This window comes from Muscardinus avellanarius, assembly GCF_963383645.1.
Source record: "Muscardinus avellanarius genome assembly, chromosome: 5".
Lineage (NCBI taxonomy): Eukaryota > Metazoa > Chordata > Mammalia > Rodentia > Gliridae > Muscardinus > Muscardinus avellanarius.
The window spans coordinates 129,724,216-129,857,530 of record NC_137790.1 but is presented as its reverse complement, the minus strand read 5'-3'; the positions used below and the strand labels follow the sequence as shown (position 1 = coordinate 129,857,530).

Genomic DNA, 133,315 nt, shown 5'->3' with positions numbered 1-133,315 from the left:
CGTGAACCTGTCTCAGCCTCCCGGATGCTGGGATTAGAGCGTGCGCCCCACACCGGGCTCCTATTTGGTTTTAAATGGTGTCACTAGATTGCTGAAGGTCTCCTGCTGTCTTGGCCTCCCAGGTACTGGGGATCACAGCCTGGGCTGCCAGGGGCCTTTGAACTGGCTTTTGCTGAGCACGTGGCTCTGACTGGGTCTCCGTGGCCTTGGGATGGTCACCCACCCTCTCCGCAGCTCAAGTTTCTGGGTGGCATCACAGCCATGTTCTCATAGAAAGTACTGGAACCATGAAGGACTCCGTGGTCTTGTTCTTACTCATCTGGTTTTGACTATGTCTTCCAGATTTCTGGAACCAAAGAGGTTAAAAGCTAATTTCCTCCCTTGCGCGGGGCTCCCCCGGACAAGGGCTCTTTTTCAAGCAGCTCCCCGTCCCCAAGCGTGGAGAGCTCCGGCGCTGAGAGTCAGAACTGGCTGGGCAGAGAGGGTGGGAGATGAAACACCCAGGACCTGGGACAATAGGAAGACATCCCTAGTTTCACGGGCTCTTCTTGGTTTATGGAAAACAAACTATGAAGAGCCGGGCGTGGTGGCGCACACCTGTAACCCCAGTACTTGGGAGGTTCAGAGGTTCACGGCCAGCCTCAGCTACTCAGTGAGACCCTGTTTCAAAATTAAAAAAATAAATAAATAAAAGCTAGAATCTGGGCGTGGCGGGCGCACACTTATAATCCCAGTATTTGGGAGGCTGAGACAGGAGGATCACAGGTTGGTGGCCAGCCTCAGGAATTTAGTGAGGCCCTCTACAACTTAGTGAGACCCTGCTTCAAAATAAAGAATAAAAAATAAGGCTGAGGATGAAGCTCAAAGGTAGAATGCCCCTGGGTTCAATCCGCAGTACCCGCCCCCACCAAAAAAACAACAGAGGTGGTACACACCTGTAATCCCAGTACTTGGGAGGCTGGGACAAGATCACAGCCAGCCTCAGCTACTTAGCGAGGCCCTCTGCAACTTAGCGAGACCCTATTTCAGAATAAAGAATAAAAAAAAAAAAAACAGGGCTGGGGGTGTATCTTGGAAGTAGAATGCCCCTGGGTTCCATCCCCAGTACCGCAATAAATAATAAATAAATAAATAAATAAAATACAAATATAAAGTGCTGGGGGTGTAGCTTGGAGGTAGAATGCCCCTGAGTTCAATCTCTAATACCGCAATAAAACAATCAACAAAGAGAGATTTAAGTTTCTTTCTCTCTGTCTTGCTTTGTTTCTACTGAGGATTGAGCCCTAAGCCCTTTTTAATATTTGATTTTCAATCAGGATCATGCTAAATTGCTGAGGCTGGACTTGAATCTGCAGTCCTCCTATCTCAGCCTCCCAGATGCTGGGATTACAGGCACGTGCCACCACATTGGGCTTCAAAAATTTCTTCTCTGAGGTCATCTAAGAGTGGAATTCCGACCTGCTGTCAACCCATTGTTTTACACCCAGCAGTCCTGCAGCTTAATCTCAGAGCAGCCATTGGTATTTGCTGTTCTGCAAACCAACACCTGACAAAACGTGATAACAGACAGCTTGTGTCCCTACTGACCAAGGGCCAGGCTGCCTTGGGAATTTCCACCCCCAGGACAGAACTGTCCGACCCCACCTCAGCCCTACAGACACAGGCACGGCTGGGGGTGTCGCAATCTTCCATTTCTGTGTTTACTCTGCCCCTAGTATTTCTCCCCAAACCTGTTCCCCATCTGCTCGGTGGCTGTGGTTGCGATGCCTGGGAGCGGTCCCGGCCTGCCCCGGCAGGCGCCCGCCTCGCTGGCCAAAGCCCAGCCCTTGCCCTTCGGGCTCCGGGAGCCTTCTAGAAAGGATTTGGGGGTGGGGAGCTACTAGCAGGAAAGTCTCTCCTCCGCAAGTGTGCTTGGCCAGGCCTTCTTCAACCTGCACCAGCAACCCATGGACACGTCCCCTGGTGCAGGCCCGGGAGCGACAGCGCCCGCCATGGCGATCCTGGGCCAGGCAGCTACAGAAATGTTTCTTTCTTCTCCTTCCTTTCTTTCCTTCCTTCTTCCCTTTCTTCCTCTCTCTCTGCCTTTCCTCCTCTCCTCTCCTTTCTTTTATGTATGGTGCTAGAGACTGACCGAGTGGCATTCTACCTCCGAGCTATATCCCCAGCCCTATTTTTTATTCTTTATTTTGAAACAGGGTCTCATTGAGTTGCAGAGGGCCTCACTAAGTAGCTGAGGCTGTCCTTGAACTGCGATCCTCCTGTCTCAGCCTCCCGAATGCTGGGATTACAAACATGCGCCACCATGCCCGGCTTATTCTTTATTTTGAAACAGGGTCTCACTAAATTACAGAGGCCTCACTAAGTTGCTGAGGCTGGCCGCGAACCTTCTACCCTCCTGTCTCAGCCTCCCAAGTACTGAGATTATAAGCCACCATGCCCGGCTTTCATTTTTTTTATATTTACTTTTACTTTTGGCACTGGGGATTGAACACAGGGGCTTTCTATCTCCAAGCTACTCCCCCGGCCCTATTTTTTAATTTTAATTTTTAATTTTAATTTTATTTATTTATTTTTTTAATTTTTGGTGGTACTGGGGTTCCTGGAAACCCTTCTACCACCAGGCTACACTCCCAGACCTATTTTTTATATTTTTATTTGGAAACAGGGTCTCTTAAACCAGCAAGGCTGGCTTCGAGCCTGTGCGATCCTCCTGTCTCTGCCTCCCAAACCCGGGGATTACAAGGGTGTGCCACCACGCCCGGCTTAATTTTTATTTTGAAGCAGGATCTTTTTATGTTGATGAAAATCTCACTACTTGCTGAGGCTGACCTTGAACTTGTAATCCTCCTGTCCCAGCCACCCAAGTATTGGGATTACAGGCATGTACCACCACGCCCGGCTGAAAAGTTTCTGTCATCCTTGGTCCCATCTTTTCTGCTTCATAGTGACTTATAAACTGAGTTTTGGTAAAACTTGGGGAAGATTTATTTATTTGGTGCTGGGTGTTGAATTCAGGTGCATTCTACCTCTGAGCTACACCTCCAGCCCTATTTTATTTTGTTATTTAAAAACAGGGTGGTACACACTTATAAGCCCAGCATTTGGGAGGCAGAGACTGATTATCAGACAGCCTCAGCTAATTAGTGAAGCCCTCGGCAACTCAGTGAGACCCCTGTTTCAAAAAATAAAAAGAAGCCAGGCGTGTTGGTGCATGCTCATAATCCCCCGTGCTTGGGAGGCTGAGACAGGAGGATGGCACAGGTTCGAAGCCAGCCTCAGCTACTTAGTGAGGCTCTCAGCAATGTAGTGAGACTCTGTTTCCAGAGTATAAAAAATAGGTCTGGGTGTATAGCCCAGAGGTAGAAAAGCCCCTGGGTTGCACCCCCCCCCCAGTACCACAAAAAAGAAAAAAAAACTGAGTAAATGGGAGTGGTGGCGCCCGTCTGTAGTCCCAATACTTGGGAGGCTAGGGCAGAATTATCACAGGTTCGAGGACAGACTCAGCAAGTCAGAGACTCTTAACTTAGCAAGGCCCAGTTTCAAAGTAAAAACAACAAAAAAAAAAAAAAAAAAAAAAAACCTGAAGCCAAGCGTGGTGGCGCACGCTTGTAATCCCAGCATTTGGGAGGCTGAGACAGGAAGATCACGGTTGGAGGACAGCCTCAGCTACTTAGTGAGGCCCTTTGCAACTCAGTGAGACCCTGTTTCAAAAATAAAGAAGAAAAAATAGGGCTGGGTGTCGCTCAGAGGTAGAATGCCCCTGGGTTTCATTCCCAGTACTGCAAAAAATAAAAAATAAATAAAAAATAGGACCGGGGGTGTATGGTGTATCTTGGAGGTAGACTGCCCCTAGGTTCCAGCCCCAGTACTGCAAAAAAAAAAAAAAAAAAAAAAAAAAGTTGGGTCCTAGCACTGCACAGTAAATATCAGAAATGTCGGCGCGTGGGAAGGTTGTGAGGAGTCTCCTTCGCTCTCAAGGGCAGTGGTTCCCCGCCCGGCGCAGCACCTCGTTTCCCGGGTGCATTTTATACGCAGATTTCTTGGAAGCAAGCTGCTGGAAAAGCCTCTTGGGAAGGAGGCCAAGAGGCACGATGTTTGGGGAGCTCCTGGCACTGGGCAACCCCCACCCCAAGAGGCCCTAGAAGACCCTTGGGCAGATGGAGGGTCTAGGGGTGCGAGCCCCAGTGAGGAGCTAGCACCGAGACAGGTACAGACGTAGTTCACCAAACAGGACCCGGACCCGGAGCTCTGGGAGCCGGGCGTGGTGGTACAGGCCTGTAATCCCGGAACTCGGCAATTTAGCAAGACTTTCTCAGCAACTTCATGAGACCCTGCTTCAGAATGATTAAAAAGGAGCTAGGCGTGGTGCGCACGCGTGTAATCCCAGCATTCTGGAGGCTGAGACCAGAGGATTGCAGTTCGCTGACAGCCTCAGCTACTTAGTGAGGCCCTCCTAATTGAGTGAGACCCTGTTTCAAAAAATAAAGAATAAAAATAGGGCAGGGGCTGTGGCTCGGAGATCCATCCCCAGACCAACAACAACAACAACAAAATAATAATAATAATAAAGAAAGAAATAAAAAGGAGCCAGGCAGGAGGATCGCGGTTTGCGGCCAGCCTCAGCTACTTAGCGAGGCCCTTCGCAACTCAGTGAGACCCTGTTTCAAAAATAAAAGGACTAGCGGGGCATGGTGGCACATGCTTGTAATCCCCGCACTTGGGAGACTGAGACAGGATCATGCAGGGTCTCACTCAGCAATTTAGTGAGACCCTGTTTCTTTCTTTCTTTTTTTTTTTTTTAGGTACTGGGGATGGAATCCAGGGGCATTTAACTCCAAGCTACACCCCCAGCCCTATTTTTTACTCTTTCTTTTTTTCTTTTCGGGGATGGAACCAGGGGCATTCTACCTCTATTTTGAAACAGGGTATCAATAAGTTGTAGAGGGCTTCACTAAATAGCTGAGGCTGGCCGCGAACCCAGGTCCTCCTGTGTCAGCCTCCCAAATGCTGGGATTGTAAGCATGCACCACCACGCCTGGGTGAGACCCTGTTTAAAAAAAAAAAAGACTCATTAACTTGTTGAGGGTCTTGCTAAATTGCTGAGGCTGGCCTTGACTCTGATCCTCCAATCTCAGCCTCCCAGATACTGGGATTCTAGGCATCAGCCGCCATGTTCAGCTTACCGATTATCTTCTACAGTCACCATTAAAGAGGCAGGAAAGTATGGATCTAACTTGGAACAACTTTAACTAGCTGACATACCTCCCCTCAGGGGGCCGGGACACCTGGGAGGCAGTGGGGAGCCCAGGGGCAGAGGCTCAGGCTCCCAGGGGCGGAGGCAGGGAGGCCCTTCGCACCCACGCTGAGGGAGGAGGCCGTGGCTCCCACGGGCTGCTGTGGGACCAGGCTAGGAAGGGAAGGTCTGGTCCCCTGGGAGGTGCTGGGCAGAGCTGCAGCCTCCACCGCCGCCTCTTCCACCACTAACACGCAGACCACTGGCATTTTAAATTATTTATTTTTTTCTATAATACATCTCATTCAAATCATCAAACACTTTTTCTCAAGCTCAGCTCTACTCATCCGAGGTGCTGTCTCTCTGCGTCCTAACTGTACGGGGTGGACAGGACGGCCACACCTGCACCGATGAAGACACGTCCGGGCTCGCTGACGCCGCCCTTCTGCCCCTCGAGCCTCGCGGTGGGACACTGCCCAGGACCTGTCCATCGCTGACCAGAAGCCATTTCAGAAAACCCAGGGATAAAGTATACAGAAATAGCTCTTCTATAAAATTTCCATATAAAAATAATGGTATTTATTTACAAAGTCCGAGATACTACAAAATAACATAACAGATTCGGTTAGGAACTTCAATCTACCAGAGGAACCTGGCCGCGAGGCCTGGGGGACGCGGCCGGCGTCGTTTCCTCTTCTCTCGCTCAAATTGCTTAAAACGCGTGGCACCGTGGCGTTAGCCTTCATGCAGGAAAAAAAACCAAAACAACTCCAGAAAACAAAATAGAACCATATTTTTCTGGAAACAAAACCTAACAGCACATGATCAGATTAAAGTCTCTTCAAATGAAAGTGTGAACGACCGGCCGATCTGTGCGCACGGCTGCCCCCCCCCACCGACTCTGTCCAAAGGCCGAGTGTCATGGTGGTGAACGAGGCATTGGGGGGCCTTCCCTTCCCCCAGAATCGCCGTCCCCAGAGCCAGGGCAGTGGGTGAGTTGGTGCCATCTCCTGGGACAGCAAGCCTTGCCTTGGTAGTACTTTAATAGAAAAGTAACTGGTTCCCCTGAGACCTGAAAACAACCGTCTGACCCTGTCTTCAAGCCCAATGACCAGGGGCTGTTTGTAACCAGATGATGCCGGTCATGGCAAAGCAGGACAGAGATGGCCTTTACAACCCTTCACCACCTGGGGACCTTCCTCCTGAGGGCCAACAGCCCGGCTGGAGCCCCCACCCCGCCGGGGACCCTGGCAAGCCTGGAGCCTCCCCAGCTGGGCTGGAGACCCGAGGTCCCCGAGCTGACCCTGCGTGCTGGGGCCGGGAGGAGGCCCACGTCTGCTCCTCGGCTGTTTGGCACTTGGTGACGGCGGCGGCAGGACAGGCCGAGGGCTGGTGGGCAGGCCAAGCTGGCTCGGGCCAGGTCTCTGACTGGGGTCCCCACCCATCCTGAGACCCTCGGTGGAGAAGGTGGGAGTCCAGACCCTAGACTTGTGTGGTGCTGGGCCAGCAGGGGCCAGACCAGCCGAGCCCTGCAGGGTCTCAACACCAGGACGAGGGGTCAAAACTCTGAACCTTAGCATCCTGTGAATAGACGCGGGTGCTGGTGGGGAAACCAGCCCAACTACTGAGCATTCGTTTTCAGAGATATTTTGGTTATATAAAGGGGGCCATTTCCTGAGTGTTATATAATTTATGTGGGTATTTGGACGATTTCTTTTAAAAGGTAACGCAGCTGAGCCTTTCCCCTTTTGAGTAACAGTATTTGGCTTGAGTGCACGTTATGAGAACGCAGTGTCAACTGTAAACGAGGGGGCGGGAAGGCACGGTTCTGGGGCCACTTGGACGCACAGCGCAGGCTCCGGCCACACACCGGCCTTCAGAGAAGACGGATCGGTGAGGATCAGTGTCTGGGGACAGCTGCTTTGGATACATAGAAATGGGGAAGCTCGACGAGCGGGCTCTTGGGCTCTTGGGCGGTGTAGGCATCACCACAAAGCCAGCCCATATGCAGAATGAGGATTATCTTTTATGTATCCAATACCACAGGTGATCTTTATGTATCCTACAACTTAGAAATAATGTGGACGAGCTAGCCATTTCCAATCACTTGCTGAGGACGAGAACTTCATGGGTGTGCTGGAATCTGCTCTCAGTTTATGGGCACTACTGGTAGCTAAGTGTGGTACTATGAAGATAAGACGGGGCGTCCAAACCCTGCCCTAAACTTGCCACAAAGACTACACAGTTTGCAGGTCTATGCTACAGATTATTGAATTGAGACAACCCCCCCTTTTTTTGTGGTACTGGGGTTCCTAGAAACCCTTCTACCTGTGGGCTACACTCCCAGACCTACTTTATATTTTTTATTTGGAAACAGGGTCTCTTAAGCCAGCAAGCCTGGCTTCTAACCTGCGCGATCCTCCCGTCTCGCCTCCCAAGTGCAGGGACTACAGGCTGCGCCGCCACACCCGGTAAAACAACCCTTTTTATTAGGGGATGGAGCTCAAGAATCAGGGCCAGCCGGGCGTGGTGGCGCACGCTTGTAATCCCAGCATCGGGGAGGCTGAGACAGGAGGTTCGAGGACAGCCTCAGCTACTTAGTGAGGCCCTCTGCAACTCAGTGAGACCGTTTCAAAATTAAAAAAATAGGGCTGAGGGTATAGCTTGGAGATAGAATGACCCCGGGTTCCATCCCCAGTACTGCAAAAAAAAAAAAAAAAAAAAAATCTTTCATAAAACTAAACATGTGCTGGGCAAGGAGGCACATACCTATCACCCAGTACTTGGGAGGATGAAACAGAGGGATCACAGGTTCAAGGACAGCCCCAGCAACTTAGCGAGGCCCTCCACAACTCAGCAAGACCATTTAAAACAGGACTGGAGGCACAGCTTGGAAGGAGAAGGTCCCTGGCTTCAATCCCCAGTTCTAAACAAACAAACAAACAAAACAAAAAACCAACCAACCAAGCTTTCTCTCTGGCTGTGGTTAGTAGGTGGAATAGGCTGTTTCTCTCTCCTCTCCTATGCTGATGCAACACACACACACACACACACACACACACACACACACACACACACAGAGTTCTGAATGTTTTGACAGGGACAGAGCCGGGCATTATTTTTCAAATATGGCAGAATACTGTTACAGCTGTAAAAATTTTTGTGTGTGTGTGTCTGGGGCTGGAACCCAGAGGCATTCGACTCTGAGCCACACCTCTTGCCCTATTTTTTATTCTTTACTTTGAAACCAGGTCTCACTGAGTTGCAGAGGGCCTAAGTAGCTGAGGCTGTCCACGAACTGCGATCCTCCTATCTCAGCCTCCCGAATGCTGGGATTACAAGCGTGCGCCACCACGCCCGGCTGCACAACTGTAAATTTTAATGGGAAAAGTTATACTTTTTCATATTGGTAAAATGAAACTATAGTGTGTGTGTGTGTGTGTGTGTGTGTGTGTGTGCGTGCGCGCGCACACATGCTGGGGACTGAACCCAGGGATACTTGACCTCCAAGCTACACACCCAGAGCCCTTTTTCATTTTTTATTTTGAAGCTGTCTTGCAAGTTATTGAGGGCCTAAGTTGCTGAGGCTGGCCTCAGACCTGTTATCCTCCAGCCTCAGTCTCCCAAATGCTGGATGACAGGTGCGCACCACCATGCCTGGCTCTCTTTAAAGAATCAGACCTAGGGATGCCAGCATGGCGGTCCCCATCCCTATCTGTCTGGGGCAGTGGGTACCACTGAGCGGGAGCGCTGTGTGCACCCACTTCCTGCTTCTCCCCCTAAGGCCCCCTGTGATCCTTAAGGCACAAGGTCCACACACACTTTCTGGAACTGCTTTCAGCCATGCAAGGAGTCTGGACGGACGGACGGACGGACGGAGGAATGGAAGGGGCGGAGGAATGGACGGGGCGGGGGATGCCTGGCGGCAGATCTGAGCTGTTAGGCCGCAGCCCCGGGGCCAGGGACACACAGGCTCTTGCGGGGGAGTAATCCACTGAACCAGCATGCTCCGCCCTGGGGAGGGGGCAGTGAGCCGGCCCCTGTGGGGAAGGCCTCGGGGGCTCCCCCAAAGCCCAGCCGGCCGGCGCCCCGGCAGCGCTGGAGCCCGCGTGACCTTCCAGAGCCAGGACCCGAGACGGGAATTTCCTTACATTCTCCCACTTTGATTCCTGTATGGAATTCTGACTCGGTGCTGAGCTCTAGACGCAGCCGGACATGCTGAGGGGAGACAGAGAACAGAATTTCTCTCTCTACATCTCCACCATCACCCTCGGGCTCCCCGGCAGGAGGATGGGGCGGCGCAGGCGCACTGCCGAGGGGAGGCCGGCGGGCGGCACCGGCGAGTCTGTCTTTGGTGACCCTTCCTAAGCCCACACTCTATCTACTTAAAGCTCAAAAACGTGGAGACAGAAGAGAAGGCGTTCCCAAGAACTCTGACAGACTGTGTATTTGATCGCAGGAATGGGTGGCTGTAACTCATCTGTCTTTTAATTTTTTTTGCGATGCTGGGGATTGAACCCAGGGGTATTCCACCTTTGAGCTTGACTCCCCCATCCCTATTTTGAAATGGAGTCTCCCTAAGTTACCATGAGCTGGCCTCGGACCTGCGAGCCTCCTGTCTCGGCCTCCAGAGTCCTGGGGTTAGTGCGCCCATCACTACAGCAGGCTCAGGTATGGCTCTTACATTCTGAATTCTCCTGGGAACTGTAGTTCAAGTTTGGAGACTACAAAGGCAGCCGGAGCCCTGGGGCTCCCCAGGTGCCTGCTGGGCCCCTTTCAGCGCACAGAGGAGAAAGTTGGAGGAGCAGAGGAGAAGGCCGCCCCGCAACTTAGAAAGACCCTGCTTCAAAATGAAAAATAAAAAGGACAAGAGGTCTAGCTCAGTGGTAGAACACCCCCAGGTGCCATCCGCAGTACCATAAACAAAACAACAAAACCTGCATCAGTACCGCCCTGCTCCCTTGAGCGCTCTGGGCCTGCAAGACAGCTGAGTTTTGACAGAATTCGAGCCTCAGCTAACGTTTCAGTCTTATATATCAGTTTTTGTGGTCTTAGCTTCGGAAGCGTCTTGGGGCAGGGCCTGCGTGGGCCACACTCACCCACCCGGGATAATCCCTCAGATTCAAGTCCAAATTCAGGGCCAGTCTCCCACAATCCTTTGCTCCTTCCCATGGGCTCCGGTGTGACTGGTGGGGGTGTGGCCTCGATGGCGCCGCCCCACACACCAATCGGCATCTCCAGAGGCCTGCTACAGCCACACTACCACCTCGCTAACAAGGGCAGCTCTTGGAGCGCACACAAGCACCCTACACGGGTCATCTGAGAGGGAATCACCCAGGAATAAACCCGATAAGGTCATTTTGACTAATTAAAATGTGAAAATAAAAGACGGATGTGGTGGTGCACACTTGTAATCCCAGCATTTGGGAGGCTGAAACTGGAGGATTGCGGTTTGCAGACAGCCTCAGCTACTTAGTGAGGCCCTCTGCAACTCAGTGAGACCCTGTTTCAAAATAAAGAATAAAAATTAGTGCTGGGGTGTAGCTTGGAGGTCAAATGCCCCTGGGTTTCACCCCCAGACCTGCAAAAAAAAAAAAAAAAAAAAAAAAGTAACAGGTGCCAGAACACACTGCTGTTCATTTCCTTCCTTCCTTCCTTTCTTTTTCTTCTTCTTCTTTTCTTTTTTTGGTGGTACTGGGGATGGAACCCAGGGGCACAGTATCTCTGAGCTACACTACCCCCAACCCTATTTTTTCTATAACTTTATTTGGAAACAGGGTCTCACTGAGTTGCTGAGAGCCTCACTCAGTAGCTGAGGCTGGCTTCGAACCAGCGATCCTCCTGTCTCGGCCTCCCAACGCGGGGATGACAAGCGTGCGCCACCACGCCCACCCGGCTGCTGTTAATGTTCTTGCAATCAACTTTTGTTTGAAGACAAGAGTAATGACAACTGGGTTCATGTTCACAAACTGCAGACGGGTGGATTCACACAAGCGCAGCAGGGCTGTGGGCGGCCGACCGGGCAGAGGGACTGGCTTTTTCTCAGTGTGAAAGAAAGAGCGCTAAGAACGCACAGCTTTGATTTTTAAAGCTACAGAGCTACAGTTTCCTTCTGTCAGACTCAGGCCGAGCTCGGGAGCAAAAGGCAGTGGTGGCCCAGTGGCCAATGCTCGTGGAAACACTATTCTAGCCCTAGGAGATCCTACGTGCCGACGCGCTGGCTGACAATGGTCATCTCGGTTTCTCTATAAATTACTCTAAATAGTTAGGTACTTAGGAGTCGGCGCTCCTCCTTTCTAGAAGCTAAGGCAGCAGATGCAGAACGCACCTCGGCTAGACTTCCAGCTAGCCCAGCAGTTACTCTGGCCCGCGGCCACCAGGCCCGAGGCCTCTGCCCGCCGCCCAGCCCCGCTGGGGACTCTGGCGCTCATTTCTGCCTGGGAGAAGCCGGGTCGCACTGGGGACTGTTCGTGAAGCAATCTCAAGCCTAAAGTGATCACGAGGGTGTGGGGGACACAGACGTCCCCCTCCTGGAGGAGAAATGAGCTTCGATCACGCTGCCAAGGCTTCGGGGATCCCCCCTCCATCTCCTCAGAAAACAGGCTTTGTCTGCGATGTATCTACTGCTCTGCGGGGCCAGATTCTGTTCACGCTACGTTAACCCACTTCAATCGCCTCGGCCTTCGTGTCATTTGCTTATTGTGTTTCTCTCGTTCTCACGGAACACACTGTGCAACAGAGCAAAGACTGGAGCGATCGTTTCAGAAACAAGAGCTCACACTAAAAACACACGGAGCGTCAGGGATTTAAGAGGCGGGTTTTCTCCGGTCTTTATTCTGGGGAGGAGGAGTCCTCCTCGTCCTCTTCCTCGTCCTCGTCGTTGAAGGAGCAGGGCGTCTCGCCTCGGGACTCGGAGCAGTGCGACGCGGCGCTACTCGACTGGTGACTGTTTGGGGCAAGGAGCTGCCCGGTTGCTAAGGCCACTTCGGCGTCCAAGCCTAACCCTTGGCTTACGCTAGCGGACAGTTAAAAACACACGGGGTCATGAATGCGGCAGGAACAGGGTTTTTTTTTTTACATATAGAAATAAAAACACAGGAGGGAGGTGTCCAAAATCTGCTCAGGACCTGCGTGGGCAGCGACCTGACCCTGGACCGCCCGTTTGGACAGCCAGAGACAGGGGCGCTGGTGCACGCCTGTAATCCCAGTACTTGGGAGGCTGAGACAGGAGGATCGCAGGTTCGAGAACAACCTTAGCAATGCAGCAAGGCTCTCAGAAACCTAACGAAGACCCTGTGTGTAAATAAGAAAATATAAGAGGGGTGGGGGCATAGCTCAGAGGTAGAATGCCCCTGGGTTCAATCCCTGGCACTGTACAAAAAAAGCAAAACAAAACAACGCCCCATCCCCCCCCCAAAAAAAAAAAAACCCAGCCAGGGCTCTGCGCTTGCCCTTCTGGCTCTGAGAAGAGGCACGTACCTTGATTGGGGTAGGGGGGCACCGGCAGTCAGGTCTAAATTTGAAACCGATTGGGTAGAGTTCAAAAGTAGTCCCATGGAGATATCTAAAAGAACAAGAAACCAAAAGAGAAAATGTAAGCCTTGCAGACTCCTCGCCGCTGTCATGACCGCCCGAGGTGAGCTAAGTAGAGAGAAGCCTATTCTTAATCTGCCTGGGAGAAACCCAGGCGGCTTTGTCTTCTGGGAAGAAAAAAAAAATTCTAGAATGAAAGAGCAGGAAAAAAAATACGCAGAAGGTTGATAACAGGAGAAAGGATTCCAAGGGAAGCAGGCAGAGATCCCGTTGTGGCGTATTCGGGCGGGAATAACTGTCTATAACCAATTATTAGTCCAATATTAATTACCAATTATAGAAAGGAATTTTAGTCCAAAGCCTCTATACCTTGTAGGACTATATCTCTGACTTTGAAATTCCTATTTAAGTCAAACATAAACAACTTTTAGCAGACAGATAGAAAAATGGCCAAAAACTCTCTAAGGACACATGTGGACAGAACATGCCTCAAATTCCCAAGTGGGCCTGTACCCTGTAATCCCGCATTTGTACTGGTACCCACAGCACCCAGGCTCTGACTAGATTTTATTCTTTTTTATTTTTTTATTTTTTTTTTTGTGGGTCTGGGGATGGAACCCAGGGGCATTTGACCTCCAAGCTACAGCCCCTGCCCAATGTTTTATTCTTTATTTTAAAACAGGGTCTCACTGAGTTGCAGAGGGCCTCACTAAGTAGTAGCTGAGGCTGCCCGAGAACCGTGATCCTTGGGTCTCAGCCTCCAGAATGCTGGGATTACAAGCGTGCGCCACCTCGCCCGGCATATATATATATATGTATATAATTTTTTTTTTTTTTTTGTGGTACTGGGGTTCCTGGAAGCCCTTCTACCTCCGGGCTACACTCCCAGACCAATTTTTTAATTTTTGGAAACAGGGTCTCTTAAGCCAGCGCGGCTGGCTTCCAACCTGTGCGATCCTCCTGTCTCCGCCTCCCAAGCAGGGATTACAAGCGTGCACCACTACGCCCGGCCAAATATATATCACAAACTTGCTTTTTTTTTTTTTTTTTTTTTTTTTTTTGGGTACCGGGGTTCCTGGAAGCCTTTCTACCTCCGGGCTACACTCCCAAGACCTATTTTCTTTTTTTATATTTTTTATTTGGAAACAGGGTCTCTTAAACCAGCACGGCTGGCTTCAAACCTGTGCGATCCTCCTGTCTCTGCCTCCCAAACACGGGGATTACAAGCGTGCGCCACCACGCCAGGCAGAAAAACAGTGTGTCACTAAGTTAGAGAAGGGGATGAATTCATTCGAACCCCCCCCCCACATGCCACTCCTGAGTGGCATGGGGCTTTAACTGTCTCCTGTATTTCTTTCTTTTTAATAAACTCCTTTAAATCCTCAAAACAAACAAACAAAAAACTAAGTTGCAGAGGGCCTCAAGAGATTGCTGAGCCTGGCTGCAAACCTCAATCCTCCTCTCAGCCTCCCAAGTACAAGGATTACGGGCATGAGCCACCATGCCAGGCTTGGTTGCTTTTTGTTGTTGTTGTTGTTTTTTTTTTTTTTTTTTTTTTTTTCCTTCCTTCCTTCCTTCCTTCCTTCCTTCCTTCCTTCCTTCCTTCCTTCCTTCCTGTGGTACTGGGATTCCTGGAAACCCTTCTACCTCTAGGCTACACTCCCAGACCTATTTTTTTATATTTTTATTTGGAAACAGGGTCTCTTAAGCCAGCGAGGCTGGATTCAAACCTGCGAGATGCGGTCCTCCTTTCTCTGCCTCCCAAGCGCGGGGATTACAAGTGTGCGCCACCACGTCCGGCTTATTTTTTTGAATGTGCGGTGTATGTGGCACTGGAGACTGAACCCAGGGGTACTGTACCTCTGAAATACACCCCCAAACTTTTTTATTTTTTTATATTGAAACAGGGTCTTGATAAGTTGCTAAGAGCCTTGCTAAATTGTTGAGGCTGGCCTTGAACCTGCAATCCTCCTGTTTCAGCCTTCCAAGTCCTGAGATTATAGACGTACACCACCATGCCCAGCCGCAAACTTTTATTTAATAAGATTATTTCAGAGCTGGGCGTGGTAACACATGCTTGTTATCACAGCATTTGGGAGGCTGAGACAGGAGGACTGCTGTTTGTAAACAGCCTCATCTACTTAGTGAGGCCCTTTGCAACTCAGTAAGACCCTATTTGAAAATAAAGAGTAAAAAAAAAAAAAAAAAAAAAAAAGGGCTGGGGGTGTAGCTTGGAGGTAGAATGCCCCTGGGTTCCACCTCTGGTACTGCAAAATAAATAAATAAATAAATAAATAAATAAATAAATAAATAGTATTTCTGTAATTACCATCTCTACCCAAAAAAAAAACTTTGAGTGCTGTGATTAGAAATTCTGATACTCTACCACTGTCTAAACAAGTGAGAGGCCGTTCCCATGTAGAGCAGGAGTAAGGTACATGACATTAACCATAGACTGTCCTTGTGAACCTTATTCTTCACAGACTAAGGCAGCTGTGGAAAAAAAAAAGTTCAGTTCCAAGAACAGCAGACTTTAAATACATTAAATAAAAGCCGGGCGTGGTGGCGCACGCTTGTAATCCCCGCGCTTGGGAGGCGGAAACAGGAAGATGGCGCTGGTTCGGAGCCAGCCTCTCTGGTTTAAGAGACCCTGTTTCCAATTAAAAATATAAAATAGGTCTGGGAGTGTAGCCCGGAGGTAGAAGGGCTTCCAGGAACCCCAGTACCACCAAAAAAAAAAAAAAAAAAAAAACCCATTAAATAAGAACAAGTCCGCACAAGAAGACGAAATTAAGGCCGGAACCCTGGGCTGAATATTAATCAGTGTATAGAACCGTGGAAATTTCCTGTCCGAACACAGCCACTGACTTGTTTGCGAGCCTAACTGATTACATCTTCTTGTTCACGCGGCTTTGAAAAGCCTTCGTTGCAGGTTGTCGGGGTCTGCACCACGGTTCTCACACTCTAACCCGAGAGCCTCTGCGGCCCTCCCAGGCGCAAGACCCCAGGCCGGAGCCGGCGGCCCCTCAGCCTGCCCGGCCCAGCAAGAAGCACCCCGAGGCCTCTGGATTCATGAAGCGAGCCCTTTCTTCAGAGCCTGAGCGGCTGGGGCTGGAGAGGCCGCAGGGTGGAGGCCGGGCAGGCTGGCTGAGGGGCTCGGGGGACAAGGGTCACTCGCACGCAGAAGGTGGGTGGCACCTACTTCTCAAGGGAGCCAAACAGAAACCTCATGCCAGTCGACAAATTCTTCTGACAATGGGCCAAGAGTAAAATGAAAACCACCTTTTGGTTTCTGTCTGATGTAATACACATTAGAATTAATATTAAAATGCTGCTAAGATTGGGTGTGGTGGCACACACCTGGAATCCCAGTACTTGGGAGGCTGAGACAGGAGGTCCACAGGTTTGAGACAGCCTCAGCAACTAGTGAGGCCTTGTTTAAAAAAAAAAGAAAAGAAAAAGAAAAGCCAGGCGTGGTGGCGCACGCTGGTAATCCCAGCGCTTGGGAGGCTGAGATAGAAGGATCACGCAGGTTCGAAGTCAGCCTCAGCTAATTAAGTGAGGCTCTCAGCAACTTAGTGAGACCCTGTTTCCAAATAAAATATTAAAAAAATAGGTCTGGGAGTATATCCGGAGGTAGAAAGCCACTGGGTTCCATCCCAGTACCACCAAAAAAAAAAAAAAAAAAAAAAAAAAGAAGAAGAAGAAGAAGAAGAAGAAGAAGAAGAGGAGGAGGAGGAGGAGGAAGAAGAAGAAGGAGTGTGTAGGGAGAGGCGGTGCACACCTGTAATCTCAGCTCCTTAGGCGTGGAGGATCACAAACTCAAGGGCAGCCTAAGCAACTAGAGATCCTGACTCAAAGTAAAGGCCGAGCCGGGCGCGGTGGCGCACGCGTGCAATCCCAGCATTCGGGAGGCTGAGATGGGAGGATCTCAGTTCATGGACAGCCTCAGCTACTTAGTGAGGCCCTTTGCAACTCAGTGAGACCCTGTTTCAAAAATAAATAAATAAAATAGGGCTGGGTTGTTGGAGGCAGAATGCCCCTGGGTTTCATTCCCAGTACCACAAAATAAATAAACAGATAGATAGGCTGGGGTATAGCCATGTGCAGTGGTGCACATCTGTAACCCCAGTACTTGGGAGGCTGATATGGGAGGATTTCAGGCTGGAGTGTAGCTCAGAGGTAGAATGTCTCTGGGGTCAATCCCCAGTACCACAGGAATTAGAAGAAAAAAAATAAAGGCTCGGGTGTAGCTCAGCGAAGGCCCTGGGTTCAATCCCTACAGTTCTGTAAAATACAGCAAAAAAAAAAAAAAAAAAAGAGTGGTGTCAAATTTGGGGTAAAGGCGAAGGCAAAATCATTGAATATTCAAATTATACTTGCAGAATGTATAATATTGGTAGGGATTAGGACAATCACGAACATATTGACTCACTAGGAAAGTGCAAGCAAGAATCAGTGAGTTTCCAGTTATATCCACCAGGACGGCCACCGTTACAGACAGACAGACAGACAGACAGACAGACAGGGCTGAGGTGCGCCGGGGGGGGGGGGTGAGCGCTGAGCAAGCACAGGGCTCTGGCTCAACGCTGGGAACTTCTACCTTCGAGCTACATCCCCAGCTCTGTTTTATTTTTTTATTTTGAAACAAGGTCTCACTAAGTTGCTGAGACTGGCCTCGAACCAGTAACCCTCTTGTGTCAGCCTCCCATGTACTGGGATTACAGGCATGCACCATCCTGCCCATTTTAAATATTAAAAAAATTAAAAGATGAACAAAAACAAGTGTGGAGAAACCGGAACTCTCATCCCTTGCTGGTAGGATGCTTAGAAAACAGTGTGGAGTCAGACGTGGTGGCGCACGCTCGTAATCCCAGTACTTGGGAGGCTGAGACAGGAGGGTCACAGGTTCACGGCCAGCCTCAGCTACTTAGTGAGATCCCCCGCAACTTGGTGAGGCCCTGTTTCTTTTTTTGGTACTGGGGATGAAACCCAGGGGTTTCTACCTCTGGGCTACATTCCCAGACCTATTTTCTATTTTATTTGGAAACAGGGTCTCACTAAGTTGCTGAGAGCCTCACTAAGTAGCTGAGGCTGGCTTCGAACCCGTGTGATCCTCCTGTCTCAGCCTCCCAAGTACTGGGATTATAAGCGTGCGCCACCACGCCTGGCTTGAGACCCTGTTTTGAAATAAAGAGTACAAAATAGGGCTGGGGGTGTAGCTAGGAGGTAGAATGCCCCTGGGTTCCATCCCCAGTACTGCAAAGAAAACAGTTTAGTACTTCCTCAAAATGTTACACATCCAGCTGCTGCACTCCTAGGAATACAGCCAACAGAGCTGAAAACGTATATTCTGCCAACAGAGCTGAAAACGTATATTCTCTTTTTCTTCATTAGTAAAGATTGGGCCCAGGGCCATTCTACCACTGAGCTATAAACCCAGCCCTTTTTATTCTTTGAAACAGGATCTCACTCTGTTCTGAGGGTGTTGATAAATTGCTGACGTTGGCCTCGAGCCTGCGATCCTACTTCGACCTCCCAAGTGCTGGGTGACAGGTGTGTGCCATCATGCCTGGCTTACGAGGATTTTTTGTTTGTTTGGTGGTACCAGGAATGAAACTCAGAGGCATTCTACCTCCAAGCTACACCCCCAGCTCTATTTTTTATTCTTGATTTTGAAACAGGGTCTCACTGACTTGCAAAGGGCCTAAGTAGTAGCTGAGGCTGTCCGCGAACCGTGATCCTCCAGTCTCAGCCTCCCAAATGCTGGGATAAGAAGCGTGCGCCACCTTGCCCGGCTTTGAGAGGATTTTGAAAAGACTTCTTCATTAAGCTTTGACTAAATTTACTCTGATGAGGTGCTGGGCTAAGTCCTAGAAACTACAGATAAAAGACATCTCTGAAGAGTCAAACCGAGCGGCCAGTGAGCCAGTTTAGATCTATATAATGTGTATGGAATACAAGTTCACAATGTTATAAAGACAGACTATTTAATGTTTATGAAAAGTCCTAAATTAAAGTTAGAGCCCTAAATTAAAGTTAGTTGCAGCTTTTTATGAGAGGTTTTATTTATTTATTTAATTATTATTTTTGCGGGTCTGGGGATGAAACCCAGGGGCATTTGATCTCCAAGCTACACCCCCAGCCCTATTTTTTAATTTATTTTGAAACAGAGTCTCACTAAGTTGCCGAGGGCCTCACTAAGTAGCTGAGGCTGTCCGTGAACCGCAATCCTCTGGCCTCAGCTTCCTGAATGCTGGGATTCCAAGCCCGGCTCTTATGAGAGGTTTTAACAGGGTAGGCTCTGACATTTACTAGGGGCAACATAGCCGCCGCCAGTTGGCGTACCTGTGACATAGCCTTCTAAAGCCTTGGGCACCAGGGACTTAGCCAGTTTCAGGTCCTCCAGAGAGCACTTGCCCGACTCCAGACCGAAGGACATCCCCATCCGCTTCAGCACCTCTATGTCGTCGTGGATCTCGAAGGTGTTGTCGAAATTAAAAAGATACTCAAACCTGCATCGGGGAAGAGAGGAAGGGTGGGGTTTGTGGTTGGTCGCACCGGGGAGGTCGGAATCATTTTGGACTCTACTGATTTGTTGTTTTGGTACTGGAGATGAAACCCAGGGGCATTCTGAGCTACAACCCCAGCCCTTTTTATTTATTTTTTCTTTCTTTTTTTTTGTGATACCGGGGATGGAACCCAAAGGCATTCTACCTCTGAGCTACATACAACCCAGCCCTTTTATTATTACTTTTCTGTGGTACTGGGGATTGAACCCAGGGGCATTCTACCTCCGAGCTGTACCACCAGCCTATTTTTTATTCTTTATTTTGAAACAAGATCTAAGTTGCAGAGGCCCTAAGTAGTTGAGGCTAGCGGTAAACTTGCGATCTCCCTGTCTCAGCCTTCCAAGTACTCAGATTACAAGCTTGCATCCCTGCGCCCAGCCCTAAGAGTTTTAATTTGGAAACAGGGTCTCACCAGATTGCTGAGTGTGTCACTACTTGCTGAGGCTGTCCTTGAACCTATGATCCTCCTGTCTCAGCCTCCCAAGTACTGGGATTACAGGTGTGCGCCACCGTGCCCAGCCTCCTTTTTATTTTTACCTTTAAATTTTGAAATGGCCTTGCTAAGTTGCTGAGGTTGAACTTGAACCTGCGATCCTCCTGTGTCAGCCTTGCAAGTACTGGGAGCACAAGTGAGCGCCGCCAGAATGAGGGCCTAAATTCAGCTAGCCTACAGACAGCGGTCCCCATCTGGAGCACTGAGCGCTTCTGCCGTGCTTGGGGATGGCATCCATGGGAAAGCAGTGCCCACTGAGAACCCGAGACAGGCAACAGAAGTCCCTAAGTTTTAGTCCTACGGCTGCTGCAAACAGGAGGCAGACATTTTGTTTTAAGTCCAATAACTTTGCAGTTGGGTACAGGTTGCTGTAAGTGTACCTCGTTTGATATGATATGCCCCTGCTATAGTTTTGGCTTATTAGTTTTGAGGCAAAAAAAAAAAAAAGTTCTGAATGCTTAATTCATCTTCAGAAGCATTAGTGACAGCCTAGTTTGGTTAAGCATAAATGGAAGCCGGGCATGGTGGCGCACACCTGTAATCTCAGTACATGGGAGGCTGACACAGGAGGGTCACAAGTTAGAGGACAGCCTCAGCTAACAGTGAGAGTCTCATCAAACCCAGATACTGGAAGGAAGGAAGTAAAGAAGGAAGGAAGGAAAGAAGGAAGGAAGGAAAGAAGGAAGGACCCTCCCAGGCCCTGTCTTGGGCACTTCTGCCGGCCAGCTGAGCTCTGCAGGATCAGTGCTCAGGGGAAGGTTTGGGACACTGGTGGGTTTCAGTCATCATGCAATTCTATTAAAATCATATAAAGGTGAAGCTTTTTATCCTGCGTCTTAGATGGGAGCAAAAATTACCATTTGTAGCAAGATGCCGTGTCTCAGTAATCCAAAGTCTATGAACTTCAGAAAGTGCCTTAAGTTGTTAGAAAAAAAAAACACAAAAAACCCAAACCCTGAAATGGGTGCCTGCCAAAGGCATGATTTCAGGCATCTGGTAAAAGCAGATGGCTTTGTGAGCTTAATCCTGCTGGTGGGAAAGCCTCCAGGCTAATTAAGGGGAAGATTGCCACACCAGAGTAACCCGCGTAAGGTTTGGACGACCCTGGGTAACAAGTGTGTACAGGCTGCTCGGCCAGGGTGGCCCGAGCTGAGCCCTGACCACCCAACGCTTGGAAGCCTGGAGGCTCAGCCGGGGTGGAGAGCACCGCAGCCTCCCACAATGCCCCGGGCGCCGCCGCCATCTCCCGACACCCTCGCTATGCTGACAAGACTAACCTGGGGGAGTAACTACCATGTCAAGTTCATTTGTTTTTTTTCCCCTGAAAAGATGGTAATCGTGTCCCAGACTTCCCGGTTTTCTGAGAGTATGTTAAGGGTCCTCTAAGACACAGGTTACTGTAACAGAATCTGCCAGTGTGGGAACAATCTCTCAGACATGGCGCACTCACTGACTGCTGGGCTGGGTCCTAGGAATTTACCCAGAGCTTTTGTAAACCGACAAAGTACACACTGTAATTCTTACTTTTGGGGAGAAAGGAACAACATTTCATTTAAGTAGCTTCAAAGACTGGAAAGAGATCTAGCTAACATCACAGCCTGCGGTCCTGACTTCTCCCTGCATCTACAGTCTTTGTCTGCCCTTTTTTGGTGGTACTGAGGATGGAACCCAGAGGTCTTTTACCTCTGGGCTACCCCCAGACCTATTTAACTTTTTATTTTGAAACAGGGTCTCATTGAGTTGCAAAGGGCCTTACTAGGTAGCTGAGGCTGCCCATGAACTGAGATCCTTTGTCTCAGCCTCCCAGATGCTGGGATTACAAGCGTGCGCTACCATGCCTGGCCTCTTTTTATTTTTACGAGACAGGATCTTGCTAACTTGCCAAGGCTGGTCTCCAACTCGTGATCCCTCTGCCTCAGCCTTCCAAGTCCTAGGATTAAAAGCATGCACCAGCCAGGTGTGGTGGTGCACATGTGTAATCTCAGCATGTGGGAGGTGGAGATGGGGGACCTTGGTTTCCTGACAGAGGTCTCTGCTACTTAGCAAGGCCCTTCGCAACTTAGTGAGACCCTGTTTCAAAAATAAAAAGACTAGCCGGGCGTGGTGGCGCACGCTTGTAATCCCCGTGCTTAGGAGGCTGAGACAGGAGGATTGCACAGGTTTGAAGCCAGCCTCAGCTACTTAGTGAGGCGCTCAGCAACTTAGTGAGACTTTGTTTACAAATAAACTATAAAATAGGTCTGGGAGTATATCCCGGAGGTAGGAAGCCTCTGTGTTCCACCCCCAGTACAACCAAAAATAAAAGAAGGAAGGAAGGAAGGAAGGAAGGAAGGAAAGAAAGAAAGAAAGAAAGAAAGGGAAAGAAAGAAAAAACGGAGCCGGGCGTGGTGGCGCACGCTTGTAATCCCAGCATTCAGAGGCTGATACCGGAGGATCGCAGTTCGTGGACGGCCTCAGCTACTTAGTGAGGCCCTCTGAAACTCAGTAAGACCCTGTTTCAAAATAAAGAACAAAAAATAGGGCAGGGGATGTAGCTCGGAGGTTGAATGCCCCTGGGTTCTACCCCCAGACCTGCAAAAAAATAAAAAATAAATAAAATAAATAAATAAAATAAAAAGACTGAAAAAATAGGGCTGGGGTTGTTACTCAGAGGTAGAATGCCCCTGAGTTCCATCCAGGTACTGAAAAAAAAAGCATCATCATGCCTGGCTCTGCAGATAACATGAAGCCTTCAAGAGCAAAGTAAATCACAAAGGAATTCTCTACGTCCAAAAGTGCTACTTCTAGAGGAAGTAGTGAGACTTTATCAACCTAGTGAGATCCTGTTGCAAAATAAATAAAATCAGGCTGGGGGTGTAGCTCAGAGGTAGAATGCCCCTGGGTTCAATCTACAGTAACACACACACACACACACACACACACACACACACACACACACACAACTTCTCACTTGCTATGACAAACTAGCATTGGTTTTAACTAAAATGTAGAAGGAGAGAGAGAGAGAGAGTGGAAGGGAGGGAGGGAGGGAGGGAGGGAAGAAGGAAGGGCATTAAAATGTCCAGCATGCTGGTCAGGGTGGCGCATGCCTCTAATCCCAGTACTTGGGAGCAGAGACAGGAAGACCGCAGGTTCAAAGCCAGCCTCAGCAACAGCGAGGCTCTCAGCAACGTCGTGAAACCCTGATTACAAATAAAAAATAATATAGGGCTGAATATATAGCCAGGAAGTAGAAGGTCCCTGGGTTCCATTTCCAGTATCATAAAAACAAAACAACCCCCCATAAAATAGGGCTACAGATATAGCTCAGAGATAGAATGCCCCTGGGTTCAGTACCCAGTATCAAAAATCAAAAAACGAACAGAAACACACAGAAATATGATATAATAAAGAAACGACCGCTTCCATGGCACTTGTCGATCTAACATATTTCCACAAGAAACTGTGATCGTCCACGACCCCACCCTGCCCTAGACCCTCAGCGAAGGTCTGGCACCTCGTGCCACTGCCACTGCCACGGCCCGGGCAGCACAGGCCTGGCACGGTGGGTGGCGGAGCTCGCTAGCTGGAGCCGGCGCCCTGTTTGAGGGGTTCCATCCGCCCCAGGCAGCCAGCGGCCTTGGAAGGTGGCAGAGAACTGAGAGCCCGGGCTTGGTTCACCGATGAGGGAGGGGGGCACAGAAGGCGAGGCTCACTTATCGCTGGAGATGCTGCAGTCTATGACGGTTTTCCTGCTTGTGTTGATGATTATGAACGGCAGCTGGATGGTGGAGTGCAGGGCCGGAGGGCCCTGGTTTTGCTGTTCATTCTGCCGATTTCTCTGTACCAGGTTTTTGAAAGCAATTTGCTGGAATGTTCAGAAAAAAGAAGGTGCTCATTCAATGTGGATGATTTGACATTTCAATGAGCCGGGTGTGGTGGCGGACACTTGCACTCCCTGTACTTGGGAGGCCGAGGCAGGAGGGGAGGGTCTTAGGTTCAAGGCCAGCCTCAGAAAATTAGTGAGACCCTAATTCAAAAAATAAAATAAAACAGCCGGGCGTGGGGGCGAACTGTGATCCTCCAGGTCTCAGCCTCCCGAATGCTGGGATTACAAGCGAATGCTGGGATTACAAGCGTGCGCCACCACGCCCGGTTTAAAACCACACAGACCAGAGGACCACGGTTTGCGGACAGCCTCAGCTACTTAGTGAGGCCCTCTGTAATTCAGTGAGATCCTGTTTCAAAATAAAGAATAACAAATAGGGCCGGGGGATGTAGCTCAGAGGTCAAATGTCCCTGGGTTCCATCCCCAGAACCGCCAAAATAAATAAATAAATTAATTAATTAATTAATTAATTAATTTTAGCTTTCAGGGCTGGGCACGGTGGTGCTCGCCTGTGCTGCCTGGATTTGGGAGGCTGACACAGGCTGTTTGGAGCTTTCATCCAGCCTCAGCCTCCCACGTTCCTGGGATTAAAGGCGTGTGCTACTGCGTGAGGCCACACTGGCTCTAAGAACACAGATAAGCAGGCCATGGCGTCCCCAGCACCTTTACCTGGAGGAGAAGTTCTTGCAGCTGGGCGCGCTTCTGCTTTATCCGTTCTATCCGCCTCTGCTTCTCTATCTTAAAACAAAAATTAGAAAACAATGAATGTGTGTAGAATATAAAGTACCACTAATGTTTCAGGTTCCTAGTCTGATATATCAAGAATTTTTCTTAGAGACACGCAACCCATTTTAATTGTTGAATAAAGCAAGCAGAAGAGCAGATCGGTGGCTGAAGTCACCAAAAACCGAAGCCATCACTGGTGTGGTGGCGCATACCCGCAAACCCAGTACGCTCAGGATGCTGAGTCAGGAGGATCCCAGGTATGAGGCCAGGCCCTGCAACTTAGCAGACCCTGTTTCAAAATAAAAAAAAATATGGGCCAGGCGTGGTGGCGCACGCTTGTAATCCCCGCGTTTGGGAGGCAGAGACAGGAGGATCGCGCAGGTTCGAAGCCAGCCGTGCGTGCTGGCTTAGGAGACCCTGTTTCCAAATAAAAATGTAAAAATAGGTCTGGGAGTGTAGCCTGGAGGTAGAAGGGCTTCCAGGAACCCCAGTACCAAAAAAAAAAAAAAAAAAAAAAAAAAGCCGGGCGTGGTGGCGCACGCTTCTAATACTAGCTAGCATTGGGGAGGCTGAGACAGGAGGATTGCAGTTTGAGGCCAGCCTCAGCTACTTAGTGAGGCCCTTTGCAATCAGTGAGACCCTGTTTCAAAATAAAGAATAAAAATAGGGCTGGGAGTGGAGCTCAGAGGTAGAATGCCCCTGGGTTCCCTAAAACCAAAAATAATTAAAAAAAAAAAAAAAGCCGGGCATGGTGGCACATGCTTGTAATCCCTGCATTTGGGAGATTGAGACAGGAGGATCGCGGTTCGCAGACAGCCTCAGCTACAACATAATGAGGCCCTCTGAAACTCAGTGTGACCCTGTTTCAAAATAAAGAATAAAAAAATAGGGCTGAGCATGTAGCTTGGAGGTACAATGCCCCTGGGTTCCATTCCCAGTACTGCAAAAAAAAATAATAATAAATAAATAAATAAAATAAAATAAAATAGGCCTGGGGATGTGTTCAGAGACACACCGAGGGGTCAGGCCAGTGCCGGGTGTGTCAGGACCAGTGAGGCCGGGATCAGAGCCTGCCATGAGGCAAAGCTGGTGCTGGGGTCTCCGAGGCCAGGATTGGAGCCTGACGAGGGGTAAGGCTGGTGCCGGGGCCAGCAAGGCCAGGATCGGAGTCTGCTGTGAGGCAAGGCCACTACTGAGGCCTCCAAGGCCGGGATCGGAGCCTGCCGAGGGGTTAGGCCGGTGCCAGGGGCAGCGATGCCGGGGCCAGCGACACCGGGATTGGAGCCTGCTGTGAGGCAAGGCTGCTACTGGGGCCTCCGAGGCCAGTATCAGAGCCTGCCGAGGGGTTAGGCCGGTGCCGGGGCCAGCGAGGCCGGGATTGGAGCCTGCTGTGAGGCAAGGCCAGTGCTGGGGCCTCTGAGGTCTGCATCAGAGCCTGCCGAGGAATAAGGCTGGTGCTGGGGCCAGTGAGGCCGGGATCAGGCCTGCTGTGAAGCAAGGCCGGTGCTGGGGCCTCCGAGGCCAGGATAGGAGCCTGCCGAGGGTTTAGGCCGGTGCCAGGGTCAGCGAGGCTGGGATTGGAGCCTGCCTGAGGAAAGGCTGGTGCTGGGGCCTCTGAGGCTGGGATCGGAGCCAGCTGAGGGGTTAGGCCAGTGCGGGGACCAGTGAGGCCAGAATTGGGGCCTCCTATGAGTCAAGGCCGGTGCTGGAGCCAGCGAGGTCGGGATCAGAGTCCTCCGGGTGGCCAGGCCACTACTGGGGCCATCAAGAGTGGATCAGAACTTGCAATGCGGCATGCACAGAGAAATATCACAGAAAATAAAAGCCAGATGCTTACCCTAACTAGTAAAAAACTAGGAGGAAAAGGGTAACAGGAGAAGGTCAAGTTATAGAAAGGGCCCTACAGCAAAGCAATTAAGGTGACCAATCAGAGGGGATGGGATGGGGGAGGATGGAACCTCTTTAAAACTCAGGAGGTACATAAACAAATGTGTCAAAGTTAATCACCAAAAAAGCATGGGATTGAGGGAGGGGGAGGGAATGGAATGGGGGCTGGATGAGGGCTAACTGGATGATGTGTGCTTGTATATCCTCTCAAGTCTTATATTCCAATGTGATGTATGATTACAATGCACCAATAAAAATTAAAAAAAGAAAGAAAATATAAAATAAAATAAAATAGGGCTGGAGATGTGTTCAGAGACAGAATGCCGCTGGGCTCAATACCCAGTACCCCCCCCACAAGCACACACACACAGTCATCGTTTTATGACTATGGCCGCACATCATACAACCATTTCAGGGAACTAAGGGCTGTGTCTATGAAGGTGTTCTGTTTATATCATTCATGGTGGTCTGCCTCTTTGATGGTGGTCTGTGTCTATGACGGTGGTCTGCGTCTATGACAGTGGTCTGTGTATATGATGGTGGTTTATGACAGTGGTCTGTGTCTATGACGGTGGTCTGTGTCTATGACAGTGGTCTGCGTCTATGACGGTGGTCTGTGTATATGACGGTGGTCTATGTCTATGACGGTGGTCTGCGTCTATGACAGTGGTCTGCGTCTATAATGGTGGTCTGTGTATATGACGGTGGTTGGTGTGTATGACAGTGGTCTGCATCTATGATGGTGGTCCTGTGTATATGATGGTGGTCTGCGTCTATGACAGTGGTCTGTGTATATGATGGTGGTTTATGACAGTGGTCTGTGTCTATGACGGTGGTCTGTGTCTATGACAGTGGTCTGCGTCTGATGGTGGTCTGTGTATATGACGGTGGTCTATGTCTATGATGGTGGTCTGCGTCTATGATGGTGGTCGGTGTCTATGACGGTGGTCTGTGTATATGATGGTGGTTTATGACAATGGTCTGTGTTTATGATGGTGGTCTGCGTCTATGACAGTGGTCTGTGTCTATGATGGTGGTCTGCAATCTCTAATGGCCTGAGCCGGCCTGCTGTCCAGTGTCCGAGGTCCAGCGCACCGCTCGTGGGCCTTGCTGAAGCCGGTGTGAATGGACCACCGCACTGGCAGGCGTGTGGACGCAGAGCACCAGCGCCAGGCACAGGAGCGGCTGTCGCAGTGCCGAGTGCGCTGCACTCGCGCGCTTTTGGGCCACTGGTGGGAAATCTGCACACTGCTCCCCTGCCAGGTGAACCCCTCACCTCCAGGCTCTGACACTCCTGAGCAGAATTGGTAGGCAGGCCGATCCATTTGATTTCTTTTTTTTCCTTTGAAATTATGTTCATTGCCATTAGCACATTTAGAGCATCATAAACTCTTCGTCTGATGTTCTTCTGGTCATAAGCCTGCTGAAAAATATCTCTATTGAGTGATACATTTTAAGAGCTAAGATACACTCAAATGACAAATTTTATATACACACACACACACACATATATATATATATATTTTTTTTTTAGTAGTACCAGGGATGGAACCCAGAGGCATTCTACCTCTGAGCTATGCCCCCTGCCCTATTTTTTATTCTTTATTTTGAAACAGGGTCTCACTAAGTTGCACAGGGCCTCACTGAGTAGCTGAGGCTGTCTACGAACCGCGATCCTCCGGTCTCAGCCTCCAGAATGCTGGGATTACGAGCATGAGCCACCATGCCCAGCTCCGGCTTTGCAAATAATATTAATATGCTAAATTAATAATAATGCCAGGTGTGGGCGCCTGTTGTCCCAGTACTTGAGAGGCTGAGAGAAAAATTATACTTTTGAGACTAGCCTTAGCAGCCTACCCAGACCCTGTTTCCAAATAAAAAATAAAACAATAGGGCTGGGGGTATAGCTCAGAGGTAGAAGGCCTTTGGGTTCAATCCCCCCAGAAAATGTATTTTGGGTCACACACACACACACACACACACACACACACACACACACCTATACAGTGCTGAAATAATTCTACTTCCAATCAAAATATCCTTCAAAATTAAATATGAAAAAAATTAAGTTACCCCCAGATCTACATTTTAAAAATCTTCAAAGAGCTGGAAGCAGTGGTGCATGCTTATAATTCCAGTACTTAGGAGGCTGAGATAGGAGGATTTTAGTTTAAAGCCAGCCTTGGCTACTTAGTGAGGCTCTCAGCAACTTAGTGAGACTGTTTAAAAAAGAAAAAAGCCCAGATTTTATACTTGCATACCACTGTACATCCACTACCAATCAATAAGAAAAAGTAACTGTACACTTATAACATGTGTACTTTTCTCCATAATCTAATCTCAGTTAAAAAAGAAAATACGGATTACTTCTACATGCAAATAAAGACTAATCTCTCAGATATAATAAAAAAATAAAATTAAGAATTAGGCACACATGCTTGTAATGAGACAAGAGGATCACAGACTCCAGGCCAGAGCCAGCAATTTAGTGAGGCCCTCAGTATTTAGCAAGACTCTGTTTCCAAGTAAAAAATAAAGCAGGGCTGAAGGTGTAGCTCAGAGGTAGAATGTCCCTGAGTTCTGTCCTCACTACCAAAACACAAAAACAAATCGGCACACAGAGCATGATCATTTTGTGTTTAAAAAAGGAAATAAAATTGTGTGTGTGTGTGTGTGTGTGTGTGTGTGTGTGTGTGTGACTAAGGATTGAAACCAGGGGTGCTTTACCACTGAGCTACGCCCCAGCCCTATTTTAGTTTTCATTTTGAAACAAGGTCTCATTAGGTTGATGAGAATCTCACTACGTGCCGAGGCCGTTCTCAAACCTGTGACCCTCTTGTCTCAGCCTTCCACGGATTGGGATTACAGGTATGCACCATTATACTGAATTTAGAAAACAGATTTTATCAAGAGCACGTGTAATAAATTTCTAGCATAATAATCAAGAAACTGGTAAATGAATATTACAGCTGTGGGAGGTAGACTGAGGAGAAAGGGAAAATATTTTTTGTTATACAATTTTTCACAACTGATTTTTTCCCTTTTTTTTTTTGGTGTCACTTATTAAACCCAGGGACATTCTACCTTTGAACTACAACTCTGGCCCTTTGTGTGTGTGTGTGTGTGTGTGTGTGTGTGTGTGTGTGTGTGTGTGTGTGTGGTATTGGGGATGGAACCCAGGGGTATTCTACTTCTGAGCTACACACCAGGTCTATTTTTTTATTCTTTATTTTGAAACAGGGTCTTACTGAGTTGCAAAGTAGCTGAGGCTGGCCACGAAACGTGATCCTCCTATCTCAGCCTCCCAAATACTGGGATTACAAGCGTGCGCCACCACGCCTGGCTCATGCCCTGCTCTCTTAATTTAATTTTTAAATTATATCTGAGCTAGGCATGGTGGTGCACACTTATAATCCTAGCATTTGGGAGACAGAGACAGGAGGATCGCAGTTTGTGGGCAACCTCAGCTATTTAGGCCCTTTGCAACTCACTGAGATCTGGTTTCAAAATAAAGAATAAAAAATTAGGGCTGGGGTGTCACTCAGACATAGAACGCCCTGGGTTCCATCTCTAGTATTGCAAATATATTAAAAAAAAATATATATATATATATCTAAGAGATTCTTTTTTTTCTTTTTGTGGTACTGAGGGAACTGAACCCAGGGGCATTATACCTCAGAGCTACACCCCCACCCTGATTTTATTTTCATTTTCAAACAGGGTCTCCCTAGGTTGATGAGAGCCTCACTAGGCTGTCCTCGAACCTGCGATCCTCCTGTCTCGGCCTCCCAAGTACTGGGATGAGATCCATGTGCCACTATATCTGGCTTGAATTTTGAGGGGGGAGATTTCCTTGGGAACCCTTTGGATTTCAGAGCTCACTGATTCCGGGCATCGCTGAGAGTCAAGCCCCAGCACAAAGCGTGTCTCGTGATCACCTCCCACCAGGTTCCCACCGACCTACCGAATCCGCCGCCAGGTGGTTGTTGGAGCTGGTGAACTCGGACACCAGCTCGTCCGCCACCTCGTTGTAGGACGTCGTGCCTTTCCGCTGAACTTTCTCACACACCTTCATGGAGAAATGTCTCAGTCCTTTCCCGTTTTTGTCTCCTTTCTTGCTTCGTTTGCTAGAAAAGAGTATTATTATGAAAACAAAATGTATATCCCATCCCACGTACCGCAAAGTTTGTATTACGTTACATTTGCTTCTTGCATGAGACAATGTAAGAAGACAGCAATTGAGGTTTTATTTCAAGTGATGAAAGCTTGAATTGAATACAGAGAGCCAGGATTAGTAGTGCGCGCTTGTAATCCCAGTAGTTGGGAGGCTGAGTCAAGAGGATTCGAGGACAGCCTCACCAAGTAGCCAAGTAGTGAGACTTCCCTTTTTTTTTTTTTTTGTGGTACTGGGGGTGGAACCCAGGAGCTTTTCTACCTCCAGGCTATTTCCCAGACCTATTTTATTATTTTATTTGGAAACAGGGTCTCACTAAGTTGCTGAGAGCCTCGCTACGTAGCTGAGACTGGCTATGCTTGTAATCCCAGCATTCGGGAGGCTGAGACCTGGAGGATCGCAGTTCGCGGACAGCCTCAGCTACTTAGTGAAATCCTCTGCAACTCAGTGAGACCCGGTTTCAAAAGAAAGAATAAAAAAATAGGGCAGGGGGTGTAGCTCAGAGGTCAAATGCCCCTGGGTTCCATCCCCAGACCTGCAAAAAAAAAAAAAAAAAAAACCAACCTATAAAGTAGTGCTGGGGGTGTAGCTTGCAGATAAAATGCCCCTGGGTTCCATCTCTAGTAACACACACACACATACACACACACACCCCATAATAAATAAATAGATAGAATTTTTTTTTTTTTTGGTGGTACTAGGGTTCCTGGAAGCCCTTCTACCTCCGGGCTACACTCCCAGACCTATTTTATATTTTTGAATCAGGGTCTCTTACGCCAGCATAGCTGGCTTCAAACCTGCGTGATCCTCCTGTCTCCGCCTCCCAAGTGTGGGGATTACACACATGTGCCACCATGCCCAGCAATAGAAAATATTTCTAAATTTATTTTTGCCTTAAGAATTAATAGAAGCCAGGCAGGGTGGCACACGCTTGTAATCCCAGCATTCAGGAAGCTGAGACAGGAGGATCGCGGTTCGCGGACAGCCTCAGCTACTTAGTGAGGCCCTTTGCAACTCAGTGAGACCCTGTTTCAAAATAAAGAATAAAATACAGGGCTGGGTGTGTAGCTTGGAGGTCGAATGCCCCTGGGTTTCATCCCCAGTACTGAAAAAACAAAAGTACTTTTGTATATAATTCATTGACTCGAGCCGGGCGTGGTGGCGCACGCTTGTAATCCCCGTGCTTGGGAGGCTGAGACAGGAGGATTGCGCAGGTTCGAAGCCAGCCTCAGCTACTTAGTGAGGCTCTCAGCAACTTAGTGAGACCCTGTTTCCAAATACAGTATAAAATAAGTCTGAGAGTATAGCCCAGAGTTAGAAAAGCCCCTGGGCTCCACCCCCAGGACCACACACACACACACACACACACACACATCATTGACTCACTCACTCATTTGCCAAATGTTTACTGATGTATTATTATGTTTCAGACAGTATTACAGAAAATGGAAGAAAATCAGTGTAAAAAGACAAAGCCCTGGTCTTCTACAGCTCTTAAACTAGTCAAATTACCTTGTCTATTATCTGTATTGTTTTTTTCTTTTTGGTACTGGGGATGGAACCCAGGGTCATTCTACCTCTAAGCTACACCCCCAGCCCTATTTTCATTCTTTATTTTGAAACAGGGTCTCACTGAGTTGCAGAGGGCCTAAGTAGCTGAGGCTGTCCGCGAACCGTGATCCTCTGGTCTCAGCCTTCTGAATGCTGGGATTACAAGCGTGCGCCACCACGCCTGCTTCAGTTTTTTTTTTTCTTTTTTTGTGTGTGGTATTGGGGATGGAATCCAGGGGCATTCTACTTCCAAGCTGCATACCCATTCCTATTTTTTTTTAACTTTTTGTGTTACTGGGAGTAGAACGCTGGGACTTTTCTACCTCCGGGCTATACTTTAAGAGCTATTTTATTAAAAAAAAATTTTTTTATTGGTGCATTGTAGTCATACATCATAATGGGGTAAAAAACTTGTGTGGTCATATATGTACACATCACCCAGTTAGCCCCTATCAAATCCCCACTCCATTCTCTCCCCATCCCTCCTTCCCATGCTTGGCTTAGTGGTTGACTTCGATACCCAGACCTATTTTATACTTTATTTGGAAAGGGGTCACTAGTTGCTGAGAGCCTCACTACGTAGCTGAGGCTGGCTTTGAATCTGTGTGATCCTCCTGTCTCAGCCTCCCAAGTGCTGGGATTACAAGCGTGCGCCACCAAGCCCAGCTTTTATTCTTTATTTTGAAACAGGGTCTTACTAAGCTGCAGAGGGCCTCACTAACTATAGCTTAGTCTGTCCTCAAACCTGTGATCCTCCTGCCTCAGCCTCTCAAATACTGGGATTACAAGTGTGCACCACCACACCTGGCTGTATTGTTTTTTTCTGAAATTAAAAGTATCACTGAGCCAGGTGTGGTGATGCACACTTATAATCCCAGCATTCGGGAGGCGGAGACCAGAGGATCGTGGTTCATGGATACCCTCAACTACTTAGTGAGGCCCTCTGCAACTTAGTGAGACCCTGTTTCAAAATAAAAAATAGGGCAGAAGGTGTAGCTTGGAGGTAGAATGCCTCTGGGTTCCATCCCCAGTACCACAAAAATTAATTAATTAATTAAAATTAAGAAATAGAGCTGAGGTATAGCTTGGAGCTAGAAAGCCCCTGGGTTTAATCCCCAGTAACTAACACACGCGCACACACACACACACACACACACACACACACACACACACTATACACACATATATAGTAGTGTCATTTTTTCAACTAATAAAACTGCAGGGAAAAAAAAAGCAAAGAGAGGAATAGATCTAGAGGGGAACACGGGTCATAAGACATATCAATTTACTTAAATCTGACTCATAACTGTAAATACACACACGTCTGCGGTATCCTAGTAAGAGAAGCTGGGGCAGCGTCGTTTCCAGGCTCCAATCTTCACAGAAACTCAGGCAAAGTGACCGAAAGCCAAACCAAACAGCCACCGACAATGATCACACCCGACTGAGACAAGGGCACCCAGACTCCAGCACACCGTCCAGGGCAGGAAGGCCTGCGCCATGGTGCCTGCGTCAGGGGAAATCCAGAGGCGCTGGGAGCCGGCCGAGGCATGCACGCGTTAATGCCAGTGCTTGGGAGGCCGAGACAGGAGGATCGCAGGTTCGCGGCCAGCCTCAGCTACTGAGTGAGACCCTGTTTCATAATAAAACATAAAAACAGGGCTAGAGGTGTAGTTAGAGGTAGAATGCCCCTGATGGATCCCCAATCCCATAGGAAAAAAAAAGAAAGAAAGAAACACACAATAAGGCGAAATTCAATTGACCCAAGGGCAGGATGACTTCAAGGCGCCCAGTAAGACTTTAGCAGAAGCAGCAGCCAAGCCGAGGGCAGTGGTGAAGCTGAGGCCGACTTGCGCTGTCTCATACCAGCTGGCGCCAGGGCCTCAACAAGGACCCAAGAGGTGGGAACAATCTAGCGTGGGAGCTTCCAGAAGCTTCCAGTTTCCAGAGGGAGCCACAGCTACGGTCTCCTTGGCACATATTTTTTTTTTTCTTGCAGTACTGGGGATATGAAACCCAGGGGCATTCTACCTCTGAGTTACACCCCCTGCCCTACTTTTTAGTCTTTATTTTGAAATAGGGTCTCACTGAGTTGCAGAGGGCCTCGCTAAGTAGCTGAGGCTGGCTGTGAACCTCCTGTCTCAGCCTCCCCAATGCTGGGATTACAAGCGTGCGTCACCACACCCAGCTTCATGTGTAGGTGAGTAAATACTGTATGTTAAGTTCAAAAAAATATTCGTGAAATAAAAGAAAAATGAAAATATCAACCTAGAATGATAAAAAATAATAATTCTAGTAAAATTCCTTGACTTCGACTTCCGGGAAGATGGTAACCGAGAAAAGCAGCATTTACGAGTCCCGCTAAACTCGACCTCTGTCGGGTGTGGTGTGCACGCTGGTCATCCCCGCGCTTGGGAGGCGGACACAGGAGGATCACGCTGGCTTAAGAGACCCTGTTTCCACATAAAAAAGTAAAAAAAATAGGTCTAGGAGTGTAGCCTGTGGGAGTGTATCCCAGAGGTAGAAGGGCTTCCAGGAACCCCAGTACCACCATAAAAAAAAAAAAAAAAACCAAAAAACTGGATCTCTACTGCCACAAAATCAGCGCTTTTCATAGCCAGAAAACACTAGCAACAGAGATATAATAAAATGTAAACACAAGGGACAGAGAAAAAAAGACTAAAAGAACAACCAGAGACCAAAAAAGAAATCAAGCCCACAATGCGGTGGCGGAACCACACCAGCACCAGCTTCCCTCGTAGCACCAGACTCCAGAAAGGAAAGGGACTCAGAACGGAGCTCAAGACCAGAAAAAAAATACGCCAGTCTCACGGCCAAGGGTGTGGCAGCGGCGCCATATTGCCAGCAGCACCAGCCACACGGCTGAGGGTGTGGCAGCAGCGCCATATCGCCAGCAGCGACAGTGAGTTCACCGCAACCCCACGACAGCTCCTGATCAGCGCGCACAATAACCGTGAGTAAAATTGTGGCCCCTAAAGGAGAAATCCCTTTACTGCACTCCCAGGGACTTGCACAGCTTTGATAATCTCCTTGGGTCTGGGTCTGAGATTTTGCAGTCCAACCCAGTGAAGGAGTAGTGGTGGCAGAGATACCACACCCTAGTCGCAGCTCCCCGTGGGAAAACGCCCAGCCTGGCACCCCCCCATGGTCTTGTGCAGCCTCGATTAACTCCCTGGGTCTGAGACTTTGCATTACAACCCAGTAAAGGAGTAGTGGCAGCTGAGATTACCACAGATTCGAGATACAGAACACCCTAAGTGAAGTTGTCGTGACACAGGGAAGGCACAAACTTCTGAAATCATGGGAAAGAGGAACAACAATAGAGCAATGAATGCCCACAACCCTGTTATTATCAGAACCTGGTAATACAGAAATTCAGAGATGTCCAGAAGATCAAATCAGGAATATAACTATAGAAATAATGCAGGACCTTCTAAAAGAATTAAGAGAGAGTCTAAAAGAAATAAAGGATGCAATCATTGAGGTAAAGACCTCAATTCAAAGTATAAACAATCGATTAGACCACATGGAAAATAGAATCTCGCTCCTAGAAGATGATCACTCCAAAAACGAATGCATAATTTCTAACTTAGAAAAAAAATCAGAGAGCAGGAATTTGACATTGAAGAAATATGGGCCCATTTAAAGAGAACTAACCTAAGAATAATTGGAATAGAGGAGGGAAAAGAGGATGAAACCAAAGGGATCAATAATCTCTTCAAAGAAATAATAGCAGAAAATTTTCTAAACATAAAGCAAGAGGTCGATACACAGATCCAGGAAACTTATAGAACTCCCTTTAGACAGGATTGGAGAAGAGGTTCCCCACACCATATAATTGTCAAAATGACCAATGTGGAAGTCAAGCAGAGAATCTTAAAGGCAACAAGAACAAAAGGCCAAGTGACATTCAGAGGCAAACCAATTAGAATCACTCCAGACTTCCCAAACCAAGTCATGAGAGCCAGAAGGGCTTGGAGTAACATATTCCAAACTCTGAAAGAAAACAACTTCCAGCCAAAAATTTCCTACCCAGCAAAACTTTCTATCAAATTAGATGGGGAAATAAGAAGCTTCCATGACAAACAGAAACTGAAGGAATTTATGTCTTCAAAACCAGCGCTAGAGATCAACTACAAAGAAGAAATGGGTAACACACACCAGAACCAGAGAAAGATTTTCCATCCAGCAGACAACTAAGATTGGTTATCTTTGGGATTCATCATTTATGTTAGTCTTTTACCTATTTCTAAATTGTATTATTTGCTTTTATTGTTGCTAATTTTTAGGATTTCTAGTTGGAATATTAATATACCTTCAGATATAGCAGTTGGAAATATTTTATCCCATTCTATCAGTAACTTTTAACTCTGGTTACATTGTCTTTGGATGTACAATATTTTTTATTTTTTAGGAAGTTTGTTTATTCTTTTGTTGCCTTGTGCCTTTGAAATCATATCCAAGAAATCACTGCCAATTTCAATGTTGTGAAGTTTTATGACCCAAGTTTTCTTCTAAAAGTTTATAGTCTTAAGATTTACATTTAGGTCTTTTATCTATTTTGAGTTAATATTTGTATATGGTGTTAGGTAAGGGTCCAATTTTATTATTTTTCATGTAATTATTATTTTTCAACAATATTTAGTGAAAAGATTATTATTTCTTTCATCAAATGTTCTTGGAAACCTTGTAAAAAATAACTTGACTATATATGGAAGAATTTATTTCTAGGCTTTTTATTTTACTCCACTGGTTTATATATTTGCCTTTATAGCAGTACTATACTGTTTCAATTATTGTAGCTTTATAAGGTTTGAAATCAGAAAATGTACATCTTCTACCTTTGTTCTTTTCCAAGATTGTTTTGGGTATTTAGAGTTCATATTTCATGTTAGGATAGATTTTTTCTGAAAAATAAATAAATAAATGTATGATAGTTTCACCTTAAAAAAAAAGAAAAAAGTATCCTCTGGTAAGAAAGAAAGCAAAAAGAAATATTGAAATGTTATCTCTAAGTGATCAAAAGCTTGATATCAGACAAATGAATCTGTTATGTGAGATTATCATTGTTAATTTCGGATAAATTGCTATAATATTAGATGTCAACCACTAAGCCAAGCATGGGAAGGAGGGATGGGGAGGGAATGGGGTGGGGGTTGTGTAGGGGCTAACTGGGCGATGTGTGCATGTATGTCTACACAAGTTTTTTTTATCCCATTATGATGTATGAATACAGTACACCAATAAAAAAATTTAAAAAAAGTCCTTGACTTCAAAGAAGTCAAGAAGTCAAGAAGAACAGGGCATCAGCTTTTTCAACAGTAAGTACAGGCATGGTGGCACATCCTTGTAATCCCAGTACTTGAGAGGCTGAGACAGGAGGATCGCAGGTTCGAGGAGAGCCTCAACAAGTAGTGAGATTCTCATCAACTTAGTAAGACCGTTTCAAAATAAAAATGAAATAGGGCTGCGGGTATAGCTCAGAGGCAGAATGCCCCTGGGTTCAATCCCTAATACCATACATACACACATTAAACACACACACACACAATATTTAAGAGCTGGGCATGGTGGCGCAAGTTTGCAATCCCAGTACTCTGGGAAGCTGAGACAGGAGGATCGCAGGTTCAAAGCCAGCCTCAGCTACTTAATGACTTGGAAACTTAGTGAGACTTTGTTTCAAAAATAGGACTGGGGAATAGCTTGGAGGCAGAATACCCCTGGGTTCAATCCTCAGTTCCTCAAAGGAAAAAAAAAAAAAAATATATATATATATATATATTTTTTTTTTTTTATTTTTTATTTTTTTTAAGAAACTGAGGCTAGATGTGGTGGCACACGCCTCTAACTCCAGTACTTGGGAGACCGAGATGGGAGAATTGTAGGCTTGAAGCTAGCTTCTGCAACTCAGTTGGGATCTTAGCAACTTAGGAAGACCGTTTCTAAATAAAAATAAAATTGTCTGGGAATGTAGCTCAGAGGTAGAATGATCCTGGGTTCAACCCCCAGTACCAAAAATATATCCACGAATGACTACAGACGGCAAATTAGCAAATGACTACTCAGATGGCCTATGATTACTTTATGCTGCTTTAAAAAAAAATCCCTAGAGAAGGATATAACCACTGAATTCAGAAATGTATTTACTTTAATAAACCAGTTTGCAATTTTTAGCATGAATATAAAACTAAAAACATATTTCTTTTAAAATAAATTCTGCACTTCTGTTTTTGGCAATTTTTATTTACTTTTGCCCTTAACTTGTGCTAATTATATAAATTCATGTATCCCTAGCCATTTGTGTCTAAGTACACCAAACTCTTAAGTGCAAACCAACACGGCGTAGACTGTGTGGAAATGTGTGCTGTGGCAGTGTTTCCTTCTATTCACAGGCACACTGAGTACAGCCGTCTTTCTCTTTATGGCGTGACTATCATGGATGATTGACGTCTATATCTACCGGCTCATTATGGGTTGACACTAAGGTTATTTTGTCATTTCCTTTTCATTTGCTAACTGGACCTAATTTTTGTTTTCTGTGTGTGGAACCCACCAGGGGCATTCTACTTCTGAGTTACACCCCCAGCCCTACTTTTTTATTCTTAATTTTGAACCAGTGTTGGGTGTGGTGGCGCACACTTGTCATCCCGCCATTCAGGAGGCTGAGACAGGAGGATCGTGGTTCGCGGACAGCCTCAGCTACTTAGTGAGGCCCTCTGCAACTCAGTGAGACCCTGTATCAAAATCAAGAATAAAAAACTGGGTTGGGGGTGTAGCTCGGAGGTAGAATGCCCCTGAGTTCCATCTTCCAGTACTAAAACATAACAAAACAAAACAAAACAAAACAAAACAAAACAGTGTTTTACTCAGTTGCAGAGGGCCTCACTAAGAGCTGAGGCTGGCTGCGAACCTGTGATCCTCTTGTCTCAGCCTCCCAAGTACTGGGATTACAAGTGTGCGCCATAAGACCCACCTCCAGCCCTATTTTTAAAATTTTTATTTTGAAAGCTGGGTGTGGTGGCGCACACTTGTAATCTCAGCATTTGGGAGGCTGAGACAGGAGGATCTGGGTTCGTGGCCAGCCTCAGCTACTTAGTGAGGCTCTTTGTAACTCAGTGAGACCCTGTTCCAAAATAAAGAATAAAAAACCGGGCTGGGGGCTGGGCGTGGTGGGCACGCTTGTAATCATCGTGCTTCGGAGGCGGAGACAGGAGGGTCGCGCAGGCCAGCCTCACTGGCTTAAAGATACCCTGTTTCCAAATAAAATATAAAATAGGTCTGGGAGTGTAGCCCAGAGGTAGAAGAGTTTCCAGGAACCCCAGTACCACCAAAAACAAGGGCTGGGGAATGTAGCTAGGAGGTAGAATGCTTCTGGGTGCCGGGCGTGGTGGCGCACGCTTGTAATCCCCGCGCTTGGGAGGCAGAGACAGGAGGATCGCGCAGGTTCGAAGCCAGCCTCTCTGGCTTAAGAGACCCTGTTTCCAAATAAAAATGTAAAAATAGGTCTGGGAGTGTAGCCTGGAGGTAGAAGGGCTTCCAGGAACCCCAGTACCACCAAAAAAAAAAAAAAAAAAAAGCTTCTGGGTTCCATCCCCAGTATCACACACAAAAAAATTTTTTTTGAAACAAGGTCTCAGTAGGTTGATAAGACTCACTATTTGCTGAGATTGTGCTAGAACCTGTGATCCTCCTGTCTTAGCCTCCTAAGCACTGGGATTACAAGCATGCACCACCACGCCTATCAAGGCTTTATTTTAAATAGTGACAGTCCAGCTGGAGGGGGGCACGTGCTCATAACCCCAGTATTTGGGAAGCTGAGACGGGAGGATCTCAGGTTTCAGAACAGCCTCAGCAAATAGTGAGTTTCAAAATAAAAATAGTAGCTAGTTTCAAAATAAAAATTAAAACTATATAAGGCTGGGGTATAGCTCAGAGGGAGACTGTCCCTGGGTTCAATCCTTAGTACTAAATAAATCAAGAGACAGACAGACCGACTTTAACATGGAATCCAGTGCGGAGGCCCGCATCAAGTACTGCACTAGGCCCAGATGGTGACTGTCGATTTCCCCTCCCTGCGGTTCCGGGGAGTGAGCCTCGTTCTCATTCATGCTACGCAAGTGTTCTACCACTGACCTGCACCTCCTTCCCCTACTTCTTCTCCTTCTTCTTCTTTCTTTTTGGTACTAGGGATTAAACCCAGAGGCATTCTACCTCCAAGTTATACCCTCAGCTTAATTTTAGTTTTGGTGGTGCTGGGGATGGAACCCTGGCTACACTCCCAGACTTATTTTACATTTTATTTGGAAACAGGGTCTCTTAAGCCAGCGCGGCTGGCTTCGAACCTGCGTGATCCTCCTGTCTCCGCCTCCCAAGCTCGGGGATTATAAGGAGCGCCACCACGCCCGGCTCTAAACTGAGTTCTTGACCTGGAGTTAGACTAGTTGATAGTGTTATCTTTTATTTAACAGACCAGAGAAGTTCCCAACACATACCAGAATGGAGAACCCCTGTATAAGCAAAGGTGAATTATACCTAGTATAGTATTGTTTGTGTGTGTGGTACTGGGGGTGGAACCCAGAGGCTTTCTACCAGACCTATTTTATATTTTATTTGGAAACAGGGTCTCACTAAGTTGCTGAGAGCCTCACTAAGTAGCTGAGGCTGGCTTCGAACCCGCGCGATCCTCCTGTCTCCGCCTCCCAAGTGCGGGGGATGACAAGCGTGCGCAACCACGCCCGGCACTAGTATAGTATTTAAGAAACAAATTAAGAGTTTGCTATGACCTATAAGCATTTTCAGTAAGCTTGTTAAAGTTCAGGCTTGTTACTGTAATGTCAAGTATGCACTGGGAGAAACATTTCACCTCCGGAAAGTAGGGAGGAGACTAATCACCTGCTTATATTACAGACATTCCCCCCAGGGCCATACAAATATTATGAGTGGACGGGGAGTGAAAACTGAACAAAGTTGAAGTTATGAAAAAAACCATATCTCACTATTTAAACTAATTTAGACACTACTAGGGATTAAAACGAGGAGCATTCTACCTCCAAGCTACACCCCTAGACCTCTTTTGTATTTTGAAACAGTGTCTTGCTGAGTTACTGAGGCTGTCCTTAAACCTGCGATCCTCCTGTCTCAGCCTCCCAAGTGCTAGGATTCCAGGCGTGCGCCACCACGCCCAGCTAGGATGCTCTTCCTCATGAAATCCTAAACAAAATACTCATACTCACCTCTCTGAAAAATCGGAGTCTATAAATTCTCTAGCCCGTTTTCTATCACTAAAAAGACAAAAAGATAGTATAAACACGACACATAAATAAATAGCTTTATTTCATGATAATTAATTTATGTATAACTTATCTAATTCTACACTGACTATATATCCAAAGACAAAAACGAAAAGATATAAAAGAGACGTATACAAAATAAAAACTTAATCATGGGACGAGACAAAATCATTAAGTTGGATGAGCTCTATAGATACGCAGGGAGGAACATGCTGGAGAGTCGCAAGCGAGTGTCACGGAATCCTGTCTTTATTAAATACGCGCGAACGTACGTGACGTAAAGCCCTTGCAGGGCTTTGTCATTTCATCACTTCACTCTCCTCGAACAAGGAGATTCTTACTCAGCTATGATCTGCCGTCAGCTTGCTAACATCCACGCCCAAGAGACCCACCAACGCGGTGTGCCAAGACGCGCGTGTGCCAGAAACTTCTAGAAGAGCAAAACTTCTAAAGTGACAAAATGAGGTTCTGATACTTCTCTTACTGCTGTCCTTCCTTTCGCGGTAGGCTGGGAGCCGAAACGCTCGGGAGGGCTGAGGGCTGGGTGAGGGTGTTCTAAGGCAAAGATGAGACATCGAACGGCTTGACACTCAAAGTGGGAAATGAACAACACCCAGGGTACTGACTGAACAGTCGGGTTACAAAGAATTGAGGAGAAATTGAACAAAGACTGTAGTGTGTCTGGCCTCTTTTTCATAGACGCTTTTCTATTTTTGAAGGAAATAAGAATTCAGTGTTTGCTGTAGTGGCGCACGCCTGTACGCCTGTCCTTGGGAGGCTGAGACAGGAGGATCCCAGTTTCATGGCCAGCCTCAGCAACGCAGTGAGACCTGTAACAATTTATTAACGCCCTAGTTCACAATAAAAAAAAAAACTATAGGGCTAGGGGTATTAGTTCAGAGGTAGAATGGCCCTGGGTTCAATCCACAGTAACACATACACACACGCAAAACAAACATGCACAGAAAGGAATCCAGAAGGAAAATTCTGAGTAGAGCAAAAATTTAATATACAGCCCCGATTTCTTTTATGTGGCACTGGATATGGAACCCAGCGGCATTCTACCTCCGGCTATGCCCCAGCCCTATTTTTTATTTTGAAACAGGGTCTTGCTAAGTTGCAGAAGGTCTCACGAAGTTTCTGAAGCTGGTTTCCAACCTGTGATCCTCTTGTCTCACCTTCCAAGTGCTAGGATTACAGGCGTGCACCATCATACCCACTTATAACTCTTTTTTTCTGTTAGAACAATATGAAAGTTTTTGAGTTGGACGTGGTAGTGCACGCCTGTAATCCCAGTACTTGAGAGGCTGAGAAAGGAGCTTCACTCTTATCAACATAGGGAAACCCTGTTTCAAAATAAAAATAAAATAGGGCTGGCAGTGTAGCTCAGAGGTAGAATGCCCTGAGTTCAACCCCCAGTACCAAAAAAATTACACACACACACACACACACACACACACACACACACACCCTCCAAAGCAGATGTATGTTTGTTTCTTTGCAGTACTGGGGACTGAACCCAGGGGCATTCTACCTCCAACTTAAACTCCCAGCCCTATTCTTTCTTCTTTATTTATTTTTTTATTTATTGGTGGTACTGGGGTTCCTGGAAGCCCTTCTACCTCCGGGCTACACTCCCAGACCTCTTTTTACATTTTATATTTGGAAACAGGGTCTCCTAAGCCAGCGCGCGCAGCTGGCTTCGAACCTGCGCGATCCTCCTGTCTCCGCCTCCCAAGCGCGGGGATTACAAGCGTGCGCCACCACGCCCGGCTTTCTCCTTTATTTTGAAATAAGGTCTCACTAAGTTGCAGAGGGCCTCAACAGGAGCTGAGGCTGGCTTCAAACCTGCAATTTTCCTCTCAGCCTCCCAAGTACCGAGATTACAAAGGTGCATCACCACATCCAGCTCAGATGTATGTTGTGTTACCATAAAAACCAGTCATACTTCACAGTTTAAAAACAAGATTCAGCCAGGCGTGGTGGCGCACGCTTGTGATCCCGGTACTCGGGAAGCTGAGACTGGAGGATCGTGGTTCGCGGACAGCCTCAGCTACTTAGTGAGGCCCTTTGCAACTCAGTGAGACCCTGTTTCAAAATAAAGAATAAAAAATAGGGCTGGGGTAGAGCTCAGAGGTAAAATGCCCCTGGGTTTCATCCTCAGTACCAGAAACAACAAACAAACAAACAAACAAACAAAAACAAAAAAAAAACAAGATTCAGTTGCACATGACTGACTTTTTCTCTGTTGAAAACACCAACCAAACAACAAAAATGAAACCAAAATACTTGGTTGAGACAGAGGAAATTTATATCTAAGATAAAAAACAAAATAAAATAGGTGATTCCAAAGGAAAAGCTACTTTTTTTGGTAATGGTACTGGGGATTTATTTAGCCCAGAGGTGGTTTACCTAGGAGCTATACTCCCAGACCGTTTTCTTTTCTTTCTTTTCTTTTCTTTTTTTTTTTTTTTTTTTCCCCCTGCGGCACTGGGGATGGAACCCAGGGCCATTCTACCTCCAAGCTACACCCCCAGCCCTATTTTTTAGTCTTTATTTTGAAACAGGGTCTCACCGAGATGCAAAAGGCCTCACAAAGTAGCTGAGGCTGTCCGAGAACTGTGATCCTGCCGCCTCAGCCTCCCAAATGCTGGGATTACAAGCGTGCTCCACCATGCCGGGCTCATATTTTGTTTGGAAACAAGGTCTCACAAAGTTGCCAAGAGCCTCGCTATGTAGCTGAGGCTATCCTTGACCCTGTCATCCTCCTGTCATGGCCTCCCAAGTACTGAGAGCACAGGCACCACCAACCTCTGCAAAGCATTACTTTAAAAACTCGACTAACATAAAACAAGAAAAGATAGTAAGAAAAGATTTTTATAAGGTCTTCCCATGGCCTGTTGATACTTACCCGGGGACCCAGCCAGTGGCTTCGGCTATGTGTGTCTGAGTGACCATCGCTGGTGCAGGGGTGTAGGGACTCCCAATCAAAACACTTCCTGAACTGGTTAGCCTCTGCGGTGTGCTTATAATCTGTGACATGAGGACAGAGAAAAGGACTGTTAGTTATTAGGAAGCAAACGGGCAGAAGATGAGGCCGGCGGCTGACCGGCGTGCGCGGGAGAACCGGGCTATCAGGGTTCAGCCAGCGACTGACGTCTTAAAATCAGAAAGATGAAGCGCTTTCCTTGAAATTAAGAAGACAGACTGCCACAGAGCTTGATTTACCAGAACCTGAGCAATAGCAGGTCAAGTCGGAGCTTCAGAGCCAGAAGCAATGCAAAGACACTCCACAATCTGGACAATTATTACATACAGCTAAAACATTTTTACTACATGCAAGTTTATCTTGTTGTCTTAACCAATATTTCCTCATGTTACAAATTTAAAAAAATTTTTTTTTGGTGCTGGAAATTGAACCCAGGGGATTTTTACCTCTGAGCTACACCTCCAGACCTATTTTTATCTTGTATTTGGAAACCGGGTTGCTGAGACAGCCTCGCTAAATTGCTGACTTCGAACTTGAGATCCTCCTGTCTCAGCCTCCCAAGCACTGGGATTACAGGCATGTGCCACAACACACGGCCTTCTCATGTTATTAAATAAAACATTTTACAACGTAGATTTATTGTTTCCTATTATATATATGAATTTGATTATTCAATTATAAGTTATAATTGTCCAATTATAAGTAATTCTGTGGTAGATATTTTTGTACACTGATATTATCCTTAATTTCTATTTCCTAAAGCGAGACTTCAGAGAAAGGAAAAATTTTTAAGTTTTATTTATTTATTTTTTTGTGGTACTGGGGGGGTGGAACCCAGGGACTTTTCTACCTCTGGGCTGTACTCCCAGACCTATTTTATATTTTATTTGGAAACAGGGTCTCACTAAGTTGCTGAGAGCCTCACTAAGTAGCTGAGGCTGGCTTCAAACCCATGTGATCCTCCTGTCTCAGTCACAGAAGCGCAGGGATTACAAGCGTGCGCCACCACGCCTGGCTATATATTATTTTTTTAAAAAGGCTCCTTGATACGTCTTACAAAATTGCTTTCTCGGTCTTAAATTTCCACAGAAGAAAACTTTTTTTTTGGTAAAGACATTTGTAATAATACAAAAACTCTGGCAGCCTACTAATAACTTTAAAAATATTTCCACCAAAATAAGTAAGCAAATAAGATTATGTTCCAGTGAATGGGAGTATTAATGGAAAAAGACTGACCCTGTTTGGAAAAAGATCAAATAGTTGCTGGGCACACACACACACAGTTTCTATTTTACTAAAGTTTTGAAAATTTCTGTAATATTAAGATTCTATTTAAATCTCACTTAATTTTATTTATTTATTGGTACTAGAGATTGAACTCAGAGGCATTCTACCTTCAAGCTATACCCCAGACTGATTTTATTTCTTATTTGGAAACAGGGTCTTGTCAAGCTGCTGAGGCTGGCCTCAAGCCTGCAATCTTCCTGTCTCAGCCTCCTAAGTACTGGTTTTACAAGTGTACACCACCACACCTGGCTTAGGTCCCACTTAGAAATGTCTATGCAAAAAGCTGGGCGTGGTGGTACACACTTGTACTCCCAACATTTGGGAGGCTGAGACAGGAGGATCGAGGTTCACAGACAGCCTCAGCTACTTAGTGAGGCCATTGCAACTCAGTGAGACCCAGTTACAAAATAAAGATTAAAAAAATAGGGCTGGGGTGTTGCTCAGAGATATAATGACCCTAGGTTCCATTCTCAGTACTGCAAAAAAGTCTATGCCAGGCGTGGTGGCGCACACTTGTAATCCCCGCGCTTGGGAGGCAGAGACAGGAGGATCGCGCAGGTTCGAAGCCAGCCTTGCTGGCTTAAGAGACCCTGTTTCCAAAATAAAAATATAAAAAATGGGTCTGGTAGTGTAGCCTGGAGGTAGAAGGGCTTCCAGGAACCCCAGTACCACCAAAAAAAAAAAAAAAAAAAAAAGTATATGCAGACCATATGATTGTTAAATATGTCTTAAAACAAAAGAAATAATTCCCACTTTTACTGTCCTGAGCAAGTCAATGCTAATCAATTTTTATCTCCATGATCAAAGAAAACCCATTTCTGTGCCCAGGTCTATAGTCATTAAGTTACTTGTTAACCTGCACCAGAACGAGCCAAAAGGGAAGGAGTCAAAAAACACTCAGCATCAACCCCCAGCTGAGGGCGGAGCAGCGCAGCCCGGTCGCGGAGATCAGTCAGCACTGCTCCTTTACTCCCATGGTGCTCAGCTGTTTGTATCCGGCCAGTTCGAGACCAGGGAGATGTCGACAAAAGGCAGTAACACTGACAGATATCTGGAGAACTCTGACTATCTGTGAGATGGGAGGTATGAAAGCACCGGGGAAAACAAATAACCAGAATCTGTGTCTGCACCTCACACACCAACTCTGCCTTCACAGAACTCAGGGCCTTCTACCTCCACGCTTCACCCTTAGCCCTATTTTATTTTTATTTTTTTATTTTTTTGAAAACAAGGTCTCGCCAGGTTGCTAAGGCTGGCCTCAAACCTGCGATCCTCCTGCCTCGGCCTCCCAGGTACTGGGATGCCAGGCTTGTGCCATCGCACCTGGTTCCTGCCTTGCGTTCTAAGTGTGCCCGTGCCCGTCACTCCTCCACACCTCTGAGCCCACGTCTCCAGTTTCATTTCAGTGCGAGACCTTTCAGAGTAGATAAAGTATTTTTGCTAAACTGCGCCCTATGTAGGGGCTAGCTCGGTGCTCGGGGACACCCGGAGGAAAGATATTTACTCAACTGAGACGAAAGACTCAGCTTTTGAACTGAGGGGGTTAGATTAATTTCTCTTTTCACTAGTAGGCTAGAAACCGTTCTATAAAAATCTATTAAGAAAATCCTTTGCAATATAAAGGGCAGAGGTCTCACTAATCATTACATCACACATCGAAACAGACTGGATTACCATGCTGACTCTGGGCATGGACAGGGCTCCAAGAGGAAAATCTGACTGTTTCACTGGTGTAGTTTCTGTTCCTAGACCAGCAGTCCCCGCAGAGCTCTCTGAGGTGCTCCAATCCAAAGCAGACTGTACTTTGGGGGCTCATAAACGTGAGCAGGAAGCCACATCCAGCAGGCAGGCGAGGCGCACTGAGTCCCTGCACCGGGGTAAGGACGAGGGGCCTTAGCGAGTAAGAAGTAGGTGTGCACAGTGGCGCAGGCCTGCACTCCCAGCTACGGAGGAGGCCGAGGCAGGAGGATCACTGATTCCAGGAGTTTGAGGCTAGCCTGGGCAACATAGTGACACCCACATATGAAGAAAAAAAGAAGAAGAAAAAAAGAAGTCATTAAGACTTGATCAACCCCTCAAGAAAGGAAACTCCGGGATGTTCTACCTGAGACACACCCCTGACCAATTTTATTTTTTATTTGTAACGGTCTCGCTAAGTCGCTGAGACTGGCCTCAAACCTGCAATTCTCCTGTCTCAGTCTCGAGTACTGAAATTGCAGGCGTGTGTCCATCCAGCCTTTGAATCTTTTTTTTTTCGGAACTGGGAATGAAACCCAGGGGCATTCTACCTCTAAGCTACACCCCCCAGAACTATTTTTTATTCTTTCTTTCTTTCTTTCTTTCTTTCTTTCATTTTTTTGGTGGTACTGGGGTTCCTGGAAGCCCTTCTACCTCCGGGCTACACTCCCAGACCTATTTTTACATTTTTATTTGGAAACAGGGTCTCCTAAGCCAGCACCCGCGGCTGGCTTCGAACCTGCGCGATCCTCCTGTCTCCGCCTCCCAAGCCGCCTCCCAAGCGCGGGGATTACAAGCCTGCGCCACCACGCCCGGCGTTTTATTTTGAAACAGGGTCTCACTGAGTTGCAAAGGGCCCCACTAAGTAGTATCTGAGGCTGTCCTTGAACCTTGATCCCCCTGTCTCAGCCTCCCAAATGCTGGGATTACAAGTGTGCGCCACTACACCTGGGTCTGGCCCTGGAATCTTAATTTTAAGATCCCAAATTAAAAACAGAGGTAAAACCATATTATAATATGCAGTTCATATGATAAGAAAAATGAGTTTTAAATTTCAGAGTCTTCTCTTCCCCCAAAAAACTCCAGAGATCCTTAATTAATTAATTAATTTTTATTTTTTTTGGTGGTACTGGGATTTCTGGAAGCCCTTCTACCTCCAGGCTACACTCCCAGACCTATTTTATATTTTTATTTGGAAACAGGGTCTCTTAAGCCAGCGAGGCTGGCTTCGAACCTGCGTGATCCTCCTGTCTCTGCCTCCCAAGCGAGGGGATTACAAGCGTGCGCCACCACGCCCGGCCAGAGACCCTTAATTTAAAATGTAATGATGTGGTGTCTCTGACAACTGATTAGTCAGGTAAGAAAAGTCAGGATTGCTTAGCACCCTTCTGAAGACGCTGCACTCCATCAAAATATTTTATGTACTACTGCCATCTACAGTCAGAAGTCAAGAGCATTGTCTTCTAAAGAAAAAAAGACTACAGAATTCTAAGGTATTATGTTAAAAGATTTCATCTTTGAGAAAAGCTTAGCCAGGCGTGGTAACACACACTTGTAATCCCTGCGCTTGGGAGGCTGAGACAGTAAGATCACACAGGTTCGAAGCCAGCCTCAGCTACTTAGTGAGGCTCTCGGCAACGTAGTGAGACCGTTTCAAAAAAATATATAAAATAGGTCTAGGAGGATAGCCCAGAGGTAGAAAGCTCCTGGGTTCCACTCCCAATACCACCACCAAAAAAAAAAAAAAAAAAGAAAAAAAGAAAAAAAGAAAAGCTTGGTTTTCATTAAAAGTCATTTTTATTTTATTTTATTTTATTTTTTTGGTGGTACTGGGGTTCCTGGAAGCCCTTCTACCTCCGGGCTACAGTCCCTCGGACTACACTCCCAGACCTATTTTTTAACTTTATGTGGAAACAGGGTCTCTTAAGCCAGCACGGCTGGCTCCGAACCAGCGCAATCCTCCTGTCTCCACCTCCCAAGTGCAGGGATTACAAGCGTGCGCCACCACGCCCGGCAAGTCATTTTTATTTTTAAAAATACGATAGCCATAAAATTATCATATATACATTCATAAGATATATATATCTACATATGATATATATATATATATATATATGATAACCTATTGGAAAAGGACAAGTACCCCGGACTAAAACAGTTATTACTAAGCTAATTTCTTCTGAAATGTCTGCCACCTGTGAAGACCTGGCTTCCAAGACACACGTAGAGCTAAATGGCAAGTAGGGAAAGACGACGAGAGCAGATGGGTGCATTTTACCCCAGACTTTTCTAAGGAAAAACTTTTTAGCTGGGTGCGGTGCATGCCTGTAATCTTCGCACTTGGGAGGCTGAGACGGAAGGATCAGAGGTTGGAGGACGGCTTTGGCAACTTAACAAGATTCTGTTTCAAAATAAACAGCAAGATCCTGTTTCATAATAAAACAGGGCTGAGGATGTGTCTTGGAAGCAGAAGGTCCCTGGACCAGTTCTCAGTACAAATAATCACGAATGAAAGCCCGAGGGCCGGGAGATGCTTTCCTGTTTTCCTGCATGCTGGGACTCAAACCCAGAGACGTGTGTATGAGGCGCTCTACCACTAAGATCCGTCCCCGCCCAGGCAATGTTTAAAAGAATGGGAAAGAGAGACTAAGAAATGGTTCTAGCTGGGTATATCTGCCCATTACAGCTGCTATTAGAAGATACTTTATTATTATTATTTTTATTTTTTGGTGGTACTGGGGATGGAACCCAGGGGCATTCTATCTCCAAGCTATACCCCCTGCCCTATTTTTTATTCTTTATTTTGAAACAGGGTCCCACTGAGTTGCAAAGGGCCTCACTAAGTAGCCGAGGCTGTCCGCGAACCGCAATCCTCCTGTCTCAGTCTCCCAGATGCTGAGATTACAAGTGTGCGCCACCACTCCTGGCCTTTATTCCGCTCTCTATTCCGAGAGGATTAGAAGTCTAAGATAAAGTCGCAGCAGATTCAGGGTCCGCTGGGCTCTATCTCTGCTTCTAAGATGGCGGCTTCCTGCAGTGTCTTCCTTTCAACCTCTTGGCTAAGGGTGCCCAACACACTTCCTGAGCGAGAGCCTTTATGGCCACCTCTTTAGATCAGCACAGTGGGAATGGGGTCTCAACAAGAATTGGAGGGACACGTTCAAATCCAAACATCACAACCTGGGCCCCTAAATTCACACCTGTCTCACATTCAAAATACATTCGCTCTATTCTAGCACCCTACGGTCCGAAGGACTCGTGTCCCTGCATCGACTCAAGGGGCCCTGCGCCTCATCCAAACACCGTGTGGGAGGGACCAGTCACCCTCCAGCTACGAGCCTGGGAACTCAAGCCAAGTGTTTCCAAAGCAACAGAGGGCCAGGCGGCCAGGCACAGGCTAGACATTCCCGCTCCAAAAGACAGGAACGGAAAAGAAGAAAGGGCAAGGAACAGGGTTTGACTAAACGGAAAACCCAACAGACAAACGTTAAATCTGAGGCTTGAGAACAACTGTCTTTGACCCAATGTCTGGCCCCGTGGACACCCGAGGATGGGGGTTTGACCTTCCAGCCAGTGACCCCTCTCCCAGGGTGCACTGCAGCTCTTGGGGTTTGCAGCTGCATGCCAGGGACTTGCAGTCTGGCCTTGGGGTGCGCCCACCCCAAGGCTCCACTGGCCGTATCCAGCAGGGGCTCTCTAGAGTTGACCATGTCCTGGCTCTCTGGGGACTTCCCTGACATCCAGCTGGAAGTGGTGTCAGGTGGACACTGCCGGATTTACTACCTGTGCCCTTGGGAGTGACTCCTGTGGTCTACATCACATGTGTGGTTGGGGTCGCACATGGGATGGCTGGGGAGCATGATGCCAGGACCGAGGGGCCAGAGCCCTAGGCAGTGCCAGCTGGTGAATGCCAAGGTTCCCTGGGCGCCAGTTACTGGGTGTGTGTGTGTGTGTGTGTGAGACTGGGGAATAAACCCAGGGGCATTCAACCTCGACCTACAACATCAGCCCTTTATATTATTATTATTATTATTATAATTATTATTATTATTAATTTTTTGCAGTACTGAGGATTGAACTCAGGGGCACTCCACCTCCGAGCTACACCCCCAGCCCTATTTTTTTTCTTTTTTCTTTTTTTTGGTGGTACTGGGGTTCCTGAAAGCTCTTCTACCTCCGGGCTACACTCCGAGACCTATTTTATATATTTTTTTAAAATTTGGAAACAGGGTCTCTTAAGCCAGTGCGGCTGGCTTTGAACCTGCGCGATCCTCCTGTCTCTCCCCAGCCCTATTTTTTATTCTTTATTTTGAAATAGGGTCTCACTAAGTTGTGGAGGCCTCACTAAGTTACTGAGGTTGGCCATGAACCTGCGATGCGATCCTCCGGTCTCAGCCTCCCAAGTACTGCAACTGTAAGTGTGCACCACCACGCCCGGGTCCTTTTTGATTTTTGTTTTGAAACAGTCTCGCTAAGCTGCTGTGGCTGGTCTTGAACCTACGATCCTCTCATCTCAGCCTAAGTACTGGCATTATAGGCGTGAGCCACCGTGCCAGGCTTAGTGGCCCCTATTTGGACATATTTTATCACCATAATGGAGATCAGGCTTCAACACGAAAGTCTGCACACATTCAGACCAGGGCAGTGGGGTTCCACAACAGCTAGGAAACTAGAAAGAAATTCAAGATTTCTGATCATGAACTCTGCTGAAAAACTCACCTAGAGCTCAGTAGATAAACTAAGGCCAGGGGCTGGCCCCTTGGAGGGAGGGACAGCCCAAATCTCCCGTCTTCCTTTTCGCCTGGGCCTTGCTAATCCTGAGGTTTCCTGCGCTGAGTTAGTAGTGTACAGACTACTTATCACTGAAAGAACTGGACTGTGCAGGGCCTGTGCACACCTGCTCGAATTGATGATTGATAAGGAGAAAAAAGTTAATGCTACCAAAAGAATTCTAATTTGAATCCTAGCAGCACCAACTAAAATACCTATTAAAAAATTAAGTTTCTCAGCCGAGCATGGAGGCACATGCTTATAATCCCAGTGCTTGGGAGGCTGAGACAGGAGGATCGCGCAGGTTCGAGGCCAGCCTTAGCTACTTAGTGAGGCTCTCAGCAACTTAGTGAGACCCTGTTTCCAAATAAAGTATAAAAAATAGGTCTGGGAATATAGCCCGGAGGTAGCAAAGCCCCTGGGTTCCATCCCTAGTACCACACACACAAAAAAAAAATTGTTTCTCAGTTGGGCAGAGTGGTGCATACCTATAATCCCAACCCTTGGGAGGCTGAGACAGGAGGATCGCAGGTTCGTGGCCAGCCTTAGAAATTGAGCAAGGCCTTCAGAAACTTGGTGAGACCCTGTTTAAAAATAAAAATTAAGACGGGCATGGTGGCGCACGCTTGTAATCCCAGCGCTTGGGAGGCTGAGACAGGATCGCACAGGTTCGAAGCCAGCCTCAGCTACTTAGTGAGGCTCTCAGAAACTTGGTGACACCCTGTTTCCAAATAAAGTATAAAATAGGTCTGGAAGTATAGCCTGGAGGTAGAAAAGCCCCTGGATTCCTCCCTCAGTACCACAAAATTAATTAATTAATTAATTAATTAATTAAAAAATAAAATAAAACAGGGCTGGGGTGTGTCTTGGAGGTAGAATGCCCTGGGTTCCATCCTTAGTACCAGAGGAAAAAATAAGTCTCTCAGGGGAGGGTGGCCTATACCTCTAATCCCAATACCTGTGCAACTGACATATGAGGATGGCAGGTTTGAGGCCAGCCGCAGCAACTTGGCAACGCCCTGTTTCAAAATAAAAAATAAGAGCCGGGCGTGGTGGCGCACAATTGTAATCCCAGCATTTGGGAGGCTGAGACAGGAGGATCGCTCAGGTTCGAATTGGAAGCCAGCTTCAGCTACTTAGTGAGGCCCTTTGCAACTCAGTGAGACTCTGTTTGGAAATAAAGAATAAAAAATAGGGCTGCGGGTGTCGCTTGGAGGTAGAATGTCCCTGGGTTCCATCCCCAGTACTGCAAAATAAATAAATAAATAAATGAATGATAAAATAGGACTGGGGGTGTAGCTCAGAGGAAGAATGGCACTGGGGTCAGCCTCTAATACCACAGAGTCTCTCAAAAGAGAAAAGTACTGTAAGGGCCAGATCCACAGAACTCTGTTTAATCTGGGTGAATGTCTTAGGTCATTTCACCTACTGTAGCGCGAGGGCTTAGCAGATGTCTGGAAGTAGCCCTGTGCTGCCTTGAACCAGCGCTTATTTGAGCTGACTTCCCCGTGAGGTTTGGAGATTACATTCTTCACATACTTACAGGAAATTGTGTTTTATCTTCAGCTGGAATTCTGCAGATGATTAACAACAGTCCTCCCTGGACCAGAGGAAATGTCATGTGTCCAATGTCCTAAAATCTTAAAGACTTTCTGAAACCTGTTCTGGATATCTTGAAAGGTGTTTCTGTTTGAATAACTGCATTTAACAAAGTTCACTGTACTACACATTGTGGGGAAAAGTATCCTTATCATCTTGTTTTAATTTTTTTATTTTTTTTGCACTAGGGGTGGAATCCAGAGGCTTTCTACCCCTGGGCTACACTCCCAGACCTATTTTATACTTTATTTGGAAACAGGGTCTCACGAAGTTGCTGAGAGCCTCACTCAGTAGCTGAGGCTGGCCTCGAACCTGCGCAATCCTCCTGTCTCAGCCTCCCAAGCATGGGGATTACAAGCTTGTGCCACCACGCCCGGCTTTCCTTATCACTTTAAAGGAGAAAATGTAAGTAGCACAGTGAGGAATCATTCTTTAAACGTTTAAGTGATTTTGCTAATGATGGGAGAGGACATTTAAATTAGATACAACTTCAGAGTAGTTAAATACAGGTTTGTTTATAATTAAGGTTTCTTGAAACCTTTTTTTGGTGTGGTGTGGTGGTGGTGGGTGTGGGTGTGTGTTACTGGGGATTGAGCCCAGTGGCATTCTACCTCTGAGCTACACTCAGCACCCCCCCCCCCCATTTTTGGTGCTGGGAATTGAACCAAGAGAGGCATTTCCCACTTATTTTATTTTTAAAGAGTTTTTTTTTTTTTTTTTTGGGTGGTGGTGGTACTGGGGATGGAACCCTTCTACCTCTGGGCTACAATCCCAGACCTATTTTTTATTTTTTATTTGGAAACAGGGTCTCACTAAGTTGCTGAAAGCCTAAGTAGCTGAGGCTGGTTTCAATCCCGTGCAATCCTCCTGTCTCAGCTTCCCAAGTGTGGGGATTCCAAGCATGCGCCACTATGCTGGGCTATATACTTTTCTATTTTTTGTCCATTATTTCTAACACTAAAGATTAAAGTGAGCCGGGCGTGGTGGCACACGCTTGTAATCCCAGCATTCGGGAGGCTGAGACCTGGAGGATCGCGGTTCGAGGACAGCCTCAGTTACTTAGTGAGGCCCTGTTTCAAAATAAAGAATAAAAAATAGGGCAGGGGGTGTAGCTCGGAGGTCGAATGCCCCTGGGTTGCATCTCCAGACCCGCAAAAAAAAAAAAAAAAAAAATTAAAGTGAATTGATATGTTATTTTCTTCCCATTGTCTCTCAAAGGAGAAATTCTCATATTCATAGTTAGATTTGACTGAAGAGTTAGCTGTTGGGTCATATATTCAATTTTATAATTTAAGGTCAAAAAAGGTTATTTTATAAGAAAAAAGGAGGAAGATATAAAACATAACAGATTTCAAATAAATACAAACAGCTAAAACCATGAGAAGCCTGACTGGGGGCAAAAACCTTAATTTTACACACTGCGATTCCAGATTCAAGTAATGATAATTAAACACTGAAAAGTACAATGTCTTTCTTGTACCAGTATTGGAACGGTCTAGGAAGATTTGGGAAAGCGCTGATTATTAATATATTTCAAAAGAAAATAATTGATATACTTCAAAATAGTTGTGTCAAAATAGCGGCAGACATGGGTAAAGAAAGGACTTGATTTCTGCCTACAACAGGCAGCTACTCCAATGTAAATTAACCTAGCTCAAGGTAATTAACCAGTCAATAGGAGGAGAACTAGGCTTGTCTCTATCTAAAGACAGATCTTAAGAGAGAACTAGGCCTTTATCTAAAGACAGATCTACATGATGACCTTGCCCTTCACCTTGCCACACCTTGTCGGGGGAGGTACCTTTCAGGGTTAAGGGGAGGTACCTTACAGGGAAGGTTAAGTCAGAGTCACGCAAACAAGATGGAGGTCATGGGTATAAGAGGCCGAGTCCACGTGTAAGCCCTTTGGTGTATTCATTTCGAGTCACCCCCTCATGCCATTTTGGCATGGGGCTGTATTTCTATTTTCTGTATTTCTATCTTTTAATAAACTTCTTTAAATCTTTAGCAATGGTCCAAGCTATGCATATTTATTCTTAGCTTAGGACAAGAACCCGCGTTAATTTTCTGGTTTTGGTCATTTCGGGTTTTGGGGTCCCCGGGGAACAGTTTCTTCAAACCATATTCTCCCAATCCATAACATTTCTCTCAAGATTAGTAAGTCACTCTGATATAAAAAGAGAAAGTTTTTTTTTGTATGTGTGGTACTGGAGATGGAACCCAGGGGCTTTATACCCCCAGGCTACACTCCCATGTTACGGATTGGAAAAACTTTCCCCAGGGATCTTTGTTAGACCCCTGGAAATAATTTCCCAAAAACTCCCCAAAGAAACAAACAGAAAAAGAGGAAAAGATAGAAATACAGGAGATAGAAATACAGAGAACAGGAACAGCTCCATACCAGTCTGGCATGGAGGGGTGACTCGAATGAATACACCAAAGAGCTGGCACGTGGACCGGACTTTTTATACCCATGACCTCCATCTTGTTTGCGTGACTCTGACATAGTGAATGTGCCTGTAATGTATCTCCCCCAGCAAGGTGTGGTGAGGTGTCTCCTTTCATGAAGGTCGACTCCTCCTACCATCTTAGCTAGCTTATTGCCTGGTTAATTACCTTGAGCTAGGTTAATTTACATTGGAGTAGCTGCCTGTTGTAGGCAGAAATCAAGTCCTTTCTTTACCCATGTCTGCCGCCATTTTGACACAACTATTTTGAAATAAACCAATTATTTTCTTTTGAAATATATTAATAACCAGAGCTTTCCCAAATCTTCCTAGGCCATTCCAATACTGGTACACCCAGGCCTATTTTATATTTTGTTTTGAAACAGGGTCTCACTAAGTTGCTGAGAGCCTCACTAAGCAGCTGAGGCTGGCTTCCAACCTGTGATCCTCCTGTCATAGCCTCCCAAGCGCGGGGATTACAAGCGTGCACCACCACGCCCGGCTCAAAACAAAGTTTTTTTTTTTTTTAACAAGAGAACTGAAATTAACTGGGACTCTTGACCAAACATCTTCAGTACAATTATTATTTAATTAGTTTTGCCTCTACCAGGTTTCAATTTGAAGACTTGATGCATTTCTTACCATTTGGGGTCCAACATTCACATTTATTGGTCCTAAGGTTTTTGGTAAAATCTTGGTTGGTGAGTTGGTGCTGGAAACGGGAATTCCAACAAATGAAATGTTACCTGCAATGACATTAAAACAATAAATGAGTGTTGCGACCACGAGCCTGCTCTCTATCTGAAGATGCCCATCGGCCAGGGCACGCTATTCGAGTGACTTGTGGTTACCTTAAGGAGCACGGGATAGGGAGGTGCTGGGACTGGAGCTGACCAAATTATGTCCTTGCGTAACAAGGAATCTCACTATTATACAGTTGTGACGTACAGAACAGGCGTGTTGTAAGTAGGAAGCCTTACGGAAAACCATACCAACGGCTTTGTTGTGAATATAATAAATCCTGGTAAGTACATGTACATGCAAATACACACAAACATATATAATGACTGGACTTTTAGTTACTCTTTAGAGGAAAATATATATGCATGCATACGTAACTGGTATGTATAAAAATATACACACACACATATATACATAGATGTATATATACATAGATTTGTTCTGGGGATTGAACCCAGGGGCATTCTACTTCTGAGTTACCCTCCAAACCCCTTTTTATTTTTATTTTTGAAACAGGTTCTCCTAAGTTGCTGAGGCTAACCTGGAACCTGTGATCCTCTTGTCAGCCTCCCAAGTACTGGATTACAGGCGTGCACCACCACACCCAGCTCTTATTTATATTTTATAGGAAATCTACAGAATAAATAGTTTCGGTCTCATAATTAATGGTTGGACTTTTAATTAGTCTTTTAGAGAAAAAATACTTAGGAAATACATGTTGCAAATCATAGTTTATATTAAGTAAAAAAACAGATCTTTTTTTCTTTCTTTCTTTTTTTTTTTTTTTTTTTTGGTGGTACTGGGGTTCCTGGAAGCCCTTCTACCTCCGGGCTACACTCCCAGACCTATTTTTACATTTTTATTTGGAAACAGGGTCTCCTAAGCCAGCGCACACGGCTGGCTTCGAACCTGTGCGATCCTCCTGTCTCTGCCTCCCAAGCGCGGGGATTACAAGCGTGCGCCACCACGCCCGGCGTGAAAAACAGATCTTTAATGTCATAGAACAAAAAACTGTATGATGTGAACAGGAAAATAAATACCTGTTCAAGTTTCTTTTCTCTCTCTCTCTCTCTCTTTTTTTTTTTTTTTGGTACTGGGGGTGGAACCCAGGGGTTCTACCTCCAAGCGACACCTCCAGCCTAGTTTTTATTCTTTATTTTCAAACAGGGTCTCACTGAGTTGCAGAGGGCCTCACTAATTAGCTGAGGCTGGCCGTGAACCTGTGATCCTCCTGTCTCAGCCTCCCAAATGCTAGAATTACAAGTGTGCGCCACAGCACCTGGCTTTTTTTTTTTTTTTTCCTTGTTTGATAGTATGGGGAATTGAACTCAGGGACATTCTACCTCTGAGCTACACTCCCATCCTCAGCCCTATTTATTTTTATTATTTTATTTTATATTTTATGGTACCGGGAATTGAACCCAGGGACATTCTATCTCTGAGCTATACCGCCAGCCCTATTGTATCTTATGGCACTGGGGATTTAACTCACTGGCATTCTACCTCTAAGCTATACCCCCAGCCCTATTTTATTTTTATTTTGAAAGTGTCTTGCTAGGTTGCTGAAGTCTCACTACTTGCTGAGGCTGGCTACGAACCTACAATCCTCCTGCTTCAGCCTTCCATGCACGGAGATTACAGGTGTGCACCACCATGCTGGGCTTTATTTATTTATTTATTTATTTTTTTTTTTTTTTTTTGCGGGTCTGGGGATGGAACCCAGGGGCATTTGACCTCTGAGCTACACCCCCTGCCCTATTTTTTATTCTTTATTTTGAAACCGGGTCTCACTGAGTTGCAGAGGGCCTCACTAAGTAGCTGAGGCTGTCCGCGAACCGTGATCCTCCAGGTCTCAGCCTCCCGAATGCTGGGATTACAAGCGTGCGCCACCACGTCCGGCTATTATTTATTTATTTTTAATTTGGAAACAGGGCCTCGCTAAGCGCTGCGGCTAGCTTTGAACCTGTGATTCTCCTGTCTCGGCCTCCCAAGTATTGGTATTACAGGTGTGTAACACAATGCCAAGCCTCGTTTCTTTATTTTCTTTAAATTTTGCAGTACTGGGATTGAACCAACGGCCATTCTACCTCCAAGCTGCGCTCTCAACCCTTTTGTATTTTTATCTTAAAACAGGGTCTCAGGAAGTTGCAGAGAGCCTCACTAAGTAGTTGAGGCTGGCTGCGAACCTGCGATCTTCCTGTCTCAGCCTCCCAACTACTGGGATAATAGGCCTGCACCACCACACCTAACACAACAGATTTTTAAATATAAACTGCATACCTTATTAACTACTAAAGATTAGGCTATTATGAAAACTCAACAAATAACGGTTACTGGCACGTCAGGCATCCACTTTAGTAGAGAACTGCCAGTCATCTGTGATGGGGGCAGCAGTTACTGAATTTGGTTCACACGAGCCACAAACTCAGTGCCAGGCAAGAGAGGAGCACACCACAAATCCCCGAGAAGATCAGGGCCCTAAAAAAGTGTAGCCCTCGGCAGCCAGAATTTAAAAAGGACCGCAGTGCTACTGTTTATGATGCGACCACTATGACATCAACAAGACAGGAGGATCGCGGGTTCGAGGCCAGCCTCAGCCACTTATGAGGCCCTCCTCAACTTAGTGAGACCCTGTTTCAAAATAAAGAATAAAACAGGGCTAGGGCTATAACTTGGAGGTAAAGAGTCCCTGGATTCATGCCCCAGTACTGCAACAAAACCAAACAAAAACCCAGAAAATAAAATAGGGCTGGGGTATAACTCAGATGTAGAACGCCCCTAGGTTCAATACCCAGTACCACAAAGAAATAAACAGGTTACAAACATCTGGTCACCTGGTAAAGGGCAAATCAGCCACATCTGCACCATTTTCTTAAATCCCTGTCCTTAACTCGCAGCTCCCTGGAAACCAGAGCCAGAACCCATACACAAGTCAATCCCTGGTGCTCACTGTATTTATTAAAAACAGACATTTTAGAGCTGCCAGGTTGTTGGTTCTGACAATTCCCTCAATTAACTAAATGAAATCAATCACCTTGGGAATGCCTAACAAATCTAAAACAGAAAAGAAAAGAAAAGGAAAGGAAAGGAAAGAAAAGAAGAAGAAGAAGAAGGCCCACCGTGGCCCAGGCGCACAAGTTGACTCAAGTTTTTCAATTTCTCGAGTTACTGGAATCTTTCTGTCTCCCCCTAAAATTGTCTCGACACCAAAGATGTCTCTCATTTGTAATTCTTGAAAAGATTCCAGTTACAGTTAATTGTCTTCAACATGTTCGGTTGAAATGAAACAATTCCGTCAAAGCATTGTAGTTTGTGTCCATGACGCCAGGAGGCATCTTTTCATGACAATCATTTTTCAAGGAGGAAAAAAAAAGTTTAAGCCCCGCGTGGTGACGCACGCCGTAATCCCATTACGTGGGGGGCTGAGACAGGAGGATGGCAGGTTCGAGGCTAGCCTCAACAAGTTAGCGAGGCCCTGTTTTAAAGTAAAAAAATAAGCAGGGCGTGGTGGCGCACGCTTGTAATCCCCGCGCTTGGGAGGCGGAGACAGGAGGATCGCGCAGGTTCGAAGCCAGCCACGCTGGCATAAGAGACCCTGTTTCCAAATAAAAATATAAAATAGGTCTGGGAGTGTAGCCCGGAGAAGGCCCCTGGGTTCCACCTCCAGTACCACCAAAAAATAAATAAATAAATAAACAAATAAATAAATAAATAAAATAAAATAAAAAGAGCTGGGGGCATAGCTCAGAGGTAGAATACCCCTGAGTTCAGCACGCCCACCCAAAAAAATAAAAAAATCACCATCATCTTGAATGCACCAGTTCTCACAGACGCCACTGCGACTGCTCTGGTCCAAGTCATCCTCTCTTGCTTAAATTACTGCAATAACTTCCGGGCTCATCTCCCGCTTCTGCACACCCCAACCCACAGGGCTATTTCCAGATTAATACATCAGTCGCTAGATGAGTGTGACTACTGAGCGCTTGAAACTGTGGTCAGTGCAACGCAAGACCTTAATTTTACACTTACCTGATTTAGATTAACTTAAGACTGAAAACTAAAGCAGCACCAAGTATTTTCCCACCAAGAATGGCTTTATTGATCGAGCACTGCTCTTGGCAACTCAGTGAGACCCTGTTTCAAAATCAAGAATAAGCCGGGCGTGGTGGAGCAGGCTTGTAATCCCCGGCTTGGGAGGCGGAGACAGGAGGATCGCGCAGGTTCCAAGCCAGCGCCGCGCGTGCTGGCTTAGGAGACCCTGTTTCTAAATAAAAATATAAAATAGGTCTGGGAGTGTAGCCTGGAGATAGAAGGGCTTCCAGGAACCCCAGTACTACACACACACAAAAAAAAAAAAAAAAAAAAAAAAAATCAAGAATAAAAAAATAGGGCTGGGGTTGCAGAATGCCCCTCAGTCCCACTCCTAGCATTGGAAAGAAAGGAAGGAAGAAAGGAAGGCTGAAATATTCCCAGGTCGGCTGTGCTCCTGAGAATTCATGCTTCCCACTCGTGCTTTAGAGAAGGAACACGTTTATTCAGCTTTATCTGCCACGAGCATTTTTCTGAATTCAACAGCTTTTGCTTTAATATATTATTCTCCGCACATTTTTAGAATGCAGTCCATTTTATAATTTTCCCCTTTATGACGTCTGTGTCAAATTCAGTGAGGCCTGCAGGTTCACCTGTGGAACTGAAGGTCAGAATGGCCGCCAGTCCCATTGATCCTCTTTTGCTCTAGAAGTGCCCCCAACACAGGGACAGGCTGGATCGTACTCCTTTTTTTTCTCTTTCCTCCCAGTACTAGGGATGGAACCCAGGGGCATTCTACCTCCAGCTTTATTTATTTATTTATTTATTTATTTATTTATTTATTTATTTATTTTTGAGGTACTGGGGATGGAACCCAGGGGCATTCTACTTTCGGGCTACACCCCCAACTCTATTTTTTTATTCTTTATTTGGAAACAGGGTCTCACTAACTTGCAGAGGGCCTCACTAAGTAGCTGAGGCCGTCCTTGAACCAGGATCCTCCAGTCTCAGCTTCCTGAATGCTGGGATTACAAGCATGTGCCACCATGCCTAGCTGGATTTTACTTTTTTTTTTTTTTTTTTTTTTTGGGTGGTACTGGGGGTAGAACCCAGAGGCTTTCTACCTCTGGGCTATACTCCCAGACCTATTTTATATATTTTTGGAAACAGGGTCTCACTAAATTGCTAAGAGCCTCACTCAGTAGCTGAAACTGGCTTTGAACCTGTGCGATCCTCCTGTCTCCGCCTCCCAAGCCCAGGGATTACAAACGTGCACCACCACGCCAGGCTGGGATTTTACTTCTTACAAGGCTTCTGTCTGCACTGGGAGATGTTCTTCCAACAAATTAGTTCTCTTTAGTATATATACTAAGATGTACTAAGTATCCCTACATTTCCTGTAATACCCCATGTCTTCACTTAATATTTGAAATCCTTGACCCACCTATAGGTAAGATAGAAAAGCTCAAAGTTCTTTTCCTCCTGAGGCGGTCACCTCTTTTCGGGGTGCAGGGGAGGCGGAGCAGTACTAGAGACTGAACTCAGGGACACTCACTGAGCTACATCCCAGGCCCTTTTTATATTTTATTTTGAGACTCACTAATTAGCCGGGGCTACCAAACTTGCAATCGTCCTACGCCAGCACCCCAAGCAGCTGAGAATACAGGTAAGAAAGAGCATGACGCCTGGCTTAAAGGGTCATTTTTAATGGATGCCAGCCTCCCCGGGCTGATGTGCAATGCTCCTCTAACTTACTTATGTGGATTAATTTGCTGACTTTCTATTCTCTTCCACCATCTGCCTATTCCTAAGCCCGGACCACATGGTTCCCTCTCACTCAGCCTTCCCACAAAGAATAAGTACTCAGAAAGTGTCTTCTCTTACCCCTTAAACTATTATTTGTTAATATCTGCTGTAAAGGAGCCAGGCCTGGTGGCATGTATCTGTAATCCCAGCAGTTGGGAGGCTGAGACAGGAGGCTCACAGGTTTGAAGACAGCCTCAGCAAGTAGTGAGACTCTTAGCAACTCAGTATGGCCCTGTTTGGGGGATTTAGCTCAGAGGTAGAATGCCCCTGGGTTCACTCCTCAGTCACACACACACACACACACACACACACACACACACACCCCTTACAGTATACAGTGCAGAGCTCAGGAGAAAGGATCAAGGCCTGGTGGTGCGTGCCTGTAATCTCAGTGCTTGGGAGACTGAGCCAGAGGCATCATCCATTGGAGGCCAAAACTTAGAGAGATCCTGTTTCAAAAGAAAAAAGAAGGTGGTCTTGTAATCCCCAGGCTTGGGAGGCGGAGACAGGAGGCTTGTGAGCACCGCTGGCTTAAGAGACCCTGTTTCCAAATAAAAAAAATATAAAATAGGTCTGGGAGTATAGCCCGGAGGTAGAAGGGCTTCCAGAAACCCCAGTACCACAAAATAAATAAATAAATAAATAAATAAATAAATAAATAGTAAAAAAAAAAGAAAATAGGGCTGGGGGTATAGCTCAGAGGTAGAATGTCCCCAAGTTCCATCCCAAATATCATACATACACACAAATAAGTAAGTATTTATTATGAAAATAATAAGAAACTTATTATATTTTTAAAAATTGCTGGGCGTGGTGGCTCACACTAGTAATTCCAGCATTCGAGAGGCGGAGACCAGAGGATCACGGTTCGCACAGCCTCAGCCACTTAGCGAGGCCCTTCACAACCTAGGGAAACCTAGTGAGACCCTGTTTCAAAAATAAAAAAAGACAGCCGGGCATGGTGATGCACACTTGTAATCCCAGAATTCGGGAGGCGAGACCAGAGGATTGTGGTTCGGGGACAGCCTCAGCTACTTAGTGAGGCCCTCAGCAACTTAGCGAGCCCCTGTTTCAAAATAAAGAATAAAAAAATAGGACAGGGGTATAGCTCAGAGGTTGAATGCCCCTAGATTCCATCCCCAGACCCGCAACAACAACAACAACAACAATAATAAATAAAGACTAGGAGCCGGGCATGATGGCACACGCTTGTAATCCCAGCACTTGGGAGGCTGAGAAAGGAGGATCGCACAGGTTTGAAGCCAGCCTCAGCTACTTAGTGAGGCTCTCAGCAACTTAGTGAGACCCTGTTTCCAAATAAAGTATAAAATAGATCTGGGAGTATAGCCCGGAGGCAGAAAAGCCCCTGGGTTCCACTCCCAGTAACACACACACACACACACACACACACACACACACACACACACACACACATCTTATTATAAGTAAGTAAATAAAAATAAAGAGGGTTGGACCTGCAAATTCCTGCACCCAGAGCCCAGGAGGCAAAGCCCTTGCTGTCTCTGCAGCGCTGGGAGGCAGACCTCTAAGATGCTCCCGAGTGCCACTGTGATGCCTGGTGGTGCGTCCTCCCGGGCTGCCGGGTGGGCTGGGTGCCCAGGGCAGCAAGGCTGGTGATGGCTCACAGGGCCTTACCTTACCTGCTGATGGGTGTGCAATCTGAATGGACTGCGGGAGGCAGAATGGAGTTGGAGGAGGAAGTCACGGGGCGTGCCCTGGACAGCATCTCCAACCCCAGCCCTCTCCTCTCTGCTCCCCCTGGCTCTCTGCTGCCGTGAGGTGGCATCTCTGTCCTGCCTCCCAACAGGCCCAGAAACAACAGAGCCAAGTGGCCGTAGCCTGGCCACCTATGGAGTCTTGAGCCAGAATCTTTTCCTCTTAAAGTTAATGTTCTCGAGTATTTTGTTACAGTGTCAGAAAGCTGGGTAACAGAGGCACCTAGCCAGAACCTCCCATGAACCAAAGAAAAGATCTTGAAACGCCATCCTAAGAAGCAGTTCTCCGGCTCCAAGGTCAAGACTCCGAAAGGGATCGATATGTTTTATTTCGGTCTTTCTTACATACTTTTCCTAGATGATAAAAGCTGAGCTCTTGGTTTCTGAGAGTATTAGCTAGCTCCCTCTTTCTCTGACATCTAGAGCCATAACAGTTCTGGATTCTTCCGTGTGAAGGGAGAAAAAAAATTCTTTTTCTATCTTTCCATATACTAAGTTTAGACTGTGCTCCTTCATTTCTGAAGCAAATTCCTCAGTCCAAGCTCTGATATCTGGAAGATTATAAGTGGGTTAATTCAACTGGGCATTGTGGCACATGCCTGTAATCCCAGTACTTGGGAAGCTGAGACAGGGGGATCGCAGGTTCGAGAACAGCCCCGGCATGTAGTGAGACTCTCATCAACCTAGCAAGACCCTGTCTCCAAGTAAGAAATACAATAAGGCTGGAGATGTAGCTCGAAGGTAGAATGCCTCTGGGTTCGATCCCCAGCAAAACACACACACACACACACACACACACACACACACACAACTCAGTTACTGAAACCTCAAAGCTAGAAGACTTTAAAAAATCTTTTTAGCTCCTTCTCAGCAGGGCGTGTGTGTTTGTGTGCGTGTGTGTAATGTGTATGGTGCCGAGGACTTAACCCAGAGATAGAAACACAATAAGCATGCATTCCACCACTGAGCCAAACCCCCGCCCTCCCTTTGATTTTATTTTTTATAATTATTTATTTTTTCAGTACTGGGGATGGAACCCAGGGACATTCTACCTGTGCTACACTCCCAGCCCTATATCTTAGTCTTTATTTTTCTGAAACAGGGTCTCACTAAATTGTGGAGGGCCTCGCTAAGTAGCTGAAGCTGGGCACGAACCTGTGACCCTCCTGTTTCTGCCTTCCAAGTACTGGGATTAAAAGCGTGCACCACCAGTTGGGCGTGGTGGTGCATGCTTGTAATCCCCGCACTTGGGAGGCGGAGACAGGAGGGTCGCGAAGGCTGGCTTAAAAGTATAAAAATGGATCTGGGAGTGTAGCCCAGAGGTAGAAGGGTTTCCAGGAACCCCAGTATTACCAAAAAAAAAAAAAAAAAAAAAAATGCACCACCAACCCTATTTTTTATGCAAAGGGCCTCACTAAGTAGTAAAGTAGCAGCTGAGGTTCCTGGAAGCCCTTCTACCTCTGGGCTACACTCCCAGACCTATTTTATATTTTTATTTGGAAACAGGGTCTCTAAAGCCAGCGAGGCTGGCTTTGAACCTGCCTGATCCTCCTGTCTCCGCCTCCCAAGCATGGGGATTACAAATGTGCGCCACCATGCCCAGCTTATTCTTTATTTTTGAAAAGCAGTCTCACACAGAGCCTCCTGTTTCAGCCAGTTGGTTTAATAATAAGAGTTTAGCCAGGCATGGTGGCACAGGTTTGTAATCCCAGTACTTGGGAGGCTGAGACAGGAGGACCGTAGGTTTGCAGCAGGCCTCAGCTACTTATTGAGGCCCTCCTCAACTGAGTGAGATCTTGTTCAAAAATAAACAATAAAAAATAGCAAGCCGGGGGTGGTGGCACATGCTTGTAATCCCAGAATTTGGGAGGCTGAGACAGGAGGATCACGCTCACGGACAGCCTCAGCTACTTAGGCCCTTTGCAACTCAGTGAGACCTTGTTTCAAAATAAGGAATAAAAAATAGGGCTGGGGGTGTACTCAGAGGTAGAATGTCCCTGGGTTCCATCCCCAGCATGACAAAATAAATAAAATAAAAATAGCCAGGTATGGTGGCACATCCCTGTAATCCTGATACTTGGGAGACTAAAATAGGAGGTTCAAATTAGTCCTAGCAACTCAGTGAGACCTATTTAAAAATAAAAAATAAAATAGGGCTGGGGTGTAGCTCAGAGATAGAATGCTCCTGGGGTTCAACCCCAAGTATGACCAAAAAAAAAAAAAAAAAGAGAGACAGGGGGAAAAAGTCTAAGTGGATTCTTTCTACTACACAGAACTCTTTTTTCTTCTCTTTCCCTCTCTCCTCCTTTTTTCTTCTCTTTCCCTCTCTCTCTCTCTCTCCTCTTCCTTCTCTTCCTCCTCTTCCTCCTCCTCCTCCTTCTTCTCCCCCTCCCTCCCTCCCCCCCTCTTTCTTTTTTGTGGTACTGAAGCTTGCACCCACCAGGGACATTCTACCTGAGATACACATGCCCAGCTCTTTTTAAAAATTTGTGTGAGCCGGGCGTGGTGGCGCACGCTTGTAATCCCCACGCTTGGGAGGCTGAGACAGAAGGATCGCACGAGTTCAAAGCCTCAGCTACTTAGTGAGGCTCTCAGCAAGTTAGTGAGACCCTGTTTCCAAATAAAATACGAAAAAGGTCTGGGAGTATAGCCTGGAGGTAGAAAGCCTCTGGGTTCCACCCTCAGTACCACCACCACCAAAAAAAAAAAATTGTTTGAAAGCAGTCTGGTTACTTTGCTGAGGTTGGCCTTGAACCTGTGATCCCTCTTTCTTAACATCCCAAGCACTAGGATTACAGCCATGTGCCATCACACCCAGCTATATTTTCATTAAAAAACAAAAACAAAAAAAGGCTGAGTGATCCATTTTCAATCTCTTTTCCTTAGTTTTTATAACCTCTCGCTCTTTTTGGCGGTGCTGGAGATGGAACCCAGGGCTTTGCAGGTGCTGGGCCAACTGTCAATCACCAGCCACGCTCTATTTTCTTAATATTTTGCCCATTTTTAACATCTACCTTCAGCTCTGTCTCCCCCACCAGTGCACCCACCAGATGGCAAGGAGACACTGTTTACAGGCCGAGCAAGAGACAGCAGGGAGCGTCTTTATCTCTCACCAGCAGCCGCTGACGGCTCCGAGTGGCTCCGAGTGGCCCACGCAGATGGAGGCAGCTGGCCCGCAGGATCAGCGCTGCTGGGCATTACGGTCCCAGGAGCACAGAGCTGGACGCCACTCACATAGAGAGGGCCCTCTGAGACGGTGACCGGCCCGTGCCAACCAATACACCACTTTATGTTTATGGTCAGGCCACATATGTTTCTAGTATTTATAAATGGTGACCATGACTTCACACAGATCTCGAATTAAAAATTGGATTCTTAACATAAATTTAAAACTTCAGCATGCCAAATCAGACAGCCGGGGATTACCCATGAATTAGTTTCAAGGCAGTCCTTTTCCTTTGAAAATAAAAGTGAGGACTACTGGGTTTCACATCACACTAAGCCAGAGTGGCGCTTGTCTGTAATCCCAGAACCTCTGCAGGGTGAAGTAGGGGGATCCCAAGCTCAGGGCAAGCCTGGGCAACTTAAAAAAAAAAAAATAGAATTTATACTGTGTGTGTGTGTGTGTGTGTGTGTGTGTGTGTGTGTGTGTGTGTGACTGGAGATTGAATCCAGAGACATACTATCTCTGAGCTAAACTCCCAGCCTGGTTTTTAATTTCTTATTTGGAAATAGGATCTCACTCAGTTGCGGAGGGCTTGCCAAATTGAGGCTGGCTTTGAACCTGAATCTCCGGTCAGTCTCTCAAGTATTGGGATTACAGGCATGTACCACCAGGCCCGTTTTCACAATGTATATTCTAAGGTCAAAATGATAAAAGCTCTCACTTTAAGCAAATTTACCATTTGGAATCCATTTTGAGTCCCAAGTTAAGTATTTTACTTATCCTAGAAAGGAAAGAAATTCAATTCTTGCTATTCCTTAAATAAGCAAAACATGGGCTGGGGAGTAAGTCAGCGACAGAGCATTTGACTTGAGTGTTCAGTGAGGCCCTGGTTCCATCCCCAGTACGACAACACACACAAAACAGCAAAACGCATGGCGATCGATTTGAGAATCTTAAGAGTGATCTGAAAAGCTTCACAGTCTCTATATTGTCATCATTATTTGAAGAAAAGAAAGCCCAGAGATCCTAAGGAGGAGACATTTTTAGTGATTTCCTTGAATTTCCATATTATTTTCCGGTCTTCTTACACCAGTTATTTAGGAAACCATAACATTTGATATACACACCCAATTTTTAAACTATGGCTTAAAGAATGTGGGGGCTTTTACATATATTACTAATTTTACAGTGTAAGATGCAGTACGGACCAACACGGACCAGATCTGGTATTCAGCACTGGGTGTTCAAGAGTTAACTTTAAGAAATACATAGTTATAGTGTGTATAAATGCAAATTATACAAGAACACAGATCTCCTTGTGTTACTTGTAAAAGAAAAAGATTTTACTTTATTCATCGTGAATTCTACACATTCAAAGCTTTTTTTTTTTAACTCTGGCTGCTTTCAGTCCATGCTTCCAACCACTTCTCCCCGCTCTTTCCAGGAGATAAACATTCCTTCTTTCCACTGGCAACCAATCTGAGCTTATTCTGTTTCTTCTTAGAGGCAAACTATAACATATTTCAATTATACCCCAAATATTTCTCCCCTATTTCTTACTTGACGGTCTTTGGCATAAGCCTCATACTCCCCATAGACGTGGAAATATTGAAATCGCCGATTACCATATGCAAATGCCGCTTCCCATTTCAATTTCATTTTTCGTTTTTGTACGTATTGTGCAACGGCAAACGTCTGCAGCCTAAGTACTCCCTATGAACTCAGTATGGCTTAGGTTTTAATATATATATATATATATATATATATATATATATATATATTACAAATGACTTACTGATCCATTTCCCCAGAACTTAAACGCACCGAAATTCACTTCCTTGCATTTCCATTATACACCGTGTTTAGGGATTTTTTTAAAAGCCTCTTTAAAAAAATAAAATTTTGCTGCTGTAACACTTGATTCTGAAATCCTGAATATAAAAGAATGCATTTTAAATAACTTAAAGAGCGGCTAAGTTTCATTCATTCGCTGATTAAGTCAGATTTATGACCCCCTTCTTATTTGGCTACTGGGAGTTTTGAATGAAACAACCTCAGCTGTAACAGAAGAAACATCTGTTGCTTCTCCCTCTGGACTTTCCTAACTGAAGGAAAGGCCCTCCCCCTCCCTCGCACCCACGCTCCCTCCCTCCCAACCCCTTTTCACTTAAACGTAGCCTTTCAAATAGGACTGGAGCTATTAAGAACCTTCACGGTTTATCCAGAAACATTCACTTCCTTATTAAAGTTCAAAGAGCAGCTAAATTTCACATACATCAAAAAGCGTGGGCCCGCAGGAGTCTACTAGAAGGCAGGCTTCAGGGTGTCCTTGAAGCGATCAACTCGGTCCCTGGGGCGGGTCGTGGTCACCCAGGATGTCTGCGGGGCAGCTTCCCTTTGCAGTATTCGGATTCCCACAGCAGCCTGCGCGCTCTATTTTCTTTGCCAGTGGAAGGCTATCGTAATGGCAGTCACTACCCCGAGAGGCAGCCGCCAAATGGTGCCACCCACCCTCAAACTGTGCCTCATAATAAACCATAACGCGCTGGAATGCACCGACCCCTTTCTAAGCACAGGCGCCGCGCTTCATTAGAATACAGCTGACATTTTCAGAGCACAAATACTTTTAAGAAAAATGTACCAGGAGGGGGGAGAGGGAGGGAGGGACCCGTTCAGCTACAAAAGCTGAAATATTTTTCAACTGTCAAGTTGATTTCCAAAGATCCCGAGAGGGAGCTATTTGGCTGTTGAGGATTTAAGAGTTTTCAGAAATGGGAACAATGTTTAAGAAGGGCCAAGCTGATCTTATTAACCCCTGGGGGTGGGGAGGAAATGAAAGTAAAAACTATCACTTGAATTGCTTTCACGAGCAATAACCATAAAGTACCTTCAAAATGCTGAATGCCTTCAACTGTCTCTTTAGCTCCGGAAGGAAGAAACCCGAGCGCCGGGATCATTTTTGCACATTTCAACTAATTTACACAAGTAACTGAGGCTAAACTGGGCTAACTACCCCTCCCCCGCGCCCCCACCCCCACCCTCTAGTTTTCTGTCTGCAACCAGCAAGGACGTCTGGAAATCCGCATGCTCCTGGCTACTTTTCAGTTTGATATTGCTGATGCTTAAAGAATGGACAGTAAACACTGCAAAAACTCACCCGGCAGTAAGAAACAAACTGCTCCATCTTACCTGGTCTAAGGAAGCCGCCTCTCACCCAGCACCAACAAGACTGCCCAGTCTTTGTTACCATCCAGTGGAAACTTGAGACTGTCAGCCAGAAGCAATCGAGCTCCGAGAAGCTCCATTCCAACTACCTCTCAGGGAAACTAAAGAGATGCTCAAGAAAACCGGCTCGCTGGCTTGCAAAAGGCATCCGAATGCGAGCTAACGGAGCAGGCCCTGCCAAGGACGCTGAGAGCCGGGTCTTAAGAGATGAAGGGCTCTTCCATGTAGAACCTGGCTTTCTTATCGAATTAAGAGGCCTTTGTTTTTATTTAAAAAATGCTCAGAGCTCAAGTGGGAAATGGTAAAATGCCTAACTCCAAGCTAACATTTTTTTTTTCTAAGTGCCACTCGAATTTAATTAGCTTAAAAAGAAGATTAACTTACTCGTGAAACAGGCATCTTTGGGATGATACATGTCAGGGCGTCCGCGGTTCCATCTAAAGCAGTCCCCGAGCGCTGCGCTCCTGGCACCTTAGAGCAGAGCTGGAGTGGGCAGAGGAGGAGACTCCCGCCCGGGAGCTGGCTGGGGCTTGGGAACCTGTGTGAGCTGCCCAGCTCTTGTGAGAGGGGAAAAAAATGTGCCGGCCCTGCCCCTGAGATAGGAGGCCCCACTCCATCCCCAAGCGACTGGCAGGCCCATTTTTGATATCAACAAAGAGCAGCTTTGCTGAGCCCTGGTGTTTGTTTTTTTTTTTTTTTCCCACTTTCCCAGTTAGAAATTTAAAAATATTTTCAGATTAGACTCTTTATATCTAGGGTTAAATACCTTTCTTCTTTTCCTCAAGAGAGAACCCAATTATGTTGTCCTCGTTTTTTTCGGATTAATTAAGATTACATATCTAAATCACCTTATTCAGTTTTCCGAGGCAAGAAGGTAAAGCAAAGATGACCTCTTCGGTTCCTTTCCAAGCCCATGCTCTATGATATCAGATAACTATATGACTAAATATCAATTTGATAGCTTTCCCGACATCCTGGTATTGGTATAAGTACAAAAAAAAGTAATATTAAAAATAAGGCAACTAGCGGGGCGCGGTGGCTCACGCTTGTAATCCCAGCATTAGGAGACTAAGACAGAAGGATCGCAGCTCGAGGACAGCCTCAGCTACTACTTAGTGAGGCAACTCGGTGAGACCCTGTTTCAAAATAAAGAATAAAAACTGGGGATGGGGATGTAGCTTGGAGGTAGAGTGCCCCTGGATTCAATTCCCAGTCTCTCTCTCTCTCTCTCTCTCTCTCTCTCTCTCTCTCTCTCTCTCTCACACACACACACACACACACACACACACAGCAACTAAAATAATAAAAATTTCACACTGGGTGTCATGGTGCAGATGTGTAATCCCAACACCTTGGAGGCCGAGAGAGGAGGATTGCAGGTTCAAGGCCAGACCCAGCAACTTAGTGAGGCCTTCAACAATTTAGTAAGATCCTTTTTTCAAAATAAAAAATAAAATGGGGCTAGGGTATAGTTCAGAGGTAGAATATCCCTGAATTCAATCCCCAATACCAGAAAAAAAAAAAGAAAAAAAGAATGACAAATCAAAACAATAGACACAGCCGGGCGTGGTGGCACACGCTTGTAATCCCCGCTCTTGGGAGGCTGAGACAGTAGGATCGCACGGGTTCAAAGCCAGCCTCAGCTACTGAGTGAGGCTCTCAGCAACTTAGTGAAGCCCTGTTTCCAAATAAAATATAAAAAAACAGGTCTGGGAGTATAGCCCGGAGGTAGAAAGCCTTTGCGTTCCACCCCAGTACCACCACCACCAAAAAAAAAAAAAAAAAAAAAACCAAAACACTACAAAAACCCAACAACCCCCCAAAAAAAAACCATAAAACAGACACTTCAATTGGCAGTACATATTTACTAAATATTTCTTTTAAGCCAAGCACCACTTGGGGACCGAGAGATACAACAGAGATGAGCGAAAGAGAAACCTCTGTCTTCAGACAGCTCATTAGTTGACGTCTCAGCGCCCTGTGAGGACAACTGCTGGAGATGAGGGAGGTCCCTTTCCTTCTTGGGTGAGTTACCACCTAAATCAACACATTCCCTTTTGAAAGCACGTCTTGGCCAGGCGCGGGGGCGCACCCTGTCATCCCAGGACTTCGGAGGCTGAGACAGGATGATCGCAATTTGAAGACAGCCTCAGTAACCTAGCGAGGTCCTCAGAAACTGTGTGAGACCCTGTTTCAAAACAAAAAGTAAAATAAGGGCTGAGAGTGTGGCTCAGAGGCAGGATGCCTCCGGGCTCAAGCCATCCAGTAGCACACACACACAAAGGGAACCTATGTCTCTGTAGCAGTTCCAAGAAAGCAAGTATTTTGTGCTCTGATCCGTGTGGTGTCTCAGTGACTAAACCAGGACTTGTCTGCCACTTAAGTGTGTCCTGAATGATACAGAGCAGAGAGGCTCTTCCAACCCAAGCGGGTTCTCCAACCTGCACTTACACGCACACAGAGCGATGCCAACAACTCAAGTGCCGGCTGCAAATTAAATCTGAATTGTAAACAAATACCAGTTTAAACAAATTTGAAAATCAACCTGTTGGGCCCATATCTTTTCATAGTCTCTCTTCCTGTGTGTGTTTGGGGGGGTATTAGGGATTGAACCCAGGGCCATTCTGCCTCTGACCTACATCCCGAGCCCTATTTTTATTTTGTATTTTGAAACAGGATCTTACTAAATTGTGAAAGCCCTCATGAGGTTGCTGAGGCTGGCCTTGAACCTGCCATCCTCCTGTCTCAGCCTCCCAAGGGCCGGGATGAATGGCAGGCATGCACCCCCATACCCAGCTTTGGAAATATTTTTATTTATTTTATTTTTTATTTTTTTTACTGTGTGTGTGTGTGTGTGTGTGTGTGTGTGTGTGTGTGTGTGGTACTGGGGGTGGAACCCAGAGGCTTTCTATCTCCGGGCTATACTCCCAGACCTATTTTTGGAAACAGGGTCTCACTAAGCTACTGAGAGCCTCACTAAGTAGCTGAGGCTGGCTTCGAACCTGTGTGATCCTCCTATCTCTGCCTCCCAAGTGCGGGGATTACAAGTGTGCTCCACCATGCCCAGCTTGGAAATATTTTTAAACCGCCCTTCCTGCTTCACGCCATTCTCAGCCATGTTACCAGGAGATCTTTCTTGCCAAGAACAAGAAGCAGACATCTCCAGCATGCCAGATGAGCCAGGCCGGGGGCTTGATGTTACAGTCTCCAACCAAAAGGAGATTCAACTCTGGACCGCAGCGCACCCCCTCGTCCCGCCCCAGCAGGTCACGACAATTATTAGTTCAATGGACACGGCTGCCAGGACAAGGTGATGGGCGTGTAGGAGGCTGAGAGGACTAAGCCAGGTGGGGGCCGAGTGGGAGCCACTCTTCTGGAAGGAGGCTTCCTTCCCCCAACCACCACCCATCCTCTCCAACAAATACTTTCTGAGCGCCCGCTATGCACGGGCACGAGCCAGGCAGCCACCTGCGACCTGCGGCCACTCCACACAGCAACTTGAGCCCGCCTCTGGCCACCTGCCTCCTTCTCCCACTGGCCTCGCCTTCCTCCCGGTGCCAGGCGCTCACCCTCGCTGCTTCTCCCTCCTTCCTCCCTCCTCCTCTCTCTTCTTTCCTTCCCCAGGGATGGATCCTTGGGGCATTCTACCTCCCAGCTACAGCCCCTGCCTTTTTTGTGTGGTACCCAGGATAGAACCCAGGGCATTCTACCTCTGAGCTCCACTCTTGGCCCCTTCTTTTTTTTTTTTTTTTTTTGTGGTACTGGGGTTCCTGGAAATCCTTCTACCTCCAGGCTACACTCCCAGACCTATTTTTAAAATATTTTTATTTGGAAACTAGGTCTCTTAAGCCAGCGCGGCTGGCTTCGAACCTGTGCAATCCTCCTGTCTCCGCCTCCCAAGCACAGGGATTACAAGGGTGCGCCACCTCGTCCGGCTCAGCCCCATCTTTTCATTCTTTATTTTGAATCAGGGTCTCACTAAGTTATGGAGGGCCTCACAAATTGCTGAGGCTGGCTGGGAACCTGCAATCTTCTTGTTTCAGCCTCCCAAGTACTAGGATTACAAGCGTGCGTCACCATGACTGGCTCACCCCGTGCCTTTTAAATTTTGTTTGGAAATGGAGTCTAATCAAATTGCTTAGAGGCTCACGAAGTTGTCAAGGCTGGCCTCGAACCTGCAATCCTTCTATCTCAGCCTCCCAAGGCCTGGGACTATAGGCATGTGCCGCTGTGCCCAGCTTACTGTCATGGCCTTTCAACTGACTGCAATGCAGCGCCTTCTGGGCGGGCAGCACAGTCACTGCCTTTTATTTCCAAGGTGAGAGATGAACAGGGCCATCACAGGAGTGAGCTATGCAGCAGGCCCGGCAAGCCATTCCCTTGTCTAAAAGGAAAATCCATTTAAGGACCTTAGTAATTACAATTACTGATTAATTAAGAAACAAAAAAAGGAGCTGGGCGTGGTGGCGCACGCTTGTAATCCCTGCGCTTGGGAGGCAGAGACAGGAGGATCGCACAGGTTCGAAGCCAGCCGCGCTGGCTTAAGAGACGCTGTTTCCAAATAAAAAAGTATAAAAATAGGTCTGGGAGTGTAGCCCGGAGGTAGAAGGGTTTCCAGGAACCCCAGTAACACCAAAAAACAAAACAAAAGAAACACCAAAGGAGACGGGGCATTCTCTTTCTCGGGTTTATAAGTTGATCTCTTTAGACTGGCATTTGCTAAGTTTACTGGCAACCTGATCAAATATTCACCACACGGGACAGCCCACTTCCAGCTCCATGGCCAGACACAGCACTCGCTGGCGTAGGATGGTTTCTGTGGGCCAGTGTCTGCGGGGTCAGCCCTCGGCGGCGCTCATACAGCGGCGAGTGGAAGGCGGCGATTCTGTGCCGGTACTTATGTGTTCAAGTGAAGTGTCGACAAAGGCAACCCGACAGGAAAGGGTTCCTGCCACCATGTGCACGGCGACATGTTGCTTGCTTAAAAATGCCATGTGCCGCCAGGTGCGGTGGCGTGCACCTGTAACCTCAGTACTTGGGAAGCTGAGACGGAGGACTGCAGGTTCAAGGCCGGCCTCAGCAAGACCCGGTTTTAAATAAGAAAGAAAACAGGGCTGGGGTGTAGCTAAGGAGCAGAATTCCTAATAACTCCCCAAAAGTACATTGTGTGGTAAAGCCGGGCATGGCACACACTTGGAATCCCCGCGCTTGGGAGGCGGAGACAGGAGGATAGCACAGGTTCGAACCCAGCCGCGCTGGTGTAAGAGACCCTGTTTCCAAATTTAAAAAATATATAAAAATAGGTCTAGGAGTGTAACCGGAGGTAGAAGGGTTTCCAGGAGCCCCAGTACCACCAAAATAATAAATAAATAAATAAATAAATAAATAAATAATTTCGCCTTCAACTGCTCTTCTTCTATTCTCATTCTTTATATGCAGGCATTTTTAGCCGGCGTGGTGGCACACGCTTATAATCCCAGCATAAGGAGGCTGAGACAGGAGGATCGTGGTTCGCGGATAGCCTCGGCTACTTAATGAGGTCCTCTGCAACTCAATGAGACTCTGTTTCAAAATAAAGAATAAAAAATAGGGCAGGGGTATAGCTCAGAGGTAGAATACTCCTGGGTTCAATCCCCAGACCCACAAAAAAAGAAAGAAAGAAAGAAAGAAAGAAAGAAAGAAAGAAAGAAAGAGAGAGAGAGAAAGAGAGAGAGAAAGAAAGAAAATAATAATAGGCTGGGATGTAGCTCATTGGGGAAAGTACCCCTAGGTTCAATTGCTAGTATCACACCCAATAAATAAACCAATAAGATGTCTACCCCTAGCCCTGGCCTTTTCTCTTCTACTCTACACTCTTATTTACAACTGCCTACTAGGCATCTGTCTGCACATCCCATAATCTCAATTTCTTCAGAATTTCAAATTTGTGTCTTTCTTCTCAAACCAGCACTTCCTGGGTTCCCTGACCCTGTTAAAGGCATCAGCATTCAGAATAGAAAGGGATTTTTTTCTGGTCTAATCCTCATCCTCCAAATGTTCACAATTTCCAGGATTTTCTCTCTTTCTTTTTTCTTTTCTTTTCTTTTTTTCTTTTTTTTTTTTTTTTTTTTTTGAGAGGGCAGTTATTAGGGATTGAACCCAAGGGCATTTGCAGCTAACCTCAGCAACTTAGTGAGGCCCTCAGCAACCTACTGAGACCCTGATTCAAAATAAAAAATAAAAAGGGCTGGGGGTGGAGCTTGGAGGTAGGACACCACTGGGTTCAATTCCCAGTACCACGCACAAAAAACCTGACATGGGGGACCAGGCTGCAGGACCCTGGGCTCCGGGCAGGGATCGAGCGGGGCACGCCAGACCCCCGGAAAAACTGGGGCCCGGGTCTTTTCGGGCCCCGGGTGGGGGTCGCGCAGGGCATGCCGGACCCCCAGAAGAACCGGGGCCCGGGCCGCAGTGCTACTGAGTGCCTGATCCCACAAACTCCTCAAACCACACATACTGTCTTCTTCTATTTAGAAAAAAAAAAGGAAAAGAAAAAGAAAAAAGAAAAATATCGGAGAGGGGTCAAAATGGCCGCGGCGGCTGCCAGGATACTGGAGATGCAAACTTATCCAACTGAACTGGAACTTTTGGAAAAATTCCCCGCGAAGGAGGACTGCTTCTTCTCTACATTCTTAAGAATCCTGGACATCACCTGTAAGGAGAGAGTTTAGCGGAGACCTAGGAGGAAGGCGGTGTTGGAAGCGGTCGCCACAATGGCGGTAGACACTTGTATTTGGGAGAGGTAGAAATCTGATTCCACCAACCTTATCTTCTAGAGAAATTACCCCAAACGTCGAATGCTACTGTCGCACACACTTAGGAACACTGGACAACATGCCGTGTGGAAAAAGAGCTTGGGAAAGATTTGAAATGGTGAGGCAGTAGCAATGGCAGCGGCCAGTACTCAGGGGAGGTAGAGATTTGATTCATTACACCTGGAACTTTTTAAGAAATAACCCCAGAGGCAGAATGCTACCACCACGCACCCTTGGGAATGTAGGACAATCTGCTGGGTGAAGAGGGTGCTCAGATCGAAGCCTGCTAAGGAGTGAGGCTCATGACAGGGACAGCAAAGCCGGGATTGGAGCCTGCCGTGAGGCAAGGCTGCTAATGAGGCCTCCGAGGCCGGGATCAAAGCCTGCCGAGGGGTTAAGCTGGTGCTGGGGCCAGTGAGGCCGGGATTGGAGCCTGCCATAACGCAAGGCCGGTGCTGGTACCTCAGAGGCCGGGATTGGAGCCTGTCGAGGGGTTAGGCCGGTGGCGGGACTAGCGGCCGGGATCGAAGCCTGCCGTGAGGCAAGGCCGGTGCTGGGGCCTCCGAGGATGGGGTTGGAGCCGGCCGAGGGGTTAGGCTGGTGCCAGGGCCAGCGAGGCCGGGATCAGAGCCTGCCATGAGGCAAGGCCAGTGCTGGGGCCTCTGAGGCCGGGATTGGAGCCTGCCGAGGGGTTAGGCAGGTGCCGGGGCCAGCAGCCAGCATCGGAGCCTGCCCTGAGGCAAGGCCACTACTTGGTAGGCCTCCGAGGCCAGGATCGGAGCCTACCAAGGGGTTAGGCCAGTGCCAGGGCCGGTGAGGGGCCTACAAGGCCAGGATCGGAGCCTGCCGAGGGTTAAGGCCGGTGCCGGGGTCAGCAAGGCCGGGATTGGAGCCTGCCGTGAGGCAAGGTCAGTGCTGGGGCCTCTGAGGCCGGGATCGGAGCCTGCCAAGGGGTTAGGCCGGTGTCGGGGCCAGAGAGGCCGGCATCATAGACTTCCATGAGACAAAGGCAGCGCTGGGGCCTCCAAGGCCGGGATTGGAGCCTGCCGAGGGGTTAGGCCAGTGCTGGGGTCAGCAAGGCCGGGATCGGAGCCTGCCATGAGGCAAGGTCAGTGCTGGGACCCCTGAGGCCGGGATTGGAGCCTGCCGTGAGGCAAGGCCGCTAATGAGGCCTCCGATGCTGGGATCGGAGCCTGCTGAGGCGTTACGCCAGTGCCGGGGCCAGTGAGGCTGGCATCGGAGCCTGCCGTGAGGCAAGGCCGGTGCTGGGGCCTATGAGGCCAGTATCAGAACCTGCTGAGGGGTTAGGCTGGTGCCAGGGCCAGTGAGGCTGGCATCGGAGCCTGCCATGAGGCAAGGCCGGTGCTGGGGCCTATGAGGCCAGTATCAGAACCTGCTGAGGGGTTAGGCCGGTGCCAGGGCCAGCGGCCGGCATCGGAGCCTGCTGTGAGGCAATGCCACTACTGAGGCCTCCGAGGCCGGGATCAGAGCCTGCCAAGGGGTTAGGCCGGTGCCGGGGCCAGCGAGGCCAGCATCAGAGCCTGCTGTGAGGCAAGGCCAGCGCTGGGGCCTCTGAGGCCGGGATCAGAGCCTGCCAGGGGTTAGGCCGGTGCCGGGGTCAGCAAGGCCAGGGTTGGAGCCTGCCATGAGGCAAGGCCAGTGCCGGGGCCTCTGAGGCCGGGATTGGAGCCTGTCGAGGGATAAGGCTGGTGCTGGGGCCAGCAAGGCCGGGATCAGAGCCTGCCGTGAGGCAAGGCCGGTTCTGGGGCCTCTGAGGCCAGGATAGGGTCCTGCCGAGGGGTTAGGCCAGTGCCGGGGTCAGCAAGGCTGGGATTGGAGCCTGCTCTGAGGCAAGGCTGCTACTGAGGCCTCCAAGGCCAGGATTGGAGCCTGCCGAGGGATTAGGCCGGTGCCAGGGCCAGCGAGGCCAGCATCAGAGCCTGCTGTAAGGCAAGGCCGGTGCTGGGGCTTCTGAGGCCAGGATAGGAGCCTGCCAATGGGTTAGGCCATGCCAGGGTTAGCGAGGCTGGGATTGGAGCCTGCCTTGAGGCAAGGCCAGTGCTGGGGCCTCCGAGGCCAGGATTGGAGCCAGTCGAGGGGTTAGGCCGGTGCGGGTCCAGCGAGGCCAGAATCAGGGCCTCCCATGAGGCAAGGCCAGTGCTAGAGCCAGCGTGGTCGGGATCAGAGTCCTCCGGGTAGCCAGGCCACTACTGGGGCCGTCAAGAGTGGGATCAGAACTTGCAATGCGGCATGCACAGAGAAATATCACAGAAAATAAAAGCCAGATGCTTCCCTTAATTAGCAAAAACAAGGAGGAAAAGGGTAACAGAAGGAGGTCGAGTTGCAGAAAGGGCCCTATAGAGAAGCAATTAAGGTGACCAATCAGAGGGGAGGGGAAGGGGAAGGATGGAACCTCTTTAAAACTCATGATGTACATAAACAAGTACCAAAGTTAATCACCAATCAAGCATGGGATCGAGGGAGGGGGGAGGGAATGGGGTGGGGATTGGATGAGGGCTAATTGGATGATGTGTGCTTGTATATCCTCAAGTCTTATATCCAATGTGATGTATGATTACAATGCACCAATAAAAAAATGTAAAAAAAACACAACAAAACCTGACATATTTATACCTATTCACATTCCTACATTTAGAAATTGTTTTAACTGCCCATCTCTCGTTACCATTTTTAAAAAGTAAGATATCTATCTCTACACTTTGGGTTTCTCACAAGGTACTAATTAGTGAATGATTAATTCTTCAAAAAATGCACTACGTCCCTCCTACATAATAACCTCTGTGCTAGACACCAGGGATACAAGACACAAACAAGCAGCGTCAGTCTAAGAAACAACCCGGCTGGAGGGGAGCGCAGAGTAGGAGCGCATGCTTAGCAGGTACCGGGCCTGGACTCCATCCCCAGCACCCCCAGGAGGGAGGGAGGGATAGATGGAAGGAGGAAAGGAGAGAAAGGAGGGAAGGAGAGAGGAACAGCCTAATGTGGTTTCTATCCAACTGCCCCAAATGAAACGCACGAGCCAGGCATGGGCACATGTACTTGGGAGGCTGAAACAGGAGGATCACGAGTTCAAGTCCGTCCTCAGCAACCCAGTGAGGCCCTGTTTCAAAATAAAAATAAAAAGGGCCGGGGGTGTAGCTCAGAGGTAGAGAGCCCAGGGGTCAACCTCTAGTACAGGCAGAAAAAAGAAAGGAAGGGGGAAAAGAAAGAAGGAAGGAAAGAGGGAAGGAAGGAAGGAAGGAAGGAAGGAAGGAAGGAAGGAAGGAAAGAAGGAAGGAAGAAAGGAGAAAGGAAAGAAAGAAAAGAAACGGCACTAACTCAGACAAGGAGCCCTGCCTGTATAAATTTAATAGCACGCACTGGTGTTCTTTAACCTTGCTATATTTGATCTAGCTAACCTTACAAATCCTCCCTTCTTACTGCTATTAAAATACCCTTTCTAAGCCGGGCGTGGTGGCGCACGCTTGTAATCCCAGTGCTTGGGAGGCTGAACAGGAGGATCGCATGGGTTCGAAGCCAGCCTCAGCTACTTAGTGAGGCTTTCAGCAACTTAGTGAGACCCTGTTTCAAAATAAAATAGAAAAAAGGTCTGGGAGTATAGCCCAGAGGTAGAAAGCCTCTGGGTTCCACCGCCAGTACCACCAAAATAAATAAAATTAAAAAATAAAATAAAATACCCTTTCTGCCGGGCAAGGCACAGCATGCCTGGTCACTCCATGAGATCATATACTCTCCCCTCCACCTCCTCCAAAGGGAATATCAACAAAAACACAAACAACAGCTGGGTTCCATCTTAAAAGCCCGGAATCCTAGATACTTGGAAGGCTGATGGAAGAGGATTCCAAATTTGAGACCAGCCTTGGCAACACAGCAAGATACTGTCTCCAAATTAAAAAAAAAAGTTAACAATGGGGAAAAAATCCTTTTATAATGTAACTGGCACAAACCAAGTCGACTTCCATCACTCAGTATTTAAATCTTTTTTGATTACTGGTGAAGCCAAGTGCGCACTCGCATTTTGCTTGGCCGTTGCATTTCTTCTGTGAATTACCCCTCTTGCTGCTCTGTTCTCTCATGATGTCAGTAATAATCACATTGCATTTCGTCATTATGATTCCTGAGTCTCCTCTCCAGAGACAGCCTTGCTAGGAGATGTGCTCAGTGTGGGTTCCAGGTGTGTGCCATGCCCCGCTCAGGCTCTGGGGAGAACTCTCCAGAGACAGTGCTCCCTGCTGAGGGTCCAATGACCTAGGGTTTCCCATTGGCCCCTCCCCCGAAAGAACCACCACCACCAGCACACCAAGGACCAGGCCTCCGACACGTCAGTCTGTGAGGGAAAGGGAGCACACCCTCCCGGTCAGAGCATCACTGTATGTTTGGTGTTAAGTAGGTCATTAAGTCTGGATGTGGGTTGAGTGAGGATCCCAGAGGTTCCTGTGCCACAGCCTGGTCCCAGTGCAGCTAGGAGGCCCCTTCCAAAGGCCAAGCCCAACTAGCCTCGGGTCTTTTGTTACAGCAACACGAAGTGACTAAGACCTAAAAAAATGCAGACCACGCCCCTGGATTTCTTTCACTCTGCCCCTTTTGACCTCAAGTCCCTTCACATCTGGAAATGCACCACAAACAACCCACTTCTACCCCTGCCTTTACAGAGTGCGGTCACTAAAGGAAGTGGAGAGGTAATGATAAGATAAGAGAAGAGAGATAGGAGGGAGGAAAGAGCCCTGGGTGCTGCAGAAAGCAGCTGCAGCTTCTGTTAGCAAAGATTCCACTTCCTTAAGTTTGTAGGTATGACAGAGAGGAGGAGGAATTAACCTTTTCCCTACCTGTCCCCGCTATTCTGTCTCAGGGATCTACCTCTGAGCTAAACACCCAGCCCTATTATTATTTTTTTTCTTTCATTTTGAAACTTGGTTTTGCCAGGTTGCCAAGAGTCTCACTAAGTCGCTGGGGCTGGCCCTGAAACCGCGATCCTCCTGTTTCAGCCTCCCAAGTGCTGGGATGACAAACGTGCACCAACACACTTGGCTTCAGAAATCCCTTTTTACTTTGCCTTATGGAAAATTCTCTCAAGGGCCGGCACAGTTTTCATTTGGATTGCTAGTTTCTGCTGCTATGTGTAACGTGGATTCTGTGTTTTCATAAAATTTGATCACGGGATGGTAGAGGTTACACCGGGTCCCACTTTCCAGCCGCCAGGTCAACTCAGGCTTCCCCCGGCTGGACTTTCCAGACTAAAAAGTCTTAACGACAACCCAGCACGTGTTCCACCTGGGAAGGGCAGATAAGTGGGAGAGACAGCTTGTCACCGGCCTCATCTTCCTTAATCTGGAGCCACTTGCCAGTGTATGTAAGTAGTAACAAACTTCCTGATGTTATTGAGCGTATCAAACAGAGCGCAATAAAAAAACGAGAGAGACGCTTTCTCTGAAGGACGAGCTCATCCAGATTAACGATGGCAAAAGATTGTCAACAGCTGTGAAGTTTAAATTCATGGGAATAAACATATGAGAAGCTGAGACAGGAAAATCGCAGGTTCCAGGCCAGCCTCAGCAACTTAGACGGACACTCAGCAACCAAGTGAGGCCGTTTAAAAATAAAAAATAAAAGTCGGGAGTGGTGGCGCACAATTGTAATCCCAGCATTTGGGAGGCTGAGACAGGAGGATCACAGGTTCGTGGCCAGCCTCAGCTACTTAGTGAGGCCCCTTGCAGCTCAGTGAGACCCTGTTTCTAAATAAATAAATAATAGGGATGGGGGTATAGCTCAGAGGTAGAATGCTCCTGGGTTCCATTCTCAATACCAAAAAATAAAAAATTAGAAAAACAAACAAAAAGGCCAAGCATGGTGGCACATGCCTTGTAGCCCAGTTCTTGGGAGGCTGAGATAAGGATCCCAGAGGTCAGGCCAGTCCTAGCAATTTAGCAAGACCCTGTTTAAAAAAAAAAAATAGGGCTGGGGGTGTGTAGTTCAGAGGTAGAAGGTCCCATGTTTAATTCCTAACCCTCTCCCTCCAAATAAATAAGTAAAAAACAAATAGGGCTGGAGGTGTGGCTCGCAGGTACATTTCCCCCGGGTTCAATTTCCAGTACAATTAAAATAAAATTAAAAGAGAGTAGCCAGCTGTGGTGGCACATGCTTATAATCCCAGTACTTAAGAGGCTGAAATAAGAGGATCGCAGGTTCAAAGCCAGCCTCAGCTACTTAGTGAGGCCAGGCTACTTAGTGAAACAGGGTCTCACTAAATCGCCCAGGCTAGGCTTGAACTCAGGAACCTCCAAGCCTCAGCCCTGAGGTGCTAGGATTACAGGAGACGACACGGTGCCTGGTGCCATCAGAGTTTTGAAAAAGAACAAAAAGGAAGGATGCAGACTTCTTATTCAGAAATTACTATACAGCTACGGCGGAGTTTCTCAATCTGGACACTCACGACATTTTGGGGGGCTAATTCTTTGTTAGGGAGGCCTGTCCTGTGCAAGCAGGATGTTTAGCCCCATCCCTGACCTCTACCCCTCCAGGGACAACTTCCCCACCTCCCGGTTTTAACAAGCAAAAACTACCCCATACAATGGCAAGCATCCCTCATGGCAAAGCTGTGCGCAGCGAGGACCACTGAGCTGCGCTAACCAAGACAGCGCGTGGTAGTATGAAGACAGACACATGGAGCAGCCCAACCTAGAATCAGACTCGCAGTTACAGCCGACTGATATGACAAAAGTGCAAAGCAATTCTATAGGAAAGGATAATATTTTCAATAAACGATGGTGGCCGGGCGTGGTGGTGATTTGCAGCCAGCCTCAGTTACTTGGTGAGGCCCTCTGCAATTTAGTGAGACTTTGTTTAAAAAAAAAAAAAGGATAAGCCAGGCGTGGTGGCGCACACTTGTAATCCCAGCATTTGGGAGGCTGAGACCGGAGGATTGCGGTTTGCGGACAGCCTCGGCTACTTAGTGAGGCCCTCTGCAACTCAGTGAGACCCTGTTTTAAAAAATAGAAAGACTAGCTGGGCGTGGTGGCGCACGCTTGTAATCCCTGCACTTGGGAGGCGGAGAAAGGAGGATCGCACTGGCTTAAAAGACCCTGTTTCCAAATAAAAATATAAAATAGGACTGGGAATGTAGCCCAGAGGTAGAAGAGTTTTCAGGAACCCCAGTACCAAAAAAAAAGGACTAAAAAATAGGGCTGGGGGTTAAGCTCAGAGGTAGAATTCCCCTGGGTTCAATCCCCAGTACCAAAAACCAATCAATCAATCAAGCTGGAATGAGTAGATATTTATATGCAAGAAAACCTATTCTATATATAAAAACTAACTCAAAATTTATCACAGACTTAAACTTAAGCTAGTTTAGCTGGCTGTGGTTGTGCATGCCTGTAATCCCAGGAGGCTTAGACAGGAGGATCACAGGTTCAAGGATAAACTCAGCAAGTAGTGAGACTCTCATCAACCTAGTAAGAGCTGGTTTCAAAATAAATATTAAAAGATAGGGCTGGGGGTGTAGCTCAGAGGTAGAATGTCACTGGGTTCAATTCCCAGTGTATACACACACACACACACACACACACACACACACACACACACTTTATAAAATATCTAGAGGAAATTATAGCAGAAAGCCAAAACAAACATTTTTCTTTTTTTCTGCAATACTGGAGACCAAACCTAGGACTTTGCATACACTAGACAAGTTCACTACCACTGAACCACAACTCCAGTTTCAACAAATTATCTTTTTTTCCCTTCAGTATTGGGGATGGAACCCTGGGGCATTCTAACTCCAAGCTACACCCCAGCCTTATTTTTAATTCTTTAGTGTGAAACAGGGTCTCACTAAGTCGTGGAGGGCCTCACTAAGTAGTGAGGCTGGCTGCGAACTGCGATCCTCTTGTCTGTCTCTCGGTCTCCCAAGTACTGGGATTACAAGCGTGCACCACCACACCCAGCACTAAATTATCTTTCCTTATTGATAAACTACATGAAAATATATAACTTATCTGCTTTTCAAAATTTGCAGTTAGGAAAATAAAAAGCCAGATATGGTGGCACATGTCTGCGATCGCACTGAATGAGAGGCTGCAAAGGAGAATCGCAAATCCGTGGCCAGCCTGGGCAGCTTAGTGAGACCCTGTCTCAAAGTACACAAAGGGCTGGGGATAAGCCGGGCATGGTGGCGCGCACCTGTAATCCAAGTACCTGGGAGGCTGAGGAGGAGGATCGCAGGTTCCCAGCCAGCCTCAGAGATTCTCTGCAATTTAGTAAGACACTATTCCAAAATAAAAAATAAATCAATAAATTGGGCTGGAGTATAGCTTGGAGGTAGAATGCCCCTGGGTTCCCTCTCTAGAACCACAAGAGAAAAGCAAAGCCAAGCCTAGCAGGGCTGGGACACACTCAGTGGTACAGCACCCTTGGAGTCCATCCCCAGGACCTCAAAAGAATGAGGGGAGAAAAAGAAAAAGAAAAAGAAAAAAAGGAAAAGACAAACTACATGTAGGAGAACATTCTTACAAAAAATTGATAAAGACGTCATGTCCGGAATGAATAAACAACCCCCATAAAAGTGGGAAAAAGAGTCAGTTACTTAATCAAATAAGGTATGCTGATGGCAAATAAATGCATAGAAAAAATGTATTACACATTAGTCATCAGAGAAATGAAAAACACAATTCACTTGAGTAGCTAAAAAGAAAAAATCAAAACAAAAATAAAACAATAACAAGGAAGAAAAAAAAAACCTCCCCGTGCCAAGCGCTGGCGGGGCCACGCCCACAGTGCTGGGTGGGTCCCAGCTCACAAGACACGGGGGACGTGTTTGGTGATTTCTTACGAAGTTAGACACACATTTGCCACGGACCCAGCAACTCTACTTCTAGGTATTTACCTTAGAAAATGAAGACACGTCGACAGATAACCTTCTACTTGAATGTTCACGTAGCTTTATTCTGAGGAGTCCCCGACCAGGACACGAATGTGCATCAGGACGTGAAAGACGAACAAACGCGGCCCACTATGCAACAGAGTATTACGCGGTGATAAAAGATAAGTGCTGAGCCGGGCGTGGCGGTGCACGCCTGTAATCCCAGTACTTGGAGGCTGAGACTGGAGGATCACAGGTTCGTGGCCAGCCTCCACTACTTAGTGAGGCCCTCTGAGACCCTGTATCTGAAAGGACAGAGTTTGACCACACCAGAGACCACCTTGTAGCCAAGAGATCTATTGGAGGGGCTTGCATGAAAAGAAGAAAAAAAGAAAGAGAGAAAGAAAGAGAGAGGGGGAGAGAGAGAAAGAACAAAGGAGAGGGGGGGGGGCGGGCTTGGGGTTCCGTGTTGGGGCCTAATAGGCTAGGGGAAATGCCTTTTGAACTAACTGGCTAGGGTCCCACAGGAGGGGTCCTGCGGCCATGTAATGGCCAGGGGGTCAGTGGGAAATATGCCTTTCACTGATTGGCCACGGGGCACCAGGAGGGGCAGGTCTCCCAGGTAACTGACCAGGTGCAGGGGAGGGGGATGGTTGCTTATCCGGTCAGCCCAACTCGGCGCATGGGGCGGCTTCTGAAATAAGAACTAACTTAATTCATCTAATAGTTTCAAAATATGGAATAAAAAATAGGGCCAGAGGTGTAGCTCAGAAGTTGAATGCCCCCAGATTCAACCCCCAGTACTATAATAAATAAATAAAATTGAATGCAACATAAGCATTATGTTAAGGACAAGATCCACATATAAAAGATATTGTGAATTATTCCAAGTATTCTACAAGTGTAGTTAATTTGGGGGTCTATGATCACGGGCACATACTCTGTTATTTATGTAGCATGTCTCCTTAGGTCAACTGCAAACCTTCTGCTATATGGTTACCTTCTATCTCTGAGTCTATGGGTAGTATTTTTTTTTTTTTTGCAGTACTGAGAATGGAACCCAGTAGAATTGTACCTCTGAGCTATACCCCCAACCATATATATATATATATTATTTTTTTTAGTCTTTTTTTTTCTTTTTTCTTTTTTTTTGCCGTACTAGGGATTGAACCCAGGGGCATTCTACTTCAAGCTACACCCCCAGCTCTATTTTTCATTCTTTATTTTGAAACAGGGTCTCACTGAGTTGCAGAGGGCCTCACTAAGTAGCTGAGGCTAGCCGAGCACCGCGATCCTCCTGTCTCAGCCTCCTGAATGCTGGGATTACAAACCTGCACCACTATGCCCAGCTTATTTTTATTTTTGAAACAGGGTCTCAGTGGGTTGCAAAGGGCCTCGCTAAGGCTTAAGCTGTCCATGAACCATGATCCTCCGGTCTCAACCTCCTGTCCCCAGTGCTAAGATTACAAGCATGTGCCATGCCACCGCCCCCCATAGTATTTTATAATGCAAATAACTCATTGTATAGCAATGCAGAGTTTCATAATTCTCATCCATTCAACAGAACAAGTGGAACATGGTATATATACTGCAGCAGCGAGCCTGAGTCCCTGGGCTGGACCCAGCTGACCACCTGTTCACTCAGCAGAGTGGGGTAAGGCTGGGGAGTCAGCGCTGGGGACACAGCCGGCCCAGCCGGCAGCAGGGCAGACGGAGGCCCCAAGGACAGTGCGCTGAGGGATGTGGCTGGGAGGCAAAGCTTAAGCAGGAGACCTGGCCCGCCCACCCGCATCCAGGGAGAAGGGTGTGAAGGGGGCAGGAGGGGAAGAAGAAATTCAGGCGCAGTGCAAGGCCAACAGTTATCATGAGCGGGCGTGGTGGGCACGCTTGTCATCCCCGCGCTTGGGAGGCGGAGACAGGAGGATCGCGCAGGTTCCAAGCCAGCCACGCTGGCATAAGAGACCCTGTTTCCAAATAAAAATATAAAATAGGTATAGGAGTGTAGCCCTAAGGTAGAAGGGCTTCCAGGAACCCCAGTACCACCAAAAAGTAATTAAAAAAAAGAAAGAAAGAGAAATAAAGAATAAAAAATAGGACTGGGGGTTACAGCTCAGAGGTAGAATATCCCTGGGTTCCATCCCAGTACTGCAAAAACAAACAAACAAACAAACATCTTGATTCTGAAATGCAGCCTCCGGCTACGGTCGGAAATGGGATCCTACAAGCACTGAATTGTTCATCCACACAGAAGGAAACGGAGGTAGTCTAGACTAATAGAAATCAACTTCGTTTTACTCCACTGGTGTGTTGTTGCCGTAGGACTCCAGCTCAGTAGGGGTCAAGCACACGTTCAGATATGTGGCACACGTGTTTGGCCGAGAACCTACAATTCCGTAATCATCAACGTCCTAAGTCAAAAGCCAGAACCATTTACGGCGCTACATGGTGGAGGCCCCAGAAGCCTCATCAGAGATATGCCGGGGGCCTGGCCCGCGCCCCAAACAGGCCCTACGTTAGCCAGCCCACTCGACTCAGCATCCAATCCCCGCAGATGATGAGATGACAAGACGCTCTGTTATGGAGAGGAGAGAGTGGCACTGTGAAACATGACTAAGCAATTTGCCGAGCAGCTGCATTTAGTATGTGACTAGGCTAAGATTCAAACTCAGCGCTATTTCCTTCCACATACATTAACACTACTTCCAAACCATTACTAGCTGGGCGTGGTGCCGTGTGCTTGTGATCTCAGCCTTTGGGAGGCTGAGACAGGAGGAACATGGTTCACAGACAGCCTCAGCTACTTAGTAAGGCCCTTTGCAACTCAGACTGGTTAAAAATAAAGAATAAAAACCTGGGCGTGGTGCCACACGCTTGTAATCCCAGTGCTTGGGAGGCTGAGACAGGAGGATCACACAGGTTTGAAGTCAGCCTCAGCTACTTAAATGAGGGTCTCAGGAATTTAGTGAGACCCTGTTTCCAAATAAAATATAAAATAGGTTGGGGGTGTAGCCTGGAGGTAGAGGCCCCTGGGTTCCATTCCTAGGACACACATTAAAAAAAAAATAGGACCCACAAAAAACAGACAGACAGACAAACACTATTACTATACCCCCCCCCGACTCCCCCTGTCTTTTTATTTATGACATCTGGCTGTGGAAATGATGGTCAGAAAAGCCTAGCAGGAAGTCAGGTGGGCACGCCTGCAATCCCAGTGCTTGGGAGGCTGAGACAGTAGGATCATAGGTTTGAGGACAGCCTTAGTAAGTAGTAAGACTCTCAACTTAGCACGCTTGTAATCCCAGCACTTGGGAGGCAGAGATGGGAGGATCGCAGTTCGCGGACACCCTCAGCTACTACTTAGTGAGGCCCTTTGCAACTCAGTGAGATCCCATTTCAAACATAAAAAGAACTGAAAATTAGGGCTGGGAGTGTAGATCGGAGATAGAATGCCCTTGGGTTCCATGCCCAGCAATGCAAAAATAAATAAATAAATCAATTTAAAAAAATAGGGCTGAGGATGTAGCTCAGAGATAGAATGCCCCTGGGTTCAATCTCCAGCACCACACACACACACACACACACACACACACACACACACACACACACACACGAGGGGGAGAGAGGAAGGTTGGTAGGTTGGGACGTAGCTCAGAAGTCAAATGTCCCTGGGATCAATCCCCAGTATCACAATAAAACAAAACAAAATGAAATGGGCTGGGGGTGCAGCTCAGTGGCAGAGCACCCCTGGGTGCCCGGGTAAGGGGATGAGGCAGTGGACCCAAATGGGTCCACATCTGGGGTTGTTGGTCAGCTGTGCCTCCCACCAGCAGGAGATCTGAAAGGTACGTTTCTATATCAAACATGGGATCACAAAATTTCATTAGCCGTAGCATATGTTTCCTGAACTAAAATCATGGGATCTTCTGCAAAAATAAGATTTAAGAAATTCATCGAGCTTAATCACTTGGGAGAAATGCAAGAAACTGGAAATGCAAGCAAAATGATAGGGAAAATTAGCAGAGCTAAGAAAACTCCCCGCCTTGGGCCGGCTCCGCTGCCTTGCCTCCCTGCGCGTGTCCGAGGACTGGCATTACTCTGCCAGCCGAGCAATGATCTGGTCCTGGGCGTGTTCGTAAGTCGCTCATTCATAAAGGAATTTCTGGAACCCGAGGCTGACGTGAAGCACGTTGGTCAGCTGATCCAAAACTTCTCAGAGTGACCCGGAGAAGCAAGCTGAGCACCATAAACGCCACGGGTTACTTGATTTCAGTCGGGCACTGTGGTGTGCACCTGCAACCCCAGTACTGGGGAGGCTGACACGGGACTGTAGGTTCGAGGCCGGCCTCAGCAAATGAGCCAGACCTTGTTTTTTTTTTTTTGTTTTCTGTGGTACTATGGATTGAACTCAGGGGCATTCTACCGCCGAGGTACACCCCCAGGCCTATTTTTATTTTGAAACAGGGTCTCACAAAAGTTGCGGAGAGCATCACTAAGCAGCTGAGGCTGGACTCAAACTTGTGATCTTCCTGTCTCAGCCTCCCAAGTACTGGGATTACAAGCGTGTGCCAACATGCCTGGCTAAGCCCTTGGTTTTTTGTTTTATGTGAGTGGGGATTGAACCCAGGGCTGAGCTACACCCCCAGTCTTTTGAGACAAGGTCTCACCAGGTTACTTAAAGTCTCACTGAGTTTCCAAGACTGGCCTTCCTTCCTGCCAATCCTCCTGTCTCAGCCTCCCAAGTACTGGGATTACGGGCAAGCACAGCCATGCCTGTCTGACCCTGATTCCATATAAAAACAGGGCTGGGGGTGTAGCTTAGAGGTCAAATGTGCTTCGGTTGAATCCCCACTACCACACACACACAGTCTATTCTGACAAGTTGGCTAGGAGGTAAAGTGACTGCGTTTCCACCTACCTAACATGAACAGAATAGAAGAATGTCAGAGAAAGATGTCTCCCTCTTTCCAAAACACAGGGTGAGTTGAGAGAGAGTGCATGACCGTGGTCCAGCTCAATATGGCTGCACACCAGAAGTTTCCTTTGGACCAGAGTCCCCAGAATCAACTTCTTGACTTTATAAAGTTTTCCACTCAAACCATCCCCGAGTTCATGCTCTCGTGGTCCACCTTTTCTCCCAGCAAGCTGCATATCAGTTAAACTCAGCATGGGTTTCTCCCGGAGTCCTCCAGGGTCTGTGGGCCTCGGGCATCCTCACACACCACTTCTCTCCTTATGGCCAGCAAAGCAGTCACCGTTATCTTTGAAGGTCCCCAACAAGCTGCAGAGAAGCTGAGATAAGAACATTGCCCAATGGGCTTCCCTCTTCAGCAGAATACAGCCCTCTGACCAAAGGAAAACCTGGTCTAATCTACCTTCTATAGGCTGCTGGGAAAAGTAGTATTTTAGTACATCTCTCAGAGTCCTGAAGGTTCAGGCCTCTGCTCCTCATGTGTGCACTCTAACAGACATGGTGAAGATGACCCCATGATAGTATCCACTAGTTACACCCACCCTGTTTTATGATTTATTTTGAAACAGCGTCTCACGAAGTTTCTGGGCTCTGGTCTCCAACCTGTGACCCTCCTGTCCCAGGCTTCCAAGAGCTAGATTGAAGTCGCGAGCCACCGCCGGCCGCGGGTCCATCTTCATCGCAGCGAGAGGTCTACTTGACGTTTCCAGAGCCTGGCATCTTAATATAATCTTAAAATAACATAAAGAGAGTAACTTTTCTTCCCCTTTCCCTTCCTTCCTTCTGTAATAAAATGTATAGAAATAGGTACGTGTAGACAGTTTTTGGATGGTTTTGTGCCTTCTATCTTGAACTAAAGACTCAGGTGACGGGAAGAATGGAATAAATTCTAAAGACCGCACGAATAGGATGAGGAGTATCAGTGCATAAAACTTTTAAAAATTATAGAACACAAACCAAGATACGAGGAGCCTTTCAAAGTTATTAAAACTCCAAAACTAATTTGGAAATCTGTATTGTGCTTTGCAAATATTCTCTGAGCTGCAGTATTCCTGACCGCAATGGCCAACGCAGTCTGGCTATCGACTTACTTACGTGTCTCTGCCAAAAACCTTTCAACTCAGTTTACTGAGAGATTTTCATATGAGAATATATCCTTCATTTTGTAGCTGAAATCTACGGGAAATAACATTCCATTATAAAATATACTCGACAAACTCAAACCAAATCTCATTAGATGTCATATTACATGACATTATATCAACCCTTGAGTCTTAATTTAAATATGAAATGTATGCTGTTTTAAAGACCTATAGCCGTAACCTTGGATCGAGTTATTGAATCTTTTGACACATTTTGTAAAATATTTCTTGTAACTAATTCCTTGGAATGAAGCTAAGATATACTTGGTACTGAACTATGGTTTTTAGTATAACTTCTAATTAAAAGGATGGGAAGTCAGGCATGGTGGTGCATGCCTTGTATCCCAGTACTTAAGAGGCTGAGATGGGAGGATTGCAGGTTCAAGGCCAGCCTTAGCAACTCAATGAGATTCTCATCACCCTAGCAAGGCCCTGCTTAAAATAAAAATAAAGTGCTGGGTGTCAGAGGTAAGATGTCCCTGGGTTCAATTCCAGTACCCTTCCCACACACAAAAGATAGGAAATATTCCCAAATATTTTCAATTCATCAATCGTCAGGGAAAAGCAAAGTAGCCACAATGTATTCCATCACTACGAACTCTCCACAACGGGCACAAGGAAGCAGAATGTAAAGGATGAAAAATAAGGTCTAAGCTGGGCACGGCAGTACACACCTGTAACCCCAGCTACCTGGCAGGGTGAGACTAGAGAACCCTAAGTTTAAGGCCAGCCTGGCAATTTAGCAATGCCCTGTCTCAAATTAAAAATAAGAAGGACCGAGGAGCTACAGCTCAGTGGCGGGGCGCCCCGGTTCCATCCTGGCACCGCACGCAGTCACGCACGTAACCCCTGAACAGACTTCTGTATATGAGCTACTTTTTTGCTATCTACAAATAATGCTATGATAAACACTCTGTGTTTGTCTATGTTAATCTTATGTTGAAATTCATTTCTTTAGGACAGTACTGCAGGTGAATTATCAGAGGGAAACATCTTTGCACTGAAGCCAGTTACAGGTGAAATATTGTTGGAGCATGAAAACACAGGCCTGCATAAGCAAAGAAATGGATTCCTTCACTAGTCAGTTTGTATGTATGTATGTATGTATGTGTGTATGTATGTATGTGTGTATGTGTATGTATGTATGTATGTGTGTGTATGTATGTATATATGTATGTATGTATATTTTTTGTACACTGAGAACGGACTCCAAGGCATTCTACCTCCAAGAGATTACGCCTTCAGCCCTATTTTATTCTTTATTTTATGGTGAACCGGGGGTTGAACCCAAGGACATTCTACCTCCAACCTACACCCCAGCCCTATTTTTTATTCTTTATTTTGAAACAGGGTCTCACTAAGTTGCAGAGGGCCTCACTAAGTAGCTGAGGCTGTCTGTCCATGAACCATGATCCTCCTGGCTCAGCCTCCCAAGTACTGGGATCACAGGTGCGCACCCCCACGCCCAGCCTCGCTAGTCTTTAATTTGAGAAAGTGCTCCTTGGCCAGCAGGGTCTCTCAGTTAAGCAAGAGATCCTGTCTGAGAGGCCAGGGCCTGGGAGGCTTAATGACATCTCAGTACCGGACACACAGCAGGTACTTCAAAAAAGTCTTCTGAATTGAATAAAATCGCAGGTGGGAAAATCAGGCTGCTCCTCCTGTAGCTCAGTCCCCACTCCCACACACCTTAGAGCAGCAGCTCTCAAAGGACAGGCCTGGAATAGCAACATCAACATTGTTAGAAATACCCATTTCAGACGGCACACCCATGTTCATGGCAGCGCAATTCACAACGGGCAAACTATGGAACCAACCGAGGTGTCCATCAACAGATGAGTGAATGGCGGACACAACTCTGGGAAATACACGATGGCATTCTACGCAGCCACAAGAAGAGCCAAATTCCGTCATTTGTTAAGTGAGATCAGCCAAGCACGGAAAGTGAGGGTTCCTATGTTTTCTCTAATATGCACAAGCTCCAGATAACCAAGAACCTCAGGGAAGCCAGGGAGGAGGGAGGGGGAGGAGGAGGACTGAGATTCACCGATGGAAATATTACCACCGACCGTGGGTTTACATGTGAATATACCATTGCCAATCTGGCGCTTGGTCCTGGGAGGGAGGGGAGCGGGGGAGGGGGCACCAAGTACGGTGTGCGTGCATGTCATTGTCAACGCGATCTACTACTGCCTGGATTCGATTAAAAATATTAAAAAAAATAATGCATCTGTACTATTATGATGTGAGACTGTAATGTACTGATAAAAAAAAAAAAAAACAGAAAGAAATACCCATTTCAGACTGCACTGCAGACCTAAACCAGAAACTGCGGGGCTGAGGCCGGGTGAGCTGTTACGACATGCCCTCCAGGAACACCTGACGCCTGCTTCTATTTGAGAACCACGCGCAGAGTATTCTGAACCTTCAGGAACACTAAGAAAGCAGCACCTTTACAGACCAGAGACTAGAGAAATTGCTCTTTTCAAACTGATGTAGGATAGAAGAATTAAGTAGGTAGAAAAGAGACAGACCAGAAGAAAAAGTAACATAACTTTAATGTAAGAACCTGGAGCTGAAGTGCTCAAACCAGTTCTCCTTCCCACGCCTGACTCTCCAAATTCCTGGAAAACCTGTAGATCCCAGAGTTAACTAAAAGAAATTATAATTGCCCCATGGATAACAAGACAGATACAGTAATTCTGAAAAGCCTATAATTTAGGATATTCCAGCTTATCTGTCAATCAGCTAATGAGGACCCCAATCAACCTGAGATCATCCACCCTGAGACTGTCCAGACCACCTGCCCACCAGAAACCGAGCTCCTCCTCACACACCTCCTCCAGCCCACCCCTCACGGAGTCCCCACGAGAAGAGAACCCTGAACTCCCCCAATGCCTTCCTCATCTCGAGGTGGCCGCATTCTCTCTTGAATGTGTGTTTCCTTCCGTTTCCCTCAATACACCTGTCCATTTCTCTGACTGGCGCGTACTGAAATTCTTTTCCATCACGTTAGCCAAGGACCCTGCAGACCCCGAGCTCCTGAGTGAGGGCTCACCCCGACAAACGATTACTCCAATGATTGCTCATTTGGAGACTAGGGACTTTGCATATACATAAATGTTTGAATCTTTCCATCTACTTCATTTAGATTGTGATTTTTAAAATTTTGTTTTATTCTTTTTTTTTGAAACAAGATCTCACTAAGTTGCAGACGGCCTCACTAAGTAGCTGAGGCTGGCCCCAAACCGCGATCCTCCCGTCTCAGCCTCCCAAGTACTGGGATTACAAGCGTGCGCCACCACACGCAGTTTAGATTGTGATTTGCATGTTTCCAATGTCAGCCATGCTGTTTTTCACATGAATGGGTCCCAGGGGCCTCACTCTCGGGTATGCAAAGGAGGTCCCTGAAAAGGGGGGATATGTAAGGAGTTTAAAGCTTATTCTGCAATGTGCATAAAATATTTGACTTAATTATTTTATCAGGCAAAATTGCAGTTGGCCCTATCAATTTTATATTTATCGATTTTTTTTTTTTTTTTTTTTTGGTGGTGGTACTTACTGAAGATGGAACCCTGGGGGGCTTTCTACCTCTAAGCAACACTTCCAGACCTATTTTTTTTTTAATATTTTTTTTATTTGGAAACAAGGTCTTACTAAGTTGCTGAGCCTCACTAAGTAGCTGAGGCTGGCCTCGAACGTGCCATTCTTTGTCTAAGCTTCCCAAATACTGAGATTACAAGCATGAGCCACCATGCCTGGCTTCGATTAAAAATATTTTAAAAAATACTGTATCTGTGCTGAACTTGTTCAGACTTTTCATCATTATCCCCTAAGCAATATAATAACTGTTTGCATATCATTTGCATGGTATTAGGTGTTATACATAATTTAAAAATGATTCAAAGTATACAGAAAAATGTATATAAGATATGTGAAAATTCTATGTCTTTTTTTTTTTCAGTACTAGGGATGGAACCCAGGGGCATTCTACCCCCAAGCTACACCGCCAGCCCTATCTTTTTATTCTTTATTTTGAAACTAGGCCTCAGTAAGTTGCGAAGGGGCTCACTAAGTAGCTGAGGCTGGCTGCAAACCTGCGATCCTCCTGTCTCAGCCTCCCAAGTACTGGGATTACGAGCGTGCGCCAACATGCCCAGCTGATTCTATGCCGTTTTATATTAATGACTGGAACATAGGAAGATTTTTGTATTTTCAGGGCATCCAGAAAACAATCCCCCATTGAAACGACTATCATTTATATTATCAGTAAATGATACGATTATTATTATTAAATTGTTAATTATGTTACCAGTAAATTATATAATTTATATACCAGTGGTGATTTCCTTTTGCAAATAAATACATACAGCTGATCTTTTTCAAAATTTAATCATCATCTGGAAGACATTTCCTACCTATTTTATACAATGATAAAGGAAAAGCTTGAATACAAAAGAAATAATAAAAGAAGTAAAGGAGAAATAACTAGTGTTTTAGCCAACACTTCCTTCATGCTCCATATTAGGTATGAAGCCTAACCTTTGTGAGAACATAACTGGATCTTTTCTAGCAAAGAAACAGCCTGACCTATTCACTCCATCTTGTAAGAACCGCCATATTGTAAAGTTAGCATTTCTTAGAGACTGCAAATGCCAACCCCGCCCCAGCATCCTCTCCAGCCAATCACATCAAGATTGTGAGGCTCCGCCCCCACCAATAGGAGCCTTAGGAATAAGAGACGCAACAGGTGTCTGCCTTTTGCTCTTGCACACCTGACCTCACGGGTGGCAGGATCCCTTTTTGCAAAAAGTAAAATCGCCGTCCTGAGCCACTGTCAATTCAATCTTGTGCCTTTTCTTATACCACCACGGAAATTTACCTCTAACACATGTGAGCATTAAATGAGAAAATATATTACAAACAAGGTAAATATCCATCCCCACAAGCAGTGTGAAAATCATACAGAGATTTAGCAATTTTCTATAACACTGCCTGCAAACCTACTGCGTAGCAAAGCTGAAAATGAAAGCTGTCCTTCGATGGTGCCAAAACCTGCGCTTTTCCAAGTATGTCAAATTTGCTTTAGAGTAGGAAGTAAAATGCAACGCCTTGTCATCAGAGTGCGCGCAAAACTACTCAAAAACCAAGCACTGGAGGCGGGCGTTGTGCCCCACGCCTGTAATCCTAGTACTTGGGAGGCTGAGACAGGAGGACTGTGGGTTCAAGGACAGCCTCAGCAATGTAGGGAGACTCTCAGAAACGTGGGAAGACCCTGTTTCAAAAAATAAAATAAATAAAAAGGGCTGGGGATGTAGTTCGGAGGTTGAATGCTCCTGGGTTCAATCACCATGCCACCAAAAAAAATAAATAAATAAAAAATAAAGGCACAGGACAGAGCTATTAAACAGCAATATGGCACATTTATAGACATTTTGCTTTTGGATTTGAAAACTCAAAAACCTCAAAATTTGTATATTGCTCATTGGTCACAGACAAGGCAAATTTAAATAAGAAAGCTCAACAAGGAAATTACTTAAGACAGATTTTAGACTCAAATTCCAATTGGCAATCAAAATTTATCTTCTTAAGCTGGGTGTGGTGGCACAGACCTGTAATCCTAGTACTTGGGGAGGCTGAGAGAGGAGGATCACAGGTTCGAGGACGGCCTCAGCAAGTAGTGAGATGCATCAACCTAGCGAGATCCTGTTTCAAGATAAAAATTAAAGTAAAATAGGGATGGGGATTGTAGCTCAGAGGTAGAATGCCCCTGGGTTCAATTCTTAGCAAAACACACACACACACGCGCACACACACACACACACACACACACACACACACACACAATTTTATCTTCGTCCCTTAGTTCTGTGGGTTGGAAATTAGTATCAATAGTATTCTCAGTACAAGTAAGATGGCGGAAGTTAAAGTTCTAGTTCAAAGACGTGAAAAGGTTTTCTTCAGTGAGACGGCGATGGTCCACGCTGGGAATACAAATAAATCGGACAATCCCAATTTCAAAATGCCACGCAAGTGAGGAATCACATTTAAAAAGACATGCTCATCTCAATAGCGTCGAGCTCTGCCAACGGCACCACAAGCTGATTTACTGCAAATGAATTTTGAAATAACACGGGAACAAGATTGCAGACACTCCTCCCTCCAAAACGCCAGGCCATCGTCCTTTCATAAGAAACAGAACGTGGTTATTTCAAAAACTATGGAAAACAGGCATCGTCATGCTCTTCACAATAAGGCAATTTAGAGGAATGAAAAGAATAGAGGATAAAATGGATAACCTTAAAATAATGGGAAAAGGCCATTTTGTTGGGGCCTCGAGTATAACATACTATGTTATAAAAATTATGTATCTGTAATATGCAATCAAAGAACAGAGCAAAATTATGTAATTCTACCTAACCACAAAGTATGTTGTAAAAGTAGTTAACAGGAAGATAAAAGATGTAGTAATCGCAAGTGTCTTTAAATACATTATACTTTTTTTGTTGTTTTTTTTTTTTTCGGCACTGGGGATGGAACCCAGGGGCATCCTACCTCCGAGCTACTCCCCCAGCCCTATTTTTTATTCTTTATTTTGAAACAGGGCCTCACTGAGTTGCAGAGGGCCTCACTAAGTAGCTAAGGCTGTCTGCAAACCACGATCCTCCTGTCTCAGCCTCCCAAATGCTGGGATTACAAGCGTGCGCCACCACGCCCAGCTACACTTTAGTTCTTATATCTTTTTTTTTTTTTTAAATCAGGAACTCCTTGGATTTTTACTTCAAAATAATCAATTCTTATTTAATTGTAGCATTTGATTTTTTTTTTTTTTTTTTTTTTTTTTTTGCGGGTCTGGGGATGGAACCCAGGGGCATTTGACTTCCGGGCTACACCCCCTGCCCTTTTTTTTTTTTTTTTTTATTCTTTATTTTGAAACCGGGTCTCACTGCAGAGGGCCTCACTAAGTAGCTGAGGCTGTCCGCGAACCGCGATCCTCCAGGTCTCAGCCTCCCGAATGCTGGGATTACAAGCGTGCGCCACCACGCCCGGCTGTAGCATTTGATTATTTAAAATGACAACACACTAACCATTATTTATAACTTAAATATAATTTACCTTGAAAATAAACCTAAGAAAAATACAAGTATGAAAAAGGCCTCTCCTTCAGGAAAAACAGCCTGCTGGTATGAATAGGTCAATAAATAATACTACTTGAAGAAGCAGATAGTTGTCTATTTTCAGATTAGGATATTTTTAAATACCCTGAAACCAAACCCAGATGCAAAAGGCAAAGCCAGAATTATTCCCTGTGTAAATTAAAATACAATCTCTTACTTAACCGAGCACAGCACGAGAGAGGCCAAACTTACCCTAATAGGACCTCATACTTACAAGTCTGCCGAAGATTTTTTTTTTTTCTTTTTGGCAGTACTGGGGACCAAACTGAGGACCTCGCAAGGCTAGGCAAGTACTTTACCAGAGAGCTATGGTCCCAGCCCCCTGCCAAAATCTTCTTATAAAAGTAGCAACCAAATATTACTTATACCTGTTACTTAAAGAAATATAAAACAGAAACTTACTAGGTATCTCAGGGCTTAAATTTGTGACAAACTCTAGAGAAAAAAAAATATGGGCAAAAGTAAAAAAAACTGTTTAAAGAAAACATAACCTTAAAATATCTAAGCCACTGAATTTTTATGATTTTTAAGACTGAAGTAATTTTTTTTTTGTGTGTAGTACTGGATATCGAACTCAAGGGCATTCTACCTCTGAGCCACATCCCAGAGTTATTTATTTATTTATTTTTGAAACAGAGACTCACTAAGTTGCAAAGGGCCTTGCTAAGTTCCTGAAGCTGGTCTCAAACCTGCGACCCTCCTGTCTCAGCCTCCTACCTAAGTACTGGGATTACAGGCATGTGCCATCATGCCTGGTTATAACTCCTTTTGTGTGTGTGTTAGAATAATATAAAGTACAGTTTTTGAGCCAGATTTGGTGGCACACACTTGTAATTCCAGTACATGAGAGGCTGAGACAGGAGGATCACTCTTACCAACGTAGCAAGACCCTGTTTCAAAATAAAATTAAAAAGCTCTGGGGTATATCTTGGAGGTAAAAAGCCCCTGAATTCAATCCCCAGGACCTAATACATCTCCAAAGCAGATGTATGTTATTAGTGTGTGTGTGTGTGTGTGTGTGTGTGTGTGTGTGTGTGTGTAAGGGGCATTCTACCTCTGAGTTCACCCCCAGCCTTTTTTTTTTTTTTTTATTCTGTATTTTGAAACAAGGTCTCACTAAGTTGCAAAGTGCTTAAGTAGCTGAGGCTGTCCCTGAACCGTGATCCTCCTGTCTCAGCCTCCCAAATTCTGGACTACAAGCATGTGCCACCACCCCCGGCTTTCTGTTTTTTATTCTTTATTTTGGAACAAGATCTCACTCAGTTGAGGAGGGCCTCAATAAGTAGCTGAGGCCTGCTGCAAACCTACGGTCCTCCTGTCTCAGCCTCCCAAGTACTGGGATTACAAACCTGTGCCACCATGCCTGGCTAAACTCTTATTATTAAATAACTGGCTGAAACAGGAGGCTCTGTGTGAGACTGCTTTTCAAAAATAGAGAATAGCCTGGCATGGTGGTGCACACTTGTAATCCCTGCGCTTGGGAGGTGGAGAAAGGAGGATCGCGCAGGTTCAAAGCCATCCGCGCTGGTTCAAGAGACCCTGTTTCCAAATAAAAATATAAAAATGGGTCTGGGAGCGTAGCCCAGAAGTAGAAGGGTTTCCAGGAACCCCAGTACCACCAAAATAAATAAATAAATAAATAAATAAATAAATAAATAAATAAATAAAAAAGAATAAAATAATAGGGCTGGAGGTGTAGCTCAGAATATCCCTGGACTCAGTCGGGCGTGGTGGTGCACACTTGTAATCCCAGAAACAGGAGGATCGCGGTTCGCGGACAGCCTCAGCTACTTAGTGTGGCCCTTTGCAACTCAGTGAGACTCTGTTCCAAAATAAAGAATAAAAAATAGGACTAGGGGTATAGCTCAGAGGTAGAATGCCCCTGGGTTCCATCCCTAGTAACCCCCCCCACACACACACAAGAATACTCTTGGACTCAATCCCCAGTACCAAATAAACAAACAAACAAACTTCCAACATTCAGATGCATGTCCTGAGACAAAGAAAGGGCTCAGAAATTTTCCTCACATAACATTTTGCTTCAGAAATATTTAAGAGCTGGGCATGGTGTCACACGCTTGTAATCTCAGAGCTTGGGAGGCTGAGGCAGGAGGATCACACAGGTCCGAAGCCAGTCTCGGCTACTTACTGAGGCTCTCGGCAACTTAGTGAGACCCTTTTTCCAAATAAAGTATAAAATGGGTCTGGGAGTATAGCCCGGAGGTAGAAAAGCCCCTGGGTTCCATCCCCAGTACCACACACAAAAAAAGTATTTAAGATAAGAAAAAAGGTATAAAACAAGTTTCTTCTTTATTTGTATCTCAAAAGCAAAATAAATAAATAATTTGATAAGACTCCTGGGATTGTTAAGGCAAACAAGCTTTCGCAATTCACTGTGTATACCCGTGCTAGCCTTCAAACTAGACTCTGCGTGGCACAGGCCTGTAGCCCACTTCAGGAGGGGCTGTGGAAGGAAGATCGCAATTTCGAAGCCAGCCTGGGCAACGCAGTGAAACCCTGCCTCAGAAAAATAAAATAAAATGAAATAAAATAAAATAAAATAAAAGGGGCTGGGGATGTAGTTCAGTGGTGGAGTGACTCCAGGTTCAACTCTCTAGTTCTGTCAAAATTAAAAAATAAAAACTACAATCTAGAAAGAAAAAAATACAAGGAAAGACTCTGCTCTCAAGAAGCTCAGTCTCTCGGTCTAATACAAGAAAAAGACAATCGTATTAAAATTCAGATCTATTAAGAATGTAATCCCACTACTTGGGAGGCTGAGACAGGATCCCAAGTTCGAGGCCAGCCGCAGCAACTTAGACCCTGTTTCAAAAAAAGATATAATCTGGGTGTGGTGGCGCACACTTGTAAACCCTGCGCTTGGGAGGCTGAGACAGCACAGGTTCGAAGCCAGCCTCAACTACTGAGTGAGGCTCTCAGCAACTTAGTGAGACCCTGTTTCCAAATCAATTATAAAATAGGGCTGGGGTGTATCCGGAGGTAGAAAGCCTCTGGGTTCCACCCTCAGTGCAACCAAAAAAAAAAAAAAAGATATCAAAGGGATTGGGGGTGTTGCTCAGTGGTAGTGTGCCACTGGATTCAATCCCCAGTAGCACAAAAAGGAGTGCTGGTAGTTTCAGAAGAAGCATCCCAGTGGCACAGTGCTTGCCTAGCCTGCATGAACCCTGGGTTCAATCCTCAGTACTAGAAAAATAAATAAACCAAAGCCGGGCGTGGTGGCGCATGCTTGCAGCCCCGGTACTTGGGAGGCCGAGACAGAAGCCAGCCTCAGCTACTTAGATCCTGCTTCAAAATCAGGAACAAAAATTAGGGCTGGGGTATAGCTTGGAGACAAAATGCCCCTGGGTCCAATCCCCAGTATCACACACAAAAAAATAACAAATAACTAATGAAATGAAATGCAGTGTGATAGTAGCAGGCACATGTGTTGTCCTGGTACTTGGGAAAGCTAGGCAGAGGGTCACCTGAGCCCAGGAGTTCAAGGACAGCCTGGGCAACGTAATGAGAGCCCATCTCAAAAGAAACGCGCGCACACACGCACACACACACGCACACACACGCACACACACGCACACACCCGCAGTATGGTAAATGCACGAGCGAGTAGGGACGCGAGCACACCAGTAGAGGTTTACGGGCAGCAGGAGCACAGATCTAAGCTTAAGCGTGAGGGACGATGAGGACGTGGCCAGGCGAAATGTGCGTGTGAGCGTGTGTGTGAATCCGGAGTGGAAGGAAGCCCAGTCCGAGCAGGCGCCGCGTTCTACACACAGGCATCTGGGATAAGATGGAATCAGGAAGCGCAGCACGGAGACGCTCAACTGGACCTGGACGTTATCTTGGAGGTCATAAGGAACTATTACAGGGCTTGCTTTTCCAACATGAAAAGGCGTGCTCAGATCTGTGTTTGAGAAAAAGTATGTAGCTGTGGTGCAATGAACAGAACAGAAATAAACGGGATGGTAAAGAAGATGGGTGTAGTCGTGAGGCGGCAGCCAGGGCGGCCTGACCTGGACGGGACAGTCACGATGGAGACAGAGAAGCAGTTGGAGAAGCTGCCTCCACCTCCCAAGCGCGGGGGTCACAAGCGTGCGCCACCACGCCCAGCTGACACCCTCTTTCAAATAATAAAAAATAGGGCTGGGAGTATAGTTCCGAGGTAGAATGCCCGTGGGTTCAATCCCCAGTACAGAAGAAGAAGGAGGTGGAGGAGGAGGAGGAGGAGGAGGAGGAGGAGGAGGAGGAGGAGGAGCAATGAAGATGTCCAAAAGGCCACTGGATATATAAAAGCTGAAGACAGAGATCTGGGCCAAAGTCAGAGAAGCAGCAGCCATCACACCCAAAGCTGCTGGCAACTCCAGCCAGGAGGATGGACAAGCGAGTCTCGGGAGCTGCAGGAGTGAGAAGGGCGCGGGCAGAGCACCGCGGGACCAGCACTTAGGAGACAGAGAAGAGCCAGTGGCGAGGACGGCAGGGAGGTGCCAGAAAGCAGGAGGAAATAGTATTAAGCAGAGAAAAGGAGCCAGAAAGAGCACTCACACCTACTCTGGGTGCTGTGCTAAGTGCCTCCTGTGCACTACCTTGTTTAACCCTTACACACCCTACACACAACTTACTATCACATCATTGCCATCATTACATCTGCTTGTGGACATCAATTTGCTCAAGTTCACACATTTGGCTGAATGCAAGGAAAAGAACAGGATAACATCCTAATCCTCCAGAGCTTTTGTTTTTGTTTTGTTTTGTTTTGCGGGTCTGGGGATGGAAGCCAGGGGCATTTGACCTCCGAGCTACACCCCCTGCCCTATTTTTATTCTTTATTTTGAAACCAGGTCTCACTGAGTTGCAGAGGGCCTCACAAAGTAGCTGAGGCTGTCCGAGAACCGCGATCCTCCTGTCTCAGCCTCCTGTCATGCTGGGATGACAAGCGTGCCCACCGCGCCCGGCTCGAGCTTTTGTTCTTAACTACCACACTGTGCTGCTTCGGCCAAAGACTGGGAAAGCACAGGCGCAGACACAGAGGAAGCGAGGAAACGGGGAAATGCGCTCTGCACGCGCTCTGCCCTGCGTACAGTGCCCGCCCCCTGGAGACAGGAGCCTTGAGGTTCAAGGCCAGCTTCAGCACTTAGTGAGACCTTCAGCAACTGGGTGAGACCCTGTTTAAATAAAAATAAAGCTGGGGGTATGGCCGTGGGTAGAAGGCCTCTGAGTTCATTCTCAGAGGCAGAATGCCCCTGGGTTCAATCCCCAGTGCCAGGGAGGGAGGGAAGGAGGGAGGAAGGGCGTGTCCATAATCCAAGCAGCTCACTGAGTTCTTCCAGCACTGAGATCTTGGTTTCTATAAACATTCTACCCCTCCAATGAAAGTAATCTAGACTTGGAAAATGATTGATCTCAGGTCTGGGCAGGAAGCAGACAAGATGAGGCTTGTACGGTCGAAAAGGAAGGAGCTGGGCGTGGTGGCGAATGCCTGTTATCCTAGTGCTTGGGAGGGTGAGACAGGAGAGTCGGAGGTTCAGAGCCAGCCTTGGCTATTTAATGAAACCTTATTTTCAAGTAAAACATAAAAGAGGGCTGGGGGTATAGCTCAAAAGTAGAATGCACATGGCTTCTATTCCCAGTACCAAAAAAACTAGAAAAAGGAAGTGCTAGAAATTAAACAAACAAAAAGCACAATGAGGCGTGCCTGTAATCCTCGCACTTGGGAGGATGAGACAGAGATCACGGGTTCGACCAAGTTTCAGCAATCTAGAGAGACTCTCCGCAACCTAGCAAGATCCTGCTTCCCTACAAAAAAAAATTGAAAAATGGGTTGGGTGTGTAGCTTAGAGGTAGAAACCCTGTGGGTCCTACCTCTAAGATATATATATATTAAAAAAAAGCGGTGGTGCACTTGGGAGTGGTGTACTTGTGAGGCTGAGACAGTAGTGCAGGTCTGCAGTCAGCCCCCACAATTTAGTGAGACCCTGTTTCAAAAGTTAGCCGGGCGTGGTGGTGCACACTTGTAATCCCAGTACTTGGGAGGCTGAGACAGGAGGTTCGCGATTTCACTGCCAGCCTCAGCTACTGAGTGAGGCCCTCCCCAACTCTGTGAGACACGGCTTCAAAATAGAGAAAGAATTATAAATAGGGCTGGGAATGTAGTTAGGAGGTAGAATGCTCTTGGGTTCAATTCTCAGTACCACAAAATAAATAATTAAATTATATATGGCTTGGGATGTAGCTCGGAGGTAGAATGCTCCTGGGTTCCATCCCTAGTACTGCAAAATGAATAAATAAATAAATAAATAAATAAATAAATAAATAAGCTCAATGCACGGGCATCAAAAGGGCACAGAAACCTACTGAAAGGGCTGAGTGGCCGTGGCTATAATTTGAACAACAAAATAAAAACAGCACTGCATTATAACCCAGAGTCTAAACTAGGTACTCAGGAGTCCATTTTAATGCAAATAAATGACAAAACTGAAGAAATAAATAAGAAACCTATTTGGAGCACTCGTGTGGAGTTCATTTCTGTGGATGCCCGCAGCTCGGAGGTGGAGCAGACCTCTCCTCATGCGCGGGCTTCCTGACTTCCTTCCCAAGGTACGGAGGGGCCGGCAGCAAGGAGTCACCTGGAGTCACCAGCGAGGTGGTGGAAGTGCACTAGCACGGCACGGCACGGCCGGCTGCGGCGCACGCCTGGGCTCCCCGTACTCAGGAGCCCGAGACAGGAGGACCACAGGCTCCCAGCCAGCCGTACCTACTTAGTGAGGCCCTGTTTCAAAATAAAAATACAAACTACGGCCGGGGGTGTAGCTCAGAGGTGTAAATCCCCCTGGGCTCCATCCCCAGCACCAAAACCCAAAACCAAAACCGAGCATGTTCACGGTGCCCATCCAAGATGAAACTGCCACCTGATCTCAATCAATGAACGGCAGGAGTCAAATCATGAGAAAACACATCAGGAAAATCCCCGGTGAGGAGGGCGCTGCAAAACGCCTGTCCAGGGTCTCTCAAAATTACCTAAAACATGAACAGTCAGGCAGACTGCCTGGGCCTGAGGTGTTCTCCCTGAACAAAAAGGGCCAAGAGCTGGAGGAAGGAAACGGGAGCAGCTGGGATTCAGTTAGCAACAGTGTGTGGCTCCTGGCTCCTAACTGCGCTGCCCAGGCCCAGCGCCGGCAGTGGAGAAGCGGCGTGAACGGACGCGGCAACCGCTGCACTACCTGTCATTTTCTTTCTTTTTTCTTCTTTTACTTTCTCTCCTCTCTCTCTCCCTCCCTCCCTCCCTCCCTCTCTCTTTTTGAGATTCTGAGGACTGAACCCAGCGACATTCTACCTCTGAGCTACACCCTCAACCTTTTTTATTTTTTATTTGATACAAGATCTCACTAGGTTGCTGAGGGTCTTGATAAGTTGCTGAGGCTGGCCTCGAACCTGTGATTCTCCTGTCTTAGTCCCGAGTACTGGCATTACAGGAGTGTGCCATCATACCCAGCTTATCTTACTAATTTTCTATAAACCTAAAACTAGTCTAAAATCAAAAGTTTATACCAGGTATAAAACTAGTACTTGGGAGGCTAAGACAGGATTGCAGGTTCAGGCCAACCTCAGCAACTAAGCAAGACCCTATTTCAAAAAAAAAAAAAAAAAAAAAGTAAAATAGAGTTGGCTGAGCTGGGCGCGGTGGCGCAGTCTTATAATCCCAGCATTGGGGAGGCTGAGACAGGAGGATCACAATTCATGGACAGCCTTAGCTACTTACTGAGGCCCTTTGCAACTCAGTGAGACCTTGTTTCAAAATAAAAAATAAAAAATAGGGCAGGGGGTATAGCTTGGAGGTAGAATGCTCCTGGGTTCCATCCCCAGTACTGCAAAATAAAAATAAAAATAAAATAAAATAAAATAAAATAGGGCTGGCTGAGGATGTATTTCAAAGGTAGAACACCCCTGGGTTCAATCTCCAGTACCAAAAAAAAAAAGTTTATTAAGAAAAAAACGAAGTGCTAGGTGGGCACAGTGGCTCATACCTTTAATCCCAGTCTTTCGAAGGCTGAGACAAGAAGATTGCAGGTTTAAGGCCAGCCTCAACAATTAAGCAAGGTTCTCAGCAATTCAGTGAGACAATGCTTCTAAACAAAAAAAAACATTTGAAAAGGGGCTGGTGGTGTAGCTCAGAGGTAGAATACTCCTGGGTTCAATTCCCAGTACCACAAATAATAACAGTAATAATAATAATAATAATAATAATAATAATAAGAAGAAGAAGAAGAAGAAGAAGAAGAAAAAGAAGAAGAAGAAGAATACAGTAATAACTAAATATAGTCTCTTTTCCAAACCCTGTTGATTCACTTAGTCTGAAATTCCTTCTGGTATCTCTAGACAACATTATAAGAAGCAACACTTTCTTCCCTTTTTTTTTTTTTTTTTTTTTTGTGTGTGTGTGTGGTACTGAGGATTGAGCCCAGGAACATTCTACCTCTGAGCTACACCTCCAGCCCTATTTTATTTTTATTTTGAAATAGGATCTTGCTAGGTTGATGAGAGTCTCACTACTGGCAGCGGGAGGCCAGCTGGCCTCCCCGGCCGCTGACCCCTGACCTGCAGCAGGCCTGCGGTTTAGCGCTAGAGCACAGAATCAGACTCTAAATGTTGTTTTCCATGAATGCCGTCATGTGAAAACCAATTTTGAGAAACATCAAGGATTAAAGTACCAGTTAAATGGCTGAGTATGCAGGCACATGCCTGTAATCCCAGTACTTAGGAGGCTGAGACAGGAGGATCACAGGTTCAAGGCCAGCCTTGGCAAATTCACAAGGCCCTCGGCAACCAACTGGGCGTGGTGGCGCATGCTTGGAACCCCAGTGCTTGGGAGGCTGAGACATAAGAATTGCACAGATTCGAAGCTACTTAGTGAGGCTCTCAGCAGCTTAGTGAGACCCTGTTTCCAAATAAAATATAAAACAGGTCTGAGAGTGTAGCCCAGAGGTAGAAGGCCCCTGGATTCCATCCCCAGTACCACCAAAAAAAAAAAAAAAAAAAAAAGAGTGTTTCCAAACAAAATAGGCCTGGGTTTGTAGCTTTAAGGTAGAATAGCCCTGGGTTCAATCCCCAGTACAAAAAAAAGATTTTTCAGTATTTTATCTCTACATATCAAAGATACTGTTGAAAGATACTTATTGAAATATATTGCTGATTCCTCTAAAAGGTTGTTTTGTTTTGTTTTGTTTTTGTGGGTCTGGGATGGAATCCAGGGGCATTCTACCACCGAGCTACACCCCCTGCCCTATTTTTTATTCTTTATTTTGAAACCGGGTCTCACTGAGTTGCAGAGGGCTTAAGTAGCTGAGGCTGTCCGCGAACCCGGATCCTCCGGTCTCAGCCTCCTGAATGCTGGGATTATAAGTGTGCGCCACCACGCCTGGCCCTCTATGAGTTTTTATAGTTATTGGTTAGATTTTTTGTGTGTAAGAGGTACTGGGTGGGGCTTGAACCTAGGGCATTCTACCTCTGAGCTATACCCCCAGCCCTAATTTATTTTTTTTTCTTTATTTTTTATTTTTGGTGGTACTAGGGGTGGAACCCAGAGGCTTTCTATCTCCAGGCTATACTCCCAGACCTTTTTTTTATATATATATATTTTATTTGGAAACAGGGTCTCACTAAGTTGCTGAGAGCCTCACTAAGTAGCTGAGGCTGGCTTCGAACCCGTGTCATCCTCCTGTTTCAGCCTTCCAAGCGCGGAGATTACAAGCGTGCGCCACCAGGCCAGGCTGAAAATCTTTTTAAACTGCTCCAGTTCTTAGAGGTAACTGACTCATAAGCTCTTTAGTACAGGACAACATATCAGATTACATGATTATAATTATCATTACATATAAACTCTTATAGCTACATATTTTACAAAACAAACACAATAAAATTATACTCAGAACATTTTTATTCAGCAGTCTTACCTTTTGTTGGACTGAGATTCTGATCTATAAATCCTCTTAGTTCTGCATTTGTGGAAGTCAAACCAACCTGAATAACATAGTTTTAAAAATTAAAAATAGGATCTTTAGTATTAGGGGATCACGTCACAAGTTATTGTACAGCTTCGACCAGAGGTCCATATGAATTAACAATATTAAGCACACGAGTGTATTTTCTTCCTTCCCGTTTTTTTTTTTTTTTTTTTTGTGTGTGTGTGTGTGTGTGATACAGGTGATTAGACCCAGGGGCTCACACATACTACATCCCAGTCTTCTTTAATTTTATTTATTTATTTATTTATTTTTTTTTTTTTTTGCGGGTCTGGGGATGGAACCCAGGGGCATTTGACCTCCGAGCTACACCCCCTGCCCTATTTTTTATTCTTTATTTTGAAACCGGGTCTCACTGAGTTGCAGAGGCCTCACTAAGTAGCTGAGGCTGTCCGCGAACCGCGATCCTCCAGATCTCAGCCTCCCGAATGCTGGGATTACAAGCGTGCGCCACCACACCCGGCTTTTAATTTATTTTAAAACAGATTCTTGCAAAGCTGCCAGGCAGGCACTGAACTTTCAACCCTGCTGCCTCAGCCTCATGAGTAGCTGGGATTACAGGTGTGTGCCACCAAGCCCAGTAAAAGAGCCTTATTAAAAGCAAAGTCTTGGCCGGGCGTGGTGGCGCACGCTTGTAATCCCCGTGCTTGGAAGGCGGAGACAGGAGGATCGCGCAGGTTCAAAGCCAGCCGTGGGCGCTGGCTTAGGAGACCCTGTTTCCAAATAAAAATGTAAAAGTAGGTCTGGGAGTGTAGCCCGGAGGTAGAAGGGCTTCCAGGAACCCCAGTACCACCAAAAAAAAAAAAAAAAAAAAAAAAAGGTGAAGTCTGTTGTGCCCACGTCTGCTTATTTAGGTCCGCACTCTAGCTCATAAATCTATTACTTGGTCAAGTCCTGCCATCCTCATCTGCGAATTGAAGCTGATACTAATACTTATGAACTCGCATTCTTTCAAAGATTAAATGAGCTAACTCTTGTAAGTACACAGCACAGTACTTAGCACACACTAGTCAGTCCATGTTAATGCCGTTACTAGCTAGCACCATAGCTCAGGGACTGCCGGGCGAGTGTGCTCATAAATCCACCTGCAGATAACATGCATTTAAATACCCACAGCGACTCGGCATCGCAGATAAATGTGGCAGCAGCATCAAATGGTTTTTAAAATTAGTTATAGAACATAAAGGAAGAAAAAAAATCTTAAAAAGCTTTCTACAAAGCCAGGCGTGGTGGCGCACACTTGTAATCCCAGCATTCGGGAGGCTGAGACAGGAGGATCGCGGTTCAGTTCGCGGACAGCCTCAGCTACTATCACGGTTCGGTTCGCGGACAGCCTCAGCTACTTAGTGAGGCCCTCTGCAACTCAGTGAGACTCTGTTTCAAAATAAAGAATAAAAAATTGCCCAGGCGTGGTGGCGCACGCTTTTAATCCCCCGCATTTGGGGGGCGAAGACAGGAGGATCGCGCAGGTTCGAAGCCAGCCGCGCTGGTTTAAGAGAACCTGTTTCCAAATAAAAATATAAAATTGGTCTGGGAGTGTAGTCTGGAGGTAGAAGGGCTTCCAGGAACCCCAATACCAGCAAAAGATAAATAAATTAATTAATTAAAAAATTAAAAATTGGGCAGAGGGTGTAGCTCAGAGGTCAAATGCCTCTAGGTTCTATCTGCAGACCCACACACTTACATACACAAAAAAAACAACTTTCCACAAAACAATTCATAATAAATGGCATGTTATTATTATTTGGTGGTACTAGGGATTGATTGAATTCAAGGGCATTTTTACCTACGAACTATACACACAGCCATATTTTTATTTATTTGAAAATAGGGTCTCAAAAAGTTACTGAAAGTCTTGCTAAGTTGCTGAGGACGGTCTTGAATCTTCTATAAAAAGGAGAGAAAAGCCAGGTATGATGGTGCACGCCACTAATTCCGAAACTTGGCTGGCTGAGTGAGGAGGAGTGCAGGCTTGAGGTCAGCCTCAGCATCTTAGTAAGATCGTGTTTAAGAGGAAAAGAAAAAAAAAAAAAAAAAAGCTGGGTGTGGTGGCGCACGCTTGAAATCCCAGTACTTAGGAGGCTGAGATAGGAGGATCTCAGGTTTGAAGCCAGCCTTGACAACTTAGCTGGGCCCTCCTCAACCTGTTTCTAAATAAGAAATAAAATTGGGCTGGGGGTTTAGCTCAGAGGTAAAATGCCTCTGGGTTCGATTCCTGGTCTGTCTGTCTGTCGTCTGTGTCTGTCTGTCTGTCTGTCTGTCTGTCTCTGTCTCTGTCTCTCTCTCTCTCTCTCTCTCTCACACACACACACACACACACACACACACACACACATGGGCTGGGAGTGTAGCTTGGAGATAGAATGCCCCCAGAAAGAAAGAAAGAAGAAAGAAAGAAAGAAAGAAAGAAAGAAAGAAAGAAAGAAAGAAAGAAAGGGAAAGCAAAGCAAGTAACAGATACAAAAGCAGATTCTATATTAACATGTAAGTATATTAATTCTATGCTTGGTATAATGTGAACATTGAGTACATGAATACTGTAATAACTTCAAAAGGATCCGTGTGTACATTTGGTTATTATGAGACAACAATGGCTAAAAAACCTCAAGTAAAACCACACGCTCACAGCAGAGTTCGTTGCCGGGACTGTTACTCGCAAACACCTGCCCTTGGCCCCCAACATCTGCAGCCAAGGAGTCAACTGACGCCTAACGGTGCCCGCAGCTGAGACCCGGCACCTTAATAACCAACAAATTATACTCGAAAAGTTTAGGTGCAGATCGACTGAGAGCCAATACTGTGTGCTAATTCTGGTCTCAGATGAAAGGGTGGTGTCTGGATTTAAAACTTATATGAGTGCTACCCAAATCTATCTAATTATTTTTAGAATCGATTTAGCATTTCTTTTCTTTCTTTATCGGGGGGTTTGGGGGAGATGCGAGGGACTGAGCCCAGGGGCATTCTACCTCTGAGCTACACTAGGACCTTCTTTTTATGTTTTATTTGGAAACAGAGGCTAAGCTGCAAAGGGTCTTGCTGAGTTGCTGAGGCTGGCTTTGAAGCTGCGATCCTCCTGCCTCAGCCTCCCAAATGCTGGGATTAGGAGAGTGTACCACCACACCTGGCCCTTCACAGACAAGATGACCTTGGAACAGTCACTTAGGAAAGGGGGAGAGACATACACGCACAACAACTTAGAAGAGCCCTCGGGTCAAATTAAGTGTGTGCGTGTTTGTTAATAGCAAAATAACATTCAAGCATAGTCTGTAATTCAAAGAGCAGTGGCTTCCAATACCCCAAACCTGGCAGATGCAACTTCCAAAGAGAAATGCCAACAACAGTAAACACACAGATGATAGTGAATCCCAGCGAGTAATCAGAGAAATGGAATACGTCATATACAATTTTTTTTTTGGTACTGGAGATTGAACCCAAGGGCATTCTACCTCCAAGCTACGCCCTCAGGCCTTTTGTATTTTTATTTTAAAACAGGGTCTCAGTAAGTTACAGAGAGCCTCACTAGGTACCTGAGGCTGACCATGAACCTGCAATCCTCTTGTCTCTGCCTCCCAAGAAAAAACTGGGATTCCAAGAATGTACCACTACACCCAGGTGGCCATATCTCCTGCATCTCTGCAGGGTTCCTTTCCTCATTAAGAGCACGGCCATTAGGCTCCACAAGCCAAACATGGAGGCATCCTCTGTCACCTCTTCTGTTCAGTAAATCCTGACAGCTATCCCTTCAGGACCATGAAGCAAGTCTGCATCTGCTTATAGCTACCACTGCGTGTTAGAGCTAGGTCCTGGATTATAACCCAAAATAAGCAACTTCCCACTTACCCACCAGAAATAGGTTACCAAGACCCCCAGCGGATGGCGGAGACCACAGAAGTCTCAGATCGTAAAGCCGGGCGTGGTGGCGCACGCCTGTAACCCAGCACTGGGGAGGCTGAGACAGGAGGATCACAGCTCCCAGCCAGCCTCAGCAACTTAGTGAGGCCCTTTGCAACTCAGTGAGACTCTGTTTCAAAATAAAGACTAGAGCTGGGGGTGTCACTCAGAAGTAGAATGTGCTCGGGTTCCAGCCCCAGTACCGCAGAAAAAGTCCCCAAATTGTAAGTATGCTATATTTCTTACTATACATCAATGTGTGATAAACTTGATCACAGACACATATACATGATGTTTAGTTTATGAATCAGCTACAGTAAGAGACTGACGACACCTAACAAGAAAATAGAACAGTTTTAACAATATACTATAATAAAAGTATGCGACTGTGATATGGTTCCCAGCTCACTTTCAAAGGATCTTATCGTACTGTGGCCTTTTGATTTAAAGGAACAATTCCACAGCTCCTCTTTGGCACAGCGGAATCATGGGCATCGCCACTCTTGCACTTGGGCCCCTGCCGAGTCAGCTAAGGCTGGACTTGGGCACGGCGCTGTGATATCACGGTGCCAACCTGGCCACCGAGAGGCTCCTGGTGACGAGGACAGCGGCGGCACAGCGTGGCGTGCGTGCGCTGGACAAATGGGGGCCACATCCCCGGAGGGAAAGCCTAAGAGTCCATCAGACTACCCAGGACAGAGCGCAACTTAGAACCTATAAATTGTTTATTTGTGGAACTCTCCATTTATTATTTTTGGACCTTGGTTGACCCTGGGTCTGTGAAACCACAGATAATTTTGGGGGGAGCTACCATAATGTAATAAGGGTTTTGTTGATGCTATTCTTTTCTTCTTCCTGCTCCTTCTCCTCCTCTTCTTTTTGTACCGGGAATTAAACCTCGGGGCTTTCTAGCTCTGAGCTGCACTCCCAGCCCCATATTACTTTTTCATTTTGAAGTAGGGTCCTGCTAAGTTGCTCAAGGTCTCACTGAGTTGCTGAGGCGACCTCGAACCTGCGATCCCCGTCTCAGTCTCCCAAGTACTCGGGATGACAGGTGTGTGCCACCACGCCCGGCTGTCAATGCTGCTCTTGAGTGGTTTGAGTGGTAATATTTTCAGAACGATGTGTCTGGCTCACAAGACGCCCTTTCTCATCTGTCCTGCACACCAGGGTGGGCACAAGCAGCGCCTTTACACGATGTGGCCCCTGCTTCTGAGTCACAGCTGACCCACTTTGGGGGTGTCTCCGTGATGCCGGAGGGCCTTCTCCCGGAGGTTGCAGCCCTGGCTGCGGGTGGCAGGACCAGGAGGCTGCCCCCTGCTGTCAGCCACACCTCCCGCTCTGGACAGGCTGTCCCTTAACCTGTTGACAGAGAGGCTGAGGGGTGAGGCTGGGGTGTAAGGAAAAGGCTCTAAGAGGGAGGAGAGGGGCGAGGCGGACACCACACCGAGCAGAGGTGAGGGGGAAACGCGCTGCCCCTTACTCCTGACTTCCAGTCCTTGGGCCTGTTTCTTTCTGAGGGCCCACTGACCTTCTACTCTTGAATTTCTTGAGACAGCCATTCATCTTTATAGTCAATTTTCCTTTTTATTTAATTCCAAGTAAATATTCCTACACAGTAATTTGGGAATAGTACGGAAATTATAATAAATGAAGTCCCTATACGCTGAGGGCGTGTGTGTGTGTGTGTGTGTGTGTGTGTGTGTGTGTGTGTGTTTGTTACTGGGGACTGAACCCAGCAGAATGCTACCTCTGAGCTACACCCTCAGCCCCGTTTGTTTGTTTGCTTTTGCAGTACTGGGGGTTGAACCCAGGGGCATTCTACCTCCGAGCTACCACCCCCAGCCCTACTTTTATTCTTTATTTTGAAACAAGGTCTCACTAAGTTGTGGAGGGCCTAAGTAGCTGAGGCTGTCCCCAAACCTCCATCCTCCTGTCTCAGCCTCCTAAGTACTGAGATGACAAGTGTGCGCCACCACGCCCGGCTAGCCCTTTTTATTTCTCATTTTGAAACAGTCTTGATAAATTGCTGAGGGTCTGCTAAGTTGCTGAGGCTAGCCTCAAACCTGTGATCCTCCTGTCTCAGCCTCCCGAGTTCAGGGATTCCGGGTATGCACCGGCATACCCAGCTTGTACTATTTAAGACATAAACCTTCACAATAACTGGAAACAAATACTTGGAGGGAAGCAGATTGCGAAATGAGAATTTCAAACAGAGGGGAAAAATATGGAATTAATTCTCTAAAACCCCCACACTCTAGTTAGTGTCCCCTTCAGGAACCATCTGACAGCACCTGAGTGTCGGCATTCCCTTGAGTCAGTAGAACAGAAAAGGCTCAGGCCGAAGAAAGCAGTGCTCGGTCGAGAATCTCCAACAAGTACCAAAATGAACTTGGTCCAGTGCCCAGAAGGGGAGCGGGCGGCAGCCTCGTGGGCATGGCAGTGCTGCAGCTGCTGAGAAGGGACACTTGGCGCTAATAAGCAAGAATGCTGCGAAGCTCGTGAGTGCCCTGTACCCAACGGCATTAAAGTCTTACCTCGCCCTATGTCAACAGAAACGATTAGAAATCCACACGGGTGCACTGTGCCCGTCAACCAGGACGAGAAAACGTGCGTGTGAAAAAGCATGGCTCGCCTCGACAAATGCCCACATTAAAAAGTTGACAAATACTTACATTTTTTGCCGTCATGTCAAACTGGATTTTACTTAAGATTCTGGAAAGCCATTAAAAAAAAAGAAAATCGAAAACAAAAAACAAGAAAACTTCGTCTTCATTAATTCTTTACAAGAATAGCCTGTTGAAAGAAAAAAAAAAAGGAAGAGAAATGAAATAACAACACCAGGCGGCATCTCTGTCGTATTTACTGTGCCGGTCTCTAAACCTAAACGAATCCTCACAACAGCGCCAGGAGACGGAGCGTTTTAGTCCCATTTTCTTTTCTTTTCTTTTTTTTTTTTTTTGTACTGGGGGTGGAACACAGGGACTTTCTACCTCCGGGCTATACTCCCAGACCTATTTTATATTTTATTTGGAAACAGGGTCTCACTAAGTTGCTGAGAGCCTCACTCAGTAGCTGAGGCTGGCTTCGAACCTGCGCGATCCTCCTGTCTCAGTCTCCCAAGCGCGGGATTACAAGCGTGCGCCACCACGCCCGGCCTAGTTCCATTTTCTAGATAAAGACCAGGGCTGGAATCAATGAAGTAATTTGAGTGAGTCAACTCGGCTGTGTGTGGTAGAGCCTCGGCTTAAATAGTACTGGGGACGGAACCCAGTGGCACTCTACCTTCAAGCTAGGCCCCAGCCCTATTTCCTTTTCCTTCCTTCTTTCTTTCTTTCTTTCTTTCTTTCTTTCTTTCTTTCTTTCTTTCTTTCTTTCTTTCTCTTTCTTTCTTTCTTTATTTATTTATTTATTTTTATTTTTTGTGGTACTGGGGATGGAACCCAGGGGCATTCAACCTCCTAGCTACACCCCCTGCCCTATTTTTTATTCTTTCTTCTGAAACCGGGTCTCACTGAGTTGCAGAGGGCCTCACTAAGTAGCTGAGGCTGTCCGCGAACCGTGATCCTCGGGTCTCAGCCTCCCATGTGTGTGTGTGTGTGTGTGTGTTTTAATGATGGTACTTTTTTTTTTTTTTTTTTTGGTGGTGCTGTGGGGGTGGAACCCAGGGGCTTTCTACCTCCAAGATATCCTCCCAGACCTATTTTTTATATTTTATTTGGAAACAGGGTCTCACTAAGTTGCTGAAAGCCTCACTAAGTAACTGAGGCTGGCTCCGAACCTGTGCGATCCTCCTGTCTCAGCCTCCCAAGTAAAACCCATCAGATCTACCGAGTCAATGTGGTAAATGCCCTCCATCTTAGACACAGGCATTTGGAACATTCCTAACAGCAAAAAAAAAAAAAAAAAAAAAAATCAAAATTTTTAAGATTACTTCATGGTCAGCTGGACATGGAGGTACAACCTATAATCCCAGTACTTGGGAGGCTGAGATAGGAGAATCACAAGTTTGAGGCCAGCCTCAGCAAGTCTGGTAGACCCTGCTTCAAAATAAATAAAATAAAAAGGACTGAGGATTACCAGGCGTGGTGGTGCACGCTTGTAATCCCAGCATTTGGGAGGCTGTGACTGGAGGATCACGGTTCCAGGACAACCTCAGCTACTACTTAGTGAGGCCCTCTGCAACTCAGTGAGACCCTGTTTCAAAATAAAGAATAAAAAAAAATATAGGGCAGGTGGTGTAGCTCAGAGGTGGAATGCCCCTGGGTTCCATCTCCAGAACCATAAAAAAAAAAAAAAATAGAACTGGGGGGGGGGGTTGTAGTTTAGAGATAGAATGCCCCTGGGTTCCATCCCCAGTACTGAAAAAAAAGGGGGGCTGAGGATATACCTCAGTGTAGAGCACCCCTAAGTTTCAACTCTAGTACCACAAAACAATTAATTTATGGTCTGCTAAAATGCAATCACAACAAACACTATAAAATATTTCCATCCAAAGAATGGTTTGAACATGTTAAATTTTTATTTATGGTACTGGGGGCTGAATCCAGGGGCATCTAAAATGAACCACACCCCAGCCTAAGTTTTTGTCTCGCTATGTTGCTGAAGCTGTCCCCGAACCTGTGATCCTCCTGTCTCTGCCTCCCAATTGCTGAGATTACAGGCAGGTGCCACCATACCCAGAAGGACATGCTAAAGTTTAGGACCTTTCTATGTGTACCTCCAAGGCAGAGACTGCCCTCACCCAATATCCTTTTTCTCTTCTTTCTTAAAAGTTGAAGGGGCAGTATGTCCAACAAAAAAAATCTATATTCTCAGCCCTCCTCTCAGATGAGCTGACCGAGTATAACGGAGGCTAGAATTCCGGCCAATGACACAGAAGCGACACTGGTGTAGTCGCAAGTCCCTGGTCCCCTCCTCCCCACTGCTCCTTGGCCCAGAGCACACGGCGGGAACGGCTGGAGCTACCGGCTCTGCACGCCTGCCTTATTTTTACAGTCAGCACGCAATATGGTATTTCCTAAAGGCCGGGCTGCTGAGCGGCACTGTGCGGTTCTTGCAAATAAAAAGAAATTCACAGAGCCCGAGTGTTTCAGCACCGTAATAAGCCACCTGTGAAAATAGCATCTAGCCACACTGATGAGCTTGACCGGGATGAAGCACGGTTTTGTTTATATCTCCTTCTTGTCTCCTCACTAGAGCTCAAGACAAATGAGCTTTTAAGCGTGATACACACTTGAAATAGAGCCAAAGCGCATGCGCTGCCTAGATTTATTTACCTGCACAGTGGTGACTGTACAGCCGCTTGCCTCCGCGAGTCAAGGGGTCTGAGCTTACTAGGATGCCGCCTCGCACTCCATATCCGAGGGGAAAAGCCCATTCACTGAGTCCTCACGACTGATTAAGGCTTCTGCCTCCAAAATAAATGGTACATGATTCACTCAGAGAAGAAGTGGAAAACACCAGAACACAGATCCCAATTTTAAAAGAGAAAAAAAGGAAAAGTGTTTCCTTGTGGTTAAGAAAAACTCATCTAAGCCTGTCATGGTGGCGCACGCCTGTCATCCCAGTACTTGGGAGGCTGAGACAGGAGGATGGCAGGTTCGAAGCCAGCCTCGGCAACTTAGTGGGGCTCTGGCAACTTGGTGAAACCTTGTTTCCAAATAATAAAATAAGGAGGGCTGAGGAAGTAGACTGGAGGTAGAATGCCCCTGGGGTTCAATCCCCAGTACCATACACACAAAAAAAATTTAAGAAAAAAAAGAAAAACTCATCTAAAATAAGCAAGAGTAGGCAATAATGTCATTCCTTCACTCATTCATTACTGAGCAGCCTTAGGTGGAGGCACTCATCCTGATACTGGGGAAGGCGGGCAGGAGAATCACGGCCGCAGGCTGCAGACGTCCCTGCCGTCCTTCCCGCCTCTACTCGCTCTGAAGACTGCAGAGGCAATTCTAATGGAACAAAACCACAAGTCGGGAAACATTAAAAAAGGAAACGGAGCCGGGCGTGGTGGCGCCGCTGGGAATCCCAGCATTCCAGGGGCTGAGCCGGGGATCGCGGTTCGCGGCCAGCCTCAGCTACTTAGTGAGGCCCTCTGCAACTCAGGGAGACCCTGTTTCAAAAGAAAAGAATAAAAAGCAGACAAACGATATGCTATATTGGTTTTGAGCAACAGTTGATAACCTTTAATTAAAATACATCTCTGAGTATTTTTAAAACCTGTTATTTCTTTTGTAATGTCTTTAAAACGTACTTAGAAATTTGCGATAAAAGACAAAACCTTCAAAAGTGTCTAGAACATGAATAAAAGTGGCGGCAAATGCTTCCAGAGGCTGCCGTGCGGCGGCCCTGGTGACTGGTAAGCCAGCCGCATGCGCCGGTGCGTGCCGTCCAGCCGGACTCGACGGCTGCGCGCACGCCTGTCACCAGGGTCTGCTGTCGGCTAAAAGTAGACGCCTCCTTCCAGCCCCGTGAGCACATTATGTCAAGCTCAAGAAGTCAGTTTTGTGACCCCGCCATCTGCCGTGATCTCTGGTTGGTCTCAGACAAAGCAACTCAACAGATGGTCTCCAACGCCAGCCCTCCACCCCGACCTCAATTGAGTAGCTCTGGCTGCAAAGCCTCTTACAATGCTATATTTATCCAAAAAAAGTACAGAGAAGTAAGCAAGAATAATCCCCAATAAATCTGTGGAATTAAGCAGTAATCACTTGAATCAGCACTTGCAGACTTTCCGGTACTGCCAATAAGAAGCTATTAAAAATAACATTTTCAGCAAAGAAAGCATATTTGAATGGCGGATGTTACTAATTTTAAATATACATGCATGATTCAAGGTTTATAAAGTACACGAAGTAAGGTTTGCAAATATACAGAACGATGCCCAATGGGGTGCTTGCCTAACACGTAGGAGGCTCTGGATGCCATCCCCATGACCTCGAAACAAAATAAAAACAATAAACAAAAAAACAAATGTCAGTCTAAGCGGGAGTAGCTCACAAAGCCCTGCAGAGCTGGAGTGCTCCTGGTGGTGCATGCCTGTGACCCTAGTACTTGAGAGTCGGGGACAAAAAGACCACTGGTTCAAGGCCAGCCTCCGTAACTTAGCAAGACTCAGCAACCCAGTGGGACCATTTCAAACAAGAAAACAAAAATAAAAAAGGGTTGGGTTCAATCCCCAGTATCACAAGAAAGAGAGAAAGAAAGAAAAAAAGAAAGAAAGAAAGAAAGAAAGAAAGAAAGAAAGAAAGGAAGAAAGAATCGTCTAAAAGTTAAAAAAAAAATAGCCATAATCCTGTCGGAAGCAACAAAAGTAACTTAGTAACTTTCTGGCATAACTTCCTTTAGTATTAGATGCACTCTAAGTTGTTTTTTTTTTTTTTTTTTTTTCTTTTAGCACTAGGGATTGAACCCAGAGGCGGCATTCTACCTCTAAGCTACACCTCCCAGCCTAATTTTATGTCTTTTTTCTTATTTATTTATTTATTTATTTATTTATTTAGTGGTGCTGGGGATGGAACCCAGGGGCCTTCTACCTTTGGGCTACACTCCCAGACCTATTTTGTATTTTATTTGGAAACAGGGTCTCACTAAGTTGCTGAGGGCCTCACTAAGTAGCTGAGGCTGGCTTCGAACCTGTGCGATCCTCCTGTCTCAGCCTCCCAAGCGCGGGGATTACAAGTGTGCGCCAACCACACCTGGCTTTATTTACTTCTTTTGAGACGGTGTCTCACTAAGTTGCTGGGGCTGGCCTCTAACTTTGAACCCTCCTGGCTCAGCCTCCTCACACCCAGCTGCACTGTACTTTTTGTTACAGACTATGAACAGAAGCTATTTTCCTGGGAAGTGACAGCAGGCATCGTTTCCATAGGCAACCGGCATCTAAGCGCTCTCCCCAGGGCTTTGCACGCAGAAAATCATCTGCTGCTCACCGCAACTCTAACAGGTAACTACCAAACAGCTCTAGACAGCTGAAGTCATCTGCCCAGTTAATCAAACTATAAAAAGCAGTGCTAGAATATGAAACCAGGACCTCAGCCAGCAGAGAGTTCTTAAGTACTAGAATACTTCACAAAATACAGCCAACATGAGATACAGTAAAAATATCCTTAAGAGCTGCCCACATCCCTGTAACTCCAGACACCAGGAAGGCTGAGAGACAAGGTCACATGTTCAAGGCCAGTTTCGGCTGCTTAGAGCAACTCTGACTCAAAATATTTTTTGTTGTTGTTGTTGTGGTTGTGGTACTGGGGTTCCTGGAAGCCCTTCTACCTCCGGGCTACACTCCCAGACCTATTTTTACATTTTTATTTGGAAACAGGGTCTCCTAAGCCAGCACGCGCGGCTGGCTTCAAACCTACGCGATCCTCCTGTCTCCACCTCCCAAGCGCGGGGATTACAAGCGTGCGCCACCACGCCCGGCTCAAAATAAATTTTAAGAAAGGCTGGGGCTGGGCGTGGTGGCACACGCTTGTAATCCCAGCATTCGGGAGGCTGAGATAGTAGGATATGGGTTCACAGCCTGCCTCAGCTACTTAGTGAGGCCCTCTGCAACTCAGTGAGACCCTGTTTCAAAATAAAGGATAAAAAATAGGGCTGGTGGTGTAGCTCAGAGGTAGAATGTCCCTGGGTTCAACCCCCAGTACCACACACACACAAAAAAAGGCTAGAGATACAGTGTAGTGGTAAAACACTGAGTTCAGTCCCCAGTACCTCACACGTGTACACCTCAAAATAATAAAGAAAATAAAAAAGAATTTTTATTACAATAAGTCCAGAGAAAAGAATTACTATACAAAAAGAATCCTTCAATATTTCATTTAGAACAAATTATGTATCACTGGGTTGGAATTTTTAAATTTTAGTACTAAAATTGAGGTGTTTTGGCTCTGTCCCTCCTGAGACAGCTTGCATACTACCTTGAACGTGTATCCCACACACACATTTTTCCTAAATAAACCTCTCTCTTTGTTTCTGACTGGCGTGTGCTCCTGAGGTGAGAAACGGACCCTTTATCCCCTAACATTTCTGGCGCCCCAACATGGAGTTTCAGAGACATTAACTCTGGTCCAGGAACTCTGGTCCAGGACCACCATATACCATAAAAGAAAAAAAAAATTCCTGTTCCTGTAAGGTACTGGAGGATCTAAGAGTCCTGGCTCAAAGTTAAAAAACAAAACAAAAACCCATTTAAGTTCCTCTATGTACTAAAACCAGGAATCCTGCTTCTTTCTACTCTTGTGGAACTTTTCCCCTTTTTCGTTGAGGGAATTTCTTTGCTAAACCGGGAACTTTAAAAAGTTAGTGGGGTCTCCCATAAAGTGGGAAAAAAGATACACTGGCCTTAAACCTAAAGAAAAGACGCTTGGATTATAGATGGCTCTGCCAAATAAGTAAAAACAAAAGCTAGATTAGCAGTGGTACATAATCTTTATAGGAAGCAAAATTTTAGTACTAATGAGCAGGGTCCCAGCAGCCGATATCCTAACTGGAAGCTGTGCTTTAGGATTTGCGCCTTGAGGACTTTTCACGTCGTACGCAACCAAATGGGCTGGCTCCCTGGCTTCCAGTTTGAAATGCTCGTCAGTGAGCAGTCCAGCGTTAAGATAGATCTGGGTTATTGTACAATGCACTAACATGTCAATTTTTCCATGTAGATGCCCACTACAAGTGTAACAAAGTCACAAAGGAGATGAATGGCTCTGCTGACCCAATGACCAGGCTTACGAACATCACCCAACAGTTCTGATGGCCGGGTGTGGTGGTGCACACTTGTAATCCCCGCGCTTGGGAGGCGGAGACAGGAGGATCGCGCAGGTTTGAAGCCAGCCGCGCTGGCTTAGGAGACCCTGTTTCCAAATAAAAAGTATAAAATAGGTCTGGGAGTGTAGCCCGGAGGTAGAAGGGTTTCCAGGAACCCTAGTACCACCAAAAAAAAAAAGGATCCATGGGTCAAGCTCAGGCACCAACCTGCCACCAGCACTGGTCAACATCGGGAACCTGAGGATTCTGAGGATGTCCCGACCTCCACCCCTGCTGTGCACCCCCCACCCCTTCATGGGGTCTTCTAAAAAAGAACTGAGAGACCACAAGGGCGCTCTCTCTCTCCCTCTTGGGATGGCCCATGTTCTCCCTTGAACATGTATCTCCCACTTTTCCTAAATAAACCTCTTTGTCTCTGGAAAAAACAAAAACTGAAGTGTTTAGTAGTAAATTTCCTCCTTCACTTTTTATTACTACATAGTACTCCTTTATATAATTACAATGTTATTTCCTTCACTGGTACCTAATGGTGAACATTCAGATTCCATAAGGTTCTCTTTTGTTGTTGTTTAGTTTGGTTTGTTTTTGTAGCATTGGGGATTGAACCCAAGGACACTACCTCCTAGCTACACCCTCAGGCCTTTCTGATTTATTTTTAAACAAATTAAGTTGCTGAGGGCCTCACTAAATTGCTGAGGCTGGCCTCCGACTTGTGATCGTCCTGTCTCAGTCTCCCCAGTACTGGGATTAGAAGCATGAGCCACCACACCTCCCCAGTTTACTTATTATATACTTTAACGGGTGCATTATAGTCTCACAAAATAATGTGGTCCGTGTGGGGCGTGGTGGCGCACGCTTGTAATCCCAGTCCTTGGGAGGCCGAGACAGAAGGATCGCAGTTGGTAGTCTCAGCTCCTTAGCGAGGCCCTCTGAAACTTAGCAAGACCCTACTTCAAAATAAATAACGTGTAGCTCAGAGGTAGAACGTCTCTGGGCTCAATGCCCAGTAGGGCAAAAATAATAATACTAATAGCACAGCTTAGAGTCCTAGTGCCATCCACGCACACAGCACTCGGCGGGCTCACCCCCGTGCCCTCCCCAACACCCCCTTACCCAGAGCATGGAGACTGACACTGGTATTCTCACCCGTGGACAACATGTCTGTGGAAGCACTTCCCTCACTGGTCCCCACCTCCCCCTCTCCCTGGACCACCTCCCTGGCTCCACTAGGCTTTCCCTCCATCGCCAATTCCCTCTGGTGTCCCGATGCCCTAGATTCTGCATTTTAGAGAAAACAAAGGACCCTTCACTCTCTGTGCCTGGCTAATCTCACTTAACATAATGTTCTCCAGGTCCACCCATTTCCCTGCAAATGGCGTCATTTTGTTCTCCGCTGCTGTGTCGAATCCCACTGTGTGCATACTCCGCGGTTTTGTATCCACTCATCTGCTGATGGCCGTGTAGGCTGGTTTGATAGTCTGGCTATTGTGGACAGCGCTGCTGTGACAAGGATATGTATATATTACTATAATTCTCTGATTTCAGGCCCTTTGGAAAGATACCCAGGAGTGGTACAGCTGGATTGTTTTTTATTTTGAAACAGGGCCTCGCTCAGTTGCCGAGGCTGGACTCAAACCTGTGCTTTTCCCCCAAGGATGTCTCAGACTCCCCCGGACGGGGACTGCAGGCGCGCACCCCACACCCGGCTTTACTTCACTTTTGGAAAACCCAATTTAGTTATTTCTTGCTCAGAGAGCTACAACATCTGAACCAAAGATACTGAATTCCGAGAAACGAAATTCTGTTTTCCAAAGAGAATCTTCGGGCCTTCCTTCGTTTTATTGATTTTACTTCACATAAAGTTCTTAGTAAATCTGCTTATCTTGATTTTCAGGCTACAAGCCAATTATATTCAAGAGAAAGCATGTGGGAACAGGAAACAAACGGGTGGGCACTGCTTTAGCTCAGTGCATTAGCGGAGGAACGGCCAACTGGGAGCTTTATTCCAAAAGGCGAATTGTACAGAGTTTTATTTCACCAAGTAAATTCCTTAAAGTAGAATTCCTCCTTCTTTCTCGGGCTTGAAACTGAATGATTGACATTTTTCTACAATAAAACCTAATTTTCATTTCATATACATGTGATGTCTGTTAAGACCATCAGTATTTATCATTTGTTCTTATTTATTTAAAACAAAAGTTTAGGAGAAAATATTCAATTCTGCTCCCATGCAAAGCAGCAGCGTTCGATGACATCATCCAGATTGAGAACAAAATCACATTTCAAGCCCCTGCCAAGAACCCAGCAGAATGTTCTTTTCTCAAGCAGCCCATGCCCAAGTTTAAACGCCTAATTCACTGCTGCCCAGGGACGAACGGGCGGGATCACCTGTCCACACGAGCTCAGCACAGCCTCTTCCAGACCCACAGAGCTCTGCATTAGCAATGCAACTGTTAAGGTTTATCCTAACTTAACCCATCACAACAGGCTAGATGAGGCTGTACCATACCATTCTGATGCTAATATATGTTTATAGGCAAAGTACTGTACACAGGACTCTGCAAGCATGAAATGTTCCATTTACCCAAGAAAAGAGTCCAAGAAGACAAAAGCGGGTCAATAAAAAGAACCGATCTGGGGCAGAGATGTTTGCAGCTCAACGGCAGAAGGCTTGCCGGGCACGCCTGAGGCCTGGCTTCTACCCAGCAACAGAAAATAGCACCACTGTCTCTCTCTCTCTCTCTCTCTCTCTCTCTCTCTCTCTCTCTCTCTCTCTCTCTCTCTCTCTCTCATGGTACTGGGATTTCATCTAAAAAGCCTAAGTAACAAGAAAAGTCAGATGTGGTGGCCCGTGCTTGTCATCCCAGTACTTGGGAGGCTGAGACAGGAGAATGGCAGAGGCTGGCCTCAAGCCGCAGGTACTTAGTGAGGCACTGCTTCAAAATAAAGAATAGGGTCAGGGGTGTGTGTAGGGTGGAGGTAGACTGCCCCTGGAGTCAACCCCCAGTACTGGGAAAAGAACAAAACACAGTGTTTAGATCAATAAGATGTTGCCTTAGGTCTGATCCACAATGTCATTAAGAGACAAGTACTAAGCAATTTTTATTTTCCTTTTTTGACGTTTTATTATTTTAATTATTATTATTTTTTTTGGCGGGTCTGGAGATGGAACCCAGGGGCATTTTACATTCTACCTCCGAGCTACACCCCCTGCCCTATTTTTTTATTCTTTATGTTGAAACCGGGGAAACCGGGTCTCACTGAATTGCAGAGGACCTCGCTAAGTAGCTGAGGCTGTCCGCGAACCGCGATCCTCCAGGTCTCAGCCTCCCGAATGCTGGGGTTACGAGCGTGCGCCGCCGCGCCCGGCTTTAAGTTTTTTAGTGATGCATTGTAGTTATACATCTTAACGGAGTACAAGAGGCATGCGTGCCACACCGGCTAGCCCTCCCCACTTCCCACCCGTCCCTCCCCCTCCCTCCTTCTCATGTTTAGCTTATGATGGACTTTGATAGCGATTTTCATTTTCAAACAATTCAAGATTTTAAAAACATATTAAGGGATATTGTGCTACTTGTAGATGTTTAAGAATAAAAATTACAAGCTGGGAGTGGCACTGCATGCTTAGAATCCCAGTACTTGGGAGGCTGAGACAGGAGGATGACAGGTTCAAAGATGGCCTCGGCAACTTAGGGAGGCTGTCAGCAACCTCGTGAGACCCTGTTTCCAAATAAGAAATAAAATCAGGCTGGGGAGCAGAATGCCTCTAGGCTTCATCCCTAGTGCCAAAAAAAATGATAATAAAATATATATATATATATGTATGTATAAAAGAAAAATTATGCATTAAACAGTATAAAATGATCTAAAAGAAACTTCTGGAAAAATGGTGGCAAAGTATCAGTAAACTTGTACTTCTTTTGTGGTAGCAAGAACTGAACCCAGGGCATTCTACCTCTGAGCTACACCCCGGCCCTAATTTTTTTTCTTTTTTTTGGAAACAGGCTCTCACTCAGTTGCAGAGGCCTTGAACCCATGACCCTCCAGCCTCGGCCTCCCAAGTGCTGGGATTCCAAGCGTGCAGCCACGCCTGGCTTGCTTAGCTACTTTTCCACTTCAATTTTGCAATAAGCACCTCTAGTTGAATGGAATAAACGGTCCAATAATGTTTTTACTAGATCACATAAACCAGCCCGGAATTAATTAGCCTAACATCTTTACATGTAGGGTCGTAACTGAGAACATGGTCTATTTTCCATTTATTCACATCCCCTCCTGCGTCCATCAGAGGTATTTTTTCTTCCTGTATGCAGACGCTATATAGGTTTGTGTCCCTCAGAAACGTATGTTCGAGTCAGGAGTACAACTTAAATCCAGTATGTGGGAGGCAGGTTCAAGGCCAGAGTATGTAACTCAATGAGACCCTGTTTCAAAAGAAAAATTATAAAACTGAGAAGGGCTGGGGTTGGCAACACAGTGTACCCCCTCCCAGTTATAGGGTTTTTCAGTTCTAGATCAGCCTCAGCAAACAGTGAGACTCTCATCAACCTAGTGAGATCTTGTTTTAAAGTAAAAATAAAATAGGGCTAGGGGTAGAGCTTAGAGATAGGATGCCTCTAGGTTCATTTCCTAGTACCACAAAAAATAAACAGTTCCCCATGGAGAGAGGTGTTGTTTTTTGTTTTGTTTAGTTTGTGTGTGGTACCAAGGACTGAACCCAGGGGCATTCTAGCTACATCCAGCCCTCCTGTTTTGGTACTGAGGATGGAACCCCAAGGTGTTCTACCTCCGGATCTACACCCCCAGCCCGATTTTTTTATTCTTTATTTTGACATAGGGTCTCACTAAGTTGCAGAGGGCCTCACTAAGTCATGGAAGCTGGCCACGAACCTGAGATCCTCCTGTCTCAGCCTCCCAAGTACTGGGATTACAAAGCGTGCACCACCATGTCTGGTTTGGACAGTTTTAATGCTTTTTTCTTTTTAATAATTGGGTGCCAGGGACATTTTTCACTGAGCTACATCCCCAGCCCTTTTTATTTTTTATTTTGAAACAGGGTCTTACTACATCGCTGAGGGCCTCACTATGTTGCTGAGGCTGGCCTCACACCTGCAATCCTCTTGTCTCAGCCTCCCATACTGGCATTACAGGCATGGACTGTCACACCTGGCTCCCACGGACAGCTTTTACTCAGCATTTTTTGTTTCTTTAACCTGAACAGATGGCCGGGATTATCTGAACAAATGAGGAAAATCTATCACACAAACTAGAGTCCAAATTAACAAAACAGGAGATAGCAAATTAACAAGCAAAATGGAAAGGAGAGAAAGGAGGGAAGGAGGGAGGGCAGGAAGAAAGAAGGCAAGGAGCAGGGGGAGGGGAGGAGAACAGCTCAGGGCTGGGGGGTGTTAAGAAACCTCGCACAGAACCAAAAAAAAAAAATATAAAAGCTAGAAGATCAAACCCGAAGGCCGAACTAAAAGGAATTCCAAGAGGGCAAGGTGGGGGGTGACCGTTATACAAAGGAAACAAGGCTTTTGTCTCTGCAGCACAGCACACTAAATAACAAGACACCTAACAAAACATCCAGAAGTGCTGGATGAATTAAATACCCTTTCAAATGCTAAGCTCACACACACACACAAAGGCTCCAGCTGCCCCGAGGAATTTGTCCATAAGAGAAGAGTAGCCAAGACACGCGTGCGTGCGTGCGTATGTGTGTGTGTTTCTGGGGATGAAACCCCAGGGGCATTCTACCTCCACACTACAACCTCAGCCTGATTTTATCTCTTGTTCTGAAATGGTCTCATTAAGCTGCTGAGGGTGGCAGCGACCCTGTGGTCTTCCTGTCTCAGCTTCCCAAGTACTGGGATTACAAGTGTGCGCTACCACACCGGGCTGACTTTTATCTTTTTTGTTTGTATGTGTGTATGGTGCTAGAGATTGAACCCAGAGGCATTCTACCTCTAAACTACACACTTACCCCTATTTTTTTTTAATTTATTTGGAAACAGGGTCTCATTGGGTTGCTGAGTCTCACTACTTGCTGAGGCTAAGCCGGGCGTGGGGGCGCACGCTTGTCATCCCCGCGCTTGGGAGGCGGAGACAGGAGGATCGCGCAGGTTCGAAGCCAGCCTCAGCTACTTAGTGAGGTCTCATTGCTGAGACCCTGTTTCCAAATAAAATATAAAATGGGTCTGGGAGTATAGCCCGGAGGTGGAAAGCCTCTGGGTTCCACCCCCAGTCACACACACACACACACACACACACACACACACACACACACAAACCTACTTGCTGAGGCTGTCCCTGAGCCTGTGATCCTCCTGTCTCAGCCTCCCAAGTCCTGGGATTACAGGCGTGCACCTGGATGGCTTTTGGCTATTTTTTTTTTTTCTTTTTTGGCGGGTCTAGGGATGGAACCCAGGGGCATTCGATCTCCGAGCTACACTCCCTGCCCTATTTTTTTATTCTTTATTTTGAAACAGGGTCTCGCTAAGTTGCAGAGGGCCTCGCTAGCTAGCTGAGGCTGGCAGCGAAGTGCCATCTTCCTTTCTCAGCTCCCAAATGCTGGGACTGCGATGTGGGCCTGCGCGCCCGGCCTGGCTTTAGTGAGACCCCACCACCTTTCACAGTCTCGGAAAGAATGGACGAGGGAGGGAAAAGTGGGCAGCAAGCAAAACAGAGGACAAGACCTGGCTCTGTCCAGCTAGAGACTCTGGAAAGTAGGGAAGGACCTCCTCCCTGCACGTCCTCAGAGCCAGAAAGCACAAGGACACCTCAAACAAGCAAACAAACAAACACTTCTCTCTGACATGGCAAGCCACTAACATTAAAGAGACCTTCAGCAGTCATGGTGGTGCTTGCCTGTAATCTCAGTACTTGGGAGGCTAGACAGGAGGATCACAAGTTCGAGGACAGCCTCAGCAAGTAGTGAGACTCTCATCATCCCAGCAAGACCCTATTTCAAAATATCTAAAAAATCACACTAGGTATGGTGGCACACACTTGTCATTCCAGTACTTGGAAGGGTGAGATAGGAGGATTGGAGGTTCTCAGCCAGCCTCAGCTACTTAGGAGGCCCTCCGCAACTTAGTGAGACCCTGTTTCAAAATAAAGCATGGACAGCCAGGTGTGGTCGTGCACACTTGTAATCCCAGCATTTGGGAGGCTGAGACAGGAGGACTGCGGTTTGAGGACAGCCTCAGATACTAATTAGTGAGGCCCTTTGCAACTCTGTGAGACCTTGTTTCAAAATAAAAAATAAGGCCAGGGGTGTAGCTTGGAGGTAGAAAGCCCCTGGGTTCCATCCCCAGTACTGCGAAAGAAAGAAAGAAAGAAGAAAGAAAGAAAGAAAGAAAGAAAGAAAGAAAGAAAGGGAAAGAGAGAGAAAGAAAGAGAAAAAGAAAGAGAGAAAGAAAAAAGAAAGAAAGAAAGAGAGAGAGAGAAAGAGAGAAAGAGAGAAAGAGAGAGAGAAAGAAAGAAAGAAAGAAAGAAAGAAAGAAAGAAAGAAAGAAGGAAAGAAAGAAAGAAAGAAAGATAGGGCTGGGGGCGTAGCTCAGAGGTAGAATGCCCCTGAGTTCAATCCCCAATCCCACGCCCCCTACACACATATAAACACAAAAGTCAGTATCATTAGAGTTAAAACGGTGACCAAAGAATGGGAAAAAAGATGTTTGGAAATCGTATCTGACAAGAGACTAGTATCCAGAACATATAAAGAACTATTAAGCTTAATAACAAAATAAAACTCAATTCAAAAAGGGGGCCAAGCATGCCCATAGGATGCTGGTAGTCCAGCGAGAGGCTGGAAACTGAGGCAGAAGGCTCACTTGAGCCCACAGGCTTGAAACCAGCCTGCGTAACGAGCAGATCCCCATCTCAAACAAACGAAAAATCAACAGACTTGAATAGAAAGATATAGAAACAGCCAATAAAACGGTAGAGAAATAGCCAATGAGAAACACGGGAAGATACTCAGCATCACCAATCACTAAGGAAATGCAAATCGAAGCCACAGTGAGCAGCCACCTAACTCCCAACAGGGAGGTAGGACCGGACCAAGGGGCCGAGCGCCGAAGGGGTGAAGACCCTACAACCACGTGCAATAGCGGCCTCCAGCCATGCTCCCCGAAGCTGGCCCCGTTCTCCTGGGGAACAGGGATACTAGGAAGAGTCTGTTTCTGAATCTCAGGTTTGGTTACATGGCTATATTCAATCAACAAAAATCCATCAAGCCGTATATCACTCGTATACATATCCTTTGTAGTACTGGGGACTGAACCCGGGAGCGGTCGACCTCTGAGCCTCACCACCAGCCTCAAAAGGGACTTGCTAAGTTGCCACGTGTTGGCCTCAGACCTGTGATCCTCCTGTCTCAGCCTCCCTAGCACTGAGATGATAGCTGTGTGGAATTGTGCCAGCTACCTGGATAAGTGTGTGTGTGTGTGTGTGTGTGTGTGTGTGTGTGTGTGGTACTGGGGATGGAACCAGGGGCCTTCTACCTCCAGGCTACACCCTCCGCCCACTTTTACTCTTTTATTTGGACACAAGGTCTCACTAAGTTGCTAAGGAGTCTCACTAAATTGCTGAGGCTGGCTTCGAACCTGTGCTCCTCTTCCCTCAGCCTCCCAGGTACTGGGATTACAAGAGTGTACCACCACACCCAGCATAATTTTTAAAATCTATCTTATTTCCCAAAAAAGTATTGTGGGGGGGGTGCTGGACGTTGAAACCAGAGACATTCTCCCTCCAAGCTACACTCCAGCACTACTATTTATTTTTAATGGGTCTGGAGATGGAACTCAGGCATGTGACTTCCGAGCTACACCCCCTGCCCTATTTTTTATCCCCCCTGCCCTATTTTTTATTCTTTATTTTGAAACAGGGTCTCATTAAGTTGCAAAGTGCCCCACTTAGTAGCTGAGGCTGTCTGCCTCCCCAATGCTGGGATTACAAGCGTGTGCCACCATGCCCGGCTGTTTTTCTAATTTTGAAAAAGGGCCTCACAAGATTGCTGAAGGCCTCACTACTTACTGAAGCTATCCTTGAACCTGTGATCTTCTTGTCTCCGCCTCCCAAGTACTGGGATTATAGGTGCAGACCACCACCACCTACCCCACACCCCAGCTCAAAAGAGCATTTTAAACATAGTTGTACCCCTAAAGCTAAAAATATGAGGAAGAATTTTAAAAAGAAAATTTTTGTGGTCATAGGGATTGAACCCAGGGGCACTTTTTACCTCCAACTATGCCCCTAGCCCTATTTGATTTTTATTTTGAAACAGGCTCTCACTAGGCCGGTGAGTGTCTCGCTACTTGCCGAGTCTCCCTTGAATCTGCGATTACAGATGTGTGCGACCATGTCTGCCTTTACAAAACCTTAAAAACTGCAAACAGCCAAATATTAATACAACAGAAAGTCAAAAAAGCAAACCTGAGATGAGACCCTAGGGTCCAGAAGAACACAGATACATGCCGGGCGTGGTGGGCACGCTTGGAATCCCCGCGCTTGGGAGGCGGAGACAGGGGGATCGCGCAGGTTCGAAGCCAGCTGGCTTAAGAGACCCTGTTTCCAAATAAAAACAATATAAAATAGGTCTGGGAATGTAGCCCTAAGATAAAAGGGCTTCCAGGAACCCCAGTACCACCAAAAAAAAAAAAAAAAAAGAATACAGATATATAACTTAATCTGTATTCTTAAGCTCCTCCATCTTCTTGAGAAATATGGGAACTGTGCAGGTTAACCCAATAGCTAGGAATAAGGGTTGACTGAAAAAAAAAAAGGAGCC

At 46.4% G+C, this 133,315-nt stretch overlaps 1 protein-coding gene across 7 annotated transcripts; it reads right to left on the bottom strand.

Annotated features, from left to right (window-relative positions):
• Window positions 1-12,064: 12,064 nt before the first annotated feature.
• On the bottom strand, window positions 12,065-116,453 carry TFDP2 (transcription factor Dp-2; the record flags this gene model as incomplete). Of its 7 annotated transcripts, none has more annotated exons than XM_080695550.1 (12): window positions 12,065-12,248; window positions 12,713-12,797; window positions 19,082-19,281; window positions 23,527-23,678; window positions 24,369-24,437; window positions 27,589-27,735; window positions 30,277-30,439; window positions 41,292-41,339; window positions 44,260-44,381; window positions 56,820-56,923; window positions 109,801-109,867; window positions 116,436-116,453. In XM_080695550.1, the coding sequence occupies 12 exons, from the start codon at window positions 116,448-116,450 to the stop codon at window positions 12,065-12,067; spliced, it is 1,356 nt and encodes a 451-aa protein (XP_080551676.1). The 7 variants fall into 7 exon arrangements, with proteins under 7 accessions (XP_080551676.1, XP_080551671.1, XP_080551674.1 ...); XM_080695545.1 differs by having other exon boundaries at window positions 27,589-27,732; window positions 116,436-116,450; XM_080695548.1 differs by lacking the exon at window positions 27,589-27,735 and having other exon boundaries at window positions 116,436-116,450.
• Window positions 116,454-133,315: the final 16,862 nt, after the last annotated feature.